General features: G+C 44.4%; 4 protein-coding genes across 7 annotated transcripts; 2 read left to right on the top strand and 2 right to left on the bottom strand.

The window, feature by feature from the left end:
* The first annotated feature begins 13,916 nt into the window (after positions 1-13,916).
* On the top strand, positions 13,917-17,477 carry si:ch211-199f5.1 (protocadherin-8). The gene is made up of 3 exons (XM_061841663.1): positions 13,917-16,352; positions 16,678-16,876; positions 16,946-17,477. The coding sequence occupies exons 1-3, from the start codon at positions 13,917-13,919 to the stop codon at positions 17,257-17,259; spliced, it is 2,949 nt and encodes a 982-aa protein (XP_061697647.1). The 3' UTR covers positions 17,260-17,477.
* Positions 17,478-21,794: 4,317 nt separating this feature from the next.
* Positions 21,795-26,445, top strand: cnmd (chondromodulin). Its single transcript, XM_061841849.1, has 5 exons — positions 21,795-22,055; positions 22,163-22,276; positions 22,378-22,531; positions 25,222-25,397; positions 26,071-26,445. Exons 1-5 carry the CDS (start codon positions 21,879-21,881, stop codon positions 26,314-26,316), a joined length of 867 nt encoding a protein of 288 aa, XP_061697833.1. The 5' UTR covers positions 21,795-21,878; the 3' UTR covers positions 26,317-26,445.
* A 51,542-nt stretch (positions 26,446-77,987) lies between these two features.
* On the bottom strand, positions 77,988-92,147 carry cog3 (component of oligomeric golgi complex 3). Its single transcript, XM_061842427.1, has 23 exons — positions 91,868-92,147; positions 91,532-91,678; positions 91,391-91,452; positions 88,968-89,133; positions 88,742-88,816; positions 88,530-88,622; positions 88,253-88,378; positions 87,200-87,280; positions 87,083-87,126; positions 86,867-86,993; positions 86,558-86,649; positions 85,485-85,624; positions 83,685-83,845; positions 83,468-83,576; positions 83,267-83,394; positions 81,558-81,647; positions 80,771-80,891; positions 80,409-80,497; positions 80,162-80,296; positions 79,699-79,774; positions 79,451-79,578; positions 78,524-78,622; positions 77,988-78,379 (listed from the first exon to the last, which is right to left on the bottom strand). The coding sequence occupies exons 1-23, from the start codon at positions 92,036-92,038 to the stop codon at positions 78,350-78,352; spliced, it is 2,490 nt and encodes an 829-aa protein (XP_061698411.1). The 5' UTR covers positions 92,039-92,147; the 3' UTR covers positions 77,988-78,349.
* Positions 92,148-96,138: 3,991 nt separating this feature from the next.
* Positions 96,139-141,493, bottom strand: mid1 (midline 1). Of its 4 annotated transcripts, none has more exons than XM_061842011.1 (10): positions 141,217-141,493; positions 107,752-108,476; positions 103,306-103,401; positions 101,249-101,356; positions 100,166-100,314; positions 99,951-100,078; positions 99,250-99,393; positions 97,813-97,974; positions 97,515-97,722; positions 96,139-97,385 (listed from the first exon to the last, which is right to left on the bottom strand). In XM_061842011.1, the coding sequence occupies exons 2-10, from the start codon at positions 108,418-108,420 to the stop codon at positions 97,037-97,039; spliced, it is 2,013 nt and encodes a 670-aa protein (XP_061697995.1). In that variant the 5' UTR covers positions 108,421-108,476; positions 141,217-141,493; the 3' UTR covers positions 96,139-97,036. The 4 variants fall into 4 exon arrangements, with proteins under 4 accessions (XP_061697995.1, XP_061697998.1, XP_061697997.1 ...); XM_061842014.1 differs by lacking the exon at positions 141,217-141,493 and adding an exon at positions 129,550-129,702; XM_061842013.1 differs by lacking the exon at positions 141,217-141,493 and adding an exon at positions 124,285-124,416.
* Between the last annotated feature and the right edge of the window lie 2,686 nt (positions 141,494-144,179).

The following is a 144,179-nucleotide window of genomic DNA, read 5'->3' as shown; positions in this document are numbered from 1 at the left end:
AGCCATCGGAGATTTCACGGTCCATATTTAAACGCATGTTTTGAAGAGAGTACTTCAACGGCTCACGATAAGCCACGGCAGTCTGGCTGTGTCTCATGTTTGCTTTAACTCTGCAAAACCTTCTTTCGCCCCCACCCTTATACACACCATTGAATTTTAATGTCTCGATCCGTGCCCTTGGCATGAGAAATACGCGCAAAATGTTCACAGTAAAAAAAAAAAAAACAAAAAAAAAACGAGTGCTGACTTAAATGAAAGCACGAGCAGGTTTTTAACCTTTAAAGAGTTGTCATCTGACGTTTAAATCCTCGTGTGATAGGTCGTCGTCGTACAATGGGCAATAACGCCGCGGCAAGAGAGAACTGCAATATAAAGGAAAAAGCAACGCTTGGAGGAGGTTGTGACCTCATTTCAGCTGTTATCTAAACTACGTACGTTTTCTCCATTATTGGATAAAAAAAAAAAAGCAGGCCCCAATCAGATCCGTAGAATTAATGCTGTAATAATGTCACTCTACATACCTTTTTTTATTTTTTAGATCACAAGACTTCTTGACATTCTTTGCTCCTATATTTAAGTTGTGTTAATTAGTTTTCTTTACTGAGGCTGTAGGATGGATTTTGACACGATCAACCAAAGATATAACGAGAGTTAATTAGGAGTGGGGGGTGGAGGGGGGGTGACAACGCCCGCGCCGTTAGATCCGCGGCATCTTTATGTAAAATCAGCGCTCCCGCTGGGAAAACTCACAGAAAATGGATTTGTGGAGACTTTGCGGGTTAAGTTCTATCTTCAGGTTGAATTATTTTTGTTTAAAGGTCCAATAATTTGGCTATTTAGACTAGCATTGAGTGACTCTGTACCACGGACTTAGCATCAGTTTTTAGTGACAATTTTATAGGTCCCTCTGACAGCTACTTGTGTTTCAACTAATTTTGTATCTGTTTTGTCCACATTTGGCAAAGACCGCCCCTTTCCTCTGATTGGTTGCCTTCGTGTAGAAGGCCCAGTTGTGAGAGGGAAGTTGATTGTGTTGTGTTGAAAGCGCTGGCTCGGGAGCAGAGAGGTATGCGAAGATCTTTGCTAGTGACATAGGCAAGCTTGACAAATTTGAATGACGTGAATTGAGGCTGCTCGACAACATCGACGGTAGAACTCACCGATGCCTGGATGAGTTTAATTCATATTTCACTTTTATTGAGGCATTGTTGAGACAGTAAAACATCTCATATAATGAAAATCCAGAGCAGTCATGGGTGGTCAAAGTGTAATTTTGCAAAACTTTTCTGGAAGAAAATGAGTGTATGAGTGGTAAAAACCGCATGATCTTCCACTCCCATGTCCTGATCCCCTACACCTGTTCTTAGAAAGGCGAGGGAAGACCTGCACTGCCACCTATTGGTACCTGCCAAAAATGCAAGAATCACAAATAAACAGATGTGGCCCCTCCCAAAAGTGACGCAAGAACTTATTGCACTATAGGAAAGAATGTGGCCGCTCAGTCCAATAGACCTCGTGCTCATGACGTCACCATTTTCACTCCGCCATATTGCTGGTCAAAAAGAACTGCTCGACAGTGAACCGGAGCAGAATATACACAATGCCCGATACCTGTTGATAATAATAAAAAAAAAATGGTTCTAACAACAGATAAGACAGCTGAAATCTGAGAAAAGATCAATGGATTTCGGCAATTAAACGTGATGGATGGTGCCTGACCAAAATACACCACACGACTATGAAGCAATCACTTCATTTCAGGTAGGAATTATTCTTCTCAATCTCAAATACCCAAGAAGTATTTATAATGCCAAGTTTTTGAGAAAAATGCATTAAAAAAAATGACGGGGAGTCGTCTCCAACATACACGGAAGGGTGCTGCGGCCAACCTCTCCCCGACAGATGTTTTTTTTTTTATATATGCATTGTTATCAAATTAGTCAAATGCGTTTTTAAAAAAAGAGAATAAACCGTCGGTTACACAGAGATTTACGTGGCTACAACACGTTTCGTGTACGGAGGAGCCGACGCCACCTTATTTTTTTTTTAACCCATTGTTCTCAAATGAGCCAACTTGGCATTATAAGTACTTCTTGGGAAACGCTATGGAGAAGCTGACTCGCTTGTCTTCTTTTTTTCCAATCATAGTTGATGAATGCACGTTTGTGTAAAACCGGGGGTCATTTCTTTAAATATTGGTATTTGTATTGAATACTAACTGAAAGGATTGATGGATTTGGGCAAAGGTTAACGTGTAGCCGAACACACTTCCGCGTTCACGAGCCGTGTCCCCGTTGAGAACACATCCAGCAACAAAGTATTTGTATGCATCCAGACTATTTCTACACTTTCAAACTCTTCCGTATAAATCTCGACGACGTACTCGCCAGATAGATGTGTAGATCCAGTTGTCCAAGACAAGCAGAAGCAGGTTAACTGTCCAGTTTCCAAAACATCGACTTCGGCATTGAAATACGGGTCCTCTATACCGAGTTTATCTAATTTTTCTACGTACCTTCGTTTATTATCATCTTCTAAATGTTTAACAGTATCGGACAAAACTCTGGGCGTCGTGCTATAAGACATATTTTCGTGTCGTCTCAAACCGACTTAGCATTGAGCAATGCTTCGCTTGCCCGGCAGTATGGCCAGTCATGTGACTTTGGTGACATAGGTGCACAAGTTCCATAGGAGCAACATATAGTAACAGAACTTGACTTTGTTTAAGTACAGCAGTACTTTTAAAAGGCTACTACAATACATGTAGAAAAGTCTGAAAATGGCTTTGTAAACAGCGATCTGCTTACGTTCAATGGTTGTGTAATTCGGATTGCATTAAGTTTTGATTTTGTAATGCAAATGGTTAATTTATATTTTTTTATATATGCTGGCGTGCATAAGGTCCATCGCAGGGTACATATAGACAAACAGCCGTTGACATTCACACCGGTGGACGATTTTGTGGTTTTTTTTTTTTTTTTCGATGAACATGAGATGCATGGCTGGAGAATATGAAATGAAGCTGAAGTACCCTGAGAAAAGGCACGCAGGCACGGATGGAACATGCAAATGCTACACGGGGCAGGGCAGAGCTGAGGCTCAAACCCGGGACCTCTCGAGTGTTAGTCAGACACGCTAAACCCGATTTTTAGGTTTGAAACATATTCAAGATAAACTTCATCACGCATTGCGGTAACCTTGGATATACCGCTCAAGTGCAAAGCTGTTGATGTTAAGTAATGTGCTGGGGCTGAGAAGTGTTCAAATCGCACGAAAAAGGGAAGTTGCACGAAAACAAGCCTGATGTTCATAATTCAGCTGTTCTCTGTTATTTGCTGCAGGGGCTGCACGCCCTCAAGTCTCGGCTCCTTTTGAGAGCACGTTGCCAGTTCCTCAAGCAAGGAAAAAAGTCCCCCTAATTGCTCTCGAATGAGAGCTAGCTGGGGCTTCGCGCATGCAACGGCATACGTTGAAAAGCAATACATATACTGTAGGGGCACATAATGTGCTCTGAAATGTTCCTATACTGATGTATAATCTTCATATAGAAGTGCATTTGTATAGGATTTGTATTACACAAATAAAGAAAAATGTCTTCCCTATTTAGCCGTACAATACAAAAGAAATTTCTAACCTGACCCTGCACACTAAAGAATTATAAGACATGTACAGAAAATAAAAAGAAAAAAAAAATCAATGTGGTCGCACATAAGTGGGAGACAGATGTGCAAAAAAAAAAGAAAAGAAAGAATTGTGTTGCCTTAAAGAGCCGGAATATTGAGTTCTTTAAGGCGAGCGCGCTCCCAGTAGAGCGATATTCAATTGAGCCGAGCCCCGGCGTAATATGCCGCTGAGTTCTAATCGCCAGCGAGCGAGCGTGCAGCCGAGTGCCCTCCGCCAAAAACGTCAGACTATCGCGGCATTTCTTCAGGCGTATCACGGACCGCTGTGATTAGACAACTTTAAACGCAGAGGCAACCCCTTGAAACGGAATGCATTTACAATCCCATTAAATGTGGAATTGTGTCTGTGGGCCAACTGTAAATTTCAAAGACCCCCCCCCACACCCCCTTTTCTTATTAGCCCATATTTTCCATTAGCTTGCTTAGCTTCCTAACTAGCTCAGCGAGCTGTCGTAATACGACAGACTTTCAGGGAAAAAGAGCTACAAATAGCGCAATTAAAGAAGAATGATTATTGGAAGCACTGGCACAATTTTTCCATTTTGTGTCACGGATCGTTTTGATGATGGATCGCGATACCGGGAACGAATCGAAACATTTGGAGAAATTGCTTCAATGATCATAATGAAGCATAATGTATAATGCAGCACGCAGAAAGTAAAAAAAAAAAAAAAAGTCATTTACTTGATTTATGGTTTACAGTATGTAAAGTGTTTTTTCTCCCCGCGCAGTAATTATCGCTTCTGTCAGACTGATTCACAATTCATCTTGAACATCGCAGCATAAAAAAAAAAAATAGATCTGAGTTTTAGATGGCGAGACAACAGAGTCAAAAAAGTAAATATGCAAATGAGGCCCACGCCATAGAAAAGATTTTTACGCCGCCATCTGCTAAATAGCTTCGCTCCATCCTAAAACAATCATGCAGACATCATAAATAAACTCACGCAACGGCTTCGGAGTGCCAGTTAAAAATAATGCCCTATTGTTGCGTGATAATCCATCTAGCGGCGGTGGCGCCGTTTGACCCGGTTCAATGTAATCCAAAGAAAAAGAACGCCCACGCCGCGGTTATAATCACCTCTGTTCTCATTAAAGTAAAACTCAGCCTACGTAACGTACGCGGTTTAAACGCCGGCGAAACAAGCAGCGAGTGTTTATCAGCCCGTTTAATGAAGCATCCGCAAATGCATTCCGCGCTTTTATTTACTTCATTAAAAGTACATTACGTTCAACTCATGCTGTGGCAGGTCGGCTTCACGGGGATTCATTTCAACGTATGGATGACACGGGGGAGGAATAATGCTTAAAACGGGCGCTCGCCAGTTCTAAGGTTCCGGGTTTGAGTCTCGGGTACCGCCTTCCTGTGTGCTGTTTGCAGGTTCTGGACATGCTTGAGTGGGTTTTTCCTCGTCCTGCGTCATCCCAAGAACATGCACGTTGGGTTTTGTTGAAGACCCACCCTACAAAGACCTACAAAATGTAATGTAAGACCTGGAAAATCTAATTAGGGGTCCAACCCGGTGGTGCGAGATTGTTTTATTTCTTCATTTTAATTCCCAAGACAAATATATTAGTCGCTTTACTTTGCTCACCCTCCTCACAACATTTTGCAGCCGTTCTTCTCCTGAGGTAAATTACCACAATTCCCGGCCTACAGAGCGCACCAGGTTTTAAGCCTCACCCGGTACATTTATAAAGGAAATACCGATTGGTACATACACAAGCCGCAGCCGTGTAAAAGTGCCCACGTTGAAACACGAGATATTTACAAAGAAGGAAAGTTTAACACTAGCGCCACCATGCTAACGCTAGGGTGACGCGGCCTAAAATAAGCAATAGGAATCAAACTCCAGATAAAGCTATGCAGGCGTTCACATGGTGGGTAGCCATCAAAAATGAACAGCCACAGCTTTGTTTGCTCAAGATGAGGCTGCATTATGTATTACCATAATTCCCAGCCTACAGAGCGCACCCGGTTATAAGCCTCACCTGGTACATTTGTAAAGGAAATACCATTTGGTACATGCATACGCTGCAGCTGTGTAAAAGCCGCAAGTGCCCACATTGAAACACGAGATATTTACAAAGAAAGACAATACACAGAGAGTGTTACACTAGTGCTGCCATGGTAACGCTAATGCTAACGCCGCGCTAACAGGGCTGGTTAAAAAAAAAAAAAAACATACCGATAAAAATCACTGAGACACGGTAGTAACACGCTAGGGCGGGACCGGTAAAAGTCACTTCCTCGGCACATATATTCCACCTGACTCACTCTTACCTTTTCCACTCAAGTGACCCCTTGCGGCCGTTGGAAAAAAATGCACAAATTAGTCCCATCACTGCATAAACCGGCTTATAGGCCGGAAATTACGGTAACTATTGTGGTAGTGGGCATGGCCTCCAAAAATGGACTCGGTAGAATCACTTGTGATTATTAGAAAATTCAGTTTCACTGAGGAACCATTTCGTAGGCTTGAGGATCAGATGTGAAAGAAATACAGTAGTCTCAAAAATAATGGGCCCTGAAAAGTCCTTAACATTCTGACATTCTGACATTGGGTTCGCGCTCATGTGATGTGTAAGCTAGCAAGGAGTCAATACACAAAATACAACCTACACTTGTGTTTCAACAGAAAAAAAATTTAAACCAACAGGTGAACAAAACACACAGACACAAAATTGTCGAACATTACACGTCACCTCATGTCATTATCCAAGTCGCTTATCCTCACAGGGGTCGCGGGAAAGCCAGAGCCTATGCCAGGTAGCTTCAGGCGAAAGGCAGACTACAGCCAGAATTGGTTGCTATTCAGGCGCAGGGGAGATATCGACACCATCACTGAGCGGGAATCGATCCCGTGATGCCCGCACCAAAGGCAAGGCGTGTATACCACAGCGCCATCAGTGACCTCGAACGCAATCATAACCAAGAAACAATCAATATGATCAATCAAGATGTGAGTTGCAGTCAAAAAATTGTTGCCGGCCAACTGAAGGAATGAGAATAGCAGCCTGTCGGAGCAGGCGTTAGCTTAACGTCAGCTTGAGTTGATTGCATACATCTTGCTGGCATAATTTGATTTTACCACAACACAAAACCAAGGGAGCAGCAGCCGATTATACACGTTGCAAATGTTATTAACATGCTGAGTTTATGAAATGTCTATTTATCTCCATTTCTCCTTGTCCCCTTTAAAAGTGGGAATACACGATGCGTTAAGCTTCTTCAAATTTATGGTTTTACTCCCTGGTCAGGCTTCAAAATACAATGAAGCAATGTGCTGAATACAATTTTTAAAAAATACACTGAGTTACTAAAATGAATAAATCCAATGAAAATATCCAGAAGTGTGTGAGAAAGGGACACAAAACAGAGCGAAAGCGAATTAGGACGCGACCTGAAACTTGTGCTCTTCAGCAACAAGAGACGAATAAAAGTAATGAACAGGAACGAAAGAAATACCCGCAGCCTATCTGCTTTAAAAAAAAATAAAAAATCAATATATATACCATTTTCAAGCCATATCCATAAACCAATGCCTCTCGCTGGTACACAGAGAAATTTGCTCTTACCTTGCAGCAGCCCATTTTGTGGACTGTCATCTTTATGGCGCATTCAGGAGCAGGATGCAAGGACAGTTCGCCTTATAGTCAATTCTTTGCTGAAGAAATGAATAAACGAAGGAATGAAGGAAATCTGTGAAGGTGAACCAAAGAGGTTGAAATATAAAAGATTATATACCGTAATTTCCGGCCTACAAGCCGCGACCTTTTTCGCACGCTTTCAACGCTGCTGTTTATGCATTTAACGGCTAAGGTAAGAGTGAGACCGGTGGAATATATGTGCCGAGGAAGTGACTTTTACCGGCCCGAGTTAGCACTGCAGATGTGTTAGCGCCGTGCTAGCATGTTGCTTTTGTGTTACTGGCGTGTCTCAGTGATATTTACCGGTAAGTTGTATTTTAACTGGCCCTGTTAGCGTTAGTGCTAGCAGCACTAGCATTAGTGCGGAGCTAGCGTTAGCGCTAGCACAGGGGTCACCAATGCGGTGCCCGCGGGCGAATGGTAGCCTGTGAGGTACGTTCTAAAAATACCATAGGCCACAAATTGTTACGATTACGTCTGCTTCAAATTCTGAATCGGACTTGCTTATGTGAATTAAAATTTTCAAATACCTGTAATGTCATTTACTACAATAAATTAAAACAAAAATATTTTATGTACGTGTCTGAAATTTGTCGCAAATAGGTTACGTAGCCCTTCATACGATTTGTGCTCACGAAATAGCCCTCAGCCACAAAAAAGTTGCTGAGACCTGCGCTAGCGTTAGTGCTAGCGTTAGCGCCACGCTAGCGTTAGTGCCACGCTTGCGTTAAACTCTTTCTGTGTTACGTCTTTCTTTGTAAATATCTCGTGTTTGAATGCGGGTTTCAATGTGGGGACTTGTAGCTTTTACACAGCTGTGGCGTATGTATGTACCAAATGGTATTTCCTTTACAAATGTACTCGGTGAGGCTTATAACCAGATGCACTCTATAGGCCGGTAATTACAGTAAATAGGTATAGCTTTTGTCATGTGGCAGAGTAATGTGATCAAAATATTACAAGTATGTTGTGGTCTGTTTTTCACATCCTTGCATAGCGGCAGTCACTTCCTGTTTGTGTCTATTATTGTTATATTAAGCTTAGTACGCTTGGGAATAAACCCACGTTGTGTGGAAGGCGCGTGTTTCAGGGTGAGAATTGACGACACGTCGCCGATTAGTGCTGCTAAGGGAACGCGCAGAATATGAAACGTGACAACATCGTCACCCCTAAACGCTTGCCCACTGTTAAGCTTGATTTTATTACATCCAACACCTGAGGTGGTAGTTTTTCCCAGTGCTTCCGTGCGCATTATCGTTTGTTTACAACTATAGCTTTCAACAGATTTTGATCACATTTAATGTGAAGCTTGCATATGGACAAATTAACTTTGGTGCAGGATATGATTTAGAACAGGGATGCTCAGTGTGTCGATCGCAAAAAACAAACAAAAGACGTCATCCAATGTTCCCTCTAAACTGAGCGCGTGCGCAATTGAGCACCGCTGACGCAGTCTCTTCGTAGATATTTTGTGTTGCGCGCAAAAAAAATAATAATCCAATGCAAATTGAAAGTATAACATCGAGCTATTCAGTTTGTGACATTCTGCAATGTGATTCAATGAGTGAGGGATGACTGGTTGTGACATCCAATGGCACAATTCAAATACATACTGTAAAAAAAAAAGAAGAAGCCACTGATTTCTTTTAGGCAGCACGCGGAACTTTCTCTAACAACACCGCTGCTCTGTCACACTCCCTTTTTCCTAGTTAACCCCCCCCCCACCACTACCACCACCACCACCACCACTCTTAAAGACGTACACTCATAATTACAAATGTTACATTACTTCCGCAGCGTCCACCACCGCTGCTTTAATTAGCAACAGAGTCTGGGCAACGCAGAGCAAAGACGAGCTAGACATGCTGCCCATGTTTACTTTCGATATTAATGCAGAAAGTTAAAAAAGAAATGCTGTTGTTTTTAAGATGCAATGACTGTCGGCGTATGTGAATAATCGAAGAAAAATTGGTTAAACCGGACGAGATTTTCTCTTTTCCGAGTGGGAAAGGTCTGGTCTGAAGCCAATAAAGTAGAAAGTGCAGGATGAAACGGTGTGTAATTTTAAAATTCCACCACAATATAGTGCAAAAAAGCTGATTCTGTATTTTAAATATAGGAGGCAACATAACATTAATCTTAAAACGGTTCGGGAGCATCATCAACGCCCTCTTCTCACCCCCGTCGTCGGTAACTCGCGAGGGGCTGGCTGCTTGAAAAGTAGATCTTGGGGTGAAAAAGTCTGGGCACCCCTGATTTAGTCATTCTAAATGTGTACGTAAATATCATAGCATGTACACTGAAAATTATACTATAATAAGGCACAATTTGCAGTTCAACACGTCGCAAGTGATCTAATCATCTTTTTGTCTTTAGAAGTTGCACGCGGTTCACTGCCGAAGGTAATTCTCGCATAAGCTCCGCTCGTACTGCGAACAATCGCGGTGTACGCGAGGAGGCGGTTCTGGTTAAGTACAACCGCAGTCGGAACACCTTGTACGCCTGCTCTGTACAATCTCTGCGCCTTCTCGAAATGAAGAGAAACAACACATTGACGAGGATGACTTCGGGTCACGAGACACATGCTGCTCCACCACATCTATAATCCAAACGTGTGAATATTATCTGCAAGCAGCTCGCTATGGAAATTTTCTATTATAGGAGGAATGGCTATAACTCGTTGCTTTGTTCAGAACTAAGTTGTTTGTGTGAACATGACACTGGCGTCCATGTAAAAATAATATTTACATCCTGGCACTCTGCACCAGTGACATAACAGTGATGAACTGATGACATTAGGGGGAGTACTGCGCGATTGCGACCTGCCATTTCATTCCCGCTGTGCTATTTTCTTTGAGGAACAGGAAGATTGCGAGAGCGTAACGCGGCTCCAACGCGCCGCTGTCAGCTGCATCCTCTTCCACTTCACTGTGCCTCTGTGGGCCTTTCCCGACGTTTCACTTCATTATTGTCAAAGTCTTTTGTCTCACGTTCCGAAGTGCGCGCGCGCCGTGACTGATGGGCGGATCACTCGCAGCCAAATGGACACAATCTGTCATTCTCAACATCTTTTCATTAAGACGTATAGCGGACAGAGAATTAGACGCGGGGAAAAGAAAGACGGGAGGATAAAAAATGGGGCGGTAAAAAAGTAGAGACTGCGGTGGTTATAAAAAACAAAAAAAAGTGTTTTGTGTTCGTCACTTCTTTCAACTCATCTCTAATAAAAGTACAAAATAAGGGAAAAATTAATGGCGGAGGTTGAGAGAAGAAAAAAAAACATTTGACAGAATATCTGTGTATTTCCCAGATATGAATGACCTGCGCTAGAATGTCCAATTTACCAACACTTATTTGGAATAACTTTAAAAAAGTTATATTCAGCAAAAATCATTTTCTTTTTCTTTTCCTTTCGGCTTGTCCCGTTAGGGGTCGCCACAGCGTGTCATCTTTTTCCATCTAAGCCCATCTCGCGCATCTTCCTCTCTCACCCCAACTGACCTCATGTCTTCCTTCACAACATCCATCAACCTTTTCTTTGCTGTTTCTCTCGCTCTTTTGCCTGGTAGCTCCATCCTCAGCACCCTTCTACCAATATACTGACTCTCTCGCCTCTGGACATGTCCAAACCATCCAAGTCTGCACTCTCGAACCTTGTCTAAAAACATCCAACTTCAGCTGTCCCTCTAATGAGCTCGTTTCTAATCGTATCCAACCTGCTCACTCCGAGTGAGAACCTCAACATCTTCATTTCTCCTTCCCGTTGTTTCTTCAGTGCCACCGTCTCTAATCCGTCCATCATGGCCGACCTCACCACTGTTTTGTAAACTTTGCCCTTCATCCTAGTGGAGACTCTTCTGTCACATAAAACACCAGACACCTTCCGCCAGCTGTTCCAACCTGCTTGGGCCCGTCTCTTCACTTCCTTACCACACTCTCCATTGCTCTGGATTATTGACCCCAAGTATTTGAAGTCGTCCACCCTCGCTATCTCTTCTCCATGGAGCCTCACTCTTCCCCCTCCACCCCTCTCATTCGCACACATATATTCTGTTTTACTTCAGCTAATCTTCATTCCTCTCCTTTCCATGCCTCCATCTTTGTTCCTCCACCTGCTCCCTGCATATCACAATATCATCTGCAAACATCGTGGTCCAAGGGCATTCCAGTCTAACCTCATCTGTCACCCTGTTACCACAGCAAACAACAAGGGGCTCAGCGCGCATCCCTGATGCAGTCCCACCTCCACCTTAAATTCCTCTGTCACACCTAAGGCACACCTCACCATTGTTCTGCTACCATCATACATGTCCTGTACTATTTTAACATACTTCTCTGCCACACCAGACTTCCGCATGCAGTACCACAGTCAGCAAAAATCATTGTGAAAATTGAAAAATAAAAAAACACTGTTCTTAGTTGGCACAAAACCCACCAGCCTCAAAGACAAAAGTTCTAACGTGACTAGCAGCTTCATTTATAACGCACCAAACGTGGGTGCAGATTCTCCGTAAGACAGGTCGCGGAATCCTGCAAAGGTTCAATCAATCGGGTCAAGCTGTTTATTTGCCTTCCAAGTTGAAGTTTACAGTTAAACTAAACATTGTTCTGTTTATAAAACAAGCACATGGTTTACACCTAAAACAGTCCATTTGGATTAGTGCTAACTTTATCCAAAATGTCACAGACGGGCGAATAAATAGTATCAAAGTTGTGGTCATAACCCTTTCACTCATAGATTTATGAACACAAACGGTGGAGCAATACATGTAGACAGACAAAATAATATTTTCAGGCATAAGAAAATGCCCCTTGACTGACAGCCTATGAGGCTGGAATTCAACACCCCCCCCCCCCCCTCAGTCATTATATTTGCATTGCTAAAGGGCCTAGGGCAGTGTTTACTTGCAGCGCTTCATCTCACCAAATGGACTCTTATGCGGTTTCCTTCAACATTGTACAAATATGTGATAAATGTTGCCCACCAATTTATCCGCTTATCACGGTTTCTTGCTTTGGGTTTTGGGGTTTTTTCCTTGCCCACTTGTGGGCTCAGATCAGGGGCCTCTCGGGCTGCTAATCTCCTTGACACTCTTTTGTAATCAAGAGCTACACAAATTAACGTGACTCGACGGAACGAGGAGAGCGAGCGGGAATTATAAAGTCAGACGCGCAACCCATTGAATGAATAACTCAATAAGACAAATATTTTAGAATTTGAAAAATTGAACTGGATGAGGTTCAGTCGTGCAATATTGATTTTGAAATTTAACCACTACTTTGCAATAATGGGCTTTTTAATTACAATTTCCCCCACTGACATGACTCAGAATGCCATTATTGTGTTCCAGACCCCCCTCCAAAAAAATGTTTTTAATGGACCAAGACAAATTGCACTTTATTGAAAACTGCTTTATAAAGTACTACGAGTCTAAACATCACACACGCACGCACTGTAGTATTTGTGTGACACGTGCCTTTAAGAGGTGCGGCCTAATGAGTGACAGTTTGTCGTGTTCAATTGGCTGCATGAGCTTTGTTCATGCTGATCTTCATTTTTTCCACTTCATTGGCATAAATGAAGTCTGCTTCAAACTCAAATGTTGGCTCAATTAACCACCTTGCAACTTTAATAAATAAATAGATGATTATAGTTACTGTATAGCACTTTTCTGGGGGTGGTTGATATGATCCATCCATCCATTTTCTTCGCCGCTTATCCTCACGATGGTCGCAGGGAGTGCCGGAGCCTATCCCGGCTGTCAAGGGGCAGGAGGCGGGGTACACCCTCAAGTTGTCGCCAGCCAATCGCAGGGCACATGGAGACAGACAACAGTCACACTCGCAATCACACCTAGGGGCAATTTAGAGTGTCCAATTAATGTTGCATGTTTTTTGGGATGTGGGAGGAAACCGGAGTGCCCGGAGGAAACGGCTGATATGATATGGTCCAATTTATTAACTTGCAGCAAGTAAAGGCTCTTTTCTTTGCAATCTGCAGATAAAGTTTAGTATAAGTAGGAATTTCTTTAATATATATTTAAAAAAAAAAAAATTTCCATAGCATCAGTCGTTAATACACACGCGCGCGCACAAACTGTGGTGCTGAAGACAATGAATGCACATCAAAAGAGAGAAGAAATGCATTTTTTTCCTCCAGTAAATAAAGGCTGCAACATGCCGATTAACGGCGCTGGAAACTATCACATTTGTGCTCGTCTTCAAAATTGCCTCCGTGTGCGCCCCAACAACAGGCTCGCTCGCGCGCGCGCGTGTGTGCGTCGCCCGCGTGTGCATTGCCCGCATATAAATATATAATTCTAAAGACGCGGATTGGCCACGCTTGGTCTTATTAGCGCGCCGAGTGCTCCCAACCCCGCCAGTACGGAATCCCGAGGTGTCGGAGGCGCGTCGCCACGCGTGTCCGCGACCGGCTGCCGCGTGTGCGTAAAGGCGCAAAGTTACTTTCCTCCCCGTCGCAGCCCGGCTCGCGGCTCCCGGCATCCCAGATCTCAGTCTCAGTGCGCGGCCGGTTGGCTCCAGACGTGAACCGCTTTGTCGCTGTCTCTCGCCGCCGCCTGGATGGATACTATCAAGATGCTGTTGATGACTTATTACCGCTGGTGGATATTTGTGCTCTCCTTTCATCCGTTTCTCTGCGTCTCTCTGGGCCGGACCGAGGGGAATACGATCCGCTACCACTGCAACGAGGAGGAGGCGGCGGGCACGGTGATCGGAAACCTGGCCAAGGACATGTCCTTGAGCCTGCCCCATTCCTCCAGGACCAATTTTAGGATGATGAGGCAGTTTAATGACTCGTTTATCCGGGTGAGGGAGAGCGACGGGCAGCTGAGCGTCGGCGAGCGGATGGACCGCGAGAGGATGTGCCGACACACTCCGCAGTGCCTCGTCACTTTTGATGTGGTGAATTTCTCCAAAGAGCGCTACAGATTGATCCACGTCGAGGTGGAAGTCAAAGACATCAACGACAACTCCCCGGCGTTCCCCAGCGCCGAGTCAGTGGTGGAGATCTCTGAGAATGCAGCCGTGGGGTCTCATATTCCTCTGGACCCGGCCGTGGACGCCGACGTGGGGTCTAACTACATCCAAAGCTATCAGATTTCTGTCAACAGTCACTTCACAATCGACGTGCTCCAGAGGGCTGATGGGGTTAAATATGCGGAATTAGTACTAATGAAGGAGCTCGACAGGGAGACCCAAGCGTCTTTTTCCTTGGATCTGACGGCCACAGATGGCGGGAACCCGCCCAGGTCCGGCTCCACCAAGATAACTGTCCGAGTGACGGACTTTAACGACAACAGTCCGGTTTTCGACCAGAATAGTTTCTCGGTGAGCTTGCCGGAGGATGCGCCGGTCGGCAGCGTGATCCTCGACCTGAACGCCGTGGACGCCGACGAGGGCCCCAACGGCGAGGTGGTCTACGGTTTCGGAAAGCAGGTTTCTCACGAGATCCGGGATCTTTTCCACGTGGATAACAAATCAGGCCGCTTGACGCTCAGGAGCCCGGTGGACTTTGAGGACAAGCGTACGTACGAGCTGGACGTGCAAGCCAGCGACCTGGGCCCCAACCCGACCCCCTCAACGTGCAAAATCGTCATTCATGTCAGTGACGTCAACGACAACTCGCCGGGGATCAGCATCACCCCCATGACCTCCATCACCACGGGCACGGCGCACATCAGCGAGGCAGCGGAAAAGGACAGCCTGGTGGCTCTGGTCACGACCTCGGACCGGGACTCCGGGGTTAACAGCCAGGTCCACTGCACCCTGTACGGCCACGACCACTTTAAACTACGGCAAGCCTACGAGGACAGCTACATGATTGTGACGGCGGCCCCCCTAGACCGCGAGAAGATCAGCGAGTACAACCTGACGGTCATGGCCGAGGACTTTGGGTCACCCCCTCTCAGAAAGATCACCCAGTACACCATCCGGATCAGCGACGAGAACGATAACGCCCCACACTTCACCAAGCCTGTGTACGAGGTGTCCGTGGCGGAGAACAACGCCCCCGGAGCCTACCTCGCCACCGTGGAGGCCACAGACGCCGATTTGGCCCACAACGGCAAAATCACCTACAGGCTCGTGGATAGTCTGATCATGGGCTCCCCCGTGAACACTTTTGTCTCGCTCAATTCAGTGTCAGGGTCCATCTACGCTCTACGCAGTTTCAACTACGAGGTCATGAGACAGCTCGACGTGCACGTTCAAGCCAGCGACGGCGGCTCCCCGCAGCTGCAGAGCACGGCCGTCATCCGCTTGAAAATCGTCGATCAGAACGACAACGAGCCTTCTATCATCGAGCCTCCTCTTTACAAAGGTTCCGCGGACGTCTTCCTGCCTAAAGACGCCCCCGCGGGTTACGTGGTCACCCACATCAAGGCCACAGACGCAGACGAGGGTCTGAACGCGCAGTTGTCCTACAAGATAACGGAAGGGGGGCTCCTGGGCTTCTCTGTGGACAAAGACACCGGGAAGGTGCACGTGAGCCGACAGCTGACGTACGACCTCACTGACAATGTCAAAGTGGTGGTGTCGGTCAGCGACAACGGATCCCCTTCGCTGACCTCCACGGCCATCATCCACTTCAATTTCATCGAGGGCACCGTCCCCAGCCTGCCCTCCTCCACCCAGGACGGCGGCGATTATCTTTTTGAGTGGGACACGTCCGTCGCCGTCATCATCGTCCTGGCGGGGAGTTGCTCCCTCCTCCTGCTGGCCATCATCCTCATCACGACCATTTGCAGCCGCCGCAGGAAGGAGACGAGGGAGGGCTACGACGAGCGGGAGGAGGCGCCGAAAAAGGCCGAGGGCGCCGAGAGCGCTCGCGCGGACGCGTTGATCGGAGGCCACGCGGGCAAAGCCTTTGAGCCGCGCCCCTTTCCCGAGCAGCCGCCCGCGGCTGCCGGCAACGCGGCGGAGATGACGTGCGAGGACGGGCACCCGACGGCGGGCGTCTACGAGCCGAACAGCGGGGTCATGGAGGGCAAATTAAAGGTGAGTCAGTCACGGGGTAAGCGAGTCAGATTGGCCCAAGCGGTGCTTTTCCGTCCACGGTGTGATCCGTCTTTCGGGGTCAGCTGGGACGGGCTGAACGCTCCCCAAGGTGTAATCAAAATAGATGGATGGATCATTGGATATCGTCACTAATGGCGTCGTGGTTCATTAGGCGCACTAATTGATTGTGATTGGCCGGCAGGCAGTCCAGGGCGCACCTCATCTGAGTTCAACGCCGACTCACCGGCATCTTTCAGTTTCTATCACGGTCAAAGTGTTTCCTCCCATTTATCTCAGCTCATTTCTTCTCTCGTGTGACTTTCAGGGCTACTCGACCCTACCGGGCTACGGGAAGGAAGCAGTCCGGCCGATAACAATATGGAAGGGTAACTCGTTCACAACAATCTCGGCCAGGGATCCTCACATCAGCGGCAAGGACAGCGGCAAAGGCGACAGCGACTTTAACGACAGCGACTCCGACATAAGCGGGGACGTGCACAAGAAGGACTCGCCCCCCACAAACGGTGAGCGTCACAGCCACGCGGCAATTGTCTCGTCTCAAGGTCAAAGAATGAACGCGCCTGTTCCCGCAGCTCTGTGGGCCTGCACCAGCGAGTGCAAAGTGCTGGGGCACTCGGACAGATGCTGGAGTCCGTCGGCCAGCAGGCCCAACACCAGCGTGGCCTCCGGGTCCAACCTCTCCACCTTCTCCAAGACGGCGTCGCTCCCTCGGGACGCCAGGAGGGAACACTACTATCCTTCGCACGTGCCCAAGGGCAACGGCCTGCAAAGCGTCTACGAAAAGGTCCAACACCAGGAGTTCGATTACATCCTCGTCGGGCCGCCCACGCCGGCCAGAATACAGGAAACAGACGAGATCTCCATCCCAGAGTATACAAACTCTTAAAAACGTTTCATTGTACAGTACTTCTTAACTGAATCGACCGTCTTGTGAGTGGTTCTACGTCATTCGTCTGTTGGCCTATCCTACGTGTGAGATCATGTGTAATATGCAAGATTTTGTACATTAATAATATATTTTTCATAAGGCTTCAGTGTAAATGATGATGACTTTTATTAAGACTTTTCAAGAGCATGTGTTATTTAAAAAGGGACACGGGGGCATCAATGGGCTCTTCTGCTGTGAAAAACAATCAATATGAACAATGTTAGTGTTTTTTTTTTTTTCTCGGTCACGTTGTTGCACAAATAAACTGTGAAAAAGAATCTTGTCTTACTGTTCAATAATTTTTTTCTTCTGGGATATCATCTCATTGATGACGGAGTCTAATAAAGATTTCAGAAAAAGAAGCACAAGCCGATCATTGAACTTGCGCAAAAATATTCTGCAAATATGGCTGCAGTAAAAAAAAAAACTAAGAAAAAAATTAGCTCCTCACTGGTTGAAAAAAAAAAAAAAGATGACATTCTCTCTTTTAGTCATAACTCGTCAACTGGCAAGGTCCTGAAAAGAAATGCCAAATTGGTCATGAATTGAAGGTAAAAAAAAAAAAAAAAAGCGATTACACTTTGTAATTTTTGATTCAATTCGGGGGTGGCACGGTAAAGCATTGGCCTCACAGTTCTGAGGTCCAGGGTTCAATCCTGTCCCCCGCCTGTGTGGAGTTTGCATGTTCTCCCCGTGCCTGCGTGGTTTTTTTTCCGGGCACTCCAGTTTCCTACCACATCCCAGAAACATGCATTAATTGGACACTAGATTGCCCCTATGTGTGATTGTGAGTGTGAGTCTGACTGTTGCCTGTCTCCATGTGCCCTGCAATTGGCTGGCAACCAGTTCAGGGTGTACCCCGCCTCCTGTCATTGGAAAGAAGTGATAATTATTAGTTAATACTCAGAATTAAACCCTATAGAGCATGTCTTTTAATGGCTGTATGAATTGAAATAGGCTGCTGTGAAAAGACTGTAAAAAAATGACCCCCCCCCCCCAAAAAAAAAAAAATCATCCATTTTCTGATTATCTTATCCTCACAAGGTTCACGGGAGTACTGGAGCCAATCCCAGCTGGAGGATTCCCACAGTGGGAATAGGCAAAAACTAAAAATAACCGCATTTGCTTTCACAAATTGCTGACATGCTCTTCTTAAAATGTACATAATTTACTTAAAAATACGGTATTTTGCCAAATATATCAAAAAGATTGAGACCGACAAAGTATCATCATCTTTCTATTCAACATGCACATTGTTTTATTTTAAATAATAACAAAAAATCTCATCTGCTGAGTTATGACAAAACGCTATCATGTTTAATTTCTGTAATAACTCATTCATAGAATTCATTCTTTCTTTCTCTTCCATCTGGCCGTTTCCCAATCATTCCGGTTCATTACTTTTCGCGCGCAACCTTAGAAAATGACGGCGCGGAGCGGCTAAATAACCTCATCTGCATCCAAAATGTGGCCTTGCGCTAAACAGATAACATGCGCCTTCGACGGCGTCGTCCTCACTCCGTGTGGTGCCTTCAATTTGCATGCAAATACCGCGTTGTTGATCAAATGCGCTTCACAATTGCATACTTTTCTTCCCCCCCCCCCTCCAAAGGTCAAATAACTCCATCACCTTTCTGATTGCCTTCCAGCATACCAATTATCCAGAAAATGAGGTTCAATCTGTTTCCAAGCAACAGCAGCGCTGCATATTTGACTCTCTTACCCTGTTTGTTTTTTCTCTACACCCCCACCCACCACCCTACACCCCATTGGGTTTTTTTTTTCTTTTTTCTATTTGAAGATCATTTGAGATCACGTGACTCGCCCCGACCGCCCGGCCGGCTTTCCCTTCGTGAACTAAGCCCCGCGCTCGCGTTTGATTGCTACGACGCGGCGCCGTGGATCGCGGAGCTCATTACGCTATTAAACTATTAAAGGCAGCGTTAATCACACTGGAGCACACAAACTAAAACGGGCTTTCCATCGCCACGGTGTTGATATTTATCACTCAATTCAAACCGTTCTCCCCAACAAACGTACGAAAAGCGGCTTTAGTTTGGCACCGCCGCACGACAGCCCCTCAGGTAACATCAAGAGGGAAGGGAAAGAATTCCTCCGCACGTCATTCACGCTGACCCGCCAAAAGGAACCTTGGGGCACAGTGGGAGTCTCCAAAGAGAAGCAGAAGAGTTGGTCAGGGAGAACGGATCCCGGGGCGGCAATGGAAGAACACCGAAAAACCCGACAAAGCGGTCGCTTTGAGCCCCTCGCGCGTCAGGTAAGACGAGCCGGAGCCTCGGCCAGGCGTCGGGCAGTGACCGATGCGTCTTCCTCGGTTCTTTTGATTTGCGCAAAGGTCAAACGTCCCGCGGTGTGCGGCGGGCTGCTGCGATACGGCGCCGCGGCACTCTCCGTCGGCGCCGTGTTGATGCTCTGCGCCTCGGTGGCCGCTCTCCTCCTCAGGAAGGAAAACCAGAGGAACGTAAGTGTGATTTCTATCATGACAAAGTTGAAGTAAGACCCCAGACTGGAAAAATGGAGGACGATGCTTTGCAAACAACGGAGCCTGTGATTGTACTTTCAAGCGCTGATTCTTTTACGATTCGGTCTCTCTACAACTAAAGTCCAGCATCTTTCTCAGCGACGTATCGTGATTGCCATGATTAACGTGTGTACTCTCTTTTATGACAATTTTGTTTGGTGTTATGGGAGATTTTTCTGATGTATAACATCCGCCCTGTCCCAGTAAAGGTTCGGAAACCCTTAAAAACATGCTTCCATAAGAAAACGTTCAACCATATGATAGTCCTTCTTCTTCTTCTTTCGGCTTGTCCCGTTAGGGGTCGCCACAGCACGCCATCTGAGATGAAGGCATATTTGTTTGGCACAGTTTGACGCCGGATGCCTTTCCTGACGCAACCCATCTGCTTTTAGCCGGAGAGAGAAGCTTACAGCACCTGGTATTTCCATGTGGTCTCCCATCCAAGTACTAACCAGGGTCAAACCCGCTTAGCTTCTAAGATCTGATGAGATCAGGCGTTCTCAGGGTAGCCATATGAGAGTCCATTTTCTATAAAATGTCTTTGCATTGACTCGATAGTGTACTTGTGCCTGCTTATTTTTTTTCTAAATCATTATTTCAGAAAGGGAAGCAAAGTTCCGAGGTCGTAGGATAGCATTTTAAAACGGACCATCATAAAGGTAGCTTGCAAGTCCGACAGTTCTCGGTTGGATGGTCTCCCAAAAACACGCACGTTAGGGTCTCTGAAGACAATTAACGATCTCGAATAGCAGAAAAAACAGAATCCTGCGATGAGAATTTTCCATGTGAAATGGCGTTGGCGCGACGCGCAAACATGTCGGACTTGTTTGGAGCCACTTCGACTCTGCCAAATAAAAAAAGAAATAAAGTTGAAGTGGTCGAACAGTGTGAAGAAAAAAGCAAGTAGAAGGGATACTTGATGTGAATCTTTTGTTCGGGGGTAAATCCTTGACTCTTCGTGGGTGCTGCCAACCCACTCTAAACCACTACAATGACTCAAATCTTAAGGTATGTTTATATGAGGAGCCAGGGTTGGAGAATTTCATTTTTTAAAAAATATTTCCTTGGACAGATCTGATCAAAACATGCCCAAAAACTCGAAAATTCTTCCAAGCACACACATCCTGTAATGTGTGGATGCTGGAGGTCGCTCATTGGTATTGGTTGAAAAAAAAAAAAAAAAAAATTAGCCCCTGACGCTAGTATCGAAGATTGACACAGAATTTGATGGGCATTTCTATGAAAACTGGATGGAAGTCAGACATTTTGATTGAAAGCAGCCATTCTGGCACAGTCCCAGAACCCTTTGGCAAACTCCGACTTCATACAAATGAATATCGTCCCCACAAACTGCAACATATCAGAATATGTCGAATTGAAGTGACTTAAAACGCCATGTTCCTGAACCACATGAGAAAAAGAGGGGAAAAAACTCCCCAGAGCAAAACCAAAACTGAGATTTCAGACATTCATTCGTTCATTCAGACGCGCTAAAGATGGCCGTTCCGTACTGATGTCGTATTCTTGCAATGCAACTCAGCCGGACGCAGCAGCGTTGTACTGTAGTGCTGTAAACAAAGACGCGACAACAGCCTTGTAATCATCGACTGACGCTTCGGCTGTGAAGCGCGTGTCCCACTCCAGCGACAAAAGACGGAATAGAATTTTTATCATTGCAACGTCGCGTTATGAGGAAAAATATAATGAGGCCGGCCTGTCAATCACCTTAATGCAAATGTGAAATGTGTGTTTATGAAAGAACATCAAATGCTTCCGAGCCCACCGCATATTTTCGTATCGACTCGCTTCTTAATGAGCTCACCTGTAAGGCAAAAGATCAGCGTGCAACCGCCCCCCCCACCACCACCACCACCACCCAGCCGCGCCCCCCCCCCCTACAGCGGCCCTCGCTCGCTTCCTGCTGAGCACAAAGCAAACAGGACTTCTTGAATGGAAGCCAACGCGATGAAAGCAAAAGCGGCGGCGCGCTTGTTTTTCTGCCCCCGTTGCACTTTTACCGCTTCCCACTCGACTAATGAGTCGTTTAACGTCCTGCGTGGAACGCTCGCAGGTGTACAGCGCTCATTACAGCATGAACATCAACGGGGAGGTGACGGAGGGCTTTGTGGAAATCGATTCCGACGACGACGTGGAGAGGTTCAAAACGGGCAGCGGCGACGAGGAGGCCGTGGAGATCCGGGACTTTCAAAGCGTGAGTGACTTTCGTCCCGTTGCGAACGGGGTCAAGCCCACGGTGGAGTCTGAGCGCTCTCGCGGAGCCGTGAGTGTAAACATAGCATCTGTGTGATTTTTGCGCAGGGAATAACCGCAATCCGATTCTTCGGGGGAGAGAAGTGTTATATAAAATCCCAAATCAAAGGCAACCTTCCTCCTCTGGGAGCTGACAACAAAGACTCACTGATGTCTGACCCGGTACAGTATATGCACAGTCCCGCGCCCCCAGCGAATGTCACAGTTTCCAGTTTTCAGTCCTGCCGGCTTTTCCCAAAGAGCGCCTCTGCTTCTCCTGGCAGACTGACGACGGCATGCCGGTGAAGTTCGACGATGAGTTCCTCGTTTGGGTTTCTTCAGAGCAGCCGCTGAAGGACGTCGCTTTCTTGAGCCCCAAGATTCTGGCTCTGTGCGGGGAGCTACCTATTTACTGGCTCCAACCGCTCATTCCCAAAGGTTTGCTTTCATTAAGTGACACACAAAACTACAAAGTCTGGGGGAAAAAAAAAAAAAAAACCTGACCTCATATGGCACACTTTGGTCTATTTCAAAAGTCTTTCATAGCTTTTCCCAACGGAAGTCTGCATTGGGGGAAGTGCCCCACTGGATCGTTATTTTATTTGGAATTGAAGAAGCGAGACCACCTTCCAATCTGGAGAGAGATTCGGTGGCTAGCGCGAGAAACTAACTTAGAAGCCAAGACGCCAGTTACTAGAAATCCAAATTAAAGTCATAGCTTCATGGTGGTCAATAACCACTTTGTAAAGACAGCTAAGAAAAATGGAAAGTAACAACCTACCCAAATAAACGCAAGAACAGACCTCGCTAACGCTACCCAAAAGTACATGGACGCTGCTTCCAATGTAATTTCACGGTAACTTCTGGCGGATGTCCCCCCCCCTCCCCCTCCCCGACTGTACAGCTCGTCCAAATAATCATCGCCTTCACCGACATCCAGAGAAAAAGCCAAACATGCAACATTAATCCCGCGTGGGAAGAGGTTGACGGAGGTCCATCGATTCCTCGCTACGCGCTGACCTCACTCGTTGCCGCGTCTTTGAACTTCAGGCAACACATGAAGAACTATTTTCCAAAATGCGAGAAAATCCATTTGATTTTCCTAAGAAAAATAATTGGCAGTTATTAACCTAGAACTGGAAGGTTTACAAACATCAATGCAATCCTAATAAAATAATGAACTGGCTGAGACTGAACATGTTATGAGAACAATGAATGGCATAATGGATGGCATACTTACTTGTACTTCAAGGTAACTGTAATTAAATCTGTCGTTTAATTTTTTTTAAGTGAATCTTGAAACTGTTGTTTTAGTTGCTATCTGCACTTTCTGCTGCTGGTTCTGCTTTCCTGCCACAAAACTGCCAGCCCAATACGTAAATGGCAGGATCAATTTTGTATTGTCCACTGTGAGAGAGATCGTGTTAAAAGAAAAATCCAGAAATCACAATGCATGATTTTTTTAATGATTTATTTGTATGATACAGCTGCAAATGAGTATTTGAACACCTGAGAAAAACAATGTTAATATTCGGTACAGTAGCCTTTGTTTGCAATTACAGAGGTTAAACATTTCCCTGTAGTTGTTCACCAGGTTTGCACACACGGCAGGAGGGATTATGGCCCACTCCTCCACACAGATCTTCTCTGTTTCCGGGCTGTCGCTGAGAAACACGGAGTTTCAGCTCCATCCCAAAATTTTCTCTTGGGTTTAGGTCTGGAGACTGGCTAGGCCACGCCAGAACCTTGATATGCTCCTTATGGAGCCACTCCTTGGTTTTCCTGGCTGTGTGCTTCGGGTCATTGTCATGTTGAAAGACCCAGCCACGACCCATCTGCAATGCTCTGACTGAGGGAAAGAGGTTGTTCCCCTAAATCTCACAATAAATGGCCGCCATCATCCTCTCCTTAATACAGTGCAGTCGTCCTGTCCCACGTGCAGAAAAACAGCCCCAATGCATCATGCTACCACCCCCATGCTTCACAGTAGGGATGGTGTTCTTGGGATGGAACTCAACATTTGTCTTCCTCCAAACACAGTTAGTGGAATTATGACCAAAAAGTTCCATTTTGGTCTCATCTGACCACAAAACCTTCTCCCATGACTCCTCTGTATCGTCCAAATGGTCATTGGCAAACTTGAGATGGGCCTTGACGTGTTGGTTTAAGCAGGAGAACCTTCCACGCCATGCGTGATCTCAAACCATGACATCTTAGTGTATTACGAAGAGTCCCCTTGGAAACGGTGGTCCCAGCTCTTTTCAGGTCACTGACCAAGTCCTGTCGTGTAGCCCTGGGCTGATTCCTCACCTTTCTAAGGATCATTGGGACCCCACAAAGTGATATCTCGCATGGGGCTCCACTCCGATAGAGATTGACAGTTATGTTTAGCTTCTTCCATTTTCTAATGATTGCTTGAAAATTTCAGACCCCTCCCTGATTTCTAAGCGGGAGAACCTGCAACATAGCAGGGTGTTCAAATACTTATTTTCTTCACTGTATATCAGAATACAATACATCACAATGTTATCACTTTGGACAGTCGCGATACACCAACGTCAAATATTGACATCGACACTATCCGTAGCGCGCTAAATTATGTGCATTCATATTCTCAATGACTGACGTGACTTTTTACCATGATACAAATCTCACTAATTGACTCAATCGCAGCAAATGCCACCCAGCGCTAATAATATGCACATTTCTGTGGGTCTACATTACTTCTTGTGCTGAAACGAAATCAACTGAATAACAAACGATTGTTGTGTTTGTACTGCGGGATTGCTGGTGGTTCGAAGCCCCACATACGCGGTTTGACGCCTCACCATTCCGAAGCTCCCGGTGGTTTACCCGGGTCTCGGTTGTTGTACTTGACTTGTGCCAGTCAGAAAAATGAGTTAAACACATGTCAAATGAATTACAAACAAAGGCTGATGTATTGTATGGAGGAAAAAATAAGAATACTTAATGAAATATGCAAGGACGCTTCATATCACTGCTGCTAATTGAATAATTCACCACGTCTGAGGAGGTCGGGCCCCGCGTAGGATTGCACTCGGGAGGACACGGCGGGCGTCTCGCAAACACTGACCCAATACTCTCGCCTCTTGCGGCCGCCCTGACAGATGGGATGAAAAGGAAGAGGAGGAGGAGGGACTCGCAGCGGGCCAAGCGGCAGTCCCGCGTGGAGGTGCTGGAGGTGACGGGAAAGGAGGACTCCTCCGAGCCGGGGGAAGGCGGAGGAGAGGAAGGGCTTCATTCGGATACGGGATCGGGATTCAACCCCGAGAACCCGTATCATGTGAGTAGAGCGCGTCGCGCTCCAAACCAAAGCTTCAGAGCTGCTGAATTTTACATGAGCCATCGCGAGGCGTTTACCGAGCCCCGCAGCAACATCAGCCTTTAAAACTTTGCTGTTTTGTCAACACTTTCACGCACGACCCCGTTTGCATGCGTCCTCCCTCGTTACAAAGGATGGCGGGAAAGAAATTGTTATCGAAACTCTTGGAGACGGAATGAAAAGATGGGATGGGTGGGTAGGTAGGTGGAAAGAAAATAAACCCCCGAGGATGGGGATCATCAGTGGATAGAAAGATATTAATAACGGAAAGTAGTCCTGACAAGGAAAGGAATGAAGGTCGATGTTTTATAGAGCGGGAATGCATAAAACTGGGACATTCCGTATCTAGTTAGCGGCGATGAGGTGAGGGTGTGGCGTTCGTAGCCGTAAACGCAGGTCACCCGGGCAACAGCTGCTCGACCCAAGTTGTCGAACTTAGAAAAGTCACTCGAAAACTCCCAATGCTTATAAAAATTCATCATGCCTAAGAGAACCCCAGTCACATGTTTGGCCGGATGAGAGTTTTGGACTTTTTTTTCCCCCTTCTTCTTCTTCAGACGATCTAAATTGCAAATGAGCATGAATTTTAAAAAAGATCGCTCATCAAAATTAACACCGCTTGAAAAACTTGCAGCGCGGCGGCGGCACGGGGACGGCGACGGGCGACGGCGACGGAGGCGCTGTGACCTTTGACTCCATGCTGGACCACCAGGGCATCTGCTGCGCCGAATGCCAACGCGGCTACACGCACTGTCAGAGAATATGCGAGCCTCTGCGCGGCCACTGGCCCTGGCCGTACAACTACAGAGGGTGCCAGGTAGCTTGCAGAGTCATTATGCCCTGTCGCTGGTGGGTGGCACGCATCTTGGGCATCGTGTAAGCGCACACGGAATGCACCCAAGACCCTAAAGGTCTCAAAACTTTTTTTTTTTTTTTTTTTTGCTTGTGTGCAGCTCCACTTTCTTTTTCAGTAAGACTGCCAACTTACTCGCAGAGAACTGCTTGCAAGCAGGACATGCAAATGACGGCATGCTAACTGGAAGTATAACTTAGTAGTAGTAGTAGTGCAAAAGCTGAGAAAAGTGCATGAAGGGAAAATAATTTTATAAAAGCGCACGTGTGTCCTGATCATTGACAGTAAATTGCTGTGGGCTCTGCGCGCTGTCAAAATCTGATGATCGTTTCGACTCTAAAAGAGGTGCGACATCACTACTTGTAGCTTTCAGTCTTTCATTAATTGGTTTATTCAATGGTTCATGTTTAAAAATGTTTTTTTGTGCTTTAAGCTAAACAAAACAAAGTAGAAAGAGTTGCAGAATATTGGGGTAAAAAAAAAATCCCTGCTAAACTGAGTTTCGTAATATGTTAAAAATGTGTATAAATTCAATTTTTAGTTTCTACGTAAAGAGCCATGATCTCTAATTTGCACACGAGTTCATTTTCCAGTGCATGGACTTGCGGACTTTTCAACGACAGATTCTGACACGCGCGCCACGCCTAACCAAGTCAGCATTAAAGAGGTGTAACATCCGAAGCTGCCCGGAAATCCTGGAGATAATTTCATTTTTTCAGTCTTTTGAAGGTCATAGAAAGCCGTGAAAAATATAAAGCACATTTTAAATTTCACTGTGCCTTACCCAGCGGATGTTAGTCATGACACTCCTAAAATACCAATTAATCTTTAAAGGAGATCATGCTTCTTTTTCACTTTTTAATTCTGTATGAAATAAATCTAATACAAGTAAATTACACAGATGACTGTGCTTAAAAATTAATACATATTTGGAGTTATATCATTTGAAAAAGGAGGGTGCGACTACCATTTTTTAGATCAGTGGTCTCCAATCTTTTTGCATTATGAGTCATTTTAAGAAAAACAGCACCATTGTATCATTATTTTAATGTTTAAAAACAAATCTCATTTTGCACATTTTTTAGAAGGTTATTTTGAACATCTAATTTTAGTAACCATTTCACCCATTCGTGGGCAGCGTCCCATTTTTGGGACATCATGATTTTCACGCATTATATCCTTCAGTATATCAAAATATTTAAGTGTTTTAATCTGATTCTGGTTCTGGTTTTTGGGATGATCTACTAAGAAAACCCAAGTACCCTCTCGCGGGCAGCGTCCCATTTTTGGGACGAGATTGTAAATTAGTGAAGTTATCATATAACTTAACCATAAATGGAAAAAAAAAAGTGTTATTTAAAGTGTTCTTTATTGTGGCCTGTTAGGAGAGTTTTATTTCAATAAGGCAAAAAATTGCCACCCTGCCCATGAATGGGTTTATGCCTTAGTGCGGTGGTTCAGTACTAGAGGTTTGGGGCAAATAATTTTGGCAACTAATGAATGTAAAACAAGTAAAGATGTCAAAGGATTATCAGAAAATAATTGAATTTACAAAGCATCCAATCAAATTATTGCACTCATTCTGATATCAGAGTATCCGCTGACATAAAGCGTCAAATTCAAGACTTTTTATGACCAGTCCGTAGGTTATTTTTCAAAAGTATTAAACATTTTTAAAAGCGGCACATATAAAAAAATGTGCCGGTTCTTTACTCTTAATGTAAATTTAGCGGTGCAGTCTGCTACCTGTGATCAGATAATAACGACTCGATGCCTGCGCCAGGTGGTTCATTTGCCCCGGGTTATTTTTGCGCGGCCTATTTCAAGGAACTGTAAACAACAGCACGGCGATTCAATGTTTAGGATGTGTGACACTGAAACGTAAAAAAAAAAAAAAAAAAAAAAAGAAAAGAACGAGGACTTTGCGGCATAATGAAGGCTTCATTTTGAATAACCGCATTCAAGACCTAGACCGGTGTTGGCTGCGGCACGCCGTGACGTCCTTGAATTTTATAGCTTAGCGCTAGCATCTCCTAGCATTCATGTGCGATTTCTAATCTCTATATTCATGGAAGCGGTAGTTCTTTTCTGTACGCTCGAATCAACACGCACTCCACAATTAGCCATTGTCTGTCTTAACGTAGAGCCTGAATGTACTTTGCAGGGATCCGCTTAGCACCGTGTCTTTTTGTCGGCGCGGCATCTTCAATAAATCGTCATTTGAGTATTGGCTGGCCTTAATGTGTTTTTGTGTGTCACATGTTGTTTCCATGGTTCCACTCCACGGCCCCTCCGATAAAAAACTAAAGTGACAGCGAGGTCTGCCGCGTCTCGCATTCACAGCTCCCGACGTGTTTGAAGGCAACGCAATTTGTGCACGCTGACATCTGTATTGATGTGAACTAATGTGAGATGAGTGTCGTGGCGATGATGGAAAATATTTCTATAAAAGTGACATTTTGATTAAACCTTTTTCTCTTCTTCACTCCGCCGAAGAGCGAAGAGGGTGTGGATGCGGAGCGGCCGATTAATGTGATCGCGGGTTTTTATTGCGCCGCCGCTATTGAAGCTTCTAGGCTATTCTGAATAGATGCGACAAAGAAGAAGAAGAAGAAGAAAAAAATCAAACGAAATCTGATTACTATCTCTAAAGCCATATGCCACCTCTCTAAATAATTGAGGGAAGCCGTGTTGCGATCAGGATGATTTCACACAGTGTGATCCAGACACATCAAACTACAACAGATGTGAAATTGCATCATATCTGCCAAAACGTAGAGGCGCATTGAAACTCAGCAGTGTGGAGGAAATGACACAAAGAGATGCTTGTCTCTTCTGCGGGAGATTTGTGCAGGGTTTTTTTTTTTTTTTTTTTTTTTTTTTTCCACGGGGGTAGAGGTGCTTATCACATCTGCGCCGCCGATAAGACGTCCTCTGTGCTTCCGTGGGCTATATAATATTAATCCCTCTCCCACGTCTGCACATGCACTTAAAGGAAGGTGACAAGCGTGACATATCCAGGACCTCCTGACGGCTCGTGCGCCGGATGGCAGCCGCCAAAAGAGCCCCCCACCCCCGAAGTAGCCTCCAGTGATGTAAATTTGCAGGGGGAGTCCAATTTCCATCACGGCACTGTCACTGCCGCGGTCATTAAACTAAATCATCCCGCCGCGTGTCACACCGCTCCCTTCAATCACCGACTTATACGCGGACCGCAGATCGCGGTCGCCCGCGACAACAACGGCGCCTTTTGGACGGTGGCGACGCGAGGGGATCGCAAGGTGTTTGAGAATGCGAAGACGTGCCGTGGCCAAAGCAGGGCAATCGGAACTCGAGGGGGTTGAAGAACAATCCGGCCGTCACAAAAGGAACACTTGCGGTTCCACGCGAGGAGCTAACAGAGCAGTCGACGTCTTGACTCAAGGCTCATTCTTGTCAAACAGCGCAGACAGATGGAATACGACGTGTTGACTGGGGTATCCATACATTCCTTTTTCAATGGTTCCCATTCGAATTAGGGACACGGGTAAGTTGGAGTCTTTCCCAGAGGACTTTGGGCAAGAGGCAAAGTACACCCTGGACTGGTCACCATCTGAGTAAGGTATAGCTGCAGCCCGGAGTCTGCAGTGACAGGACCAGACTTTCAAGACCGCACTTTTAAGACTGCACATTCATGACCGAACATTAAGGACTGTAGATTCAAGATTGCTCTTTCAGGACTCCACTTTCAAGACTGCCATTTGAGGACCACTTTTTCAGGAGCAGACTTTCAGGACCGCAATTTAGGAAGCGTTCTTTCAGGAAAGCAATTTCAGGAACGTACGTTCAGAACTAGGCTTTCAAGACCTCACTTTCAAGAACACCATTTCAAAACCACAACATCCGGTTTGCAGTATCAGCAACACACTTTCAGAACCCTTGTTTTTCCACCAACCAGTGTCATTTCCCGAACCGGGTGGCCATTTTAATAGCCTAACCCCTAACTCTTTGGCAAAACCTATTTGGTAATATTTTAGTGGAATGAACCTTTAAAAAATGGGAAGTTAGTAGCTGTGTATAATTACAACTGGTAAAATCACAGGGTACATTTAGACAAACTAAACTTCACATTCACACCTATGGAAAATTTAGAGTCAGCAACAAAACTAAAAGCAGCTTTTGATTGTTATTCTGATTGACTTCTGATTTAAAATGTACAGAGAGATACACACACACAAAATTATGCCACAAATTGATAATAAGGTGACAAGTATGTGGCAGCTAGCAAGATGATGGCAACCTAGCAGCAAGCATAAGAGGCTAACATAGATGTCCTCATTTTTACACAGTAAAGTTAGCACAAACAAATGGAAAGTTACATGCTAAAGGTTGGAATACATTCAACCATTATTATTATTATCTATCCATCCATCCATCCATCCATCCATTTTCTTTGCCACTTATCCTTACGAGGGTCGCGGGGAGCACTGGAGCCCATCCCAGCTGTCAACGAGGAGGAGGCGGGATACACCCTGAAGTGGTTGCCAGACAATCGCAGGGCACATAGAGACAAACAGTCACACTCACAATCACACCTAGGGACAATTTAGAGTGTCCAATTAATGTCGCATGTTTTGGGGATGTGTGAGGAAACCGGAGAACCCAGAAGAAACCCACGCAGGCACGGGTTGAACATGCAAGCTCCACAAAGGCGGGTCCGGGATTGAACCCAGGTCCTCAGAACTGTGAGGCCAACGCTTTACCAGCTGATCCACCGTGCAGCCTTATTGTTATTATTATTATTCATTTATTTATTCTGTTTGTGCTTGGCCTCATTGGATTAGCGAGTGGGCTGGAGCGGATCCTAGTCGCCATTAGGCGGGAGGCACCGTCCACCCTGCAAACAATACAAACAAAGTCTTGAGCTGAGCTTCGAACTCAGAACCCAACGACTGTGAGGCAGGTTTGCGAATCACTCCACCTTCGTGCTGCTCTGACTGAATAGCAATTTGAAAATCTCCAAAGGTAGACTTGTCCGTGGAAAAAAAAAAAAAGAGAGAGATGTGCGCCGCTTCTAAAAACGCCCTCGCATGAAATGAACAATCCGTCGCCACGTGGCTCCTCTGAGCTCGTGTCGCGTTCGGGTGCCTGTTGCTGTCAGCTATTTCCTCATCTCGGCAGCGTCTCCCACCTTCTCGGAATATGTTGATACGGCGGCACAAGACAAAGCCGGCGCGTCTGCACGAGACAAAAGCAGATGAAAAGCGCAAAGAAAGACGGAACAAAACCAACAACAACACACACAAAAAAGCCCACCGTTTCACCACTAGCTACGACTGAAAAATGGCATTCAAACAAAAGCGGGAGCAACAAGAGCGGAATCTGTTATCCCGAGGCCCTGTTTGCAAAAAGTCTTGTTTTCCCTTCTTCGCCTCATAAGAGGAGACATATAAACCCCTATTGAGGAGAGCAGATGAATGCGTTAAGAGAGCGTGCTCAGCGTGTGAGACGGCGCTTCCCTCTGGAGCCAAGCTTACCCGGGCGGCCCCCGCAGGCCCAACCGAACAAACAGAGCTTTGTGAGCGCTGACCCACTGTGCCCAGCGGCCGCACTGCAAACCTCCACTTGTGTGCGAAGAGAGCAGCGGCAGAGAGGGGAAAAAAAAAAAAAAAGACAAGAAAGGCTGCGGCGGCGGCGGGCGGAATTCGCTCGACTCTCCACCTGCGTTTTCATCACTGCGAAACAAGAAATCGCAGGCGGGGGACGCTGCCGCTGTGACAGCTGAATTAAAAAGCCACTCGGAATGCCTCTCGCGCGGGATTTATTTCGCACCGCGCTCTAATCAAGGTCCCCCTACGCTCCCTCGAGGTCCCTATAAAAACGTCAATAGCTGCCCATAAATATGCCTCCTGTTGACCAGGAGGCATTAGAAGTGTGAAGTGAAGCACTCTCCGAGTCACCGCCGCCGACGTTTGATTGCATGTTTTCCATTACATCCAGACATGAATGGAGGGAAAAAGAAAAAAAAACAGCAGCGACAGTCCATTTTGCACCTTAACCACAACACAGAAACCCTTTTAGGCTTTGTTCATTATGTTTTCTTTTTTCTTGCGAGAAAGCTCTGGCATTCGGCGATGCCGGCAAAACACGCGCGCCTGCACACACTTTTGCAGCGCCAATAAACACCTAAACACCGGTGATTGTTCCATTTCCTTCTCCCCTGAAAGGTCCGAAACGAGAACAAAAAAAAAAAAAGGAGATGGGGGGGTGATACAAGGCTTAAATGCTTTTAATCCCATGGTCGAGTGACCGCTCGTCGCCCGGCCAACGAGTCTGACATTTTCTGCTCTTTGTACTTTCGAAAAAAAAAAAAATCTGCAGCAGAGTCTGCTGGAGACTCTCATGCTCGCCTTTTTTGTCCCTTCCTTTTTCTCTCACGCTCAATAATTAGTATGCAAATGTTTGGCTATGCTGGACCCGAGTGGCAATAATGTCATCTCCCCGCGGGGAAAGCAACAATGCTCCACAGCCACGGAGCGCAATTGTCGCCTGAATGTCCCGTATACGTCTGCGCCTTGGCTATAATGCGCCATACACATTCAGACGACATTATGGAATATACAATATATACACTGCATGTACAGTTTGGATAAGCGATATGAATGCGTTTGTCGGATGTGCAAAGACAGTTTGAATGCACTGTTGTGGCAATGTTTTTCCAACATTACTGGAATGAACGCTAGTTTTCACCTGGCGAGAGAAATTACCGTAATTTCTCGAGTATAATGCCAAAACTGACTTAAAAAAAATAAATCTGGAAAATCCTTCCACCAATGTACAATGCGCACCACCAATTTTCTGAAACTCATGTGCTCAAAATATTGCGAATTATTTGTATTTAGATTTTGTTAGGCTTGTACTTGTTATTGTTTTTTTTTAAAAAAAAAAAACTGTCTGCATAACAATCATTAAAAATAACCATTGTGCACGTGCTGATTTAGCCGTAATATAATCTCGGGACAGACGCTTGTCCTGGTCCCTGTAATTGTCAGGACAGAATCCCTCAATCAACTAAAATAAATGCTCAATGATGGCATAACATTTTATTAATACTGTTGGTAACACATATTACAGTCTTAAATAAATATTCAACACCGTTTGACTTAAATAGTTGTGCATAAAATGTTTTTGCATAGTCTACGTTACACATCCATAGAGTTCAGGCTGGGGGCGCACATTACCGTGATAAATATAAATGTGTAACATAAGACATCGAATATCATATCGAAATGTATCTGTATACTTTTTTTTTAAACCACTCTATGTACCTGTGTACAACTATACAATGTGATTGTATTTTTTTATTTTTCATCCATACCTAAATATAATGCGCTCTATTAACTTTTTGAAAAGATTTTGGGAAAAATCTGCGCATTATTTTCGAGAAATTACGGTACACACAGAAAAGGCACGAAGTGCGGTATCACTACGAAAAAAGGGCAATTGTTTATAGTAACAGTTATCCCTCATTTATCGTTACGTTCTAGATCACGCCCATGACAGACAAAAGCCGCAAATTAGCCACCATATATTTATTTAATGATTCATTATTATTTTGTATTTTTTTTTAGGCTTAATGCATGCATGCATATTAGTAGAATTCTGTATATGCACGTGAGGTGCAGGTCGTAATTTTGTCCACCGTCGCTCACCGCCCTCATCTTTTACAGCACTGTAGTATCTGTTGCGTGTGATTTTAAAAGGGGGCTGCTTGTCTCTTCAGGGCGCTGGCCGGTGTGACGGTCTGAGCGCTCCCGGTGCTGAAAAGTCTCCTTGTGATTAATGCGCATGCGCGTATATTTTGTAAACTTCCAGTCTGAAATATCCCCATCCATACTTCAACTTGTCGCCGAGTGTTCATGTTCGCTATGGACGTCTCAGAAAGACGAACACAGCGAACGTACATATAAGGAGACTTTTCAGCACGGGGGAGCGCTCAGACCGTTGCACCGGCTGTCTCTGGCTAACCCATTAGCAACTTTTTATTTTGTGCGAAACTTTGAAAACATTTCTTTTACACCCTTGTATGCATTTTTTTTTATTGGGTCGGGCGACTTTAACCAGCACCTGCAATCTCGTCACAATAATTGGACTGTGGTTTGGTTGACGCCCGACTTTTATTACTGTAGTTCTTGGAGAGGTCATGAGCCAAAGACAGTGTTTTCTAACCAGGCTTCCGTAGCAGACTATTGTGTCGTCAGAGAGCACTGGCGGAGTAGCAGGAAATTCGGCAAATTGACAAAATTTGTCTGTACAGTACAGCCTCTGTTCTTGAACGTCCCCATTCTCGGACAAATTGATTTGAGTGAAAATTTTGAATTTTTTTGGCTTCTGTTTTCGAACAAAAATTGGTACTCGAACGCCCCCAACAAAACCCGGAAATAACAGAACGCGCGCGGCGGTTGATTCGGTTTTCGAAGAAATCTGTTTTCAAACCGCCTTCTAGAATGGTTTGTGGTCGAGAACCGAGGCTCTACTGTAAATCAGATATTCATTGCAAATATTTTGGTCTATCTATCTATACTGGTGATGTGTGACAGGCAGAAAATGCGCTTCCATTAGATAGCTACATGTTCGCTAACCCCCGTGTCTACTGTTGCCATTCACACAAAAGAATGAGTCATGGCTCCTAGCAATTCTCGCAACTTTCAATTGAACACACCACACTTTTACACCGAGTAAATACATTTGTGAGAGATGAAATCATCATTCTTTTAATAGCCATGCTTTTTGTAAGGGTTTTTTTTTTTTTTTTTGGTGGATTGCTGAGAGTTTTTCCCCAAGTGTGAAATGATTGCGTTGGCTAAATAAAGGTTGGGAAACACGGGCCCAGGGGTTCACATTTTTCTACCTTGCGCTCTGAATGTTGATGTTGTTTGCCCAATGAATGAGATTTGTGTGTGTGTGTGTGTGTGTGTGTGTGTGTGTGTGTGGTGTGTGTGTGTGTGTGTGTGTGGTGTGTGTGTGTGTGTGGTCTTAGCAGACAGTTTGGTCTATTGTTGTGGTTTGTATCGAAATTCCAAAGGTTTCATATACTGTCTTAAAATGGTATACAGAGCTTGTGCACGTGACGTCACGTTATTTGAAATACCCAGACCTGTTGTGCTGCTGCTTGTCACAACAAACGAGACAGATATTCAAAGACGGCATTCTATGGAATACCAGCTGAAAAGACCAAAAAATAATGATGGATTTCGGCAATTAAACATGATGGATGGTTCCCGACCAGAATACACACGACTGTGTAGCAATGACTTCATTTCACGTAGGAATTATTCTTCTCAATCGCAAATAACCAAAAAGTATTTATAATGCCAAGTTGGCACATTTGAGAACAATGCGTATTGGAGAAAAAAACAAAAACTGTCTGTCGCAGAGGTTTACGGAGGTTAAGTGTGGCCGCAATCGCTTCCGTGTACGTTCCGTGGAGACGCCTTCGTCCTTTTTTTTTTTTTCCCCAATCATAGTTAATGAATAGGAGTTTGTGTAAAACCAGGGGTCATTTATTGAAATATTGGTATTTGTATTGAATACTAACTGAAAAGATCGATGGATTCCGGCAAAGGTTAACATGTGGCCGAACACGCTTCCGCGTTCACGAGCTGTCAAAACCGTCACTATGTGGGATTTAATCCTGATGAGAACAGATCCAGCAACCAAGTATTCACATGCGACAATACTTTTATACGCTTTCAAACTTTTCCGTGTAAATCTCGATGATTTACTCACCAGATCCATGCGCGGATCCAGTTGTCCAAGACAAGCGGAAGCGAATTAATTTCAATTAATCAATTTCTTATCGACGAAAACATCGATTTCGGCATTAAATACGGGTCCTTCATGTTGAGTTTACCTAATATTTCCACGTACCGTCGTTTATTTTTACCTTCTAAATGTCTGACGGTATCGGACAAGACTCTGGCCGTCGTGCTACAAGACATATTTCCGTGTCGTCTCCAACCGACTTAGCGTTGAGCAATGCTTAGCTTAATATGGCGAGGTATACAAAAGTCACGTGATTTTATGCGCTATACTACTCTGTCTTTGAACTTTGAATGCAAACATGGATTGACATCATTTTGCAAGTATGTTACTGTACAGCAGTATAAATGTCAGGTAAACTCCCTTTTTGGCATATTTGTTTGAGAGCAGAGACAGACCGAACGAATGGTTGCCTTCCAAAAATAAATGCCTGAGAGGTCGCAGTGTGAGTATCCGCGCCAAAAAATCATCAAGCACGTTGGCAACATGCAAACAAACACAAAGCGCTCTCCAATTATAATGTGGCATTAGCAGTAGTCGGAGCCGTGCGAGTGGGATTACGCTCCCTGTGTAATGAAACATTATAGCAATTCTCTGTATGTCGCAGCCACAGCGGGGTTGTTTCATTCCATGTGCTGCAATCAACTCCTCGCAAAATGTGGAGCGCGCTTGTTGCCCCAAATTGGACGCACAAAGGAATTTTTTTTTGACACGTGTTGTTTATTGAGTAAAGTGGTAGGGGGCTTCAGTCGAAAAAAAAAAAAAAAAAAAAAACAGCAGATGTCTACGTACAATCTTTTCATCCGGTTTCTATAGCGCTTGTTCTCATTAGTGTCACGGGTGAGCTTGTGCCTATCCCGGCTGACTTTGAGCAAAAGGCAGCCCTCGCCCCTCCCCCCAGAAAATGAGTACCTCAGAACCTGTACTGGGTTTTGCAGTTCCACATACATTACACAGTACAGTATTCTTTTTTTAACCCTCTCTGGACCAAATACAATTTTGCAGAGAAAAATCTGATACTTTCAAAAAATGATACTCTGGACTTAAAATTTTCAATTACATTAAAGCTGTTGCAAATTTGCAACCCCTCCCCAGAAAGGCTTTTAATTGAACCACAAAATCCTATGAACCTTGTGGGGATAAGCGGCTCAGATAATGGATGGATGAACCACAAAAGCATGGTGCAATCGTCAAGGGAGAGACTACAGTAATTGGCATGATGATATCATAAGATATTAATGAAGGAGAGTGTGAATATTTTGTGAGGTTTCTGCCAATGATCGATCGTCTCTTTCGCTCACAAAGACGCCATGCCACAGATACATACTGCTGGTGTCGGGTGAAATCCTTGACTCTCCAAGACCATGGACCTTTCCGATGGCGATCCTAAGCTCCGCCCCCTTAACCATGTCCCACAAGTTTCCAAAATGGCGACTGAACAGAACATGTTTGAAGTTGATTCTCTATCGCGTACTCAAGATAACATTGGGGTATGTTTTTTGCCAAATGCGTCAGACTTGTCCAAGAGAGTTCTACAGAGAGGTCTCAAGTATTTCACGCAAGGATATGTAGACGGAATTAAGATTTTGGACGGAGCGGGGCGCAATGTCAGAGTTACAGTGAAACGTTGGCGATCAATGCAAAATAAGTTTGACACCTCACAAACTTCATATTGAAATCCAACAGGATCAAATAGTGGAATTGTACTGCAGATGTAAAGGAGGGTGAGTACTTTTTACTTCGAAAGATCACAAGTAATATTAATAATTATGTAATTAGAGTCTTTAGAAGCGAGTTTGTGTTTTCATTTGACTTGGCTTGTAATGGAACCCAGTGCTATGTTCTTAAAAGTCTGATGTGATACAAATGGCCAAATAGACATTTCTCTTGCATGACATTGCGGATTTATGTATCCCTAACATGATTCTTCGGTATAAAACATGACACACTTCATTCAGCAGGTGAGTGATACACTAACAAAGTGAAAGTTGTTCTACAATGTATAAAGCACTCATAATAATTCAGCCTTGTGTTTGTTGATATTGTCCACATTTAGTTGTACGTGCGGTCTTCCGCAAGCTTTAATCCATCGGAGACACGATGTCAACTATGTTTTAGGCTTTGGAAAATGAATCAAGCGGGCCCCTTGTAAATTAGCAGGATATCTTTCATCAGAATCGCACGTTCCCCAAGCGCATCTGAGGACCATTTGCTTTGTAACATTAACTTTTCCAAGCGCACGCTACTGACAACCGGCATTGCTTGTGGGACAACATGGCAGCATGGGCGTGTCAAGACAGGGGCTAGGACAATGCGGCTATCTGTCGGAAAGGTCCATTACTTTCCGGGAAAAAAAAAAAAAAAAAAAGCACTATGGTTGTTGTCTGGCCAATAACATTGCAAAGAGCCAAACCCATTTGACATTTTAAACGGGTCAAAAAAACAAGACCCCGTCGGGACTGACCTTCCGACAACACCAATTTGTGAAAAAAAAATGTGAAATTGGACAAAATGGACATATGATAAGATTTAAACCTCATGACTTTATTCTAGTCATTTCATTTTAGTGTGGTCCTAATAGTTTCTTGTAACTGACTCATTTGGGTTTTTAATCTAATAAGGAAGGAATATTTTTTTTTTTTTACACTATTCACAAAGCACCGCAAAAGATCATTGGCATGAAAAAAATTTTAAAAAAAGAAAAAAAAAACCTCCCTCTGTGCATTTCCATTAATTTCCTTCCCAAAGACTTTGGCGTCGCTACAGGAAGTGCCACACAGGTTCGCCATCAAAACCGCCGTTAGAACCCCAATCTCACATGATCCTCCAGTGGGGTGCTTAGGAGAGGCTGCAAATAGCTCAAAGTGGAGCTGCCTTGAGACGACACAGCTGCAAAAGTTTGGTGGGGGCAATGTCAAGAGGTTTTGTCGCATGAAAGCAAAAGTTGTGATGAAGTTTGTGAAGTCAAAGAATTTAATTCTATTTTTTTTTTTATAGTGAACAAGCTCAGGCGCCGACTTGTAGACGGGTCGCCCCGGGGGCCGGGCTCCATTCTCAAGGCTTACAACGGCCTCATTATCTCACGTCACATCCCCGCAACAGTTTGCCACAGCCGGGCGGCCTCCTCCAACGCCACGAGGCATCGCACCCATCTCCTCGCTAAAACTATACGTACGCCGTTGCCATATGGACACCGTTTTGAGCAGGAGTGGAGACAAAAAAAAAAAAAAAAAAAAACCTCCCTGCGGGCTGATTCCCTGATAGCAAAATGAATATTTTATCTCATCTCCATCTCATTTGCACCACATTATTATACACAACTCCCCATTTTTTAATTAACTGATAGAGCAGATCAAACACAGGTTTACACTTTGATTTTTTTTTTTTGGGAGGACCATTTTTCCCCCCACCAAGCATTTTAATCTCACAATAGGAAAACTATCATACGACGCGTGGCGCAAATTAATAACCGTCAGCACACTTGAAATGCTTGTCGCGCTTTTGCGAGCCGTTTCAGTGATGAGTTCTTTTACCTGACACCCTGCTGATTAATTAATTTCACACTGTTTAATTAAATCCACAGTCTGGGCAGCACCGAAGGGGAGCCTCCAGATTACCAAAGGGGGTCTGAGACTGTGGCGCCCTCCCCGCGGTGGCGCGCTATACGTCACTGCGGCATCCTTGTACCACTGCCGTTTGAAGTTTTTCGGCCTCCATTTGCAATGTGCAGCGTTTAATGTCATTCGTAACTGTTTAGCACATGACACGGGGGCCGGCACAAGTTGAGTGCTGCCGTGTTTAAAAAAAAAAAAAAAAGTCAGGGTGCAGTTCACTGCACTGGATAGGTTTTCGTGTGCGCTAAAAGTGCGCAATTGCGCAGGTGCGCAGCTTAGAGGAAACATTGGTTATTAGGTCAGTATTTCATCATTAAATTGAGTATTTTTTGCGGCAATTCTGCTGGTTGACTTGCTGGCACATTGTTTGTTGAGAGACCATGTAGCTCGGTGCCACCGCTTACGTTAGCTGCAAAGCTATCCACAGGCTTACTGATTTTGGAGCCACAGCTAGTGTTAGCCTCTAGCGGTGAGTTTACTGGCCTGAACAATGTTAGCTGTGAGAGTCAGCATCAGTCAAAGAGCTGTTTCGAACATCTCCCACAGAAAAAAAAATTAAAAAGAAGAAGAAAAAAAGCACGAGTAGCCACAATATCTTTTTGACAGCTCAAGACAGGATAACGCCACATATTTAGTTGTGTTTCTTGTAGTCATAAAACACCAATGAACTGCTAAAGAGAAAATGAAATGTTATTTCTGCATAGAAAAAAAACAAACCAAAAATGGTGTCTGCTTTTTTATTTATAGTGTCAACGTATGCAAAAAATATATAATTTCACTTAGACTATCAATACAATTGTTAGCAATTATTGTTTTCACAACAATCGTCAATTAGCATATCGTTTCACATGATTTATGTTATTTTTACTCCTGATCCGCAGCGTACTGCGTCGGCACGTCGAGGCTTGAACAAGTCTTCTTCATTTTCACACGCGTTTGAACGTAAATTGACACCCTTGAGGTGTGAGCGACATTTGTTTTCACTCATGGAGCTCGAAGTGTTAAATGTTCTGTTTTCTTCAGAAATGTTTCTTCATTGGCTTTAGCCGCGGTTTGCCTACAGGAGGTCAAATAGCTCAAATATTGGCAATCGTTGCTGCACATGGACAGTTTATGATTCATCTTTTGAAGACCCCACCCCCCCAAAAAAAAAAACTACAACAAATAAAAACATTTTGTTCTCATAGTACAAGAGCACCATAGTTTTCAAGATTAGGATTACATTGATCAGCCACCTATCCTCACAAGCACTCCTGGAGCCTATGCCCGCTATCGTCCAGCTATCAGATGGAAAAGAAAAAGAATGAATTCTATGAATGAGTTATTACAGAAATTAAACATTATAGCATTTGTCATTACTCAGCAGTTGAGATTTTTTTTTCTAATTAAAAAAAACAATGTGCATGTTGAATAGAAAGATTATGTTACTTTCTCGGTCTCAATCGCTTTGGCAAAATACTGTATTTTGCAGTAAACTATTTACTGCAAAATACAGTATTTTGCACTAAATTATTTACTTTTTAAGAAGAGCATGTCGGCAATGTTTGTGAAAGCAAATGCGGTCATTTTTAGTTTTTGCCTCTTCCCACTGTGGGAATCCTCCTGCCCAATGACAGCTGGGATTGGCTCCACTCCCACGAACCTTGTGAGGATAAGCTACTCAGAAATTTATTCATTTATTTATTTTGGGTCATTTGTTTTTACAGTCTTTTCACAGCAGCCTATTTCAATTCATTCAGCCATTAAAATGCATGCTCTATCGTGTTTATTTCTGGGTATTCACTAATAATTATCACTTCTTTCCACTGACAGGAGACGGGGTAGACCCTCAACTGGTCGCCAGCCAATTGCAGGGCACTCACATTCACACCTAGGGGCAATTTAGAGTCTACGAATTCATGTTTTTGGGATGTGGGAGGAAATTGTCTGCAGAGTCCCCGGAAAAAACCCACGCAGGCACGGGGAGAACATGCAAACTCCACGCAGGCAAGGCCGCGATTTGACCCCGGTCCTCAGAACTGCGAGGGAGACGCTCTCACCAGTCACATCACCGTGCCCCCTGATGTTTAACCAGTGAAAAACATATTTCAACTTCACTTGTCGTGTGTGTATCATGCTATCTATTTCTAAGCCCGTGATTGACAGATAAGCTTGTAAAACAATCCACCGTGTTCATGGGCGCAAACTGACATCAGAGCCAACGAGACAATGGAAGTCGCTATTGTGCCCGCCATTGTTGTTGAGTCAAAAGCTCAAAGCCGCAGTGATGTCTTGCCTTGAAGACAGCGAGGCGGTTCGCGCATTTTGTGGCGCAGCGGGAACGCTTGGCGCGTGTGTGGGCCGCAATGTGCGACGCGCGCGCTCTCTCTGTTCTCTTGAAACGTATTTTTGGAGCATATTTTTAATCACCAACAACAACAGTCGACGCTTTCATTCGGAAGCAACGGGGAGATTAGCAACATTCAATTACACATTTTTATGCCGCCCGTCTATTCTCGCTTCTTAATTCACCAAAAATAACGAGAGTCGAGCTGATTCTGTGATCTAGTCAGCAAAGATAGTCACTCAGTCAAGATTGATTCGTTAGATATTATAAATTCAGTTATTGGCTTCATCGTGGAACAAATTCAAATCATCAGTCAAGCTTCGAGTGCATACATGATTGATGCGTGTGAAATGGTAAAAGCCGTCAAAAAGGCCGTCTGTCCTGTAAGGTGACGTCTTTTGGCGGTGGGTAACCTGGAGTCGGCGTTCAAACGGCGCGCCCCGGGGTCGGCCTTCGACTCGCCGGCAGTCGTTACATCATATCGGAGCGAATGTCAATCGTAAATCAGGCGCCGCGACGTTAGCCTGGCACCCTTCGCCGTTAATCTCGTCACGCCCGCCGCCCTCGACGTGCGTATTATTTATGCTTTGTATACGTGGAGGTGTATCTTACAAAGGCAAGAGCATGCGTCGTGATGAAGTGTCATTAGGGGCATAATTGAGGGTTGCCATTCACACGCACTACTAATATACTATTGTACTTATACACGCGTACACAAAGATGAAATGCTACCACAACAGAACTGAAAGGGCCTGATTGTTTTGGGGTTTTTTGTTAGCGTTAAGACACTACACACACTACTAGTTTTTCATAGCCACATAAATGAAAAGCTCTCATGGTTATACATTTTTTTCCCCCACTCATGTACACTCAAGCATTCTGACACATATCACGAAATGGTCATTGAATTGTTTTTCGCTCACAAAAACGCAAAACGCTCTCATACGGTACGGGGCTGGACCTAAAATGCAGGACTCCGAGACCAGGGCATGATGTTAGGCGTAGTTTTATTCAAAGGTGAGGTCGTGCACGGTGTAAGCAGTCTGAGAAGGCAGAGGCACAACAACGCTAGGTGAGGCGGGATCCAAAAGACGGGCAGCAAGGTCTGTTAACTCGGAGGCAAACTTGGACTAAGACAGGACTAAACTATGGTGGCACAGAATCGCTGTGACGAGGATAGCTCACACTACACTTTCTCTCGGTGGTGGAGATTCCTGCTCACAACTGCAACTCACTAACTCAAAGCAACGAACTGAAACTCATAATTTCCTCAAATCATTTCACGCATATTCACAAAAACAAAAATGAAATGGCCTAATATCAATATGAGTGGCTTTCAGTGACGTCACATTTTTTGCTGAATTACCCAGACACCACTGCGCACCCCCATTTAACCTCTCTACCTAACACGTACCCAGTCTATGGAATACTCTCAGTTGTGTTTTTGTGTTTCACGGGCGTCTCAGGACTCAAGTACACAAGGGAGAGCCTTCTTCTGACTTTTTGTCCGACAACTCTCGCCAATTTGCTGAGGCTTTTTTCAGAATTACTAGTCGGCGCACTCTTCAAAGAAGCCTCACAATCCGGTACACAAGTCCAGCTGCGTATGCGGGGACATCGTCTAAAGCTTCCGACGAAAGACTTTGGACGTTCTGCGGCTCCGTGCTTCACGGAGACTTGGCTTTGTGGACGAGTGCCCGACATTGGTATCCCGCTGCCGGGTCTCAACCTCCATAGTGCTGATGTGTCGCCGAGCTAAGCTAACTAGCTTAATCGATCCTCTTTTCAGAAGGCCAACATTACAGTTAAGATCCTTTTTTTGTTACACCATGACGTTCTGGTCAGCGTTCTATAGCGTTTGAGGAAACGTTGGTAATCGCCATGGTCGCCGAGATAGCGCCAGAAGAGCGTTGTTTGAACGCTAGTGAACGTCAATGATCGCTGGGAATTGGCGGAAAACGCCGGTCCGGAAAAAAAGTTTTGAACATGCACAAAAGTTCTCACAGAGATATTAAAAACAAATAATATTCCACCGCCTTTCGTTTTCTGTGTTAGCATACAGATAAGTGCTCTTCCTTCGTGATTTCTGTCACATAGAGTAAAAGATCAAGGGCGCAATACTGCGCCCGTGTTGCGCATGCCAGGTAGCCTAATAGTCAGTCTGGTCTTGATGTGCTGTCGGTCGCGTCTTCAATAAATGCAGTTAGAAACATAATGCCGTCCACCTTGCCTATGTATGAGTAACGGGAGCTCAGGGATCGAAAATGGCCGCCGTTCGGTTGACGTCACGTGACGTTGTAGTGTGTAAAATAAATTCTCAGGAGTGCGCATGAGAGTGTTTCAGTAGTAAAAATTCAGTAGTGTGTCTAAGAGCATTTCGGTAGTGTCTGAAAGTGTTTCAGAACTGCATATGAGAGCATTTCTGTTGTGTGTATTCAGTAGTTTTTCAGTAGCAGGCTAGAGAGGAAATCCTGAATTATGTCCCTGACGGCCCCGCCGCGTTGTTGTGCCGCACAAGTCGACGGCGTCTCCGCCCTCCGCGCGATGACTGATTGATGGCGTCCTATTTTTAATGCATTGTTAAATGTGTAATGCTGGGAGACACTTTATGAAAGACCTGCGAGTGGAAAGGGGGAAGGAAGAGCGCAGATGACAGAATGAGGTCAGGAGGAGAGATGGATGTGTGCAGTCGGTGCAGGGGGGGGTGGAGGGTTGAGGACGGGTAGGTGGCGGGGTAGACGCCAGCACCTGATAGGTCTCGCTGTCACAGACGGGGCGAGCGCAAATAAGAGCGTTAATGCTGTGTCAGTCAGTCGCCGCGGCAATTAAAAGTTGAACCCTTTGAAAAGATTCTCGCATTCCGCCAACGTGCTCGCCGGGCGCCGGCAAACGGAGAAGGGGAATTAAATTGCTGATTCTAATCGTGCCCTGTTTTCTGTTATTGTTTGCCCTGTATTGTATCAATGCCGCAAAAATGCTCTCATTTATCCTCCCCCGCCGCGGCTGACACTTTTCCTGAATGCTCGGTCTTTGCATTTGGAGGGTTATTGGCAACCTCTCAGGGAGGAAAGCAAGTCAATGATTGACTTTGGATGGTGTCGGACGGAAGACGCAGCAGGAAAGCTGAGGTCACGTTGAATTCTAATAACTTTTTTTCCTTAAAAAAAATAAAATGCAATTGTATTATTTACTTTTTTCCCCCCTCAATGATGACTGTCTTCACTCTGTTCATTGGTATATTTAATACCTTGATAATTATCTTGTATCCTTTTCCTGACGATGCTTTAGGAGTTCTCCGCAAAACGACTTGAACTGGAAAACACGACTACAGAAATGTCAAATATCTGAAGTTCATGACAAAAAAAAATAAAAAAGGTGGCAAGCAAGTGTTGACTTCCTTTAAAAATTAGTTTGAAAGTGATCGGTTCATTCTGAACATGGCAACAGCCACAGCTACAAGAGGGTGTGCACACTTTTGCAACCCCATCTCAGTTTTTTTTTTTCCATTTTCCCGTCAAAATGATGCCCTCCAAATAAGGTTGGACATGTTAAAGGTGGCGGCACGGTGGTCCAGCTGGTAAAGTCTTGGCCTCACAGTTCTGAGGTCCCGGGTTCAATCCTGGACCAGCCTGTTTGGAGTTTGCATGTTCGCCCCGTGCCTACATGGGTTTCCTCCGGGCACTCCGGTTTCCTCCCACATTCCAAAAAACACGCTACATCAATTGGACACTCTAAATTTCCCCTAGGTGGGATCGTGAGTGCGGCTGTTTTTCTCCATGTGCCCTGCGATTGGCTGGCAACCAGTTCTGGGTGTACCCTGCCTCCTGCCCGTTGAAAGCTGGGATAGGCTCCAGCACTCCTCGCGACCCTCGTGAGGATAAGCGGTGGAGAAAATGGATGGATGGATTGTAAAGCTTACATTATTGGTGGAAAAAAAGTTTAGAAATTATTTTTGTCTGCATTTTTTTATACCACACGAAAAAAATGGCATTTGAACAATTTTTTTGGGGGGGATGGATATTACAACATTCTTGTAAAATGACAACCTTTTTATCCCAATAAATTTATTATATTTTTTGTTATAACACATTATTTTAATCTTAATTACAACCATTCTCATTGTGAATTTTTACCTAAACATAAGAATTTATTATTATTCATTTTTCATTTATACTCGCGAGAGAGAGAGAGCGAGAGAAAAAAAAAGTCAACATTCTTCTTGTTAAAACGTAAACGTTAGTCTTCTCATATTCCACCTTTTAAACTTAATCTTTTCTTCACATTCCATTTTTTATTCTTGCACTACATTTCCAACTCCCAACCCACACGATCCAGACGGTTTCTGATCCCGAGATGGCCCGGACAGTTGTAGTTGTCACCCATAAGCCGTGACAAATGCCTCGAATACCTTCCGTATACCGAGATGAACACGAGAGTACACGCGATACCTCTTGTGCGAGGTGTCATCTCGGCCAGGCAGGCAGGCAGGCGGGCGGGCGGGCGGGCGTTCTACTCGCAGGTCTGATCCCTCAGACTGCGCCGCGGGTCGTCACGAAGAATTTAATCCGTAGGCTGTTGCCAGCTACAAAGGCACGCCTGGAGAACCACACGTGGCAACGACAAATTTGCTTTTAAAACGAGCCAACTCGGTGCCAACCAGGTTAATATTGTTTGCAGTAGTTCATTATAATAATCAAATAATGTACCAAATATATTTCCACCTATCCATTTTCTTGTGTTTATCTGTCGAAGGATCACGGGGGCAGCATTCTAAACACCAAAAGCCGGACTTCCTTCTCCTGAGCCACTTCGTCTACCTACACCAGGGATCCCGAGGTGTTCCCAGGCCAGGCACGAGATGTCCTGAGTCATCACCAGACTCTCGCTACACCTCGCTAGGGAGGCATTCACGAGGCACCCGAACCAGATGCCTGCGTCGACTCTTCCGGCGGTGCTTCTCTTAGAGTGGAGGAATCGCATTTTGGCCACTCTTAGACCACCTGTGAGTTTCTTTTCATGTGAGAGGAGGAACGTTAATCCAAAAAAACTAAATTTAAAGGTTGCTTTTCAGTTGAGCCCCTTCTTTCCTCCAACACACTAGGACTGCAATCCATGTGTCGATCCCCCACTGTTAGCATCCCTTACTTGTGAACAAGACTGCAAGATGCTTCAACTCCTCCACTTGGGACAGAATCTCCTGCCTGACATGGAGAGGTAAATCAATCCTTTTCTGACTGAGGACCACAGCCAAAGATATGGACTTGCTGAAAATAAAATGTGGTCACCCTTTCACTGATTTCACCTATTGCAGGGGTGGTATTTAAACTAATCCCTGCAATAAACGAGCCCCCGCTGGTCTGTGAGAAATGACATCCACACACGAGCAGATTTTTCGATAGCTAGTGTTTTATATTTATTGCTTCCTTTTGGCAAACTGCAACTCAGAAATGCAAAACTGTAAATTAAAATGAAACCTAAAATCAAAACCAACCTATGGCTGGAAATATCCAGTAGAAAAACTAAACGACAACCAGCCCACTAGCTACAGAGCGTGATGCTACAGATTTATACCCACATCGCATCGGACGTCCTCTTTCCCGATACGCTTCGGAAAGAATCTTCTAGCGTGTCTTATCCATCTGCGGCAGCCTTCGGCATCTATTGTCAGACAACCTGCATTTTTTCTCGCATCCAGCAGGGACATCTCCCGGTGAGAATGACGATGAGAAGAATCCCTCAATGGGATTAGGGAAAGAGGAGAAGGCAGGCGGGAACGGCTACGTCACGCCGGACCGTTTTGTTCGCGAGCCGGGAACGGTGGAATGCAACAAATGAGGACAGACTCGAGGTGAAATCAGCCTCTGCCGGAGTGAATTTAGCAAGGCAAAGGGGCTTTGCGTGTTGAAGGGACCAATGACGGAGATGTCCAGAGGACCTCGTCGTTGCAGATGGCGGCGCGTGTGGTGATCCTGGCAGCCTCCCGCAATGCAAGCCCAAGTTTGTTGACTGGCCAACAGCCCTTCTTCGGTTATTGCAGGTAGAAATGACATCGAGCTGAGCCCCTTCCATAGCTGAGTGAGGAAATATTGCTGATTGAATAATTGCAAATCTGATTCTCATGAAAATGCTTTTACAAATAACGGAATTGACGGTGCTGGAACATTTATCTTTTGTTTAACGTTGCGAATCCAACGTCCAACATTTCTTCGACGGATTGTCCGTCCATCCATTTTCTTTTGCCGCTTATCTTCATGAGTGTCGCGGGGAGCCCTGGAGCCGATCTCACCTGTCAACGGGCACAAGGCGGGGTACACCCAGAACTGGTCGCCAGCCAATCGCAGGGCACATGGAGACAAAAAGCCGCATCCACAATCACACGAGGGACAATTTAGAGTGTCCAATTAATGTTGGGAGGAAACACAAGGGGAGAACATACAAACTCCACACAGGCGGGGTCAGGATTGAACGCGGGTCCTCAGAACTGTGAGGCCAACGCTTTACCAGCTGATCCACTGTGCCGCCTCTTCTACGCATTGTTCAGTGTAAAAAAAAGTTAACCACTTTTAATTTCAACCAGGACTTGAAAACATTTTAGCAGTGGCAGCTAACAACACAAACAAACTCCCTCATTGGTTGATTTGCCTTTGCTGACGCCGTGATGTCCAAATTATGAATTAAAATATGTCAATGTACAATGTGTGTTTTTGCACTACTTAATACCGAGAGGTGTCGATAATGCACACTTAATGTTAAGTGCACGGCACACATGTAATAAGGCACCGTATAAAAATCGGAGACTACAAGCAGGAAGAGAGCATCTCCAGCCAGTAAAGAGCATCATAACGTGAATTCCTTTTTTCTTTTTTTTTTTCTGAAAGCTATATAAAATAAAAGCTTTTAAAATCCATCCCTTGAAAATTGCTGTGAGCCTATCTGCTGCAGTTTCCTTTTTTTTTTTTTTTTTCCTTTTTTCATCTTCCCTCTCACAATGGTTTTCCAGACCATTTTCGCTTATTGCACCCCTGGGTGCTTGCTCACTGCAGTCTGCAGTCCATTTTATGGACATGACTCAATGTGTACAGGCGGAGAGGAGGAATGTACACTCAGCGGCCGCTTCTTCGGGCACGCCTCGGCTTTCTAATGAGAGCCAGTGCAACACACGGGATGTATGAAACCAACGCACGCGTTCACGGCTGCACGACAGATGTATTGTTTTTTTTGCCCCCCCCCCCCCCCCCCCCACACACACACACACACTTTATTGAGGGCAACGTATCAGAATCGGCCCCTCCGTGCGATGCGCTTCCGTCCTACGCCGCTGCACAAGCCCGGTAGTATAAACACTCATAAATCAAATATCAAATAAAGGCAAAAGGCGATGACAGTTCACGCTGGATTTACGGCGCAAAGGTTTGCATTCCGCATTTTCAGTGCACTTTTTAATGCTTGCCGGACTTCTTTGTGCGAAAAGGCGCCATAAATCAAAAAGCAGTTTTGTGTCACGGCGCCATATATAAAAAGGGCCTTATAAAGCCGATCCAAACAAAGATCCGGGGGGGGGGGGAGCACACAGAAACATGGCTGACATTGAACGACAACGTGCAAAGAATCCGACGGAATTTATGTTCCCTAGCAACAAACGATGCAGCGGAAACACTGAACATCTCCCAGAACCTATAAGACATTCTTAGATCAATGGACCTTTCCGATGGCGATCTTAAGCTCCGCCCCCTTAGCCACGTCCCACATGCTGACAAAATGGGGATTGAACAGAACACGTTTGAAGTCGATTCTCTATCGCGTATTCCGGATAATATTGGGGTATGATTTTTGCCAAATGCGTCAGACTTGTCCAAGAGAGTTCTACAGAAAGGTCTCAAGTATTTCACGCAAGGCATTGTACACGGAATTAAGATTTTGGACATAGCAGGACGCAATGTCAGAGTTAGAGTGAAACATTGGCGATCGATGCAAAAAACTTCATATTGAAATCCCACAACAATAAAATAGTGGAATCGTACTGCGCGTGTAAAGCAGGGTGAGTACTTTTTACTTGGAAAGATCACGAGTAATATCATTGTAGTCTTTATAAGTGAGTGGGTGTAAATTGCTCTCCTGCAATGTATAAAGCACTGATAATAATTCAATCAAACACAGAGAAGTTACTTACATACAGCCTTGTGTTTGTAGATATTGTCCACGCTTAGTTGTACGTGGGGTCTTCCACAAGCCTTAAACCATCGTAGACACTTCAACAGTGTTTTAGGCTTTGGAAAATGAATCAACCGGGCCCCTTTGTAACCCTTTCATCAGAATTGTACATTCCTCAAGCCCATCTAAGGACCATTTTCTTCGTAACATTAACTTTTCCAAGCGCATGCTACTGACAACCAGCATTGCTTGTGGGACAACATGCCAAGAGGGGCGTGTCAAGACAGGGGTCTGATTGGCTTATTATTGTACGAATGATTGACAGGTCAGAAAGGTTCATTAGGGCAGCATTGTGGCACAACCTGTTAGGCTGCTGGCCTCACAGTTCTGAGGACCAGGGTTCGAATCCCGGCACTCCCTGTGATTGTGAGTGTGACTGTTGTCTGTCTCTATGTGCCCTGCGATTGGTTGACAACCAGTCCAGGGTGTACCCTGCCTCCTGCCTGATGACAGCTGGATGACTGTCGTGAGGATAAGCGGCTCAGATACATACATATATATATATATATATATATATATATACTGACATTTTAATTTTATGAGCATAAAGTTATATCCGACAAAGTAGCAATTTTACAAGAATGAAGTCTTACAAGGCTACTGTGAGAGTAAAATGTGAATTTTATGAAGGAGGAAGTCATAATTTTACAAGGACAATGTTTTAACAGTGAAAGGGTAAAGTTGGACTTTTTTAGAATAAAGTCTTTATACAGTATTATGAAAAAATGTTTTAAAACCCCTCAGCCAAATCAATAGCACCAATAAAGCGGTCCAAGAAAAGAGTTGCAAGTTAATAAAAAGGCACATTTTATTTAACCAAAACCGCAATACATTATCGACTATTTTTCTCCTTTTTTTTGTTGCAATCTATGTTGAAAGAATTCTTTCCGGGCACGTCGTTTTGGAGGAAGTAAATATGTCACCTTCAAATGGGTTTGAAATCTTTGACCGAAGACGTACAAGGACACCGTGGCGAGCCACGAGTTGAGGGACGCCAGATTGATGCCAACGTAATTCAGCTCAAGAAAGATATTAAAACAGTGAAGATTCTGAGGACACAACAAGCAACGATGGCGAAAGCAAACAGCTTACCTTAGTAGCTGGCACCTGGTTGGAGCTTTGCCATCGTATACGATTGCCATCAAGATTCTGGTGAGGTAAACACAACATTAGTAAAACGAATACTGATGTTGATAGGACAAAATACGGATATACCTGCTTTGTGCGGCCGTGGACCGTCTTGCTTCCTTTCATCCGGGCCACTCGTGCGTAGGGGATGGCGATCCGAGCCGGTGGCAGGCAGAAGTAGAAGCCGACTAGCCACCAGTCATTCATAACTTTGTAGAGCTCGTGCACCGACGTCATAAAATCACGTGAGTTTTGTTTACGTTGCCGTATTGCCAGTCTAGCTAAGCATTGCTCAATGCGAAGTCGGTTGGAGATGGAAAATGTCTTGTAGCGCGACGGCCAGATACCGTCAGACATTTAGAAGGTGAAAATAAATGACGGGACATGAAAAAATGAGATAAACTTGGCGTAGAGGACCCGTATTTAATGGTGAAATCAATGTTTCGCCGACTGTTAATTCGCTTCCGCTTGTCTTGGACAACTGGTGCCAGTTGTCCAAGACAAGCTAAACCACTTACTCACCAGATACATGTGTGTATAAACATGTATCTGGTGAGTAAGTCGTCGAGATTTACACGGAAAAGTTTGAAAGCGTATAAAAGTCTGGACGCATACGAACACTTTGTTGCTGGATCTGTTCTCAATCAGGAATAAATCCCACATAGTGACGGTTTTGACGGAAGCGTGTTCGGCCACACGTTAACCTTTGCTGGAATCCATCAATCTTTTCAGCTAGTATTCAATACAAATATCAATATTTAAATAAATGACCCCTGGTTTTACACAAACTCACATTCATTAACTATGATTAAAATAAAAAAAAGAGAGAATGGAGTCTTCTCCACGGAATGTACAGGGACGCGATTGCGGCCACACTTAACCTCAGTAAACCTCTGCAACAGTTTTTTTTTTTTTTGTACACGCATTCTTCTCACATGAGCCAACCTGGCATTATAAATACTTCATGGTAATTTGAGATTGAGAAGAATAATTGCTACCTGAAGTGATCGCTACACAGTCATGTGTATTTTGGTCGGGCACCATCCATCACGTTTAATTGCCGACTTCCATCGATATTTTCTAGTCTTTTCAGCTGGTATTCCAGAGAATGACCTCTTTGAATATCTGTCTGGTCTGTCGTAACAACCAACAGCACAACAAGTCTCAGGCATTGTGAATATTCTGCTCCGGTTCAACACCCCCCCCCCCACACCACACACACACACACACTGTCGAGCAGCTCTTTTTGACCTGCAATATGGCGCCGTGAAAATGGTGACATCAAGTGCACGAGCTCTATACGACTGCTCATCCAACAAGACAGGAAATGAGCATATTCGTGCAGTAAAGATCAAATACGTTCTACTTTCATTACAGATGCCATCATAAATATAATTCAAATCAATCAAATTACAGTTTAAAACGAGGAGAATTGAGATCCACGATATCCGTGGCCCGGCCAGGACAAGCCAACTTAGCACTTGTGTTTATGATCAGGAGAAAAAAAAAACCTGTTTGCTAAAGTGCCCATAAATCATTTAAGTAAGTAAATGTTTGCCTCCGCACGACCAGTCGTGCGACGCTTTAACCCGCACGAAAGCGGGACGGAAGTGCTCATGATGAAGAGAAAAACTGCTCCGCAATCATGAGCGTCTATAAACCGCATTATTTAAGTATAATAGAAATAGTGGCCATAAATCACCTCATCAGAGGGTTCAAAATATTGGTAAACCAATCAGTACGTGAGTATAAGTAATCCCTGTGGGGGGGGGGGGTAGTGCCATTACCATAGTGGCCATAAATCACCAAATATAAGGAAGCTAAGGTTTGCCTGAGTACTTGTTCGAGTAGTTGTTCGCATGCTTTCAAGAATAATTTAAAAAAGGAAAATAACGGCTGTACCATTGCCATAGATACCATCAATCACGTAATTTGAAGATCTGGAGAAGTGCGAACTTTACCTTTCAGAGTTGCGTGGACTGCTTGGACCAAGCAATTTTTTAAAAATTAAATCTTCTATTTATCTATCTTAAAACTGCAAAATGTAGCCTTTTTCTTCCGTTTTTCATTTAAATAGGTGAAATGAATTAATGCGCGTTGTTACGACTGACAAAGTACCTACTATGAGAAGTATCGTTAAAAAAGCAAAGCCAGCGGTTTTGCACAGTAATGTGGTACACGGATGGATTAGGGAGTAACATCAAAGGCGTCTTGTTACTGGCGGCTTGCGTCAGGTCACCTGCATAAACGGTGCGCTCTGCGCCGGATGAAGCGCACAAATCCTCTGATGCGGCTCTTTGTAGTCCGCATTTTTCACGCCGGAGCCCACCGGCTCGGAAACGCCCAGCTTGGTGGAGAGGGGCCGTACGGGGGCCGTCCGCGTGCACCCTCGGTGGGTCTTTGAGCCCACGCCGAGACGCGGCGGCCAAGTACCAACGACACGTGTTCGGCGATACGTCGAAACGCCTTCGAGCACCGCCAAGAATCAAAGTACTGAAGTGCGGTATGTCGTGTTACGGCAATTTCCAATTCATGATTTTGCTGGGGGCGGGCCAAAAACACATCTAATATGAGGATAGTCCTTTGCGATCATCTGATGGCATCTTGGTGCCGATGTTAAAATGAAGGGAGAAGCTAATTTTGATCAGGATGTCTTCTTTTTTTCTTTCGGCTTGTCCTATTAGGGGTTGTTTCATGCATCTTTTTCCATCTAATCCGATCTCGTGCATCTTCCCCTCTAACACCCAAAGTCTTCATGTCCTCCCTCACAACATCCATCAACCTTCTTTTTGGTCTTTCTCTCGCTCTTTGCCTGACAGCTCCATCCTCAGCACCCTTCTGCCTATATACTCACTCTCTCTCGCCTCTGAACATGTCCAAAACATCGAAGTCTGCTCTCTCGAACCTTGTCTCCAAAACATCCAACTTTGGCTGTCCCTCTAATGAGTTCATTTCTAATCCTATCCAAGCGAGAACCTCAACATCTTCATTTCTGCCACCTCCAGTTCTGCTTCCTGTTGTCTCTTCTGTGCCACCGTCTCTAATCCGTACATCATGGCCGGCCTCGCCACTTTTTTATAAACTTTGCCCTTTGTCCGAGTGGATACTATTCTGCCACATAGAACACCAGTCACCTTCTGCCAACTGTTCCATCCCGCTTGGACCCGTTTTTTCACTCCCTTACCACACTCGCCATCGCTCTGGATTGTTGAACCCAAGTATGTGAAGTCGTCCACCCTCGCTTTCTCTTCACTCTTCCTTCTACGCCCCTCTCATTCACGCACATATATTCTGTTTTACTTCGGCTCATCTTCATTCCTCTCCTTTCCATTGCGTGCCTCCATCTTTCTAATTGTTCCTCTACCTGCTCCCTGCTTTCACTGCAGATCACAATATCATCTGAGAAGATCACGGTTCAAGGGGAATCCAGTCCAACCTCATCCGTCAGCCTATCCATTACTACCACAAACAGGAAGGGGCTCGGGGTGGAACCCTGATGCAGTCCCACCTCCACCTTAAATTAAAGTGTCTTACTTCGCAGCTTTTAGCATCTAAAGGCAATCACAAACATTTATCATCAACATTACATTTGATTAGGTTCTTAAAGCCAAATGAGAACTTTCCCCTGTCACAAAACGCTCCAACTATGATTTCCACTTTTTTTTCTTTTTTTACTTACACATAGCTATAAGAAATTCTTTTTCACTGCTTATTAAATTCGGGTTAGTGAGTTGCTCCTGTGACATTGAAGACCGAAGATGTGTTTTTATTGGTTTCACTTTTGAAAATGACCTTTCACAACTTTCGAAGAGAAAAAGAAATTAAACGCGGTTTATTCATCCGCAACAAGGCTTGCAGTCGTCCAACTTTATACACTGCAAAACATTATACTCCCAACAATTGTGAAGTTTGATGTACTGATGTTGTGACTTCAACTTAAAATAATACCACAATACTTGAATGTATTTCGTGATTTTAGTACATGCGCAGCAAAAGCGTCCTGTACACAGTTACTAATGTTAAATATGGCTGACAACATTAACAGAAATACAGATTAAAGACTGCCAGAGGCACATCTCTGCGCTCAAATATGTGCAATCTTGTGCTATAAATGATCCAAATTCCCTTCCCGAGCAAAAAATTTGCAATTTTTTTTTTTTTTTAGCAGACTGGATGCCCCTCCCCTCCGCACGCCGCTACTTATAATAGTACGTACTGTACTATATAAACTAGTAAAACTCCATCGGAATTCCATTTTAAAAATCACTTACATTCGCAAATGAACTTGAAAACTTTTTCAAACATTTCTTTATGAACCCTAACCACACGGCATTCTTATCTCCTCGCCTGTCAGCACTCAGCGCGCGCAAAACTCACCACGATAACCCCCAACGGAGGGTTTCTGGATGAATGGCACCGGCTTGCGCAGCACCGAGCCAAAGGGCCAATCTTTTGCTATGAGCTACGTATGGGAGAAGAGAGAAAGAGAGAGAGAGAGAAAAAATTGTGTTCGCTGTAATAACAATCAATTTGAGATAAGCCCGGAACGAAAAGAACGTGTGCGGAGAAGGTCGATAAGGCGTCGCATTATGTCGGCCTTGTAATTGCATGTCGTGAGGCGAATAACTCACCCTGTGTAGGTGTCGACTGGGACCTCCACCACAACATGGAGGAGGTCTCCTCGAGCTAAACTCGCAATCAGGACATCGGCGCGGCTCCTCATGCAGCCGTTCCTGTGAATGATCCTCAGCGGACGCCAATTTCCCGCAATTCCCAGCCCAAAAAAGCGCTAAAGAGACGGCCCGCGTTGACGTACTTGAAGGTCTACCGGATTCCCGGCGGGTGGGCACGTATCGCAGGGGGGTCTCGCAGAGATGTTGGATCTGCGTTCGTCCATCTCGGAGAGTTGGACACCGGCGGCGGGCTGGGAATGTTGATCACCGGTCTCAACGCTAATGAGAACATTTCCCGGACAAAGAAGTAGCGCGGCGGCCCACATTGTCTACACAGCTCTTTAAAAAAAAAAAAAAAGGCCTTCGGATGTGTTTGCCAGCACCGGGTTCGGAACGAGAGTAATTAGCATCAGCAAGCTTGGCGGCGAAGAACTTGCTCCGGTGATCAAAAGGCAATTATAAAATTAATTGTCCCAGCTTACCTTTTGATCGGAAACGTCGCGCAATTCGGCTAGCGGCAAAGTTACCTCGTGGGAGCCTGCAGTAAATACTGCACCCCGGCGCTCGGAAGGTTTTATTGACCGCGGTGCCGCTGTTGTCATTATTCGTCAGTCTGTCACCGGTGACTGTAATTACCACCTATGATGCATCGCCCACGATAAAAGGACGGCGTGGAAGTGTCTTTTGTTAAGAGTGAGATCATGTTCCGGCTTTCCGCAGATGTGCATGTGCTGCAGTAGTACGAGGTCTCAATCTTTACAGCGCAGACAAGATCATCTCATGGATGAAATCATACGGAATCTAGTGACAAAATTGTAGCAAACCTCAGGAAGTTACTATTAAAATGTGTAGAAATATTGCTATAGAAATATTAGTCACTCTTCCCAGAAGATAAAGAATATATGCCGGAAAATTATATCCGCCATTTAATTTGTTGCCGTACTGTTGTTCAAATATCCCTTGCTTTAAGTGTTATAACACCGCAACACACGTACTATCTGTTAGCCCGTCTGTGGCGTTTTGCTTTGTTTGTTAGCATTAAGCTAAAAAGAGTTTCCTAAAGCAAAGCTATGTTGTTAAATAAACATCTCATTGGCTTTGTTTTAATGTTTAGTTGTACGGTTTCTTTTTCGAAGAATTAAATTAACAAATTACTTAATTAAAATTTCAATTGGGATTGTTTTACGGCGCGCACACAACAGATGTGCAGAAGACACCTGAATCAATGTGTTGCAGGCTTGGATAGGGTCGCTAATCACTGCTTTTGTTATCTCGGGAAAGTTAAACTGCGAGAATTTGGTCGGACATAACAGAGTGTGTGCAAGAATAAATATATGTGAAGTTCGGTCCGTAATAACGGTTAAATATTTACGTGGTTCACTGACTAGAACATATTTTTATCACGAAATAAATGGGTTAAACGTGAGTATTTCCTCTATGAAATATAGCCACTTGGAAAGTAACATAGTAAAAATATATATTGTATATACATAATAACTTCAACGACTCCTAGTGGGCCTATCACGTTTTACAAGGAATATAGTAAAACCTTAATGTGGTGTCTGAGATTAATTTGCAGGTATTTGATGAACAATGGAAGAGGCTGGGGAGGGGGTGTCAGGAATATCGAACGGGGGAGTGCGTGGCTTTAAAACATTGCACTGGAACGAGGATCATTATAGCCGAGTAGCCCCAAATGTCCACTTAAGGAGACCGAGGGCCAGTTCTAGAAATAGCTCAGCACTGATGGGACATTGTGATTTTCTGGGAATGGTGTACAAGTGATCGTTTGAAAATGCAACCACTTCCAGACATACTGTATATATTCGTGCTGCACATACTCTCGTCACCTCCATCGTCTGGGTGTTGTGTTTTAACTTAATATATAGCACACCACCAGATTATAATGTATTAAGAAAAATAATATCAAAAAGTATATTCAATATACTGAAATAATGATCTCGTGTCACTGTACACACAAATTGAGAGTGGAATGAGGGCTTGTTTAGTAGAACACAAAGGTTTTATTCTGTTCCTACGCAGGTTAACTGTATCTATTGCCCCCTTATGGAAGAACTGCCTTGCTCTGCTGGTCACTATACATCACTGGCAAAGATAGATAAACAGAGATACAGTGAAGAAAATATGTATTTGAACACCCTGCTATATTGCAAGTTCTCCCACTTAGAAATCATGGAGGGGTCTGAAATTTTCATTGTCGGTGCATGTCCACGATGAGAGAGATAATATAAAAAGAAAAATCCAGAAATCACAATGTATGATTTTTTTAACGATTTGTGTGACGCAGCTGCAAATAAGTATTTGAACACCTGAGGAAACCAATGTTAATATTTGATACAGTAGCCTGTAGTTGTTCACCAGGTTTGCACACACTACAGGAGGGATTTTGGCCCACTCCTCCACACAGATCTTCTCTAGATCAGACAGGTTCCTGGGCTGTCGCTGAAAAACACGGAGTTTTAGCTCCCTCCAAAGATTTTCTATTGGGTTTAGGTCTGGAGACTGGCTAGGAAACGCCAGAACCTTGATATGGATCTTACGGACTCACTCCTTGGTTTTCCTGGCTGTGTGCTTCGGGTCCTTGTCATGTTGAAAGACCCAGCCACGACCCATCTACAATGCTGTGAGTGAGGGAAAGAGGTTGTTCCCCAAAATCTCACAATACACGGCTGTGGTCTTCTTCTCCTTAGTACAGTGCAGTTGTCCTGTCCTATGTGCAGAACCCAAAAGCATGATGCTACCACCCCATGCGTCACAGTAGGGATGGTGTTCTTAGGATGGAACTCATCATCCATCTTCCTCCAAACACGGTTAGTGGAATTATGAGAAAAACGTTCCATTTTGGTCTCGAATGACCACAAAACCTTGTCCCATGACTCCTCTGCAACGGTGGTCCCAGCTCTTTTCAGGTCATTGACCAAGTCCCGTCGTGTCGTCCTGGGCTGATTCCTCACCTTTCTAAGTATCATTGAGACCCCATGAGGTGATATCTTGCATGGGGCTTGAGATTGACCGTCAACTTTAGCTTTTTTCTCCGTCGCCCTTTCCAGCCGTGTGGAGTTGCACAATTTTGTCTCTGGTGTCTTTGGACAGCTCTTTGGTCTTGGCCATGTTACAAGTTTGAGTGTTACTGATTCTTCACTGTACGTGCAATTGGATAATTTCACAGTGGTCGTCTGTTACTGTACTGCCACAACCAATTGTCGGTTGCTCGCTGCGGTCATCTAACATCAACCGCGTGCAGTTTTTACTCTCATAGCTCTTGTACTGGATGCCATTGGATTGTATAGGTGTAGCTAATGTTGCAGTGGGTGAGTGCACGGTAGGTTGCTAACTGCGCCTCGGCGCACAAGCCGGAGCACCCCGAGGAACAATAGACGCGCAGTGAACAGAAACATTCCATTGTTAATTGCATCCCGGTTCACTTTTGAAAACTCTGACTTGTACTCGGCCGGCGAGGAATGACCTTGGCAAGGAATGTGCTGGCGCGCTTCCACGAAAACAAGCGATTAAGGCAGGAGAATTGCTTGAGTGGACTGCGCGAGCGCACGGAGAGTATTCTCAGTTAGGCGGCTGACATACAATGTTATTGCGAGTGTTTCTCTATATAGGTCACTGGAGAGCGCCAAGACACTTCATGGCCTATAAAAAAAAAAAAAAGAGGAAAGAAACAAAGCTGCAAGGAACATTTTCCTGTCTGAAAGAGTAATAAAGAAGAATATAATAATCCCCTGTGATTCTACATTAAGCCTTTAAAGTGTTTTTATCATTGACCTGAATTGTTCCGCTTAAATCTCGCTTGTTTGTGTTTTAACCACATTTATGATGTCGACTGCGCGATGGCCCTAAAGAGACGTCGGTAGTTTGTTCACGGCTTCCGACGAGCGTAGGCAACACGTCCACGTGCACGCACTTGCGTTCGAGTCTCATTATGTCGCTGGTTCAAACTGTCACGCTCAGCCGACTACAAAAGCGTCCGCTGTTTACTGGGTCAGCGGTTCGGCAGATTGACGACGAGATTTGTTTGCGTTGTTTAACATGTTTTAATGAGGCACCAACACGCTGTCGCCTCCCATACGTGGCAGCAGTAAGGACTTGAAAGAAAGACGACGCATTGAACCAGAAGCTTTCAGCGTGACTGATTGAGTGAGTTAAAAAAATAAAATAAAAAATTACACCACGCTCACAAATCCATCCAAAATCAAGCAATACATCTATCATGACAGGATGCATGAAAAAGTCTCAAGTACCCATGTCTAATATTGAAGATGAAGATATTTGTTTTGACTTGATGCACTCATGTTGACCAAATTCCAATGCTCGTTCTAAAACAAACTATGATGGATTTTTTTTTTTTTAATCCACCCGCAAATTCAAATTTGAGTCCCAATTAAAGATTTCCAACCGCTGTCCCTCAGAGCATTAGTGCGTCGTGACTCACGATAGACCATCAGGTGTCCCTTGGGAAATTATTTAATTGAGTGGAAATGGAAGTTTGCCTCGTAAAACAAAAATCTTTTTGTCATATTTATTAAAATTGTCTGTATAGACCAGACAGTCACATTAGTAAAATGATCTGTGAAAGAAATAAGTCCGTCGTTATAGACCCATCTTTAGCTCAAATTTTGAAGAAACCAAGTGCTCTGCCTCTTTCTACCTTAGAGCTCAGTCATTCGGGATGTGGCTCAGAGTTGAGGCCCTGCTCCTCTGCATCGAGGGGGGGCAGATGAAGTGGTTCGTGCCTCTTGTTATTATCCATCTTGGCACGTCCCACAACCTCGGAGAAGGCCCGTGAGACAACAAGAGGCTTATGTCTCCCTGCCGCCATTAGAATGACTCACGATACCGGCGAAAGAGTTGGACGAAGTGGCTGGGGAGGGGAAAGTGTGGGCTTCCCTGCTTAAGGTGCTGCCCCTTTGACCCGCGAGCCAACTCTGAATTAGATGAAGATGGGTAAAACCCTCTTTCCGGGGTCTCTTTCCGGTGGGTCATGCCCGGAACACCTCACCTCAGGGGGGCCAGATGAAGTGGTTCGTGCCTCTTGTTATTATCTGTCTTGTCACATCCTACCACCCCGGAGATGGCCCGTGATACAACGAGGGGCTTATGTCTCCCTGTCGCCCTTAGAATGACTCACGATCCCCGCAGAAGAGTTGGATGAAGTGGCTAGGGAGGGGAAAGTGTGGGCTTCCCTGCTTAAGCTGCTGGAACTGTGACCCGCGAGCAAACCCTGAATTAAATGAAGATGGGTAAAACCCTCTTTCCGGGGTCTCTTTCCGGTGGGATATGCCCGGAACACCTCACCAGGGAGGCGTCCAGGAGGCATCCGAATCAGATGCCCCAGCCACCTCATCTGGCTCCTCTCAATGCGGACAAGCACTGAGCTCCTCCCGGATGACCGACTTTCTCACCCTAAGAATGTGAGTCGCTTACTTCATGGTAACTTCCAGTGGGGTGGATTCTCTTTTTTTTTTTGGAATAACTGTACAGTATGTCGTTGATCCTTTGATGCTGGCTCAAATGAGGTCTACAGAGGGGCTTTGCAGGCTCGTGTGTTCTGAAGTCAAACTCCAAACTCGGGAACTTTTGGGACCCTCAGCCCTTCTGTCAGTTCCAGCGCCACAGCCTTAATACATGTTCAAATACCACAACACGCCATAAAGAATATCACATTCAGCTGGATAAATTCATGTCATTCCCCCCCCCACAATGTTTACCGCAGATGCAAACATTGACAAGCGACAGAAGCAGCTGGCAGTCATTCATTTTCAATGAAAGCCTCGGCAAGCGTCCCACAGCAGAAGATGCGGGAAGAGATCATCGGCGCATACGTCAGTGTTGCTATCCGTGTTGACAGTGCAAGGGAACGTGATCACGGTGCTCCTCGCGTTCTCCCTGATCCCGACAACTTATGTCCCGTTTGTCAAGCGACATCGACCAAAATAACTCGGGAGGAGAGAGGGACTGTCAAAACCAGAAGGGATGCCTAGAAAATGATTGGACGGGCACCTTCTCTACTCTACCTACGATTGGAACATTAAAGAGTACCACACACTAATGTTTTGCCTGAAGACAATAACAGCCCCTTCAAAAGTATTTGAACAGTGAGGAGAAATGCTTTAGTTCTGCTGCAGAATGAACATATTTGGATTTGACGTAGAAAGATATGTTTTATTGCCATCTATTTACATCGGGATTGAATACATAATTTACAAGATCGGATTGTTCGGAATGAAAGGTTTTTTGGTTAGCAAAAACATTGAAACAGTTTTACTCTTTAATCTTGGACAGAGACCTAAAATAGATGAACGTGAATAAAACTTCATATTTGCATAGTTGCAGGCGGAATTAATTAAAAATATTAAAATTGTCTGTCTCCATGCGTCCTGCGATTTGCTGGCAAACAGTTCAGGGCGTACCCCGCCTCCTGCCCGATGACAGCTGGGATTGGCTCTAAAACTGGGATTTTTCTTGCAAAGGCTTTGCTTGGAATCACAATTTTTGCTTAGTGATTTGTTTTTACAGTCTTTTCACAGCAGCCTACTTCAATTCATTCAGCCATTAAAAGCCATGCTCGATAGGGTTGAAATCTGGGTATTAACTAAGAATTTAAATTTCTTTCCACTGGGAAACTCCTTTGTTCTTCGGGCTGTGTGCAGGAGGTAAAATGCTCTGAACAGTAGGTTTTTAATCTGGAGGTTGCCTTGGCCAGTTTGAAACTCCTTTGTGTTGGCTTCTTTTGTGTTGAGGGTCATTAGCTTGCTGCATTATGAAGGATTTCCCATTGAGTTTTTGTTGCATTTTTTTTTTTTTTTAACTAGCAGATCAGGGTTTCTGTCGGCTTTATGAGTTCATTCAGCTGCTTCCACCATGTGTTACATCAACAAAGATGAGCGAGCCAGTACCGGAAAAAGACATGGAAGCCTCCACGAAGTTTTAGAGATGATCTTTTAAGTTTGGGATGACGAACAAAGTCATTCTTTTTCCAAAGTTTAGCCTCTCCATCACCTTGCTAAAGGTTACTTTCAACAGTTCATAAAACCTCCTCCGTCCTTTCAGTTAATTCTGCGCCCCCCAAAAAATTTGCTGCGATGCTAAAGCTTTAGAAATAGCTTTTATAAGCCTTTCCAGACAGATGTCGAATAATTTAGTTCTCAATTGTTGTGGATATTTTTTGGATTGTGCCATTTTGCAGCACCTTTTTTAGATTTTGATTTTCAACTTGATTTTGTCAGGACAGGTTCGGTTAGGGTTACGGTCTGGAGAGATTATCAGTGAAAATCAACCAAAACTTGTGATTAGTCGCAATTAATTCAGGAGTTGACGAAGGGGCAATTACTTATTCACACACACGTCCAGTCAAATTTTAATATGTATTTTTCCTTAATAAATCAAAACATTTAAAAACAGCATTTTAAATTCATTTAGATTATATTTTTTGATATTTACATTAGTTTGGTGGTTTTAAGGTGGTCAAGTGGGGACACGTTGCAAAAATATAAGAATTTGGGAAGGGGCCAATAATTTTTGACAGCTTTTTATATTCAAAAATACAGTTCAAACAAAAGCTTCTGACAGCTCATACTTATCTTTTGATGTCAAAACCGAATGTTTTCAGTCTCCACGACAAAGAACTCAGGTGATGTGGTAATTTTTTTTTTCCCGACAAAGAGGACTGGAATAATGTGGGCGCATTTTGGCATTTACGAGATTGCAGATGGAAAATGTATTCAAGATAATTACCATGTACAAAGGGAAGGGGGGGGGGAACTCTGACTAAAAGGGGGGCAATCTTAGTAATTTCAAGTCGAATTTGTGCAGTCTATGCAAATTTATTTCGGCTGTAGGCTGTTTACAGTTTCAACATGCTTCTTTTAGCAACGTTGTTTTTTGGTCACTAGTAACCATGACCTGAAATGTTCATCAAACATCATATATAGACAGTAGTTGTTGACTTTTACCTGCAGTATAAATCCAACCAAGAAATCCAAAATGTTGGACTGTATTTACTTAGCCGCAGGAGGTGGCTGCAGCGCTTTGATAGGTCAGAGCAGAGCACAGGAAGTCCGCTGTGTGGTTTTTGCTCCCGTCAAATAAACACCCCCGGCTATTTTGACACAAGCCTCCTGAGTTGAAAAAAAAAAAAAAAAAAATCATGTGTCGACTCTTTAAATTTGTGAGCTCTCCCAATAAAATCTTGTTGATGCGTTGCCCTTCTCCACGAGCCATCGATACGTGGACGTGGGGTTGGCCGGGAGGAGATATTCTCGCGCACCTTTGATTGTGGTCTCTGCGGATTTAATGGACGTGCCAGATGAGAGATCGAAGTGGGTGGAGCAGACCCCCTATCTCAGCTGTCACACATTGCTATGTCATCACTTTTCAGGGCGCGGGGGCCACTCTCGACTGCCCCCCCAGCCCCCTTTTCGCCTCTTAGGGAGAGCACATCTGCTACCTGCTTAATTATTTTTCTCCGCGGCCCCAAAAAAAGACACGAAAAGATCAAAAGGGAAACGATGCGCATGGCTGCCATTCCCTGATTGCGTCTTCAGTGTCACGTCTCATTCATATAGTCCAAAGTGCCTGTGAAGTCTGGAAATGGCAGCAAAGGCCTTTCTCATCCCCCCACTGTAAAAGCCTCAGTGTGTGTGCAGCAGCAGTGATTGGGAATCTCATTTCTCAGAGTTGCAACCCAAATAAGAATCCTGCCTGCAGCTCTCTGTCAGCCCCCTCAAAGACAGCAATCTATCAGGAAATAACAGCAAACTCAAATGTAAAAATCAATTCGGGAGAAAATAAGGAGGGCTGCGGTTGAGGGAAAGTTCATGGGCACGCGTGATCATGTTTCCTTGCATTCAGCCGAACGGGCGGTGAGCGAGCCAGACAAATGATAGGGGCCTTCTTCTGGCGGGAGAAGAGGGAGTTTGATAGAAAAGCTGACGTGAAGGCCGGTGCTTCGAGCACACGCCAAGATACAAGCCGCCTGCTGCACTTGAGACAAGAGAAATGTACTGTAAAGCATCCTCCATTTGCAGGGAGGAAAAAAAAAAAAGAAATCAGCCAACATTCATTTATCCATCGTGCTGGGAAGGTTGCACTTGTCAACCCACTGGTCTGTATGTGCAACGACTGTGATCCAAGTTAGTAATGTTGAAGTGGTACATTGCGACTCAAATATGTTTTTCATGTTGGAGAAGAGCAGAGTGTAGCCTGGGTTGTCATTGAGAGTCTTTGCTCATTGGGTGCATTCATTGAACAAAATCAAAAGGACCTGGAAGCCATTTATTTTAAGAGTAAAATTAGAAGAGGAGTTTGATATGAAACACTTTGGGATCAAAGTGTGTTTGGTATATTTATGGTTTACAATTATTAAACATTTTGGGGGGGCAGCATGTACTGTAATTGCTCAACATTTTTTTTTAAACTTCATTCACAAGAGGGCTCAGTCCCAATGACCTGTAAATAGTGTACAGTATATTGTATGTATGCGTGTAATATATATAGTGTGTGTGTGTATATATATATATATATATATATATATATATATATATATATATTACACACAATCTAACACGCATCCATGCGGGACTTTAACATGTCGGTTTTAATTAATTGATCACGGGAGGAAAATGAGATTGAAGATCTATTTCTCCGCCCAAGCGGCTCAAAGCTTTTCTCGTCATAATTAAGGCACGCCGATAACGTTCATTGAGCGAGTTAAAACAAACGGTGCCCGAGGGAAGTGTGAAGACTAGGGGAGTGCAACAAACTTAAGCTCATCGCCACAGCGCTCCGAGCCCGTACTCGCACCTTAAAAAGGTGTCGTATCGCAAGACGTGACTTTTTAATTGCTTGGATCGTCTGGAGCATCTGCCTACTCATAACGTGTGAAATCACACAACCAAGTATTTTTTTCTTTTTGCTCGGTGCCCATTTCTCAAAATACATTTGTGAACAAGCGGTTATGACATTTTGTTTTGACAAAATTCACAATAACCTGGCCCACTTCTACCACTACAGTGTGCGGTGAACCAGTAAACTACGCCTAGAACAACAACAAAAACATCTTCCATGTGTGTTGTGTTGCTTGGGCCGGAGTGTCCGTGGTGCTCCCACACCCGGCACGAAGGGAGGCAGCAGTGAACCGGACTTCTTTGCCTGCCCGGCGGTCAAGCGCTAGACTGACTGGTTAAAGTAGCCTCCGGCAATCTGGCACAAAGACTTTAGGCTGCCAAGCCACAACGTTGCAGGGTGAGGATAGGCGGTGGGGGGAAGATCCAGGTTTCGCACTGGTGTGGCCGCATATGGTCCACCTTAAGGGCGGCCATGGCAGCGTGATCCACAGACCGCTGAATTTCAGCGGAGGCAGGGGGGGAATTGTCCCAACGTGGCTGCCAGTCATTACGCCGGGACTCAGAGGACGCCTGGCTATCAGCAGCCCGTGAGAACGTCTACAATCTGCATTCTCCTCTACTTGCTCCGGAACTGGTAGAAAGGCGACGTATGCGATTGACAGAAAGAAATCCAGCGACACGCCCAAAGCATCTGGAAGATGAATGAAAGCTTCCATTCTTCACCATTTTAAAGCCCGATTTCACATTTTTTTTTAAGTTTAGACATTAAGTCATCAAAAGTACCAAAACCCAGAATCTCCCTTTGCATAAGACATAACACCAAATAATTTGAACCAGTGTGTTATTAAGTTAAGACACCCGGAATCCGTTCTAAGTTGTCGTTAATTTCCTTTCAAGCAAAACACGCTGCACTGAGCAGGGATACTGGCGCTACGATAGTGCCAACCGTTCAAGTATGCGCAAGGCTCGTTTGTCTCAGTAACTGGCCAAAAGAGGAAATTCTGTCAGTCCTGACAGTAACTTGGAAAACCACACACTGCTCCACCAAATAGTGGTAATGTCTCCATTATTTCCTTCGGCCAGTGAAAAAAATGTCATCCCTCGTTTAACAAGAACTGGGCGTAAGACGAGCGAAGAGAAGCCGATCAAAGAGACCTCAGGCTGGTGAAGGTTTGGAAGCAAAGCGGACAGAATTTATCACCTCATTTTGATTTGGAATTGACAGTTCAAGCCAAAATATGAACCTTTTAAAACGAGTAACACTTATTTTCAAAATATAGAGGTCGTAGCTAATGTCAGCTTGTTTACAGAACTACCACTAGCTTAGTAACTGCTATTTTGTTGAACCTGGATGTGTTCTGTGATTATTTATGCGCTCGTTCATAATCGCACACCGTTATGAATGGCATGATGTTCTCAGATGACATTGTGATCTGCAGTGAAAGCAGCGAGCAGGTGGAGAAACAATTGGAAAGCTGGAGGAACGCACTGGAAAGAAGAGGAACGAAGATAAGCCGAAGTAAAACAGAATATATGTGCATGAATGAGAGGGGCGGTGGGGGAAGAGTGAAGCTGCAGGGAGAAGAGATAGCGAGGGTGGATGACTTCGAATACTTGGGGTCGACAATACAGAGCAATGGAGAGTGTGGTAAGGAAGTGAAGAAACGGGTCCAACCAGGTGGAACAGTTGCCGGAAGGTGTCTGATGTTCTATGTGACAGAAGAGTCTCCGCTAGGATGAAGGGCAAAGTTTATAAAACAGTGGTGAGGGCGGCCATGATGTACAGCCCTGGCACTGATGAAACAACAGGAAGCAGAACTCGAGGTGGCAGAAATGAGGATTTTGAGGTTCTCGCTCGGAGTGAGCGGGTTGGATACGATTAGAAATGAGCTCATTAGAGGGACAGCCAAAGTTGGATGTTTTGGAGATAAGGTTCAAGAGAGAAGACTTCGATTGTTTGGACATGTCCCGAGGCGAGAGAGGGAGTATATTGGTGGAAGGGTGCTGACGATGGAAGAGTGAGAGGAAGACCAAAGAAAAGGTTGATGGATGTTGTGAGGGAGGACATGAGGACTGTGGGGGTTAGAGAGGAGGATGCATGAGGTAGGCTTAGATGGAAAAAGATGACATGCTGTGGCGACCCTTAATCAGGACAAGCCGAAAGGAAAAGAAGAAGATTATTAATGGCAATGTTTTGGGTTTCGTGCTATCACATGCTATCATGAGGGACCCAGATTTGGTCAAAGACGGGTCCCATTAATATGCAATAAAATGAGCTGTTTTCTGTGAGCTTCACACGAGAAGCTAAATTAGACCCAACTGATCTCAAAGTATCTGTAGGATGTTTACCACGATCTGCATACACAACGGTGGATTCAAAGCAATGTAAATGTCAAAGTGTAGAGGGAGGGAAGGGGGAAAAACAAACAAACAAACAAAGTTACGCCGTAATGTTTCTTTAATGCGTTGCAGCCTCTGCCAGACAAAACATCAATAGGAGGACATTTTCATCTGTCTGTGCGGGTCAAATTGTGATCAAAATGAAAATCCTCCCTCGGGCTGCAGTGACGAGAATCACTTGCCTCAGATCGATATCAAAAATAAGACTGGAATGTTTCATGAAGAGTCAGACTGGCAAGCAGAGGAAGCGCTCACACTTTCGTAACGACTCCAGACCGGTGATTTATCGTCGTATTTACCAGATATTTGATGAAAACATTCCTCCCTGCGTTAAAGCATTCTACGTGAAGGGCGGGCCACGTTTTTGCCCTCCCGAATTGTGCGCACGGAAGGTTTTCTTTTAAAAGCTCGCGATCAAGGACAAGGTCGAGCTGTTTAATGGGGGTAAACGTTTGTTCCCCTTTCAAAGGTTTGTACAATGTTAATGATCTTAATAGATGATGTTATCCCTCGGAGAACGCGGCCATCACATTATCCTCGGCAAAGGCGCCTCGCAGGACAAGGACGGACCGCTTCGCACCAAAGGCGTTGCCACAAATCATCACCACTTCACGTATGACACCGTGATGTGCTCGCTGATAAGTGCTTGAACATCAACGCCAGGTTGTTCATCAATTCTAAGTACATAACACAACATCACACGTGGAACAAAGGATTTCCAAAACGACTTTGGCAGCTCTCGCATATCATCGTGGCTGCAGGGTCAACGGGCTTGCTTGGGCTTTAATTTTCAGACGTGTAAACACGAGAGGTCACCTAAAGCACGAATGTCCACGCCTCGGGGTCAGGAGATGAGAACACGGGAAGACTGCGCTCGGAAGGCTTCATTGCATACGCACGCAAAGTACACACGCGTGCGCCCACCGGCACAACCTAATGGGATCCAATATAGGAGTTGCAATCAAAATGATCACTTAACAAGTTTAACGAGAAAAACATTAACTGCAGTGCAAACCTTCACTAAGGTCGAACTGTAAAAGAAATCAAATGAAATAAAAAGTGGGAAAGAAAACATCATGGTGCATCACAATCACGCAGCAGCATTGTCAGTAAAAACCAAAAACAAACAAGCCAAAATATAAAATACCATATGGTATACAGTCAAAAAAACAAGTATTTGAACACCCTGCTATATTCGCAAGTTCTCCCACTTGGAAATCATGGAGGGGTCTGAAATTTTCATCGTAGGTGCATGTCCACTGTGAAAGAGATATTCTAAAAAGAAAAATCCAGAAATCACGTTTGATTTATTTGTGTGATACACCTGCACCACCTACACCTCTATCAGCTATAATTCTGACCCTCAAAGACCTGTTAGTCCGCCTTTCAAAGTCCACCTCCACTCCATGTATTATCCTGAATCACATGAACTTGTGTGAGGTCATTAGCTCCATAAAGACACCTGTCCACCCCATACAATCAGAAGGTTCCCCTGCTTAAACCAGCACGTCAAGGCCCGTCTTAAGTTTGCCAATGACCATTTGGATGATACAGAGGAGTCATGGGAGTAGGTTTTGTGGTCAGATGAGACCAAAATAAAAATTTTTGGTCATAATTCCACGAACCGTGTTTGGAGGAAGACGAACGATGAGCTCCATCCCAAGAACACCATCCCAACTGTGAAGCACGGGGGTGGTAGCATCATGCTTTTTCTGCACATAGGACAGGACAACTGCACTGTACTAAGGAGAGGATGGCCATGTATTGCGAGATTTTGGGGAACAACCTCTTTCCCTCAGTCAGAGGATTGAAGACGGGTCGTGGCTGGGTCTTTAAACATAACAATGACCCGAAGCACACAGCCGGGAAAACCAAAGAGTGGCTCCCTGAAAAGCATATCAAGGTCCTGGCGTGACCTAGCTAGTCTCCAAACCTAAACCCAATAGAAAATCTTTGGAGGGAGCTGAAACTCCGTGTTTCTTAGCGACAGCCCAGAAACCTGTCTGATCTAGAGAAGATCTGTGTGGCGGAGTGGGCCAAAATCCCTCCTGCAGTGTGTGCAAACCTGGTGAACAACTACAGGAAACGTTTGACCTCTGTAATTGCAAACAAAGGCAACATTGGTTTTTTTTTCCCCCTCAGGTGTTCAAATACTTATTTTCTTCACTGTATTTGTTTGTCTGCCAGAATACAGTGACACTCATATAGTCACGGTTCAACAAAATGTTGACTAATGGTTATCTTTTGCAGTGGTTGCATCTGTATTCTGAATATTTTCCCCCTTCTGGGTACTGTAACTCAATCTTTGACTCGGACGGACGGGACAAGAAACCAGTGACCGGCATTCGTATGAGATGCTCGGTATCACTTATCGGTCATATTGGGATTAATCTTCAAATAAACAAGGATGAGAGAGTAAATAAGCCATAGGGTGCAAACAGCCATTGGGTCAGTTGATGGTTCAATTCCTCAGCAGATTTCATGTTGCAGTTGTGCATGAGGACAAAATAGAACCAGGCTTTGGCAATTGGCTCCTGCGAGGATTTCTAAAGAATTTCAGAGGGGCCTGTAAGCTACCTGGATCTATTTCGAGCAGAAGTAAGGCAACTAAATTTTCTTGATGCGTGTGAATGTTATTATATGTGCAAAGAGCTCTGAGTGGTCGGATCACGAGGGAAAGACCAGTGGGATCTGTCACGTCTCATCAACGTGAGGCTCTATTTACCGTTTTCGCAGAGCGGGAGAGCAGCTATTCCACGGGAAATAGCAAGAAAATAGCTTTTGAAATACCCTCGATATAGTCGCAGCGACAAATTAACAGCGATTTAAATGTTCCTTTGAATGACGGCTTTGGCAAAAAGTTTGCTAGTTTCCTCTCCTCAGAGCATTCAGAGACAGACGAGCGGGATATAGTACAACACGTACTGTATATCCTCCTATAATGAAGTGGCTGGTCCCCGGTTTCTCAAGGAGAAATTTATAAGAAAGAAAGGTATAGTGCTGAAAACATCTCGTTTCAACGTGCCTCAAACCTCAAAAGAGAGGGAAATAATGATGTTCACCTTTGAGTGACACCCGACGGAAAAATATTCATTTCAAGTGTAGTTATCGCGGCTGTAAATTGTAGTGCCGTTCCAATAAGGAATGAATATATATATAATTTATCACACACACCTCGAGGTTTACTTATACTGTGCAGAAGCACATTTCATTTTTTGCATCACTGTCTGAAGTCAAATCAGACTAAAACTCGCCTGTTTCAGGTCAGTCAGGAGCGCCAAAATTATCTAATTTTGTTAAATGCTACAATAAAGAGGGAGAGAATTTCTTAAAAATATATTTTATTCTCTTCGAGGTGCTTACATACATTTTCTGAGTTTTTAATAGGATTTCCTTTGAACTCCATGACTTGGCTCAAATGTTTTCAGCTCCACAGCATGATGCTGCCACCTCCATGCTTCACAGTTGGTGCGGTGTTCTCATTTCTACAAGCTTCTGTCTTTTTCCTCCAGATGTAACGTTGGTCATTGTGGGCAGACAGCTCCACTTTAGTTTCATTAGACCACAGGACATATCCCCAGAAGTTAAGATATCTTTGCCTCGGTGTCTTTTTACAAAGTTGTAATCTGTCTTTTTTTTTACGTTTCTTAAGGAGTAATGGCTTCATTCTCGGTGAGTGGCTTTTCAGCCCATGTCGGTGCAGGACTCATTTCACGATTCTTTCTTTGATTTCCTGGCGAATTACTTTTGATCGTCTCATTATTTCAAATAAGGAAGCAGAGTGTTTGAGAAGCGGCCTTAAATACATCCCCAGGTGTGTCATCAATGACCTCACATGTTGTCACTTGACCTATCAGGAGCTTTCAAAGCCATGACATCATCTGGGTTCCCCCATGTTCTTTAAAGGGTACTTTTTGTGGATGTTGAACTTTTGACCTGAAAAAAAATCTCTAACAAATGATCTCGCTCATTATTTTGCAAACAACAAAATGTAATCATTTTGGTGATCCTGTAAGCCCTGAAAGAGGAGAGGTTCCGTTTGATTTGACTTCAGGCAGTGAGACAAAAAGTGAGGAGTGTTTTTGCAGAGTGTATGTAAATGTCTGGCTTTATTTGTGTGTGTATATATATTTATATACAGTCTATGTTGAATTTCTGAACGTGAAGCCTATGTTTAAAAAAAAAGTTACATTCTTGTGAAAATTGAGGGTTTGTTTTGTTTTTAGAAAAAAAAAAAGCACTATCTTTGAGGGGTGTAATGTTTGAGAAAAAAAAGTTGGAATATCACAAAATTAAACCAATTTTTTTTCCAGAGCAAATGTCAGAATCTGATGATAAATTCTTTTCCCTAGAGAAAGTAGTAATTTTATCAGGATGAAGTCATATTGTTTTCAAAGGCAATAAGTTGTACTCCTATGAGAATAAAGTAAAAAAAAAAAAAAAAAAAAATTAATTGTTGTATTTACGAGGATTAAGTTGCAGTTTTTCAGATGCAGATCTCTTGACACAACAAGAATGACTTTTTTTTTTCTCTGAGAAAAAATTGACATGAAGAAAAATAGATTGAAAGGCGTAATCTTATGAGGATAAATTTAAATTTTTCCGAGACGAAAGTCAGGATGTTACGAGACTTAAATTTTATTTGGTTTGTGAGACAAAAAAATATTAACTGAAAATGTTTTCAATTTATGAGAAGGTAATGTATTCTCTAAAAAAAAAATACTTCTCATAACGTGAATATTTTTCTATTCAGGGTGGTCTTAACTCTTCTTCATAATGGATGGAAGTAATGGGCAGTTAATTAATAGTTAAGGATCGATTTCGAATTAATCACGTCTAATGGGATGGAGGGAAAGGGAAATAAGAATCCGACTCACTCGAAACTACCATAGTGGCCTACATAATTCTGCTTATTAAGACACTGGCATTGAAACAGGATATAAGAACATTCATAGAGATTTTGCCCATTAATTAATTTCAAAATTAACTGGCCATTCATTTTCCCACATAGTTGTACAAGTACATTTAGTCAGGGGCAAATCCTTCGACGCTACACGCAGGCTTCATCCTACTTGCGCTGGGAGTCACTAAGTCCGTGTGTGCGTGTGTGTCTCTCTCTCTCTTCTTATCTCATGGCCATGCATTAATTAGCTATGATATGGAGCTAATCAAGCGTGGGAAAGATGAGTATCTTGTGGCCGCATATTAAAGAAGGATTTTTTTTTTTTTTTTTTGGACGGGGTGACTGGAGTGTAAGGGTAAAAGCTTACAACAAAAGCACTGTGGAAAAAGTAATAGTAGGTCATCTAATAATACATTATCTTGTTGTAAAATGAACGCTGCGAAGTGTCATCTGCAGAGATATAAAAGCGACTATGAAACGCTCGAGCAGTGCTTTTTAAAATAAATGTGTTAATGAGACAACTGTCACTAGATGACTGTTTACATTTTAACCGAGGGCACGTCAGGATGGATTAGCTGCTTTATGGATTTTTTTTTTTTTTTTTTTTACTCTTATGACTAATGCTGTGCTGCTTATTTTTAGACCGCAATTAAGCAGGCATAAAAGGGTTACGGCGACAAGTATGTCTGTTAAGTCTGTTGTTGGGTTATAATTTTAATAGAAAACCAAAATAGTTCAGTGCAATAGTGCAGCACGCTACCTGTTCGGTGTAATTTACGATCCATCCGGGTCAATAACGATGCTAAAAAAAACATCCTTTCCCTTTAGCCGTTTTAATTGCTCATTTGGTAGGATGATTGTCTGCTGGTAACATGTCTTCCGACTTCTATCTTCAATTAATTTAATGAACGCTCATTTAGGTACTGCATGCTTGTTAATTGGCGAGACATTGTCCTCTTTTATTAGTATTCCCAAAGTGATTCTTTGCTCGAGAATCAAAATGACGATTGCAGAGTTTTCCACCCCTGTGTCACAATTCCGTTTTACTCGGCTGTATAATTTCATTTCATCATCATCATCATTTGAAAGGCGATTATGAACTGAAAGCTGGACAGATGGTAAGATGTTTTCCAGGAATGACAAATTGACAACCCTCACCTGATAGGAGAAAACGTGTTATGTTTTCTTATGGAGGCTGCATTTTTTGGGGGGGGGGGCGCTATACTGCAACAGCCTAATTGTTCTGGAGTTTAGAGACTGCGTGTGGCCAAATTAGTTTCAGAATCTGGAATTCAAAATTCAAGCGTTCAACAATTGGAAACGCTTTGAAAATTGCCAGCTAGCATCCTGTCCAAAAGATATTCTTATTTGAGCGTGATTGACGGAACACGCCAACGGTGCTCTAATAGTGACAATTTTCTCAGCGGCTAGCAACGGATATTTAACGACAGTGTTATGAAAAGCTGGAAATTCTTTGAATGAAGTACTTTTTCCTTTAGGCTTGTCTTATTAGGGGTCGCCAGAGGTCCATGTAAGTCTATCTCCTGCATGTTCAGCGCCCGTGTCTTCCCTCAAAACATCCATCAACCTCCTCTTTTGTCTCTCTCTTTTGCCTGGCAGCTCCTTCCTGATCACCCTTCTATTAATATAGTCACACTCTCTCTCTTTCTCTCTGCCCCGCTCTCTCTGGATGTGTCCACACTATTGAAGTATGTGCTCTCTCTCTCTCTCTCTTCATCTCCAGAACATCTAACTTTGGCTGTCCCTCTAATGAGCTCATTTCTAATCCTACCCAACCTTCTCATTCCTAGAGCAAACCTCAACGTCTTCATTTCTGCCGCCTCCAGCTCTGCTTCCTGTTGTCTTTTCAGTGCCTCTAATCTGTACATCACGGCTGCCCTCACCGCTGTTTTATAAACTTTGCCCTTCATCTTAGCGGAGACTCTTCTGTCACAGAGAACACCAGACACCTTCCGCCAACTTTTCCACCCTGCTTGGACCCGTTTCTTCACTTCCTTACCATACTCACCATTGCACTAGATTGTTCACCGCAAGTATTTGAAGTCGTCCACCTTCGCTATCTCTTCTCCCGGGAGCCTCACTCTTCCACATCCACCCCTCTCAGTCATGCACATATATTCTGTTTTACTTCGGCTAATCTTTTTTTTCTTCTCCTTTCCAATGCATGCCTCCATCTTTCTAATCGTTCCTCCACCTCTTCCCTGCTTTCATTGCATATCACGATATCATCTGCGAACATCATAGTCAAAGGGGATTCCAGTCTAACCTCATCTGTCACCCTATTCACAGCAAATAGGCAGGGGCTTAGACCTGATCCCTGGTGCAATCCCACCTCCACGTTAAATTCTTCTCTCACACCTATGGCAAAGCTCACCACTGTTCTGCTCCCCTCATACATGTACTGCACTATTCTGACATACTCCAGACTTCCGCATGTAGTACCACAGTTCCTCTCTCGGTACTCTGTCGTAGCTTATCTCTAGCGCCTTCTGAGCTTCTCTGTACTTTTCCGTTAGCATTCTCAAGGCAAATAATGCAGCTCTAGTAGTCTTTCTAGACATGAAGTCATACAGTCACTTGCAAATAGTTACTTCTCAAAGTATTCTTTACATTTATTTAGCACACGACTGGCACCAATCAACACATTTCCATCGCTATCCTTAATCACCTAAAACCTGCTGCACATCTTTCCCACCTCTTTCCCTCTTCCTTTCCAACCTGTAGCGATAATTTTTCTCGTGTCCAACCTGTTGTACACATCCACATACGCCTCATTTAGCTTTCGCAACCTCAACTTTTACCCTGTGTCCCATCTCAATGTATTAATTTCTCCTCTTCTCGGTCCTCTCTGTATCCCACCTCTTCGCAAACCTCTTTCCTTGTGTGACTTCTTTTGAGATTCCACCACCAAGTCTCCTTCTCCCCTTTCCTCCCAGAACATTCAACAAAAACTCTCCTGCTTGTCTCTACGAGGATCACCTTGGCTGTAGTAGCCCAGCTTTCCGGGAGCTCGTCCTGTCCACCAAGAGTCCGTCTCACAACACACTTACTTTCTCAGTTCTCACCACATGGTTCTCTGCTCTACCTATGCCATCTTAATCTTCCCCCGAACCACCAGAGACAGCCTACACCGCCAGCCTATGCTGTCTAGCTACACTCTCGCCTTGCACTACCACACAGTCAATAACCTCCTTCAGATTACATCGTCTGAACAAAATGTAAACCAACCTGCATGATTCTACCTCCACTCTATGTTCCTTCCTCTTCCGTGGAGGGGGAAACGGTTCACTATTGCCATTTCCATCCTTTTTGCAAGGTCTGCCACCACCAGTCTCTCAAAATTCCTTTCCTGGATGCCATACTTACCCATAAATCCTCCATCACCCCTGTTTGGAATTTGAGCTGGGAAAGACTCCAGTTTTCCTGCAACCCTAATGAGGATTAAGTCTATAGAAAAAGAATGAATGGGAGGACATCTCTGAATATTCTGAACTCATGTTATTATATCACTAAATCCACTCAACAATTAATAAAATACAGACGTAATAGAGGATCCCAAGACAAGCCATATTTCAATTGATTGAATACCTGAGCTTTACATTCCTTAAGATACTGTTGCAGGTTTTCCGAAGGGCAGGATAAATCACTTGTTCTACCATGTTGTTATCTCAGTTGAATCAAAAGTGCCACGCTGCAAAAGACCTGACACACTTCAGTCGGGGTGGGGGGCCCTCCAGAGATCAACATCCTGCTCAGGACCAGTCGGTCTCCCTGGGCACAGGTTACGGGGGTGTCAGTACACAGACTATCACGGCAAAGCCCCAAAGATGGAAACGGCGTGTTTGACAAGTAATCTCCCTAAAGGGCAGAGTCTTATTAGCGACATAACGTTCACAGTAAGTCATATTCATCAAGAAACTTTTTAATCAGAGTGTTCATAAATAGCACAACTGTACATATCACTGGAGCGCCATACGTCATCTCCAATCAACAAGTATTGATTTTAGACTAGTTATAAAAAAAAAAAAAAAAAAAAAAATCAAGTATAAAACAGCATTTATCCTTTTTACATCCTTGCAACACTGTACATAACTGATTATAATAAAAAACCTGAGCCTTTGGTAGCACAGGCTAATAGTTATTATACATTGTAAGCACTGCGCTAAAATATGCAAATAAAAGGTTTTGCACGATTTCTCTTGTTATCCTTCCAACTCCCATCAAGGGAATCAGAAGCCGAGCTGCCTTGCTGGCCGTTACCTGAATGACTGATGAACAGCACTCACTCGAGCTCCGCTATTCACCCACCCAAAGAGTCCTCACCAGAACACTCCAATATATTCATCCTGCCGGCCACGCACCAATACCGTGGGCAAGTCCATCTTATCCTTCACCATTTTTCGCTGTTACAAGGCTCTAGGGTGCAACTTATTTGGTGGCACGTGTGCCCTAACTTCTCAACAGTGCTCCTAAAAAAAAAAAAAGAATAAAAAATAAAAATAGGAGGTACGACAACCCATTTGAGGGAATGAAAAAAATAAATCTGCGATTGTGAAAGCAGACAAACCCGTTGTGGTCTCCAAACCAATTAGAGACAGTAAACTTCAATTGTACTTCAAATAAAGAACTTTGTTGTCCAAATTGTTAATCTTTTAAAATTCAAAATTGTCTGAAAAGACCGGCTATTTATTTAATTTTTTTAAGTGAACCTGTGAAACTACAATTTTTAATGTGATATGGTTGAAAGAGAGAGAGAGAGAGAGAGAGAGAGAGAGAGAGAGAGAGAGAGAGAGAGAGAGAGAGAGAGAGAGAGAGAGAGGAAAAAAAAAAAATATATAAAAAAATCAGGTGCACCAGTGCAAAAAAAAAAGTTAGTCAAGAGCCTTGTGTTAAGTGAGATGCAGCCCGGTTCTTTTCCACCCCCGTGTTTCAAACCCAGCAAAAAAAAAAAAAAAAGGAGAGATCTTGACTCGTGCCGCATGGCTCAGCACACTGCCGACTACAACTTTGGCTCTATAGGCCCGTATCAGCTCCGAGCGCGTCTCTCGTCGCCCCCTCACAGTCCCGCGGCTCAATGTGCGACATCACAAGCAGAAGACTTCAGATCATTACTTATTCACAGACAGCAGCAGGTTAATCTGGGAAAAGAAAGAAGACTTGTTTGTGTAGCCTATTTAAGGCGGCTGCGAGTCAACCTGCTCTCAGCACAAATGAGAGTTTCGGCTGCATTATTTAAAAAGGCATCTGGCGTGGCTTCTCTTCTGTTCACAGCAGTGCGTTACCTGCTCCATTGATGGACATGCGATGATTTGGAGGTCCTCCCCGCTGTATTCCTCCTGGAGCAAAGTGTGCAGTCTCTGGAACACCTGCTGTATATTATTCTGTAAAGAAAAAAAAAAAAAAACACATCACACGAGTTGAAATATTCATAAAGACAAATGTATTAGGATGCCCAACGAGCAAACCAATAAGAATTTCATGTACAGTATAGACTGCAGATAGGGTTCCTGGACTGATCAGGCCATATATTATTCATTCGCCCATTTGCTTATTTTCATTTAAAGCCCATCGCAAATGAGGTTGGTTGAAAACCTCAAAATGATCAACGAATGAGAGATGACACTGTCCTTGTCCTGATCTGATCTGAGCCACTTTGGTTTCCTTGTGTCCTTCCAATACGGTACAAAATCCCTACGTTTCTTTGACATAGGGTCAGGTCAGATACTTTAACCTTGCTGTAGAAGCTATCGAACCCAAGTCTAAATAAAAATGGATGGCATGGATGAATGGGACAAATGGCAATGTTACTGTATGGATTTCACCTATATGCATGGTGCTTTGACACGGGTTTTAACGTCATTTAAAAAAAAAGACAAGACGTGTACCTTCCACACTGACCCTCAAACATAGTTAGCAAGGTTACGTTCGGTCATATATAATTAAAAAAAGAATATGCTCTCATTAATCAAATTATGACTCGCAGTGAACTATACACCTGAAGAGCAATGCTCCTTCATCTTTGCCAAAGTCATTACCAGCTCTTTTCACTACAGTATTTACAGCGGTGTGACTAATGTGATTAACTGAAATATGCTAATGCTCCGGCGCAGACAAATTCAAGCCGACTCGATCTCCGAATATAACACTCTTTTAAATGGCTGATGATTAAAGTTTAAAAAAGGGGGCTCCTGCTGTGTTGAGGCACACACCCGCACAGGCTTGAAAAGAATGAACTCCGTGTCTCTGTTGGCCAAGTACAAGGACATGCTCTGCAGCGTGCTCGGCAGCTTGTTCTTCATCACCCGGTAGGTTGCCATCACTAGATCGTTGATCTTTGCTGAAAGGAAAGGGGAAATAAAATAAGGGGGAAAAAATACAGACATAGCCCGGAGCAAGCTTAGTACACGTTGAGATGAGCCACAGCGAGATGACTGTGGCCTTTCCCCGAGCAACCTACCGGGTTGAGCCCACGGCTGCTTAGAGAGCGTGTATGCGGGGCCGCCCTCGATGGCCATGGTTTTCAGCGCCGCAACCTGCGTCCGTAATAAATTAACAGTTAGTGACAGCATTGGAAATAAGTACACAATTGTCTTCATCCAGTCAAACAGATTAGCGCCTGAAACAAATGCTATTTTGTTAGTCTGACAATTGAACAATTGGTGTTGTTTGCAAAAAAGAGGACAATGGAAATGAGTTGGGTGGGAGGTAAAATGGGGGGGGGGAATGGATGATTTGAAAAGGACTGTTTTGAAAGAAAACAATAGGGGAGCATCACAAGTGCACATCCCAGCTGAAAGGAAGAAATTTGTCTGCAGTGAAGTGAGAAAGGTGTCAGTCCAAATGGATTGCAATAAAGTTAAAAGCTGAAAGCTGAAGGTCAGGACGTGCCGTCTCCGCCTGAGGCTACGTCTGACGGTTACCTTGGTGAGAAACTCCTCAAGGTTCCGCGTGAAGATCTGAGTCTGCTGCTGAATGAACTGCTCGCAGCTGAACTTCAGGTGTCGGTCTACATCTTTCTTGGAGTCTATGTAGTGCTCCTTTATCTCAGGGGTTCCCTGTGGAGAAGGAAAAAAAAAAAAAAAAAAGATTTTCAAGCGCACGCTCCATGGCAGACAGTATATGGCGTGTTGAATTAAAGGACGTAAAAAAGGGGAAGTAAATAAAAACCTCCAACAGGAATTCGAGTATGGCGTTGTGACTGTTAAGGTGGAAGAATTTGGGAACAGCCTTCGGGTTCAGGATTTTGAAGGCAGCGTCTTGACAAAGGGGCACAGAGATGAGGAAAATCAGGGTGCAGCACTGCAGTGCCCTCTAGTGGCACATATCAAATATGACCTTGGATGAAGGTGGTGGGTGGGGCACACGTACCTCAGAGGCAGCAGTTAGTGTACATTAAGGTGTTGGATGACAGTGTAATTTTCAAATTAATTGTTGCCACCAGTGCATGTGAGAGGCGCAAGTTGCTTAATGAGCATGGGAATGTAATGACGGGCTTTACGGAGCTGAACACCAACGATTATTTATCTTACCTCGGGTTTTCTTCAAGTCCAGTGAAATCTCCTTGATGGCAAAATCGGTGTGAAATGGAGCAATTTGTTCACGCATGATCAGCAGGTGCTTGATCAGGAAAAGCTGCCCGTCTATTTGTGTCTGCGTGAGAAGGGCAATACAGAGACCGCTGGTGTCAAAAATTCATGCTTCCAAACCCCCCCCCCCAAAAAAAAAAAAAAAAAAAAGCATTGTCTGACTTTCCAGACAGGCAAGAACATGGAGAGTGCAGGCAGGCTTGGAGATGATAAGGAAATTCAGCTAATTAATAACTTTTGCATAATCAGAGTTGGAAAGGGATAAGACTGCGGATGGGGATTGGGGGGGGGATACGTCTGAAGCCGTTTATTGCTCAGCTTGTTATTAAATATTGGTGCATGAAAATAAGAGGCACGGGGAGGACACTCGTCATTTGAAATTGATGTTGCCGCATTAATTCTAAATGGTAGGTTGAAACGGGCCAGTCAGCATAGATATTAACAGCAAATTTGAAGGTGAGAGCGTCCCATAAATATGAGGACGCTTCAGCGAACAGTCTGCGGAGCATAATAACGCCACCATTACAATAAACTTTAAATGACATCGCAGCTGCTTGAGTTAAGTACCCCATTGCCGGGGGAAGTTCTAATGAAATAGAATTAGAAGGGAGGTCGGCGGCAGCATCCAAAAGACCGGGGCCGTTTCCAGCTGTTTTTATAATAATACAAAACTGGAGAGGGGGGGGGGGGGGTACACTAAAGTTCTCTTCAGCGAGTGAGTGAGCCAAACCTTATTCTTAAGGATGCTATCAGAAGCACTCAGCAGGGACTGGATGCAGGCAGATAAGGCTTCTTGAGATAAACCCTGGAAGACAGCTCTCTGGGAAAAAAAAAAGCAACATAATGGGAATGAGAATTAAGAAGAAAAAACAAAGATGCGGGGATATCCGATTGCGCAGATACGCAACCCTCCCGATTTCCCAGAGAGACGCTGGAGGCGGAAATCGGTACAACTCCCAACATGATGAACTTCTTAACAACTTTAAAAGAAAAAAAAAAAAAAGGCCTTTTATCATCTGCATGTTTGGGTGTGTTCTTTCAATCCACTGCGGTTGCCTTCTAATGTAAATTTTGAGTTAACACTTCTGGGAGGATGATATGCAAATAGATGAATTTAGAACTAACTTTGATTACTGATTTTGCTTCCTTGAAATATTGCGTTTGAAAGGCAGGAGCAAACCAGCGCACACAGCTGTGCTAGTGTAAAGACTTCTTTATACTCGTGCAGACGACGACGACCGGGTTGACGTCACTGCGGCTATCCCGCACGTAGTTTGCTTTTATACTCAAGAGCAACACGAGCGCAATTTTGAAAATGACTGCAGTTCTCCTCCAAGTCAGGGGGTGTCACTATGGCTGGTATTGGCTAGGTTGCCACAGGATAGTTTCCTCTGAATTATTTTGGCATTTCCGCAACAAGTAACACAGAAAAATCAATGCTAGAACAAATAGACATAGATAATCAGATGATACAATTAATTATGCTGCAACATCGATCGAGAAGGCAGCGACGTCAGTGCTGTGCGGAGTCAGGAGGAATAGTGAGTACGTCGTCACAGCATGTGATTAAAACAGACCAATCGCGTGACGTAATCTCAACAGCAATATTTTTTGTCATGTGCGTGTCAACTGACGCAGACGGGCGGCACGAGCAATATGTCGTTATGGCTTCCCCCAAATTTTCCTTTTCCTTTACCCGGTGCCCAGGTACAATGTTCGCTTGTGTGTTTCACTAACACTTTCAAATCCATCACGGCATACTTCATTCTGCACAGACATTCCATGGTGGACAATGATCAGAACTACCAACAGTACTACGTAATCTCTCTTTTAAATATGACAGTCCCCGCTACCTTTACACCTTTCACCAACTGTGCAAGGAATATGTTAGCGAACACGTAATTTAATGCTTGCTATTTGTAATCTTCATAAATCAGGCACATAATAGGGGCTAGAGACCATAAGGAAACATCCATCCATCTATTTTCTTTCACTGCTTATCCTCACGAGGGTCGTGGGAGTGCTGGAGCCTATCCCAGCTGTCAACGGGTAGAAGGCGGGGTACACCCTGAACTGGTTGCAGGGCACATGGAGAAAAACAGCCGCACTCACAATCACACCTAAGGGCAATTTAGGGTGTCCAATTAATGGTGCTTGTTTTTGGGATGTGGGCGGAAACCGGAGTTCCCGGAGAATACCCAGAGAGGCACGGGGAGAACATGCAAACTCCATACAGGCCGGTCTGGGATGGAACCTGGGACCTCAGAAATGTGAGGCCAACGCTTTCCAGCTGAGCCACCGTGCCGCCTCATAAGGAAACATATAATGATAAAGAGTACACTGTTGTATCGGTAGAAGAATGATGTTTTGAGGCATCTCTCGACCCTTCCAGGAAATCAAGAGCATCTCTGCTATTGTGTCAACAAATAGGGTACTCACATCTATACATCTGTACAGCTTGGACAGGCACACCAGCGTCCGTCTGACTGTAGGGTACCACATGCCGTGTAAATCGGCGGGCGAGACGGGTGCCTGCAGACGGCACGCCTCCGGTTTCCCGGCAAGTCCTTATATAAATGCAAAAGAAGGTCAAACACGCGACTACGATGCCAGGCGTTTAATTGATGTGTCAACACGCACCAGCGTCACTGTTTCGTCTCCCGTCCGGATCCTCCAGTTGAACGTCGGAAAAGATGGCCGCCTGGGATGTTTGCTTCATCTGCTCTTCCTTCAGACTCTGAGCGATTCTCTGGTGAGAAGGACACACGGGAGTGACGGGATGCCGCATACTTTAGAGGCATGGAGTGTTACGAGGACAATTTACAACCGGAGTGATCGCTTCCTTGTCTGGCCTCACCTCCATCATCTCCAGTTTTTCGGGATAGGCCAAATCCCCCGGGGCAGGCTTGTAGCCCGTGATGTCTGTCTGAATATAAATGTGCGTCCTGTAGACAAGTCTCTCCTGCACGTCCTCCAGCATCTGCTTGACCACGGTATCGAATGCTCCCAGCTGCCCGGCTATTTCAAAACACAAAAATAAGTACATTTAGCATTATGGCATTGTAGAAATGTAATTTATCGCAGCATTTCAATTTAAAAAAGTCAAGCTCAAATCTTAAATGGATTCATTACAGAGAAAGGTTTGGTGATTGATCATTTTTATGAAGATACATTAAAGAGCTAATTAAACCCAAAACTGTCACTCGAAATTTAAATCTACAGAAATTAGGAAGGCATTGGCCTTCTGAAGTCATTTGTGTTAAATGATTATTTTTTAACGAAATTTGAACTTTCCCAAGATTTTCATTATGTTCAATGCAGCACTATGTCCATTTGTGCTTGAATGTTCAAAACAAGTTAGTCCTCTTCAGTTCCTAGGGGTTTTATGGAAAGTACATGAATATATATTGAAAAATATACATATTTGTAGAAAAAATACATTTAAAACAGGAGAGGTTCAGTCTGATTTGGTGTGAAGCAGTGAGACAAAAAATGAAATGTGTGAGTTTGCAGTGTGCATATAAACATCTGGGTTCAATACACACACACACAAGTATGTATGCTTAAAGGGGGGAGTTTTTCTCCACCCCCACCCCTGAGAAAACACTACAGCTGAGGAAGAACAACCTGTCAGAAAGAGAGAAGACGTGAGAGACGTGGTGTCAATCATTTGGCGTGCACTCAAGACCACACCCCATAGCCTTGAAATGACATCTTTCCTTGCCCTGCAGGAACTTTGCTGATGTTACCGCAGAACAGCAATCAACCAAAAAACAAAAGGAATCCAGACACCTGCCTATGGAATTAAATATGTGCCACCAGGATTTGAAATGCCACAGAAAACCAAAAATTCGCAGTTACGCTTTCTTCATCACGTGATGTCACACACTAAGAAAGCGTTACTGCGATTGGCTGTCTGTTCGGTTCTGACCTGAAGTAACCCTGCCTGGTGGCACAGACGGTGAATTTTAGACAGCGAATTGTAGCCAGTTGAATTGTTAACATTGATAAGTTACACTGAAAAACAACTATTGAAAATGTGATCACTTTACATTTCAAAATCAAATCCTGTTTTCTGTGGCATTTCAAATTCAAATCCTGGTGGCCCATATTTACTTCCATACGCGCCAGCTCCTACTGGGCTTCACACATGCACTGCTACCGTTCTCAATTATCAGACAGGCACTGTACCTATTTTTTATTTTTTAGTCTATTTATTTATCTATTCCATTTTATTTATTTATTTATTGCATCTATTTCTTTATTTATTTAATCTATATTACTGGTTTTTTTACCTATATTTCTGTATGTTTGCTATTATTGAGTACTTTTTTTTTGTATGTCGTTTATGGCCGAGATTTTACTGCATTGAAAATGTGTCTCTGATGCATTTGGCAAAGCTTTTAAATCCTTTCAATTGGTGTATAATTACACTGAAGCATCCTCTTTGGATGACTTTGTGTGATATTGAAAATATTGAAATAATATCTCTGTCCTTTTTGAAGCGGTATTAAAACCTGGTAGAGACATTTGTGGTACTGTGTTGGCGCTCATGATCTAGATTGTGAAGGCGTGTCTAATAATGCGGTTGGTGAATCTATGACCACAACTGAGTGTGTTTGAAGAGCTTTGGAGGAGGACTGAAATCTCCACCCACTGTTATGGTGAACGTGGTCTTCCAGCATCTCAGTATTGAGGATGCCGCAGAGCTCCGACAGAGTTTCCAGGTGGATGACGTGGATGATTAGAGGGCGCAGAACGTCGTACAGCGACAAACACAACTTCTCCAGCAGCTCGCTGTGGAAGATTAAAACATCTTTTTAGCTGCTTTGTTACAACGGAACTCTGAAGTTACACTCTGTGAACTCTAAAAACATGTGTACTAAAAACATAATTGATCATGATACCTTTTTTTAAATATATTACGGCTCTAAAATGTATCCTTTTGCTAATTAGCAAATCTAAAAATAAAACAAACGTGAAACGTTACATTATGTAGTATAAGTTATGTATGTTCATCATCCATTTGGAAGTCTTTGTATCGCAGGATTATTTTGAGCTTGTGACCTATAAAATTAAGATTTTTGGTTCTTTTTTAATCTGATTTTTTTTTCCACTTGATACGGATTATCAGAGAATAAGGTGATTGACCTGAATTTCCGACCACATGACTGTAAATGTGTACAAATCTAGTTCCAGTTACTCATATTTGAAAAATGTACAGGTCTGGTCAGTCATGCCCGCAGATATAAAGTTACGGGTGTGGTCCATCAGTCATGCCCGCGGATATAAAGTTGCGGGGGTGTGTTCTGTTTGTAATTATGAGTGTACCCCTTTAAGAGCGGAGGGGGCGGTGTCAAGAAACTAAACTAGGAAGTAGAAATAGGCTGAGCAGCAGCTTGTTGTTAGAAACAGTGTGGCAGTGTGGCTGTGGTTCGCTGCGCTGGATCGGTTTTCATGTCCACTGAGAGTGTGCGACAAGTGTGCAATTGCGCAGTGGTGCAGCTTAGAGGGAACATTGGTCAAGACTACACAAAATAAGCGACGCCTTTCAATATCTATGTATTTCTTCTCTTAATATTTCCGCGCATGATTTTTCGTGTTCGACTGTGCAGATTTGTGAGTGCGATGGCGCTGAAATCACAAATCACAGTGATTGTAGTTCGATTGTATTTCAAAGCAACAGTGTTCATGCAGAAGAAATCTAGATTAAGAGGTGCCGCTACTCACTCCAGTTTGGGTGTGGTCTTGGAGAAGAAGTCATTGTAAAGCTGATGCTCATCCTGGCACACGTGAACCATGAAGGCACAGCCGCTGCGGACCTGCACACGAAGGGGGAAAAGTTTATTCGAACCACACAACGACATGGCGGATGACACAAATGTCGGTAGGTCGGGGCCATTTATCATGTGCGCCGACTCATCGACACGCCGGGAAATATGTTAGGGTTAAGGTCTCGGTGCACTCGTTTCTGATGGGAAATGCCACGCGGGTGCTTTTAGAAAGGGCAGATCTGCTTTGAGCTCGGTGGGCCCTCACCAGGGCGCAATGATCTTTGCTGTTCTGTTGGGTCAGATCTGTGATGGTGGAAGTAATGCTGGGACTAAGGAGCTGCTCTCTCTGGTCCAGGTAGCACTGGTGGATTTCATCCAACAACTGATGGTATCTGCAAGCAGAGGAGGAAGAGAGTTCATTCAGAGTATGAGACTGACATCATTTTATGGAAATATACATTTCAATACAGCGGGAACTCACTCTGGAATCTTAGCCGCCCGTTGTTCGATCTGTTCAATTAACGACTGGGAAAAAAATAAAAATAACTGAGTGCACGCGATTTAATGTGCAGTCTCATGAAACAAGTTGAATACTTACTCGAACTTTCGGAGCGGCTGCTCTAAATCTGACGTAGTAAAGTGTAAAGGCGTTGTCGGCGTTTGCCAAACCCATTGGATCCTGAGTAACAACAACAAAGCCGCTTTTAGATAATGGAAGAGCGGGAATATACAGTAAAAAAAAAATTAAAGTATTTGAACGCGCTGCTGCTTCTCTAGATCAGACAGGTTTCTGAGTTTCAGCTCCCTCCAAAGATTTTCTATTGGGTTTAGGTATGGAGACTAGCTAGGTCACACCAGGACCTTGATATGCTTCTCAGGGAGCCACTCTTTGGTTTTCCCGGCTGTGTGCTTCGGGTCATTGTCATCTTGAAAGACCTCGCCACGACCCATCTTCAATGCTCTGACTGAGGGAAAGAGGTTATTCCCCAAAATCTCACAATACACGGCGGCGGTCATCCTCTCCTTAATACAGTGCAGTCGTCCTGTCCCATGTGCAGAAAAACACCCCCAAAGCATGATGCTACCATCCCCATTCTTAACAGTAGGGATGGTATTCTGGGGATGGAACTCATCATTCGTCTTCCTCCGAACACGCTTAGTGGAATTATGACCAAAAAGTTCCATTTTGGTCTCATCTCATCATTTCTAATGATTGCTCCAACAGTGGACCTTTTTTCCACCAAGCTGCTCAGCAATTTCTCCATACCCCTTTCCAGCCGTGTGGAGTTGTACAATTTTGTCTCTGGTGTCTTTGGACAGCTCTTTGGTCTTGGCCATGTTACAAGTTTGAGTCTTACTGATTGTATGGGGTGGACAGGTGTCTTTATGCAGCTGACGATGTCACACGGGTGCATCTGACAGACAGGTGTTCAAATACTTACATGCAGGTGTATCACACAAATTAATCATACATTGTGATTTTTTTATTTTTCTTTTTTAGATTATCTCTCTCACAATGGACATGCACCTACAATGAAAATTTCAGACCCCTCCATGATTTCTAAGTGGGATAACTTGCGAATATAACAGGGTGTTCAAATACTTATTTTCTTCACTGTAGAAGCATCAGATAACTACACCAGTTTCTTACCCTTTTTGTTAAAGCGCTTGAGAGATTTTGCATTGTGTTTACAATGTGGACCTTCATGAAGTGCATGACTTTGGAGAGGCACTGCTTGAACTTGGCCAGGTAAACAGGGTAGTCTTTGAAATTTGGCTGCAAACAAAAAAACGCGCATGAGTCAATAAAATTGTCAAAAGTTACCATCATAGCGGTCACATGCAATACAATAATGAATGTCCCATTACCAGCAGGCGTGCGTTTTCCACCTAAAATTGATGAGTCGGGAATAAAAACAAGTACTTACATGTGAAGAAACGTAATCAATGCAGTCATCTAGTTTGGACAGCATCGGTATAAAGCCTTCATTGTTTACAGACAAGGTAGGAGAGTTCAGTTTCTGGAAAAACAGGAAAACGCAGGAAAAGACCATATAACTGCAGTGGGGGGAAAAAAAAACGATAAAATACATATGCTAATAATAAAACCATATTTCAAAAAGAGAAAACCAGAGCCAACCGTGTTTATGTGTTCCAGCTCATTGAAATAGGAGAGTTTCTGTTGGATGTTCTCCGCAAGGTCAACAAGCTCTGCCTGCACAGGGAAAAAAAGAAGAAGAATATAAAGATCTCAAGTAGCGAGACTAGTTAGTATTGCAGAATGTGTGGGTTGGGGAGTATTATATTACTGTTTTCCAACTTAGCAACATTATTTTCAAGAGTTAATCGTTGGTTTATGTGCTTACTTGTTCTTTTAAAAGTTGCTCACAAGCTTGGTGCAAAGTGCCCGTCTTGTTGGACACGAACAGGTACTGTTGCTGCAGGGAATCCAGCTGCTCGAGAGCCGCACTGACATCTTTCAAAATGGCATCGCATTGCTCCTGGTAGCAGTTCAGATAGTCTCGTGTTTGCCTAAAATTCAAACACAATTGCAATGGAAAGATGCTATTTACCGGTTTGCAATGTGTGTTTCGTCGTTCATCAACTTTCTAGAACGCTTGTCCTTAATACTTTGACTGGTGAGATAGACACTGGGACAGCTGGTTCTGGGCGACATGATGGGTAAACCCCAAACTGGTCACCAGGCAATTGTAGGGCAGATACACACGCACACACACATGCAAAAATATCACACTCATGGAAGATTTAAGAGCACAGGGGTCCCCTGTGCTGGCCCCGTTTTAATAGTATTTTATAATTTATGGCCCCAAAACTCCCAGATTAGGGGCCAGAGCCATCCCCCGCCATAATCTTAAAAGGTCTGCTAAAGTAAATCACGTATTTGCATTGTCTACTTCACTTTTTATGCTAAAATCTGTACTAAGATTGCAAATTGTCACCAATTTTAATCGCACTGAGATACAGCACTCTTTGTTAATAAAACCCCTTTTAAATTAAAGAATAAGTGAACAAATCATTTTGACAGACATCTAATTCTGCTTATATTGGGGTTGGACTCGATCTCCCCCATAACAAAAATAAATAATATCTAATTAATTAGAGGCTTTGGAATGAATTACTCATGATTAATCACATTTTAAAACAACCGGACTAAATAAATGACACAGATAGGAATATTGTGAACACGAGCAAAAATGCATTTCAATTTGAAACAATAGAAAACTAAAAGGAAATATGCCTGGGCCAAATGATCCATTTTAGGAGACTTTTTCTTGAAACCGGTCTGCCTTTAACTGGTTTCTGTGAGGTAGTGGCAGTAAGATCAAATGTCAGAAGGTTAGAGGACATCAATCTTATGAAAACTCTTTTTTTTTTGCACAATTTGCACAAAACCACAGTACCGAGGTTTCCATTGGGCAGTTTTTCCATCCCTCCATTTTCTGTATAGACTGTTTTTGACTGACGTCACACACTTTCTGATTTAGAACGCGGGCGCCATTTTGGTTGGTGAATTCGAGTAAACAGACCATAATTGAGCAGGAATCATTTCAGAAAGGCGTATGAAAGGGGGCGCACTGCTAAGTTGTCGGTTTCTCAAACGAAAGTTGTAAAGCGTCTTTCTTTTGACTGCCAGCTGTCGTCAAGAACCACTGTGAGAAAACGGAACCGTTATCAACTAAACAGCGACAACTGCAGCTGTCTTGTGTTAGCAGAGCCGATCTAGCAGCCGAGTCATTCCCTTACGTCCGAGCATTTTTTTTTTTGGTAAGTATTGGATACCTTTTAGAATTTCACACCTACTGAGCAAAAACTAAGTTCTGTGAAGAGGAAGTATTCTTTAGGGCCAAGGGCCTACATAATACTCAGGTGTGAATGCAATGCGTGTCTCCAAAATCTTTTATTATAATAAGTTTGCAAAAAAACGAGTTACCGCACCGCGAGCTGCTTCGGGAGTTGAGTTAAAAATGTAGCCGTGGAAGTGGAGAAAAAAATGCGGTCGTCCCGGTCAAACCTCTCTCGGTAACAAAAACGGAAATAATAATCTAAACCTCTTTCGTTGGTATAATCAACATAATTCAACACAATACTGACTGTAATAACACGGTACTTATATTTAAATTGCATTGTGCGGTACACGAACCTTAGCAGCGTGGACACACAGGTTGCTTACAATGGATAACGCTGCATGAAGAACCCAGCCATTGATGAATTGGTTGTTGGCCTCTCAACCTTTGTAATTCTTTAGTTGGTCCACGGTATAAGTGCTTGTCGAGAAGAGATAGTTGACGATGTCTGGATAGGTTACCGACGCCCACATTTGTGTGCTCCGTTTGTGTTTCTCCAAGGCACATGGGTCGATATTGTCGATCAAAGTACACTTCTTGTCGTAACGGTTTCTCGAAACATCATCTAACGAGCCCCGATAACTTTCCAAAGTCTTTTTAGCCATCATGCGTCACTTTTAACAGTCGTACGAACATTTGTGTAACTCCAAAAGCATTAGAGTGAATGGCGCGTCTGTAGAGTGAACCCATCCAACGTGGCCAGGTGCCCCCGGATGTTGGCACGTGGTCGAAAACAGTCTAATGCTTGAAATTGGACTCCCGTCAATCCTTGCAACACTGTTTCATCCAATTCCTTCATTTTAGTAGCTGAGCTCTTGCATGCGCATCAGGTTAATCAATGTACTGTACTCGTGTGCAACATATGAAGTGGGCCATAATGTAAATAAACAGTGACACACGCAGCATTAAATATAGTCTCACACCTGTATTTTGCACTCTCTTCCTGGTCCATGTTGGCTTGTAACTTTGCAAACCAGGCAAAAAACTGCAACACAAATCAGAGCGTGGTGATGCCACGTATGTTGCGACGCGTAGTGTGTTCAACTGGATATTAGCTCACTCACCTGTTGAGCAGTTTCTATCCGGTCGTTGTCCATTTCCAGCATCTGGAAGCCTTTGTGGAGGAAGTCCTCTGTTGACTGGGGCACGGGGGCGGTGAAGGAAGACTGAAGGGAGCGAGATGAGAGGCTGCCCAGATCCTCGATGGGTAACTACACAGGAACACAGTCGCAATAAGCACTCATTTGAAGTTCTTTGGGGGGGGCGGGGGGAGTTGCAAAAGTCTCCACTTGTGCAATGTATTAGTAGTAATATATAGCAATTAGACTGCCTTTAGTGCAACTGGCTGTCATGCGAAAGTGAGTTAGCTTCGACCCAAGCAGTTAGCTTTGGAAGCTCACCTCGGCGGGGATTGCGAGCGTCTCGGCGGCGGATCGTATCTCCAGCACGGAGTCCGTCTGCTTGCCCGTCAGGGGAGCCATGGCGTCCGGGCGGCGGTCCCACTGTGACAGCTTCTCTCGGGTCTCCTTATCTGTCAAGTCGAGCAGGGACTGCTGCTCAGTGGACGCCATCGTCACTACTCCGAAGCCCGCAGGGTTCTAGGCAGGACACGCCCTGCTGTAATATAATTGGCTGCAGGACACTCACTGCGGCAATGCGATTGGCTGCTGTACCCGGCAGAAGATGCCCTGCTGTTTACAGATGGGGAGCGAAGGTAGTATATGACTGGCTTTTATATGAATTCATAACCACAGGATAACTTCAACCTAGCCTAAACCCAACCATAACAATTATTTTGGAAAAAAATGTAACATATATTTGTAACGGCCATCTAGTTATAACAACGTCGCCTGCCCTCCTCCGATGCAGGAGCCAATCACGTCGCAGCGGATCGCGTCCTGCCGGGAAACTGAGTGGAATTTCGAATAACGCCACTCCGGAAGCTTAAACGTCAGCAAACGACACGAAAGTTACTTCCTGTTCCGTGCGTCAATGGGCGGGGCTTATCGCGGGTGAACCAATCACAGTTTACCCTTCGTCATCGGTAATTCGATGTCGTCATTCAATTCGAAACACAAAATATATGTGAACGGACACAAATATTATGAATTTGTAATATTACTTTACACTTCGTGGCCAAAATATTACACACACAACAATAAGGCTGGAGTTACTCAGTCATCCTACTCCAAAATCACTTCAAGGAAATTTATACACAGGAGAGCAGACCAGTGATTTCCAACCTTTATAGATCCAAGGCACATATTTTAAAATTGAAAAATCCCACGGCACAGCAAAAAAATTAAATGTCACCAAAACTGGATCGATTAATTATTTGTATGTACATCCTGACATCTAATAGAAGAAGATTTTTTTTGTTCTGTCTGTCATTGTGCCTCACTGCCATAAATAGATGAATAAAGATACATTATTTCTTGGAATAAATGGTTTTTATTTTTAGCAATTACATAAAGTTGGATAACTTCCCACGGCACAGTAATGTACCCCGGAACACTGTTTGGAGAATCACTGGTTTACAGGTTCGATTATGGGGGGGGGGGGGGGGTTCTCAAAGTTTTGGCATGTACAATTACAACTGGGCGTGTGAGCTTGATAGTTTTTTTCAGTTCTGGTAACGTGAAGGATTTTTCATTCGACTTGGGAAGCCAAAAAAGGTGAAGTGCAAAGGAAAGACATAGAACACCTTGACTAACCCATTTCCGTGACGTTAACTTTTCCCAAAATACGCTGCAAAGCACTATCATCATAACATAGCAAAAAAAAACCTCTGCATTTTTTTCCATAAAAATATCACATTTTAAGGCAATCAGTGGGATATATTTTTGGAAATAAAGACTGGCAATGGGAAAATACATGCTAAACGCATTGTTCATTTGTTGTCTCTGCGACATCCTATTTCAGACAGAAAATTTCAACTTGTTTCCTCGTATTTGAAAATCAAATTAAATTTGCAGAGTTCTGTATTATGGAATTCATCAAAAAAATTCACAGAAAATGTGTTTTCTTGCGTATTTGGGAGAATATTGACATTGCGTTTTCGCGAAAAAGCGTCGGCCTATAAAGGTGAAGCAGAGAGTGAACAGTGAACAACAACTGTTAACAAAACTTCAGAAAATAAAAAAAAACCTTTACAAACAAACTTTAACTGTGTCAAAGTAAATCTTTCGAACTTACCTGTGGAATGTTTTCTCACAGCCACGAAACTGGCGATTAACGCACAGGTCGGCACGGTTGTTTTGGGAGTATCAAGATGGCGGATGGCGACTTCAGTATTGGTGGCCGATGAGCCATCCAGTCTTGTTTTTTTTTGTTTTTTTTTTAGATCAGTGGTTTTATGTTCTGCTCACTACATTTGGGTGTAACCTATCTGAACTATTTTAAAATCTGGAAATTCCTTGGATGAAGTCCAAATATTTTGGAATTCAGGTGGGGTTACGCTGGACAAATAGTGTAAAAGGATATGACATGAATGAAATATGAAAACACACACACACACCCTATAATCCTTCATTTCTTGTTCTACACGTAAGCATGTCAGTTCAGAATCAATTAAAGGAAGACAATTTCTTTTTAAAATCTTCCTTCATTGCAATTATTCCAAACTCATTTATATTTAGTCAATGTTTGCCTCTAACTGATTTCATCTTTCTGACAACAAAGCCGAGGACAAAAATTGCATTAAACAAAACAAAAAAAAACAAATTGAACTCTAAGAGAAATACAAACAAGTGAAGTCTTGAGGTGTATTTTGTTGAAAGATTTTCTGCTGTTTGCGTGTGCAAACTATTTTCATTTTGAATACGCAGCACATTAATTACTGCCGATTCTATGTATCACAGGAAACTGTGAAAGAAAAGCAACATCAGTGGGAAACACATTTCTCCTTTTTTTAATCATAATTTAATATATTTTTCCGTCATGTGGGGTTTCATTTTTATATGCTTTTACACAAAGGCGTAGTCGACAAATGCCGTCATTTAAGGTGGAAGTTCATCATGCGCGCACAGAAAAAAATGCAATAACTGCAACAAAAATGTGGGTAGCGTTTTGATAATTGATGGACAATGTAGCAAAAGCGTGTTGGTGGGCAGCTCGTAAGGGACGGCCGGGGGTCTCGTGGAGGGGTCACGTGGAGTTCAGAGTGAAAAAGACGTGTCAGAGCACATCACGTCAAGTTGCGCGCACACACGCTTTTTTTTAAAATTCCCTCGCCGCTTTTGACTATAATGTGATGAATGTTTGCTCAAGCTTCAGTCAGAGATGATGTCTTAACGAGCGCGAGAGGGAAATATGGATCCATCATAATAATGAGCGTATATCTCAGCAGTGCTCAGCTCGGGAAACAAAGGATTAGCGATGGAATGGTATTTCCTTTTCTTTGTCTTTTATCAGCATCAGTGCGGTAAACATAAAAGTTAGAACATGACAAACACACAGACGCATAACTTAGTCGGAATCATATTCACATTAAAAGGATGTTTAATTTTCATTAGGTGGCAGACCCCGGCAGACCAGTTCCGATACATCCTTGCTAGTTGTCAAAGCTTGAAGTTGATTTTATTTGTAGTAAAGTTAGCGAGGCATTCGTGCTTATTTCATTTGTCGTTCAAGTGTTTAAAGACCCTGTAAAGGAAAATCATAATCATTTCAAAATGCAGTATACGTTTGAAGATAATTGCAGAAAATGCGTAAAGACTCAGAACTACATTGTACTGAATTGTGGCGGTTTTTGTGTTACACTGGTGTGTCGGTGAAGAGTAATAAAAATGTCACTTTACGCATTGGCTGTAATAAATGAGGGACAGGTTAATCCCGTTATATTCTATAGAGCTCGTGCACGTGATGCCACCATTTTCACGGCGCCATATTGCTGGTCAAAAAGAGCTGCTTGACAGTGTGGGGGACATTGGACCGGAGCAGAATATACACAATGCCCAAGACTTTTTGTGCTGTTGGTTGTTACACAGATGAGACAGATATTCAAAGAGATCATTCTATGGAATACCATCTGAAAAGACCATAAAAAAAAAAATCGATGGATTTTGGCAATTAAAGGTGATGGATGATGCCCAACCAAATACACATGACTGTGTAGCGATCACTGAATTTCAGGTAGGAATTATTCTTCTCAATCTCAAATTCCCAAGAAGGATTTATAATGCCAAGTTGGCTCATTTGAGAACAATGCATTTGAAAAAAAAAAACAAAAAAACAACACAATCGTCTCCAACGTACATGGAAGCGTGTTGCGGCCACACATTAAACTTCGGTAAATCTCTCCCCGACAGATGTTTTTTTTTCCCTTTTTTTTTTAACATGCTTTGTTCTCAAATTAGTCCAATACGTATTTTAAAAAAGAAAATAAACCGTCGGTCACACAGAGCTTTACCGAAGTTCAACGTGTGGCCATGACGCGTTTCCGTGTACGGGGGATGAAGCCTATCACAGCAGTTTATTTTCTTTTTTTAATTATGCATTGGACTCTTTTGAGAATAAGGCATTTTTTTAAAAGATCTGTCATGGGGAGGTTTACCAAAGTGGCAAACTTTGAGCTGACTTGTCGTTTTTTTTTTTTTTATTCTCAATCATAGTTAATGAATGTGAGTTTGTGTAAAACCAGGCATCATTTATTTAAATATTGGTATTTGTAAAATAAAAAATCTGAGTGGCTCTATCGGTACGTGGAATTTATTCTTGATTGAGAACAGACCCAACAACGAAGTATTTGTATGCGTCTAGACTTTTCTACGCTTTCAAACTCTTCCATGTAAATCGCGACGACTTACTTGCCAGATCCATGTGTAGATCCAGTTCTCCAAGACCAGCGGCAGCGGGTTAAAATTCCAATTTATCGGCGAAAACATCGACTTCGCTGTTTCCACGTACCTTCGTTTATTATCACCTTCTAAATGTTTAACGGTATCAAACAAAAATCTGGGCATCGTGCTATAAGACATATTTTCGTGCCGTCTCCAACCGACTTAGCATTGAAGAATGCTTTGGTAGACCATCAACAGGGCCAGTCACATGACTTTGGTGACATAGGTGCACGAGCTCTATCGGAAAAACTAACAATAATGAAGGAAAATATTTTGTACGGATGGCGTAGAAATGCATTTTATTGTCTCTTTATGTCCTCTCAAAGTGCTAAAAAGTTTGACAACCAACATAAGGTATTAAAATAGACATTTATCACACTGCCTCCTCACAATGACAAAAAAAAATAAACATTTTTACATCACATGTAAAGATTAACATATTAAGCTTAATTAAGAAAAGAAATGCAACTTATTTAAAATATTTTAGCAATTTAAAACAGTCTGTATACCCTTTTCAGACGAACCAACAGAATAACGTACAGACGTCGAAAGTTAAAATGCTCGCAAATAATTGCCATCCGTCCATTTTCCATGACGCTTATCCTCACAGGGGTCACGGGAGAGCTGCTCAGAAATGCAAATTGTTAAAAGGTGAAAAGGTTTGATGAGGAATAAACTCACGGTTCTTTTATTGTGTCTAAAATCAAGTCCACACAAACGTCCCGCGTGTCAGTTGCCGGACTCGCTGCCCTCCAAATGGTCTGGGATGGGCAGTCCGGTGAGGATGGTAATGCATCGGTTCCACACGTTGAACACGGGGCAGACGGGCTGCGCGAAGGCGACGTCGAACGTGTGCAGGTGCTGAGAGCCCACGGCGTCGTAGAACGACAGGAAGCCCGAGTCGTAGTCCAGCAGCACGCCGAGTCGCCGCAGGTGGGGCGAGGGCTCCAAGGGGGTCTCCTTGCTGTTGTGACGCGCCACCCACGAGTTGTTACAGCGGGACAGCACCCAGGAGGCCGAGTTCTTGCCCACCCACTCGTGCTTCGGGGCCGACTTGTAAGCGATACCTACCGCAAACCTCCATAATAGGAGAGAAAAGAAAAAGAATGACCGCATGAGAAACTGGAATAGCGCTTTGGCCGCTTGTGTCGATAGTATGAAAATTTCATGTTTTTCCCCCAATGGAGAGCGAGCCCAGAGTATTCACCACGTGCTTCCCCCGATGAGCGCCTCCCAGTAATGGCGGCCGCTGTCGATGTAGGCGTTCCCCGTGACGCCGTAGCTGCTGGTGCCGCCGAAGCGGTCCTGGCCGTGGCTCTTCTTGGAGGACGTCTCGTCCCTCTCCACCGTCAGGTTGTCGTGGGACACCCGCAACTTCCGGTGAGCGGACTTCGGGTCCAGCTTGAATGGCTGACCTTGAGAAAAACAAAACAAACAAACAAAACAGAGCCATCGCTTGACGAGATCTGACGATGTGTTTCTGTGGAAATTGAAAAGCGACTGACTGTTGGTCTTGAGCTTTCCCGGTTCGCTACTCCGGTTTCCGGCCTGGTTGATGGCTTTGACGATGAAGACGTACTTGGTGCCGCACTGCAGCCCGTGCACCGTGTAATGATTTTGCTTGATGTTCGGCACGATCATCCAGCTGTCGGCCGAATTGCACAAACCTGTACAACAGCAGAAGACAGAAGGCGCTTTGGCAAAAAAAATCCTGTCATAGCTTAATTCCCGGAAAAATCCTGGGCAGATTTTCCCGACTAAACAACGTCGGTCTCTCACGAATGCACGCAGTTGGAGACGTTGAATGAATATAATTTGTTTTTAAGGTTTAGTTGCTTTTTGTAGCAACCAAGAGAACACTGACAACAACATAAACAAAAGCACCGATGTGCACTGCTGACACTAACAACATGGCTGTGAAGCGAGTGGAGCTAGTTAGCTCCAAAAGCACAATCAGCGTTGTTTTGAAAAATCCATCCATCTATCTTCTCAGCCGCTTATCCTCACAAGGGTCGCGGGGAGTGCTGGAGACTATCCCAGCTGTCAACGGGCAGGAGGCGGGGTACACCCTGAACTGGTCGCCAGCCAATCGCAGGGCACATAGAGACCAATAGTCGCACTCACAATCACACCGAGGGGCAATTTACAGTGTCCAATTAATGTTGCATGTTTTTGGGATGTGGGAGGAAACCGGCGTCCCCGGAGAAAACCCACGCAAGCACAGAGAGATCATGCAAACTCCGCACAGGGAGGGCTGGGATTGAACCCGGGTCTTCAGAACTGTGAGGCCAACGCTTTACCAGCGTCATTATCAAAATGGCGCTTTATTTATTTATTCATTTATTCATTTATTTACTGATTTATTTTGTTGTTGTTGCTATAAGCAAAGGGTAAAATAGGCAATAGCATTTTTGTGATTTTTTTTTCTTCTTCTAAGGATTATATCATCCAAACCTGGAACATATGAAATGAGATCATAGCCATTAAATACCAGATTTTTTTTTTCTTGATAAAAAAAAATAAAGTTTTGGTCAAGGTGTTCATTTGTTCAAAATTATGACATGCAAGGATACATGAGCGCAGTGGTTCCGCTTGCAAATTTTCAGGGCCCCCAGGGAGCATGCCCCCCAGTTTGAAAACCACTGCATTAGAGTATGGCTGTTATTTGAGGAAATATTTAATGATCATTTATTTTCTCATTTTCTCTGGTAAATTCTATTAGTTACACTGTTTGCTCCTTGGAGGATGCAGCGGCATGTAGTGAATGAAAAATATATGAAAAAAATACAACCGACTGTATATTGTCAATAAGGACAGGGTAACCGTAATCCTGCTAACTAACAAAAAATATTCGATCTGTAAAACACCAGATAACGGGAAATCCCACAACACAAAGTCCAAAGGTGTACGTTTAGTAATTAATAACAAAAAAAAAAACTTACTGACGACGTTGGTGTGGCTGGTGAAGATGGCGTACTGGAGTTCGTAGGACAAGACGGTGAACTCGTCGTCTGACGTCCAGTGAACCGTGATGGTGTCGTACGAAGCCGTGCATAATTCCTCGCGGATTACCGGTGGATTTGGCGCTGTGGCAAGGGAGGAGAAAAAAAAACCCCAAACAAAACAAAAACAACAACTGTTGTTCAGAGATTATCATCAAAGGCTCGGCTCTCCGAGAGGGTAAAAATAAACAAAAAAAAAAAAACCCAAAAACAATTTGTTGCAGGGATTAGCGAGCTCTTATTAGCATCAGGTCTTTGTGATTTAACATGTGTAATTCAGAGGCAGTCGCAACCCCACCAGGGAAATTCACACAGACACAAACATGCTTGGTTTCGCACCCGTAACCTTTTCTGAGATGTTCAGCGCTTGGAAAAGTGAGAAGTCTGAACATGAGACTCGAAGTGGATGGTTATAAAATGCGATGAATCTGTAATTCACCAACTTCTCCATTAGGTAGCGCAAATACGTCCAATCGTGCTGTGAGCTGCTAGAAAATGAAAATTGAGCAAGACAGAATTTTTTTTTAAATATTATACCCTTATGAAGACACACACGATGGTAAAACCTAAAATATTAAAAAGAAATTCCTGCAAAAACCCCAATTCCACATAAAAGCAAATAAAAAGTAAAAAGCACTCACCTGTGAGATAATCCAAGCTTTCTAACATCTTCTTCTCCCTCGTGAAGTCCAGAGCAAAAGTATCAAAGGTGTCGTTCAGGTTTATTTCCGGTAGCAAGATCTGAGAGGATGCGGTTGCCATGGAGACCCTGCGGTAGTTCAAAGAACGCACGATAAGGCGTTGGCATTTTATTTATTTTTTTCCCCCCACGGAGACTTTCATCCGGGACGCTCGCCTCTCGCAGATGCTTTTGGCCGACTGAAGGAAGCGGGACGGGTCGGTCTCTTTCAGGGTGTGGTCGGCTTGAGCGATGAGCGAGGAGGCCCTCTCGACGCACTGCTTGCAGCTGCCGATTTGCTGGGCCAGCTTCCTCAGGCGCACCGTCTGGAGCCGCACCGAAGGGAATCCGCGGGTGAGAAAACGTGCCAAACGCGGCTCGCTCGGCGAGAATGAAAAGACATTTCTGTTGGATTCTGCTTGGTGGCTGGTTCCTGTACTTCTCCCTGAGCACTTTGAAGCACTCTTAATACGTTTCCAATCGCGTTACTGTTGTGGTAAATTACTGTAAATATGGTGGAAGCTTTCATGTTGCATTCACAGGTGTCGGGCAACTTGGAATTCAATTAAAGTGGCTGAAAACTCTCACAACATGTGAGTTCTTTTCTTTTCTTCGGATTTTTGCAAAGTTTATTGCAAAAATAGAAGTGGCCCGATGCTCGAGGACTGCAAAGTGATAATGGACCTTTCCGACTGGCGATCTTTAGCTCCGCCCCCCCTTAGCTTCAGTCGCCAATCTCCCACAATCTTCCAAAATGGTGACTGAACAGAACTGGTTTGAAGTGGATTCTCTATCGCGTATTCCTGGTAACATTGCGGTATGTTTTTTTTTTTTGCCAAATCCCCCGGACTTGTCCAAGAGGGTTCTACGTAGAGGTCTCAACTATTTCCTGCAAGAATATTTACACGGAATTAAGATTTCGGACAGAGCAGGACGCAATGTCGGAGTTAAAGCGAAACGTTGCCGATCGATGCAAAAAAGTTTGAAGGGCGTGTCAAGACAATGCAGCAATCTGATTGGCTATTGTTGTACGAGTGATTGACAGGTCGGAAAGGTCCATTCAGGGAGGGTTCAACACAAAGCTTTATCTGGATCTGAACCAGAATTTCCAAAATCCAAATTTCTTTTTTTCTTGATTGAACCATGCAACAAACATTGGCTTTCTGCAGCTTATCTGTGACAAAATATGAGATGTTATTTGCAGTTATTCGAGCGAGTGTCAGCAAGGTCACGGAGATTCAAAAGGGCGACAAAACTTGCCTTCCCCTCTTTTATCTTGGTAACGATGATTTGCCTCCTCTGCTGTATGATATTGATCAGGAGGTCGCACTCCTCCAGCAGCTTGTTTTCTTGCCTGGATGCGTTTATCTGGACACGAGAGACAAAGTCCAGATAATCGGCAGTCAATAACGGCGTGTCGGCAAGTAAAGTGAAGTTTAAGCCTATACAAATCCCACACAAGATGGTTGACTCACTCGGACTGCTAATAAACGCACTTTGATTTCGTGGGGAAACAAAACAAAGCTCCGGTAAACACAGGGGAGATTAGCAAACTAAATTCCGGGGGTTGTGTGGAATCCACTACTATTGAAACCAACTAACTGAAGCAATAAAGGAGTGAACGACTAACAAAATAATAAAGAATTACGCTAAAAAATGGACTCAACGACGCACAAACTGATTATTGTAAGTCACTAAAGAACAAAATCTGAATAGGAGGCAATTATATGAATAAACAGACAATTCGCTGGTTGTCTGAGCAACTAATTAACAAGCTAAATGACTACCGAGCTGCAATTGGCTGGCAACTGTCACGAACCAACGGTGCAGGGGCGGACCCAAAATGCAGGACTTCCAGGCACAGGCATAATGTGCAGTGTGGTTTTATTCAGGAAACTGGTTGATACCAAAAGGCAGTCCAAAACAAGGCAGAGGCACAAAAAAAACGCTAGGCTAGGAAGAATCCAAAAGACATACAGCAAGGTCCGACGACTATGGGGCGAACTAACAAGGTTAACAGGATGTGCTCAAACAAAAGAGCACAGAATCGCTGTGACTAAGGCTTCCTCTAACTTACACATAGAAGCGGAGAGTCCCACAGGCGGTGAATGAAACTCACTAACACAAGGCAACGAACTGGCAAAAGTCAGTGACAAAGCTCCAAACTTAAATACATGGTCTAATTAGAGTCCAAATGGAAAACAGCTTTTACAGGTGAAACACCCCTCATGCCAGTGGCCAGGCCTTGCTCATGACAGCAACCAGTTCAGAGCCTACTCCACCTCGCGCCCCTGGGATAGACTCCAGCACTTCCGCGACCCTTGTGAGGATAAGTGGCTAACAAAATGGATGGATGGATGGATGACTACTTAGTACTGACTGACTAACGGACAGTGAGAAAAAAGTCCGGGCTACTGACTGACTAAGCAACTAATTAACAATCTAAATAACTACTGAGCTGCAAATGGCTGGCAATTGTCACAAACCAACGGTGCGGGGGAGAACCCAAATGCAGGACTTTCAGGCAGAGGCATAATGTTTAATCTGGTTTTATTCAGGGAACTGGGCGATACTAAATGGCAGTCCAAAACAAGGGAGAGGCACAAAAAACGCTAGGCTAGGCAGGATCCAAAAGACGTACAGCGAGGTCCGATGAATATGGAGAAAACTAACAAGCTTAACAGGACGCGCTCAAACAAAAGGGCAGAGAATCGCTGTGACTAAGGCTTGCTCTAACTTGCACATAGAATGGAAGAGTCCCACAGGCAGTGAATGCAACTCACTAACACGAGGCAACGAACTGGCAAATGCCAGTGACAAAACTCCAAACTTAAATACATGGTCTAATTAGAATCCAAATGGAAAACAGCTTTTACAGGTGACAGGTGTCAGAGGTGGCACCGCCCAGAGCAGTGGTCAGGCCACACCCCTCTTGGCAGGAATGACCAGTTCAGGGTGTACCCCGCCGCTTGCCCGTCGATAGCTGGGATAGGCTCCAGCACACCCGCGACCCTTGTGAGGATAAGCGGCTAAGAAAACAGATGGAGGGACAACTACTTAGTACTGACTGACTAACAGACAATGCGAGAACAAAGTCCAAGCTACTGACTATCTAAAAAAATAAACTGACCCCCCGCCCGACCGACTGCTTGACTAACTCGTTAACTGACTGACTAAAAAACGTGACAAGCTAACTAGCTCTGAAAATGAGCCTTGAGCCCGTGATGAAGGTTATTATAGATTTACAGGCTAATGGGTGTTTGATGAAGATGCAAAGCCACCTTCAGACACGATTTCCCGGCCGTTGACGGGCTCACCTCCACGTGTTGGCACGTCTGGATGAGTTTGCCCATCAGCGTTTCCAACTCGCCGGTCCTCTTGATGAGATTGCCGAGGTTGGTGTCCAAGGCGTGCTGGGGTGGCACACAGAAACAAAAGCATTAAAGAGAATATTTAATTACACCCTGGCCCCCCACGCTACGCTTTGGATGGGATAAATGGCGGCGCAGAGTTAAGCGAGAGAGACCAGGAATGACCACATTTGGCCGCCGATCGCCGCGACGGCTGGCGCAGACCAAGGAAGCCATCGCGCCGCCCGCTGAGGCCACCGAGCTTAGCCGAGCATCTGTCAGACTAAACCCCGGCCCTGTTAATCACCGCCTCCGATCAAAGGCTTATGTCTCCAACTTCATCTCTGGCAGTAATTGGCTGCCATAATGACTCTCCTCCCGTTATGAATCATTATCGCCGCCGAATTAAAGATTGATGACGTGTCATTACATAAAATTAAATGGAGCGATATATTGTACAGTAACATTCAGATGGTAATAGGTTGAAACTTGCAGGCTGAGCGCTAAGTGTTGAAATGGACACCTGAGGATTACACGGCACGTAATTTGAGTACGAGTTCAAATTTTTAGGTTTTAAACATTACAAGAAAAATGTAGGAAACAAATGTTGTTGGTATTAGCGCTTCCGCACGTCTCAGTCCTAGTCGCTCAGTACCAACAATACAAGAACCCAATGTTCACCTCAGAATGATGCTAAATTTGGAGGGAAAGAGATTCACCTCGCAAGTATACAAAATAATCTCCCTATAATTGTTTGGCAACTGTTTTTTTAATGTTGGACACGTATTTTGACACTTGTATGACAAATACCGTAATTCCTGGCCTACAGAGCGCACCTGGTTACAAGCCTCACCCAGTACATTTGTAAAGGAAATACCATTTGGTACATGCGTACGCTGCAGTTGTGTGAAAGCCGCAAGTGCCCACATTGAGACACAAGATATTTACAAAGAATTATGGTACACAGAGAATTTAACGCTAGTGCCGCCGCGCTAATGCTAACGCTAGCACCAGGCTAACACGGTCGGTTAAAAAAATAAAAAAAACATACCGGTAAAAATCACTGATACATGGCAGTAACACGCTAGCTCAACGCTAACAGGGTCAGACCGGTGAAAGTCACTTCCTCGGCGCATATATTCCACCGGTCTCACTCTTACCTTTTCCGCTTGAATGCCCCCTAGCGGCCGTTAGGGGAAAAAAATGCACAAATCAGCTGCATCACCGCATAAACCGCAGGGTTGAAAGCGTGTGAAAAAAGTCCCGGTTTATAGGCCGGAAATGACGGCACTTTCGGATGGTCACTGTTGGGCTTTGTCTCACAGGATTTCCTACAGGAAGATAATACTTGTTGTATATGAACTGTAACTCTTACATAAATTAAAGTATTTTTCTCTTATCCAGCTACATGACTTTGCGAAAATAAGGTTGCACTACTGCACATTTTAACCACACTAATAAACACGAGTTAGATGAGAAATGCATGCTTGTACAGAGTCCATGATTCCGAAATGTTTACTGCAAACACTGCAGCGCTCATCACGTAAAATAACAACATACTGACACTTCCGCAAGGTGCTGCCAGTATTGAGCTTTGGTGCTGTTTTTCTTTAGCTGGAGCTGTGGCTTAAGACAAGGTGGAGGGAGTTATAACAATTCAAAATAGGATTCAGTGTTAACACAACAAATCTTTCTTTTTTTGTTAGAAAGCCAAACAAACAAAAAATAAACAGTCTCCAATAGAACCGCTGGATATCATTTGGGGTAAATCAGATGCACTTCAAATGGTGACAAGACTTTGAATGTAACTCATTAATTTTTGCCATGTTATAGATTTAAGAGGGTGTGCACACTTATGCAACCAGATTATATTAGTATTTTTTTCTCCTTATTTCTCTTTCCAAAAAAAAAGATTACAGATTAGTATTTTTTCCCTCATTTCTCTTTTAAAAAAAAAAGAGATTACAGGTTACTTTTACGTAAAACAAGTTTTAAAGATTTAGTATTTTTCTTGGTCTATTTTTTTTTTCATCACCAAAACCTGATATTTGAACAGGGGTGCGTCAACTTTTCATTTCCACTGTATACGCTCTGTGATGGGGTGTGAACTGCCTCTCACCTAAAGTCACCCCTGACTATAATATTGCGTACAAAAACCGAAACGCGCATTATGCTTTTATATGCCGTGATCGAAAGTTGGCTTTATATTCAATACATATGATTTATTCATGCGTGCGAGGGGGAAGGAAGCTGAAAGCCATTTAAAACGCTGAGCTGAAGGGAGACAAGGTGACTATGGCAAACAACAAAAACAAACCAAAAAAAAAAAACTATATCCATCAAAGCGATGCTGATTGTTTCCAACATCTGAGACAAATGTCACATGGGACTATCATACAATCCAAATAAACACAGACAAGAGCAGCCAGCAGTAGAAAAAAAAAAAAAACATGGCTGATAGAGTGAGTCCAAGCATTTCCTCTTCCTCGTGAGCCCACAATACATCCTCTCCCGCTAATTCAATTCCTCGGTTTTGTTTGAACAGCCGCCTGACATGGACATCTCTTTTCCTAAAATCATTTCATCCTGATGAACGGAAAGAATCTGTCTTTATTTCTTATTTTTTCATTATTTTTTTCTTTTACAAGCTAGCCCTTGGCGGTCCGCACCTTAACCGCGGCCGGTCTTCCTTCCTTCCTGTGCGGCCTGACGTGTGCCCTCCTCCCCCTGCCCCCGGATTTTTATCTCGTGTCAACATGTGGATTGTTGTTTTTTTTAACTACTGTCAAACGTTAAAGGATGGACTCGAGTACAGTAGCACGCGAGTTATACTCCCGCTGGCCAAAACATTAGGCACACCAGAACAATCTAACAACAAGCCACATAAAACATTTTGTGACAACACAATGCAGTTCTGTACTTTCCCCTCCACCATTTCCATTTTAGTAAACGCAAAATAGATTTTACAGTTCTTGTATTGGATCTCATTAGATACAAGCGTACCTAAAGAAGTACCGGGTGAGCGCACGAAGCTTTGACATTTTAAAACTTTTCTCCAAGAGGGCGCGCATCACTGGCGGTGCGTCATCCCGTGTAGCCGGCTGCTGACCCCGGTAGCCAAGTGACGCCCTCGGAAAAGACGGCAAAGTCGTGCCACAGCCGACGTGCGGCCGACAAACGTTCGGTCTCTGGTCGTTTTTTTTTTTTTTTTTAAACCATGAAATTGTTCCATTTCATCATGAAAATGTGAGGGAAAGCCATACACAGAGTGGATGGATGAATATAATAGTTGCTGATAAAACACTAGCTTTGGGAACAAAAACATATTTTGCCATGGAAGCGTGACACAAATATATGACATTTTGCTGGGAAAAAAAATAGAATTTGTGAATAAAACAGTATATTTTGGAATGAATGTTTCTGTTTTTCCCAAAAAACATGAAGCATATTTCGCCACAAAACACTACATTTGCAGCATATATACTATATTTTGCGATTTCTAAAAATGTGTCATGGAAAAACTATATTTACAATGACAACACTCAATTTTACCATGAAAATAATATTTTGATTGCAAAAACAATATCTGGCCGTTTAAATACGCTATTTGTGGTCAAAACTATTTTAATATGAAAACGACTGCATTTCGCCATGAAAGCACAATATTTATATAGTTTGGATTTTGGATTTTGTTTGTTAAAAAAAAAAGAAAAAGATATTGACCCAGAAAAAAACCACAAATGTATATTTAAAAAAATGTTTGCTACTAAAACAAGATCCAGTATATATATATATATATATATATATATATATATATATATATATATATATATATATATATATATATATATTATATATATATATATATATATATATATATATATATTTTTTACAATGCAATACTTTGCCGTGACAATACATTTACCTTGCATGAAAACACTATATTTTGCCATTAAAACACAATATTTGTCATTAAAACCCCACATTTTCCCATGGAAATAAAAACGTTTGGAACAAAAATGCATTTTCTGACAATATGGAGCATTATTTTGCCATGGCTACTATTGTTATGCTTTCAGCGCCATAAATTTGGCCATAAAAACATGTTTTCCCACAATAATATACTTAGAGTAAAAAAGATAAATACTTTTTTAATGACAATAATTGGCACAAAAAAAACTTTCAGCATAAAAAAATATTCTGCATGTGGTTATTATTTAAATGTACATATTGCTAATACATATTTGACAAGGAAAACAATATTTTACTATAATGTAAACAGTGTTAGGCGTTTAAAATTTTTCACAACTTCAAACAATCTGCTTGAAATGCATTTACTGACTGCTTGCAGGAAACGTTTCTCCCTGTGATTTAAATTTTTTTTTTTTCTTAAATGATTAAAATGCGCCTTACCTTGAGTTTGTCATATCGGTCCCCCAGCCCGGCGACTTGGTGGTCCCTGTGCCGTCCGACCAGCTTGCACAAGGCGCAGATCAACTGGTCGTCGGTCAAACAGTACATGGTGACCTTCTCGTCCTCGTGCTCCAAGCACATGACCCCTCGCATGTGGGAGTCCAGCAGGGGCTCCACCAGACGGTGGCCCGTGAAGGGCTTCTTGTTGGGGTGGGTGGCCTTCAGGCAGTCGTCGCAGTAGGACACCTCGCACGTGACGCAAGTCTTCACGGCGTCTTGGGGCGGCTCCCGCTCGCAGAACTGACACGGCACCCGCTCTCCGCCGGGCTGCGTCATGGCGCCGCCGTCGGGGGTGGCTCGTTCCCGCCGGGGCTGGCTGGGCGAGTTGGGTCCGCTGAGGGAGGCCTTCTGGTAGCGGTCGATGATGTTCTGCAGGGTAACGTTGCGCTTGAGTCCTTCTAGGCCTTTCTGGTTGAGATTGATAACATAGCGGCAGGTGGGGCACTGGAAGGCGCGGATGGACTGGACGGGCTCGCTGGGGGTGCAGTGCGACACCAGGATGCGGTGGGCGCAGTTGGAACAAAGGCTGTGAGCGCAGGGCAGGAGAAGCGGGTCCTCAAAGAGCTCCAGACAAATTGGGCATGTCAGCTCGGACTCCAGCGTTTCCATCTTCAGGCCAAACTCAGCGGAGAGGGCAGCGAAATCCAAGGAAGCCGCTCAGCTATCTGCACGAAATTAGCACAAACGCGAGAAAGAAAGCGCACATTTAGAATCTACGACAACTTTGAACTTCACCAGTGATTTGTATATATACACGTTTCTCAACTTTAACACTCGATAACGCTATTATCATGACCAGTCTTCATTTTTTTTTTAGCCACACTTAAGCGTAGCTCAGTGTTTATGTTGCTAGGTCGGAGTCAGCTGACATTTTTTCAAGCTAGGCAGCGATTCAGGTGGTCAGACAGCAACGCTCTTCTGTTTGAACTGGAACAAGAGAAGCTACCATAATTTCCGCATTGTAAGGCGCACCTACAAGCCTTTAATTGTCCTCAAAAGCCGACGATGCGCCTTATATATGGGTCAATATTGCGCCATTGGTGCAGCTCCAGCTAACGGATACATAACGTAACCCAGCCTCTACTATAGCGTCGATTCTATGCACCTAGTAATGCGCTGCACCTTATATGTGAAAAAAGTTATAAAATAGGCCATTAATTGAAGGTGCGCCTTATAATGCGGTGCGGAAAATACGGTATTTGTTGTGTATGGAGCCCTAGACGTGATATGTGAAACAAAAACATGTCTGTTAACACTTGGGACAGAGAGAGAGGCAAAATGAGTTGACATATTGTACTCTAAGTTTTCATAAAACTAAACGTCTTTCACGTGTTATGCATTGAAAAAAAAAGTCTCCGGTCCGTTGCGGTAAAGACGGAGCTAAGTGGAAAGGTGAAGCTTTCAATTGACCAGTCGATCTACGTTGCTACCCTCACGTATGGGCATGAGCTGTGGGTTGTGACCCAAAGAACAAGATCCCGGATACGAGCGGCCGAAACGAGTTTCCGGGGTCTCCCTTAGAGATAGGGTGAGAAGCTCGGTCACCCGGGAGGGGCTCAGTGTCGAGCCGCTACTCCTCCGCATTGAGATGAGGTGGCTGGGACATCAGATACGGATGCCTCCTGGACGCTTCCCTGGTGAGGTGTTCCGGGCATGTCCAACCGGAAAGAGACCCCGAGGACAACCCAGGACACGCTGGAGAGACTACGTCTCTCGGCTGGCTTGGAAAGGGAAGTCTGGCTATCCCTGCTGAAGGTACTTCCGCTGCGACCCGATCCGGAAAAGCGGTAGATAATGGATGAATGGATGGATGGAAAATAGGAGCGGTTTTGGTCACAAAGAAAATGCATATACTGTTCAATTGTGTGTTGACGCTCTGCTGTATTTAGATGACTGACTTTATGATTCCAATTCATTTCTCTTTTGCTGTGCTCCAACATTGAAAGAACCTTTATCACATTTATTTGACTCTCCCTCCCGAAATACGGGAATGAAATTGCATTAAAAACGTCCAAACCGGTCAAATTTATCTCGCCTGGTCGTGACCTCGGCGAACCCAAACCCTCTGATCCCAGAATCGCCCCAGACTGTATCATCTGCTCTTTAAATTTGGCCCAGATTAAGTACTTTCACCCCTCTCACCCTTCTCCATATGCTGCAGCGGAGAGCTGACAGCTCAGCCAAGCAGAAGCCGATTGGCCCGCTTTACTGATGGCTTGGGCCTCCGTGCACGCCGCACTATCACACACACACACACACATACACAGTAAAGCTTTTGTTCCCGTGCCGGGTCGGACGGCCCAGCTGTGAGTGGACATAGCGCACTCTGACCCCCACCGCCACCGTCACCAGCAGCATTCACAGCCACTTTCCACGGGTGCGAACGCCTCGACATACCCGCTCATTAAGCGCGAACAAGGCCGAAGCTTGTTATCCGGGGTGACCTCTGAGCAGTTTGGTTTCTTTAACGCGACACACGCGCACACAAAAGAACCGTCGCAGACAAGCGTGCGATTGTTACACTTGTGATGTCACTTTCCCTGCCTCCAGTCAAAGCCGAAGCATGCCCAGGTGACATCCCGTCAACTACTGTTCAGGTTTTACAGCATAAAAAGTCCAAGTACAGCACAATTGTGTCTTGTCAAACAGGTTTCTGGTGTCCTAAATACCGTCAACAATAAAGTATAATAAGATTCTTCATTATCTGATTGATAATATCAAAAACAAAACGCCACGCCACGCTTTTCCACAAACCCACCGATGGATTCCGCCCCGCTTTGCGCCGCCGATTCATTTTTGCAGAAGGAAGGCAACCTTTGACCAAAACGGGAGAGGAAAAAAACTAAAAATAAAAATCACATCCACCGGAGCGGAGGAGGCATCGTCGGCAAGCCGGGGAGCGCGCCTGCGAGTCCCGAGAACCGCATTCCCCTTAATCCCGCCGTAGCGAGCCCATTGAGCGAGACTGGAGCCAGCACAACAGGAAAAGTTGCCCGACAATTCCAGGAAAGCTCCAGCTCCACCTACAGCCGGAGGGATGGCCGGCACTGGGAGAGAAGTGTGTACGTGTGTGTGTGTATGTGTGTGTGTGTGTATGAGAGAAACTGAGCGAGAGTGAGAACGAGAGCGCCTCGCAGGTACAGTACATTTATATGATACCGGCCCATATCAGTGTCACGCTTTCCATTGTGTGCGTCCGTTAGTGTCCCTTTGACCCTCGCACAACAATGGCTGGTGATTCACTGCACACTCCAATGAGGCGAGATGAGGACAAAAAATTCCCCCAGGATCCGCGCAGTCAACAAATATGGGCGGTGCGCAACCGTAAGGTTTGAAGCAAACCTCAAATTGTACAACATCATTTTCAATTAAACATTTGCATACTATGATGGCGTAAGAAAAGCAAATGTATTTGTATAGCGCATTTCGTACACGAGGTAACTCAATGTGCTTTACGTGACTAAAGGCATTTGAAAACAAAGAGATAAAACATTTAAAACGGATTAAAAATGCCAAACAAAATACTTTCAAAAAGACAATTAAAACCGCATACAGTGCAAGTAATATGATCAAAAAGTGGATATATTCTAAAAAGCATCAGGAAAAAAAAAGAAAGTTTTTAACCTGGATTTAAAAATATTCAGTCTTGAGGCTGACCTCACCTCTATTGGCAATTTATTCCGCATAATAGCTAAATGCTGCTTCACCATGTTTGCTTCGGACTCTGAGCTCCACTATTTGACCCAAGTCAGTCGATCTCAGAGTCCTACTGGGTTTGTATTAGCATTTCTATCATGTATTCAGGACCGAAATAATTTAGTGATTTATAGACCAGCAGCAGAACTTTAAAATCTATTCTAAAGCTGACTGGAAGCCAGTGCAAGGACTTTAGGATTGGGTTTATATGCTCTGACCGCTTTGTTTTGGTCAGAACGCTAGCTGCAGCATTAGCAAGTAAGTAATAATAATAGTAGTAAGTAACAAGTACATTGAGAAGAAAAAAAGAAATTCATAAAAGATTTTGTAGTGTTGTGATTTGGTCCAAGAACAAGGGATAAAAGTGCACGCATTGATTACAAGTTACGAGTAGAAGCGCCACAAAACCCTTCCAAGGGATGTCAAATGGGCCGAGGTGGAGAAAAGTTGTGGAAAACATAAAATTGCAGTCTCGATCTAGAGAAAAATGCACGGGGTGATTACATGTTGCCGGCGTAGCTAGGAAAGCATAAAAGTGCAATTCCCACAAAATGTTTGGTGAGGTTTCGATGCAGACCAGTGCTGAGAAATGTTGGGGAAGGATTTGAAAATGTAGCAGAGCAACCCTTAGCATTTTCATTTTTTGTTCAATTTGGGATTAAATTCAAGAGGAGACGAAGAGACCAAGTGAACGCCGTAGTCTACAATAAGAGTAAGCTAATGTTAGCATGTCTGTTTAGTTTTGCTATTTTGGATTTAACTCAAAGGGAGACTAAGTGCTGGTGCAGCAGCTAATGGGATGTTTTTAACTGACGTCACATTTTTTGCTGAATCCCCCACACGCCACTGCGCTGCGATTTAACCTCTCTACCGAATGCGTACCAGTGTGGAAGTCTCCGGAATGCTCTCGGTTACTGTTTGTGTGTTTGTGGCCGTTTCAGGACTCAAGTACACAAAACAGGACTTGCTAACCATCACAGAGCCTTCTTCTGACTTTTTTTTCCGACAACTCTCGCCAATTCGCTGAAGGTTTTTACAGAGTTGCTAGTCGGCGTGCTCTTCAAAGCCTCGCGATCCGGTACGCGAGTCCGGTTGCGTAAGCGGGGACATCGTCTAACGCTTCCGACGAAAGACTTGAGATGGCTCTGTGCTTCACGGAGACTTGGCTTTGTGGACGATTGTGTAAACTAACGCTGGCCTGTGTTTTTATTTTGTTATTTGGGATTTTATTCAAAAGGAGATTAAGGCCCACTCCAGCAGCCAAGTGGACACTACGGAGTTATGCCATTGCACTGTCCGGAGCTAAGGCACGAGAACAGGGTATGATAACATTAGCATGCGTTTTTATTTTTATCTTTATTTGGGATTTTATTCGGGAGGAGAATATGGGCAGCAACAGAAAACCAGAGACTGTGGATACTCCCTCCAGAAGCTAAGGCTACAGGGTAAAAAACCATTTGCGCATGTGCTCAATTTTGTTATTTTGGGTTGGCAAAGTGGAGACTATGCGTTCCAAGTACAAAACGAGAGACAGGAGGACCGTGTTTTTGCATGTGTCTGTAAATGCTACGTATTGCACCCAACGCGATGGCGTGTGATTCACCAGGGAAGCACAGACAAGGCCCTGAGTCACGTCTTAAGTAGGGCAAAACGCCCTCGGGTTCCACACAGCAAACAGTTCGATGTCCGACAGATCCAAAACACAATCTGGAGCGGCGTAACAACCGCAACAAATAGCTCGAAAACATAACACGGGATTGGCCAGCTGCTCTCCCCCGTGATCGACACCGAGCCAAAGCTGACACGACACGACATCATCTACCAGATCCCAGTCGGCCCGCGAGTGGAGGTGCTGTCAGCTTTTCGTGTAGCGCCGCCGCCGTCACTCATCGGGAGTCCTCTGAGTGACTCCTCTTCCGGCGTACGACAAACACACACACTCGCTGTTAAAAACGACTTACTCTCTTTTTCAACTAAACATGAGCAACTCTGAGAGACCGACGTGTGAATGTTGCTGCTGCTGTTCGCTATGAACTACAGAAGAGTCATGTCATTATCCAAGCCGCTCATCCTCACAAGGGTTGCAGGAGAGCCGGAGCCTATCGCAGCTAGCTTCGGGTCAGTCAGTCGAAGGGCAGCTATCGACACCACCACTGCGCGGGAATCGATCCCAGGCTCCCCGCACCAAAGTTAGACGTGTGTACCACTACACCATCTCTTCCACTACGGAAAGCCTTCGACTAAATGTCTGATCCACAGTTCTCGAGCGGAGAGGTTCTGGGTTTTTTTCCTCTGTGTACTCGGTCGGGCTTCACATTCCAAAAGCACGCATGTTAGGCTAATCCAGTAGTTTTTAAACTGGGAGATGCCCCCCGACCCCCACCCCCTCAAAAGGGGATTATTTCAGCCCCCACTCCCTCACCCAGTTTTTCAATTTTCAATTTACAGTTTGAAGTGCTAGCAGGTCCACCCTCCCCCGGGAAAATTACAAGCAGGGGAGGAGGGCGCGGAAAAGGCTAATCGCTTAAAGGGGGGCCATGCCACTGAAAAACCCCTGGGCAAATTGAAGACTAAATTGTCCATAGGTGCGACTTTGAGAGCCAATTGCCGTTCATGCGCTCTGCTATTGACTGACGATCGGTCCAGGGTGTACTCATCCATCCATTTTCTTTGCCGCTTATCCTCACGAGGGTCGCGGGGAGTGCTGGAGCCTGACCCAGCTGTCACCCTGCAGGAGGCGGGGTACACCCTGAATTGGTTGCCAGTCAATCACAGGGCACATGGAGACAGACAACAGTCACACCCACAATCACCCCTAGGGGCAATTGATGTGGGAGGAAACCGGAGTGCCCGGAGAAAAGCCTCGCAGGCACGGGGAGAACATGCAAACTCCATACAGGCGGGTCCGGGATTGAACCTGGTATCTCAGATCTGTGAGGCCAATGCTTTTACCATCTGATCCACTGTGCCGCCCCAGGGTGTACCTCTCACTCAAAGTCAGCCGTGATAGGCTCACCTGCCATCCTAGTGATGAATGCTTTAGAAAAAAGATGGAAATTATGAACTGCTGTTTCCGTCTGGGGCGCCACGGTGGAGAAGCCTTGGCCTCACACTTCTGAGGACTCGGGTTCAATCCCGGACTCGCCTGTGTGGGGTTTGCATGTTCTCCCCGTGCCTCTGTGGCTTTTCTCCGGGCACTCCGGTTTCCTCCCACATTCCAAAAAACATGCAACATTAAATGGACACTCTAAATTGCCCCTAGGTGTGATTGTGAGTGCAGGTGTTTGTCTCGATGTGCCCTGCGATTGGCTGGCGACCAGTTAAGGGTGTACCCCACCTCCTGCCCGTGGACAGCTGGGATAGGCACCAGCACTCCCCGCGAACCTTGTGAGGATAAGCAGCAAAGAAAATGGATGGATGGATGTTTCCCTGTGAGAGTTGTAATAGTTTGCAGACATTTTTTTTTCAATTAAAATGGTCGTGCAGTATAGTGCAAATAATTTCTACAACGAAACGTCACATTTTCTGCCCTTTATGCAGCCTGAAAGACAAGCTTGCCAAGGTGAAGTTCTTTAATCGTGAAAAGACCGACTATTAGTTACATTAAATAAGCCTTAAATGTTAAAGCCAATGACAAGTAAAAAAAAATTATAATTTTTAAACGAAAAGTATGCAGTATAATGTCTGACAGCCTTCAAAGGGGAATATGTGGAAGCAAAAAAAAAAAAAAAAATCCCACTTCACTTTTCAGTACGCACGTAGCTATAATCACCTCAGTTTGGGGGCAGCAAGCAGTTTTCCACCACAGTAAAATTAAAACAAAAAAACACATTGCATAGAACACATTATTTGGAAGAGACGAGGTAACAAATAACAACAACAAAGGAAGAGAATGAACTTCATGACATTCAAGAGGCGCAACAAAGCGGAGACTGCGGAGCGTTCCAGTGTCGCCGCAGTGACAAACTTGCCTGACCGTGCGGTTTTTGCTTGGTAACGCTTGGAACTCTGGCTGACTGGGTACTAGAAACGGTAGCTATCTCTTTTTCAGAAGGGTTCTGCGGATAAGGAAGGAATCCGTCATTTATTCACTTTCAAAAGCACTCGTCCTCATTTGTGAGCTGGAGTCTATCCCGGTCGGCTATACTGGAGCGGAAAATCCTTCTGCGCCATCTGGGGAGCCCGCTTGTATGTACACGTACAAGAAAAATACTACAGTTTGTTTTCATTTGTCGACAACTTTCTCGTTAGTCAGCGATGTCACTTTTTTAATTGGTTACATTTCGTTTTCACAGCAAAATTTACGGCGTTAAACGTTTGCTTCCCCCCCCAAACGCATGAAGATTTTTGCTCGGAAAAAAACAAGACGTGTTATTTTGACTGAATGGAAAAAAGACTGACAGCATGATCAAAGGATGATCACCAACTTTAACGTGCAACTTTTATAAATAGTGTTATGAATGAAATATTTCTTGTACATCTATGAATAAATGCTATTCTGTTTTCAAAATGTACACAATGTGATCATTCATTATTTAGGTGCATACCTTTACCCCCCAAAATTTCAAATACAAATTCAATTAAGGGCGCCACGATAGAGTAGCTGGTAAAGCTCACAGTTCTGAGGTTCCGGGTTCAATCCCGGACCCGCCTGTGTGGGGTTTGCATGTTCTCCCCGTGCCTGTGTGGGTTTTCTCCGGGCACTCCCACATCCCAAAAAAAACATGCAACATTAATTGGACACTCCAAATTGCCCCTTGGTGTGATAGTGAGTTTGTCTCCATGTGCCCTGCGATTGGCTGGCGACCAGTTCAGGGTGTACCCCGCCTCCTGCCCGTTGACAGCTGGGATAGGCTCCAGGACTCCCTGCGACCCTCGCGGGAATAAGCGGCGAAGAAAATGGATGAAATTCAATTAAATTGAATTCAGATTTGCATCATGGCTTGCAGGCGTGCTTTCATAGCGTGTATATCGTATCTATTCAAAAACATTTTAATTTCTTGTTTTAGTAAATGCTTGAAACGCATGAATTTGACAACAAATATTAACGTCAAATAAATAAAAGTGACATTTTTAACAGTAATTGCTGTTTGTTTGTTGTTGGCCTTGGGTTGACATCTTAATGTAGCAGCTATGGAAAAGTTTGTTTTCGTTGCTTCCAGTTCTTATTTGTCGTTCCGCGTGAATGCCTTGAAACCTCTTGATCCATAATCAATAGTATCCTGACCCCCACGTGCAGAACGCTTTACCAGCTCGATCGATTTTGCGAATGAAGTCGCTTAACAGAGTGGCAACTTCCTTCTTTCCAACCGTATCGACGATTTCATGTTCCATTCAATCCCATCGGAACTTATTTTTGACGACCAAATTTCTTTGCCTCGAGAAGCGTCTTTCCTCCTGAGCGCCGCCATCGTGTTGACTTGAAAATGGCCCTGTGAAGCGCCTCGTATCCAACAAGCGTTTTCATTGGTCAGGAGGAACACATTCGACCAATCAACAGACGTCTTTCAGCCTATCCATTACTATGCCAAACAGGAAGGGGGTCAGAGCGGATCCCTAATGCAGTCCCACCTATTCCAACTCGCTTGCAAAAGTTGGACCGGAATTTGAACGAGTGTGGATTCTGGCATGGGTTGCGACTTGGAATATTGCAGAAAAACTGAGAATATATATTTTTTTAATCAATGCAATTAAAAAAGACGGAATTCCGCTTATAAACGGGAAAATCACATGTCTGAAAGAATGGACACGTTCAATATTGTACGATGGTTGGCCAGACCGGTTTCGGACTCTATTATCAGGACAAATCCACTCTTAACGCACCTCAAAACTCTGAATAATCTTATAAAATAATCGTATTTGACATATTATCTTGGTCCGAAAGGCGCAAAATTGTTACAAAAACAGCCCAACTGGTTGTAAATACCTGAGCCAAGACTCTAACCCAGGACCTCTCAACAGGGAGACAGGCTAGCTAACCACCTGTCCTCTGCATTGCCATCATACCAACGCAATTATTACATCGTCATTTAACGAGGGTATAACATTCCGCCGCAGCGCTAACGCGTTTTGGCAGACAACGAAGCGTGACTGGCATTGCAGTGGTGACGCGCCGCTCGGCGCTAATGCGTGGGGCTTTGTCGCGAAATGAACTTTTTTCACGCGCACGTTGATTCGATTAGCAAGTAATGGCTCGTTTAGAGATGAAACGACGGTAACGTCAAAAGATAGGGAGACAATTTCTCGCTCAAGCACGTTCTAATCCGCTTGGACGCGGCCTTTTATCAGCTTTTAATGAGGGCCGAAAAGCACAGAGCGAAGGTGCTGCGCTGTTGTTGTTTTGTTCTTTTAATTTGATGGGTTTTTTTCCCTGGGGAGGACAACCTCACGTCATCACGGAGTAACGAGCGCGGCTGTGACCAACGCGCTGGCCTGGTGGTACCGCGTGGAGCCGCCACGCTCCGGCGCAGCCCGCTCAGGCCTGTAATGTGATTTACGGCTTTAGCCCGCCACAGCGCTTCATTAGACCGACAAATGTACACCGGGCTGCGGCCCGACGCAATGCTGCGATTAGACGTGCACTTCCTGCTTCCTGACCGACGTCTCTCATTGTTACCGCCACCGAATATCTTATGCTTGCGCTGCACTTTTTTGGTTATTTGCTAGATTTTGCTGAATCTGTTTGGCCTAAACCAAGTGGGAGGATATCTGATGGGGGGGGAAAGGTGACCACAATAAAATGTGGGATTTCGATCTTCTTCTTCTTTTCCTTTCGGTTTGTCCCGTTAGGGGTCGCCACAGCGTGTCAACTTTTTCCATCTAAGCCTACCTCATGCATCTTCCTCTCTAACCCCCACAGTCCTCATGTCCTCCCTCACAACATCCATCAACCTTTTCTTTGGTCTTCCTCTCACTCTTCCATCGTCAGCACCCTTCCACCAATATACTCCCTCTCTCGCCTCTGGACATGTCCAAACCATCGAAGTCTGCTGTCTCGAATCTTGTCTCCAAAACATCCAACTTTGGCTGTTCCTCTAATGGGCTCATTTCTAATCGTATCCAACCTGCTCACTCCGAGCGAGAACCTCAAGATCCTCATTTCTGCCACCTCGAGTTCTGCTTCCTGTTGTTTCTTCAGTGCTACCGTATCTAATCTGTACATCATGGCCGACCTCACCACTGTTTTATAAACTTTGCCCTTCGTCCTACCCGAGACACTTCTGTCACATAGAACACCAGACACCTTCCACCAGCTGTTCCAACCTGCTTGGACCAGTTTCTTCACTTCCTTGCCACACTCACATTGCTCTGTACTGTTGACCCCAAGTAATTGAAGTCGTCCACCCTCCCCATCTCTTCTCCCTGTAGCCTCACTCTTCCTCCTCCACCTTTCTCATTCACACACACATATATTCTGTTTTACTTCAGCTAATCTTCATTCCTCTCCTTTCCAGTGGGTGGCTCCATCTTTCTAACTGCTCCTCCGCCTGCTCCCTGCTTTCACTGCATATCACAATATCATCTGCAAAAACCATGGTCCAAGGTGATTCCACTCTAACCTCATCTGTCAGCCTATCCATTACTACAGCAAACAGGAAGGGGCTCGGAGCGGATCCCTGATGCAGTCCCACCTATTATTGTTATTTACAAGATTCATCCAAAAAGCAGCTATGACTTATATCAAACCACTTGGAAGATTGCCATACGGGGGGCGGACACATTCAATTGTGACCATGATCTTGATAAACATGCATATGAAGGAATAAAAACAACTGTAATTTCCGTTTAACCTTTTGAAGGCCGGTAGTGATATTGACCAAAGTAGGGGAAATATGACACTGACAAATTATAAAGGTACAAACAATGAGCGCAAGTTACAAACCTCAAGAAAACAGCCATTGCCAATACCCCCCACGCCCCCCCAAAAAATGGAGGATGGAGAAAAGTAAAGGAAAAACATAAAATCGTGATACACATCTGGTTCGTCAAAGGATAAGACGTTACAAGCATAGCTCGAAAAATACAGTTTCCATAAAGCCTTACGAACGGCTCAGATACGGACTAGCGATGTGAGAACGGAAGGGAAAAATGTACAATTGTGGTGCGGATTGGGATAAAGAAGACAAGTTTTAACGGAAATAAAAGGACGAAGTCCCCAAAACTTCTTGAGGGTAACAATTTACACCAAGGATAAGAAAACTAGGTGAAAAACATCCAATTGTGGAAAAGACGGGATTCACGAGGTCTACATAGATTCAGATGTGGATAAAGCAAGCGCCAGCACGCACTCGACGGACACGTTGTTTGTAAATTAAAATGCGAAACCTCAAAAACGTCTTAACCGGTTGCTATGAACCTTTCGTGGCTGGACGAGGAAGATGGTGGAAAAACAACTCGAAAGTGGGTGTGTAGGTGCGTATCAGGAATTTATCCCTCCACCAAACTCAAAACAAAACATTATGTAGGGGGATTATGTTTTCAATTTGCGAGCACAACTTGGAAACCCTTTCTGTGGAGGTCGCGATGTGAGAATTCATGTAAAAACGAAGTACAGAAGAAGGAATGTGAAAATAACAAGGCAGCACGGTCCACTAGTGGTTAGCACGTCTACCTCACTGCTCCGAGGTTCGAATCTGCCTTTTGAGTTTGCATGTTCTGCTCGGGTATGTGTCTTTACACTTGCCGATGCATCCCAGATCAAAACTAGAATAAGCCGGAACACCTCATCTGAAAACTATTGTACAGTAGTTTATATATGATATCCGAGCACAGCTTTCATATTATTATTATTTATTTTTTCTGCCTCTCCCTCTCGCGAGTTGTGGAGCTCAACTGCATAAACTTCCTCTGCGTGACCTGGCACGTGCCAGCGATGTGAAAACACCACGTGTGCACCAGACCATGAGGAACTTTTTTTTTTTTTTTTTTTTTTTAACAATGAAACTTCCAACTCGCTGCAATTTGGACAAGGCAGAGCGTTTCCCGATGTGGAAAATAATCAAAGTGCACCACTATGTGGCACATTTAATAACTGCAACTATTGTATGCCCCAATTAGACTTGAGTTGATTTAATAATAGTAATCCATCCGTCCATTTGCTTAGCCGCTTATCCTCACAAGAGTTGCGGGGAGTGCTGGAGCCTATCCCGGCTGTCCACGGGCAGGAGGCGGAGTTCACCCTGAACTGGTTGCCAGCCAATCGCAGGGCACATAAAAACAGACAACAGTCACACTCACAATCACACCTTGGGGCAATTTAGGGTGTCCAATTAATGTTGTATGTTTTTGGGATGTGGAAGGAAACTGGAGTGCCCGGAGGAAACCCACGCAGGCACTGGGGAGGACATGCAAACTCCACACAGGCGGGGCTGGGATTGAACCAGGGTCCTCAGAACTGTAAGGCCAGTTGATCAGCTGCCAACTTATTTATGCACTTGTATTTTTTTTTTTAATTCTGTCGTCCATCTCAAGACATTGAAGGGGGGAGCAAAAACTAAAAAAGAATGCACACAAACACATAGCTCATCATCAGTAATAACACATTTACAAAGGCTTAATAAAGTGTATCTGTGTGGGCCAGCAGACCCACTGTGCCGCCCTGAATAGCAGTAATTGTAATAATAATGATTATTACTATTATTCAAATCATTTATTTTATTTTTATTGTCATTATTATAAACTTCAGTTACAAGTAAAATAAAAATACTTGAATTACAAATATTGTGCCATAAAATAAATGTATCCATAAATTGTTGAATTCATAGAAAATAAAGAATAAATTACATGTGCATAAATAATAAGTAATGTTCCAATAATAATAGAGCACTATCAAATAAAATACAATGGCTGCCATGGTGGTCTTGTGGTTAGCATGTCCGTTTCAGTTTATCTGAGGGAAGATATTTTTTTTTTCCAGATCGACATTCCAGGTTCACCACATCTATTAGAGGAGTGCAAATATGACCATTATTTTTATGATTTGGATGAAACTCTGACTAGAACTTCTGCCTCACGGACGGAAGATTCAGATTTAAACTCCAATATTTGCAAACGCTTGCACGTTCTCGATGTGCTTTCGTAAGTTTTCTCCTGCTTCCTCTCATTGTTTGACTGATCGAAGACTTTTAACTTGTCCAAAGATGCGAACGTGAGCGTTTGCCTACAAGTGACCTCAGATTGGCCGAGGACCAGAGGGCGGAAACCGCCTCAGACGATCGAGAGCGGCAGTTATTAAACATCCAAATTCATCGCTCTGATCTCATCCGCGAGCACTGAGCGCACATTTGCGCAGCATCTGTGGCTTGTTAATACGCGGGTAAAACAATGCAGGTTAAAACCACATCGCGGTCTTCGACTCATCGCGTTGACTCATTAGCGACTCGGCATTTATGCTCGTAAAAATATGCTCCGATCATTTTCACGTGTATTGTAGTTTAGTAAATGTTGGAAACAGCGAGAGTTGTCAATTCAAAGGGAGATTACGCTGCACAAATGAAAAGACTGGATTAGTTATTCAAAGCCGTGAGCCGCGTTTTGATCACAAACGTGCAATTGTTGGGAACACGGCTTTCAAAATAAGCCCGGATAAATGAGCCATATGCTGCTCGACGGTGCCTAAAGACAAATGCATTAGTATCCGAACCACATTGCGGTCTGCTGTGGCCTGTTTCCATCTATTTTCTACAGCGCTAGGTCACATTAGGGTGGCGCATTTCCCACATTTGGGAGAAAGGCGGCGTCCTCCCTGGACTCGTGCCCAGCCCATTTCAGAACACCGACAAACGAGCAAACGCGTAAATGCTCGCACCCGTGGACAATTTTCAATGAACCGAGGACGTCTTTTCGGAATCCAAGAGAAAGCCTGGAGGAATCTCATGCAAGAGCAGGGAGAATATGCAAACGACACCCGGGTGGGGGGGGGGGGGACCCTGAGCTGAGAATCAAAGCCAGAACACCAGAAGTGCGAGGCAGACGTGTTAACCACGGTCACACAGCGCTACCCGTTGTCTAATGGTTGTTTTTACGTGACGTCACTCGTCGGGCTGCCTCGAACGGCGGCCATTTTTTTATCCCTGAGCTCCCGTTACTCATACATAGGCAAGGTGGACGAACTGCATTTATTGAAGACGCGACCGACAGCACACCAAGCCCAGACTGACTATTAGGCTACCTGGCATGCACACATCGTGGGACTCAGGACCGTGTCACAAAGGCGCAGTATTGTGCCCTTGCTCTTTTACTCAATGTGACAGAAATCACGAAGGAGGATCACTTACCTGTATGCTAACACAGAAAACGAAAGGCGGTGGAATGTTATTTTATTTTTTAATATCGAGTCAAACTCCATTTATTCAATTTTTTTTCCAAAAAGTAAAACATGTATATTAGTTCACCGCAAACGAAGCAAAATGTTTCCTATTTGTTTAAAATTTGATGAGAATGGCAGAAAGACAGAAGAATGGACAAATCCAGTATTTCACAAAATTCTCGAATCTTAATGTTGGCCTTCTGGAAAGAGTATCGATTAAGCTTGTTGGCTTAGCTCGGCGACACATCAGCACAATGGAGGTTGAAGCCGGCTATCGTGATAGCGGCGGTGTCGGGCAATCGTCCACAAAGCCAAGTCTGTGTGAAGCACAGAGCCGCAGAACATCCAAACTCTTTCGTCGGAAGCATTACACGATGTCCCCGCTTACGCAGCCGGACCTGCGTACCTGATCGCGAGGCTTTGAAGACCTAGCGACAAGCAACTCTCGAAAAAGCTTCAGCGAATTGGCGAGAGTTGTCGGAAATAAAAGACAAGAAGGCTCTCTGATGGTTCGCAAGTCCTCTCTTGTGTACTTGAGTCCCGAGACGCCCGTGAAACACAAAAACACAAGAGTCTCCGAGAGCATTCCGGAGACTCCCACGCTGGGTACGCGTTCGGTAGTGAGGTTAAATGGCGGCGCGCAGTGGCGTGTGGCGAACTCAGCAAAAAATGTGACGTCAGTGAAAACAACCCATTGAATCTAAACAGCACAAAAATCACAATCCTGCATTTCAGTCTGACCTAACCCTAATTATAACCCCTTAAAGAACCACCCCCCACCCCCCTTGGTGAGTTTCCCTGGCAACGCCTGTCCCAGAGGGCCATCAAAGGCAACAACACACTCTTGTGGGGAAGATGTCAAACATTCCATCCTTGCACACACGCGCGAGATAAGCAACCAATTAGCAGGACAAAGCACGACGCGTCCAACTCGCGTTCACGTCAAGCTCGTAAATCATCGCCAATAAATGAAGACATTCCTCCGTGTGGCGCGGCGTCAATCAAAAGCGTCTTTATCAGCGAGCGGCATTCAGCGGGTCAGCAGGTAACGCGCGAAAGGCCGCTTTTGCGGCCTCCCGGGAGTAAAAAGGCGATAAAGCGACTTTTACGGCGGTCACCAACGGAAGGGGAAGCCTTCACGCGTATTTACGAGCGGCGTTCCCTACGGGGAGCGACGACACGCACTCTTTTTTTTTTTTTTTTTTTTTAAACGAGCGGGTTGCTCCGCAAATAGACGCTTTGACCGGGCGGAAAATGTTCCACCTCGCTTTGATGCTCCAGAATTTCCCCGTCGGGCTTCCCGCTTAATCACACTCTGGGAAGCGTTTGGATCAAAACCACCGAGGGATCAGTCACCACCACCTGGCCCTCACGAGCTGATGATGAGGATGACTCGGTGTTTTATTTATTTTTTTTTTTTTTGTAATTATTAAATTGAAATCACGCATGGATGCATGCAAATGACTTACCCGAGTCATGATGGCATCCATCAATAAGCAAGGGAAGAGCAGCTGGAAAAAGGGTCTCGCGCTCGCAGCCCAGATGAGTGAGTGAACTTTTGTCCACTCCTCTTCCCGTGACAAGCGAGAGGATCGAAAGTTTCCAGCCAGCCTCTCAGTCCTCCCAACGCGGGCCTGAGAATCGCAGCGCGGGCCAATGGTAGAGAGGAGGGGGGGAGGAGTGGGGGGGAGCGTGGAAAGGGGCCATAACTCTCCGGGAAGCATGTTTATGTCATATTCATGTCAACCCAATCGACATCAGCGTGGAGTGCATTGGGAAGGAGGTGGGGGGGTGGGGGGGGGACATTTGTCTAGACGTGTACAGTGACACTGATGATGGACTTTAAACGGCGAGGAATTTATCGCCCCTTGATCGCCGCGCTTGGAAATTACAGGGTGCTCGAGTCAACGGCTGCGCGCCGAGCCTGATCAGCACACGCGACTATTTGATCATTTTCAGTAATCGAGCTTGACGCGCCGCCACGTCTCGTGGAATTCATCGCCTTAACTGCTCCAGCTGTTTTTACGGTCACGTTTTATTGTCGCCGTAAGATTAATCCTGCTCTATTTTTGCCGTTGCTGAGCGCGTGTTAATATTTATGACTTTATTATAGCATTACAGACTATACTATATTTGCCATTAGATGCTTTGTAGCACTTTAAGATGTGGTTAAATCTAGTTAGGTATGAAGTGAGGACAATTCAGACAATTGAAAATATCCCCCAAAAATATTAAAATATGAAGAAATTTGAAGCTTTTAAAACTAGAGCATTGATAGATAGATAGATAGATAGATAGATAGATAGATAGATAGATAGATAGATAGATAGATAGATAGATAGATAGATAGATAGATAGATAGATAGATAGATAGATAGATAGATAGATAGATTCCGAATGGCGATCTTAAGCTCCGCCCCCTTAGCCATGTCCCACAAGCTTCCAAAATGGCGACTGAACACAACAGGTTTGAAGTCGATTGTCTAACGCGTATTACGGATAATATTGCAGAATGTTTTTTACCAAATGCGCCAGACTTGTCCGATAGAGTTCTACAGAGTGGTCTCAACTATTTCACGCTAGGATATGTACACGGAATTAAGATTTTGGATGGAGCAGGACGCAATGTCAGTGATACGGTGAAATGTTGGTGATCGATGCAAAAAAAAAAGTTTGACGCCTCACAAACTTCATGTTGAAATCCAACAGGATAAAATAGTGGAATCGTACTGCGGATGTAAAGCAGGGTGAGTACTTTTTACTTGCAAAGACCATGAGTAATATCATAGTAGTCTTTAGAAGTGAGTTAGGTTCAATTTTCTACTACAAGTGCATTTAAACAATGGTGATTAATAACTGTGTGTATTCATTTGACTTGGCTCGTAATTGAACCTTTATGCAAGCCTGAATCCATTGTAGACACTTTGTCAACTGAGTTTTAGGCTTTGGAAAATGAATAAACCGGGCCCCTTGTAACCTCAGAATTGCATGTTCCCCAAGCGCATCTGAAGACCATTTCCTTTGTTACATTAACTTTTCCAAGCGCACACTACTGACAACCAGCATTGCTTGTGGGACAATACGGCGAGAGGGGCGTGTCAAGCCAGGGGTTAAGACAATGCGGCTATCTGATTGGCTATTAACGAGTGATTGACAGGTCGTAAAGGTCCATTGAGCACACATGTTTATGGGTGCTAGATAGTATCAAAAAGTAAAAAAGTAGTAGTAGCTGTATAATAAAATAAAGCAGTATAAAGGCATGCGTGTCGAATAATTTATTTATTCCCATAAAGCGTCGGATTCTCAAAAAATAAAAACTACATCAATACTAATCCACTCCTAACAAGCGTTCCTGTTCTTATTTGGGTCAGGGGTCAGCCAGAGCTGACTTTGGGGCGAGGGTGCAGGGTCAATTGCAAGGCACGGAGAGACAAAAGAACCATTCACTCTAAACGTTCACACGTCTGAACAATTGAGACTTCAGTGAAACGAACGTGAGGCCCGAGCCGAGATCCGAACCCGGGACCTCTCAACCGGGTGGCGGGACATGGTAACCGCTCGTACGCACCCTCGGATGCGAGCCGTGTAGGGATGACATCACCGCGATCTGATTGGAGCATTCCAAAGAAGGCTAACAGTACTTTTCTGTCAGTGCGTCGTCATAACAGAAAAGGTCAAATATTTGGAAAGTGAGAAGCATTTGTTTGGACTGGAAGGAGCCGCATATTTGCTTCTTTGTGGAATATTACAAGTTTCGAAATGTGGTGGAAATATGAGTACAATGAACGCTACGCTTGGGCCCTCACGTTCCTCCTTCGTGGCAAATCCATGACTAATGGCCAAACTTTGACATCATGTTCTGCCCACATTAGACACGGTATGCAAAAAAACCCAAAAAAAACTAAACTTGGCATTTTAGCATCCCCCATCTGTCTTGGATAGCCACTTACGACCGGGGCTCATTTGGGCCGATTCCCCAGTAGGAGTTTGTCAAAGTTGAGGCCTGAATTTTGCCCAAGTGGCAAGCGGCTTCAAACTAAAATGACCGACTTCCTGTCCAATTCTGGGCACGGATCCAAGAGGCATTTTTCCTGCATCCTGTTATGATGGACGCGTCCAACTAATTTCGTGTTGCCTAGTGAAACAGGTGTCAGGGGCTTGCATTTGTTTTTACAACTGTTTACAGTACGTTACTAATGAGTTTTGGGACTTGTGTTCGAGACCCCCAAAATACGCAACTTTTTAAAGTTTTCAGACACACTGAGGTCCCCGTAAAACAATTATTCCATCAGAAAAGTAACTCGAGAAATCATTTCCATCTGCGACAACAACAATGACAACAGTCAAGAAAAAAGTATTTGAACACCCTGCTATATTGCAAGTTCCCTCGCTGAGAAATCATGGAGGGGTCTGAAATTTTCATCGTAGGTGCATGTCCACTGTGAGAGAGATTATCTAAAAAGAAAAATCCAGAAATCACAATGTATGATTTTTTTTTTAAAAACGATTTATTTGTGTGATACAGCTGCAAATAAGGTTTGAACATCTGAGAAAACCAATGTTAATATTTGGTACAGTAGCCTTTTTTTTTTGCAATTACAGAGGTCAAACGTTTCCCATAGTTGTTCACCAGGTTTGCACTCATTGCAGGAGGGATTTTGGCCCACTCCTCCACACAGATCTTCTCTAGATCAGACAGGTTTCTGGGCTGTCCCTGAGAAACACGGAGTTTCGGCTCCCTCCAAAGATTTTCTATTGGGTTTAGGTCTGGAGACTGGCTAGCCTCGGTTCCCTCTCCTTAATACAGTGAAGTCGTGCCGTCCCATGTGCAGAAAAACACCCCCAAAGCATGATGCAACCACCCCCATGCTTCACAGTAGGGATGGTGTTCTTGGGATAGAGTTCATCATTCATCTTCCTCCAAACACAGTTAGTGGAATTATGACCAAAACGTTCCATTTTGGTCTCAACTGACCAGAAAACTTTCTCCCATGACTCCCCTGTATCTTCCTAATTGTCATTGGTAAACTTAAGACGGGCCTTGACACGTGATGGTTTAAGCAGGGGAACCTTCCGTGCCATGCATGATCTCAAACCATGACATCTTAGTGTATTACCAACCGTCACCTTGGAAACGGTGGACCCAGCTCCTTTCAGGTCATTGACCAACTCCTGTCGTGTAGTCCTGGGCTGATTCCTCACCTTTCTAAGGATCACTGAGACCCCATGAAGTGATATCTTCCATGGGGCTCCACTCAGATTGAGATTGACCGTCGTCATGTTTAGCTTCTTCCATTTTCTAATGCTTGCTCAGTGGACCTTTTTTCACCAAGCTGTCCAGCCGTGTGGAGTTGTACAATTTTGTCTCTGCTGTCTTTGGACAGCTCTTTGGTCTTGCCCATGTTACAAGTTTAGAATCTTACTGATTGTATGGGGTGGAGAGGTGTCTTTATGCCGCTAACGACCTCACAGAGCACAGAGGTGCATCTGATTCAGGATAATACATGGAGTGGAGGTGGACTTTTAAAGGCGAACTAACGGGTCTTTGAGGGTCAGAATTCCAGCTGATAGACAGGTGTTCAAATACTGATTGGCAGCTGTATCACACAAATTGTGATTTCTGGATTTTTCCTTTTAGATGATCTCCCTCACAGTGGACATGCACCTACGATGAAAATTTCAGACCCCTCCATGACTTCCAAGTGGGAGAACTTGCAGTATAGCAGGGTGTTCAAATACTTATTTCCTTCACTCTAGGTCTGACTTGCGTTCCCTCCGAATCCTAGCGCAGTCTGTTCTACAAAAGACACTGCACGCCATCGATGTTGATTAACTCATTATCGATTAGAAGCGTCAACTCTGTGATTTATCAGTGGGCCGGGGTGAGCCCCCCCCCCTCTTGGTCAATCGTCGACTGGCCTGAGCGCAATGTGACCTTGTACGGGGCGATCCGTATCCATTACCGATGGACGGAATAGCCGTAACAGCTGTTTTATGCTGCTGTTGTGCTTTCATAAGCGTTGACAGGCCCACGAGGGAGCGGGCCGAATCGGGAAAATCCAGTGATAGTTGACACCCAATGTAATTGCAATGAAAACAGAAAAGTGTACGTTGATGCCAAACATGAGATTCGAAGAGGCCTCCGCCATAGAGCTCGCTCAAGCTCGAGCATATCACGAGCGACAGAGCACTCGAGGATAGAATAGATCTCTGGCCGCCACTGTAATCAGTGCACGCAACAATCCATTACAGCAGACACACTGTCTGAAAGTTGCCTCCAATCATTGGCAGCCGTTCACCGCGACTTCTTGGCGGCGTGGAAAAACAAGTACCCAAATCAAACGAGACTGGCACCGAGATGGTTTTTGGAGAGGTTTCTCGACTCTGGCTTGGAGCCCGTGCACAACTCCCTCTCTCTCCCTCTCTCTGTAACTTTTGGAGTTAGGACGGAACAACTCAGAACGACCTTGTCGTGTCAGCCGACAGCATCCGTGCACCGCGAGTGACGTGTAATAAAAACCCCGCCGTAGCCTGCGGGGGGGAGGGGGGGGTGGTCGAGCGAAGTATGAAAACATACGCGAGCGCACTCAAAACAAGTGCGATTTTTTTTGTGTGTGGAATGCCGTGGCAGTTTGTCAGTTTTGCACCGAAAACCTCTGGCACCGTGACGACGGCGGCGGGGTGCGAAAAGGTGAACGCGGATTCTTCACAGGAAAAGCTAGACGCTCCCTTACCTCTCTGTTAGTCGGCGGTGTAGGACGGCCACGGATGAGCGCGGAAAAGTGCGATTCCTCCTCACGAGACACCAGCTTGCCTTTCAAAGCTTCCTCTTCGTGCAAACTGCTTCCTCAGTCTCAGCTTTATCTCCCCCCCCCAAAAAAAAAGCCTCCTCACGCTGCCTCTAATCCTCTCTCAAGGAAGCCAGGGCCGCTCCAAATGCTTCAACCAGACTTCTCAGGCTTTTTTTTTTTTTTTGGGCTATTATTTTGTTGGCTGGGATCATTAACTTTGTCCCATGAGAATGCGTTAAAAGAGCCTCCTTCCCGTGGGAGGCTGTCAATCACACGGGAGGATGAGGGGCAGGGATTGCCCCGACGTGATAGATGGGATGGGTGGGCATGGGGTCCGGGATGTCGGGAGGGGGGGGGGGCAACACACAGCTGAGCCTCCTGTGTCAACATTTATAATAGACTTGTACAAATTAAACAGGGACTAGTGAGTAAAAATGTCAAATGCGGCTTTCTGTATAATTTCTCTTCTTTTAGTGGTTTTTAGTGTAGTCTGGACACTCAGCGGGGGGGGGGGGGGGGAGCGAGAGCGGAGCGCATAAACCTCCCGTTGCCATGGCGTCGCCGCGAGAGCCACGACGCATCTCGGGAGCCGCAGCCAAACGCCACTCTGATCTTTTCACTGGCCGACCTTCACGCTCCGTCGAGGCGGCCCGTTTGTTTCTCGGCGCAGCCTCCCGCTGTCTGTCACTGGCAGGCTCTTTGCGGCGTACCAAGCCCATTTGAACTCGCTGAAACGCGTTTGTAAAGACACTTTTAGGAGGGGGAGCACAATACCTGAAGAGGGGGGGGGGTCATTTGGCTCCCAGTGACCACTGTGAAACTCCCCCGCTGTGGAAACAATGAATGAATTAAGGGAGGGCCTCCGGTGATGTGACTCCTTAAACATCTCGGCGCGTTTGTGGATTGTTAAGCAGCGGGAGTAACAAAAACATCCGAACATCGCAGTTGGGCACAAATGGTACAGCCCACCTCCGAATCAAGAAGATGGCCCTGGAATGAAAAATGCTTTTCTTACCAAGTTACAGTATTAATAACTAGTAATAATATGTTGGAGTGTAAGAAAACAATCCATACTTACTGTTTTCCCATTGGATTGTGTTAAATTATTGACCTAAAAGTGTTTTTCATACAAATAATTACTGTAATTATGGATTTAGCATAGGTTAGGGTTGGATGGACTATGGTGCATTCCGAGCCGTAGAAATGGAAAGCAGTCCTAAAAAGTGACATGGTATGCATGGGTAATTTTCAAATGGAACACCCCTCCCCCCCAAAAAAAAAAAAAATGAATACATACCAAATTGTTAAGTGGAAAAAGTGCTGCAGATTTTCTTTTCTAAGTGGTTGATGTGCCACTAATATGCCAATATAAAAACAAGCCCTCACACGTTAGCCACTTCTCATTCACGTCACCCCCACCCATAATTTACGTCCAGGAAATTGACTTGAAAGTGTCACCGCTGCCACCCCCGCAGCTATAAACATCCATAAATTGCCCGTGAAGATATGACGGGCAGAATCTCATTCGGAGATTCATCTTGGCGCAATAAAGTGCAATAAGACCGCTGACATTTACATTTGGACCACGGTGGCCTTCGAGGCCAGAGGTGAACGCGGGGAGGTCAAAAATGCCTCGTCGCGTCCGGGGTCAACCCAAAGTCACGTCTCGCTTTGGACTAAAAAAAAAAAAAAAATGTCTGCTTCAGATTTCAAGAAAGGAAAAGAGATTGCCTACATTGTGCGGTTTTGGGAGCTGTCCCCACCTCACCCTGCGGAAACCCGACGTGGTCCAACGCCAGGTTTCTGGCTGGAGAACTTTTATTCTTGTGCATTCCTGCGCCCACGCAGCAATTACATGTCCAAACCAAAACAAATATGATATACTCTGCGCAACCAAACATTTGACATCGACTCTGTCACGTTAAATCAAATCTTGACACAGAAGAAATTGTTTTTTTTTTTTCTTTCTTCCCCTTACTCGAGTCACCGTGAGCGAGCTCAGGCCTCATACTTTCACTCCTAATCAAGTCCAGAGGTTGCAAAGCTGACAAAAACAATTCCGTCTTTTATTCATAAGAGCCGCGATCACGGCGCTCGACACGCTCGTTATCATAATCCCTATAAAGACGGCGAAAGAGGAATATATAAAAAAGAAAAACACTCCCCAATCAATAAGTAACGCGGCTGTCAAAGTGTTGGAAAAACAAATGAATATTCATCGAGCTTAAATAAGGCCATTCGCAGCCTGGGGCAAAACGCGACGGTTGCCAGTTGGCACACGGAGACTGGAAAGAAGCCAGAAAATTCACCTAGAAAGCAGCTGATAAGGAGGAGAAGAAGAAAAATATGCTTTTCAAAAGCAAGTTCAAAGCTACGTGAACTTTGATCCGTGGGGGTTAAATAGAAATGAATATATCGCAAGGCATCAGACGGGCTTCTGATAGCTACACGATAAATCATGAAAAATAATATCACGGGAACAGGATTGTGTTTAAAGGGGAAATCCACTGGTTTGCATTAACAATGTATCCAATAGGTCATGTGATATGTACTCTATTTTGACAATGTGATGTTAAATCCTCTCTCATTTCATAGTGTTTTGAGGAGATTTTTATTGATAATTACGAATTTTCAGGGGCGCTGCCATTTTCGAGAATCACATGACCTACGTGCGCGGATGTGACGTGTTACGTGCCGTTCCAAACGCTCGATTACATGGGACACTATTATGCCCAGTGCTGATTTCTCAGATTTATCTTCATCTGATGAAGAAAAAGCAATATCGGTTCATCGGGAAGACGGAGGAATACTTCCATACACACCGGTGAGCAGCTCTCCGCCGCTCGGTTGATCGGGAAGGCGGAGGAATACTTCCATACACAGCCGTGAACTGGTCTCCACCGCTTGGTGGATCGAGAAGACGGAGGAATACTTCCATACACAGCCGTGAGCGGCTCGTCCGCTCAGTTGATCGGGAAGACGGATTTGAAGCTGTGGCTGTAAATAATGCGAGGTAGCCGTGAGCTCGCTCCCCTGCCGTCGCTGTAAATAACGTTGAATATTCTGATGGTTCTTCAGGCCGAATGACGCAGAGTCTGATGAGCTCGCTTCCCGCTGAGCCAGGAGCTCGCTCGGCCCTATGTATGGAAGTATTCCTCCGTCTTCCTGATCAACTGATACCGCTATTTCTTCATCAGATGACGATAAATCCGAGAAATCAGCGGTGGGCCTAATGGCGTCCCGTGTAATCGAACGTTTGGAACGGCACGTAACATGTCACATCCGCCCACGTAGGTCATGTGACTAGCGAAAATGGCAGCGCCCCTGAAAATCCGTAATTGGCAATAAAAAGCTCCTCAAAACACTTTAAAATGAGAGAGGATCTACCCTCACATTGTCAAGATAAGAATACATATTACATGACCTATTGGATATATTGGTAATGCAAACCAGTGGATTTCCCCTTTAGGTACGCTGAATATTTTTGTTTTTATTCAATTCTTGGATCAATCAATGGGATAATCAGTGGCATACTTGATTGGAAAAATGTCGGCTAGCCAGAGTCGTGGACGCGTCTTTAATGGCGTTCAGCATTCCCGTAAACTCTGACGTGGTCGCTCCACAATGTTGTGCGCGCTGATGTTTCTGTTCGGAAGATCTATGAAAGTTTTTTATTCGTCCCACTTTGCCTCAGTTTGTCACCGTGAATCTGCATAAACGTGAATTATATTTTGTTAGGAACTCCACTGTAAGATCCCACTAGCAGTTTGTAACATTATTCCCAAGAACGCAAATACAGAACTCCGGCCATCCTCGTTAAAACAACATCCCTTGACTTTTGCTACCGTCCCTGCATAAACATTTCACCTCACACCACGCGGGCCTCACAATCACCATCACAAGAGTCGCGTTCAATTGTGCCGAATCGCAGCCGCACATAAAAGCCGTCATTGTCCTTGAGCCAAAAAGCAAGCCCGACTTACTGTAATGGGTGTGATCCGCAGAGGAAGTGATGTGCGGGCTCAGCTTCAGCAACGACTCCACCAGCGCACGGATGACAGACTAAACAAACCACGCATGCATGCGTGCACCCCCCCCTGCCCCCCCAGACGCCCCACCCTGAACCTGCCCCGGGGCCACAGCCGGAGGCTCGCACAAGCGGAAAATGTGGCATTGGGAGCGTCACTTCCGCGGGGCTAGTTTCGCGGATTTTAAACCCCTAACCCCCCCACCGCCACGACGCCCCCGTGCCCTCTTCGCAGAGGGAAGACAAAGAGGTAGCAAAGGGATGGCGGGAGGGGGGGGGTGGGCGGATGGTGGATAAACCTCACAAACAGATGGGATCGGTCTCCAGGGCTTGGGATGTCGCATGTGTGCATCATATGGGGGAACGGCACCATCATCAGAGTATGAGGGGGAGAGGGGTAGCGGGGGGGGGGGGTGCATAATCTCGCACATGCTCAAAAGCCTAATTGACTTTTAGCTATCAAGGATGTCTTTTTAAACCAAAACGCTTCACGAGGGCCGCCCTCCTCGTCTCGATATGAAGTAATGAGGCGGCCCTTCTTCCTCTCCTCCTCCTCCCGTTTGAATTCCCTTCTCGCCCCCCCCCCCCCCCCAGAGGAAAGGTGGGGCTCGGCGTCAACGGGACGCAATCAAAGCAAACAATCCCAAATAAACGAGGGTGATCAAAGCCGAGCCAATTCACACACGGCGTAATTGACTTTGCGCCGGCGGCAGCGCGGCAGACGCTTTGATGGCATTAAAAGTGCGCTTAGCCGGAGAGAGAGAGAGAGAGAGAGAGAGAGGAAGACGCGACAGCGAGTTTTACTGACGTGTGCCGGGTCTTACAGTCGAACCTCGAAAGTCAAAGGCCCCGAATTTCACACTCTATGGAGTGCGGCCAGAATGTTCCGGAAAAAATATGTGCAATATGATAAATATGTAAACCGCCGGGTGGGCAAACGTTTCTTTTGAAGGGCCTCGAAACAGGGGGACTCTTTATCTTTTTATGTCAGAATGGTGTTTCTTTTCATTCATCCTTTCATTTGAAATTGTATCATCCATCCATCCATTTTCTGAGCCGCTTATCCTCAAGGGAGGCCTGGAGCCTATAACAGCTGTCATCGGGCAGGAGGCGGGGTACACCGTGAGCTGGTTGCCAGCCAATCACAGGGCACATGGAGACAGACAACCAATCACACTCACAATCACACCTAGAGGCAATTTAGAGTCTTCAATTAATGCATGTTTTTTGAGGATGTTGGAAGAAACCGCAGTCCCCGGAGAAAAACCCACGCAAGCACGGGGAGAACAAGCAAACTCCACACGGGCAGGGCCCGGATTTGAACCCCGGTCCTCAGAACAGAGGCCAACACTCTAACTTGCTGCTCCAGCACCCAAATTAGATTATTTAGACTTAGATTCCAATTAAATAATTATTAAAAAAATGGGGTTAGATAATTATATTTTTCAATAATTTTATTTGAGTAATTCATTTAGTGTTACAAGTATAAAATAAAGGATTAAGAATATGTCGGTGACCATTTTTGCATTGTCTGCCTACTTTTACTGCCACACCGTTGGTGATCAAACATTAAAACTATTGCAACATTGATGCTCGTGTCATTATCCCATCTGTGGTATTTTAGTGTTATGATAGTGGGCTTTAAGGTAAATTTATGTGGTTATATTAAATACAAAACATGTAATCCTTCTTCTTTTGCACTAAATTTAACAGCAAACTTGGCAGCTTGATGCCTCTTTTTCATCCATCCATCCATTTTCTTAGCTGCTTATCCTCACAAGAGTCGTGGGGAGTGCTGGGGCCTATCCCAGATGTCAACAGCCAGGAGGCGGGGCACACTCTGAACTGCTTCCCAGCCAATCGCAGTAAACATGGAGACAAAGAGCCGCACTCACAATCACACCTAGGGGAAATTTAGAGTATCTGATTAATGTTGGATGTTTTTGGGATGCGGGAGGAAACCGGAGTGCCCGGGGAAAACCCACGCAGGCACGGGGAGAAGATGCAAACTCCACACAGGCGGGTCCGGGATTGAACCTTCGACTTCAGAACTGTGAGGCCACACCTCTTTTTTTCATCTCTGCCAAATTATTGCTTGTTGTGAAGTGAGTCGAGTTCAGTGCCACCATCCAGCAATCATATTTCAAATATTTACCTGCCATTCTGAGCAAAAAAAAATTAAAGGATGAGCAGTTTTACTTTTAGTCGACATTATCCTCTTTAAGCTTGTATGAAAGTTATAGGAATGCCAAAACATTGAAGCCAGAAAGCCAAATTATGAGAAATTGTTTTTAAATTAGTACAAGAGAGAAGTCATCTAGCCGCACGGCTACCCATCAAATCTTCCACATTTGCCCGAAGCAGCCCCCCCCCCCCCCATTAGGACTCATGAGTAATTCCATCCTCCCCAAAAAATGGCAGAAACAACCTCCTAAATCTGCTCTAAAATTAAATGGGTCGCGCCTGTCCGTGCATCACAAAATTAAGTGGTTTTCGCGTCGTTCCACTCAGTACATTAGTTTTTATGAACTACTGCTGGCACAAAGAAAACCCATGTATAAAAGTTAGAAAGTTGCCCGGGGAGTGTTCATAAATCCATTTATGTGTGGAATTTGCCTTTGAAAAAAAAAAAAAAAAAAAGTGGGGGGGGGGTGGATAGTGCAGCAGATGTATTTAGTTTTACTGTCAACCTTCAAGGTCAGATTGAGTAGCAGAGCGCAAAGAGAAACAAACAAAGCCAAAGAATTCATTTGTTTGCACGGACAAAGAAAAGCAGTTGTACGCCTAATTAGGGTGAAAGCCACTTGGGTGTATGATTACACCGCTTGACGACACAGCGTCGGGAACCACAGCGAGGAAAGGAAAAAAAAAAAGAAGACGTGTTCTTTTTAAAAGGCGCCTGCCGCATTCTTTGGTGCTTGGAGAACTTTCTAATTGGTTCCAGCAGCTTCTCAGGGGTGTTTAAAAGAGAAGAAGAGTGATGCCTTTATCGGAACTCTTTCCGCAAGAGCCATGAACTCATCGTACGACTTGGTAGGGAAGGCGAAAAAGTGAGATAAATGCAACGGCAGTTACTTGTGATTACAGTAAGTTACAGTACAGTTGAGATTGTTGTGGGGCTCTCGTTAAAATGGAAGGACATTTCAATTCTCACACTTCCAAAAATAAATACAAAGATTTCGGTGGCCTTTTACACTTTTTCGAAAGTTTGTATATCAATTACAGTTCTGTTTTTATTTACATAATGTTAAACCTAATAATGTTATATTTTTTTGAAAAATAATTATTGGCAATTCTTTTGTATTACAGACATTTAAATTCTTTTTTTTAGAATTTTTCTATATATATTTTTTACTTTATTTTTTTATATATTTAATAATACTGTTGTTTTTACACTTTTCTAAGTTCCTAAAATTTCATTTATTTTGATGTATACAGTGATGTAAAAATATAGGGGATATTAAAATTCAGTCTTGCCAGATGCCAGATTTGCTGGTTATTAAAAAAATGAAGCCAAGATTATCGGAACTGTTGAGGTTAGGCGGTATAGAAAAAATGACATTTAACAGTTTTTAAAAATGTTTCATACATTCATTCATACAAGTATTTATTTTATCCATCCATTTTTGGAGCGGCTTATCCTCATGAGGGTCACAGTGCTCACGCCAATCCCAGCTGTTATCGGGCAGGTTACGCCCTGGACTAGTTCCCAGCCAATGGCAAAATTTCATTATATCATTGTCATCCATCCATCCATCCATCCATCCATCCATCCATCCAACATCTACCGCTTTTCCTGGTTGGGTCGCGGGGGAAGTAGCTTCAGCAGGGATACCCAGACTTCCCTTTCCCCAGCCACTTCTTCCAGCTTTTCCGGAGGGATCCCGAGCCGTTCCCAAGCCACCCGAAAGACAGTCTCTCCAGCGTGTCCTGGGTCATCTTCGGGGTCTCTTTCCGATGGGACATGCCCGGAACAACTCTTCAGGGAGGCGTCCGGATCAGATACCCCAGCCACCTAATCTGATGCCTCTCAATGCGGAGGAGTAGCGGCTCGACACTGAGCCCTTCCCGGATGACCAAGCTTCTCACTCTATCTCTCAGGGCGAGCGGAGGAAACTCATTTCGGCCGCTTGTATCCGGGATCTTGTTCTTTCGGTCACGACCCACAGCTCATGCCCACAGGTGAGTGTAGGAACGGAGATCGACTGGTAAATTGAGAGCTTCGCCTTTGGACTTAGCTCCCTCTTTACCACAACGGACCGATACAAAGTCCAGGTCACTGCAGACGCTGCACCGATGCGTCTCTATTCTTCCCTCACTCGTGAACTAGACCCCCAAGATACTTGAACTCCTCCACTTGGGGAAGGATCTCATCTCCGACCCGGAGAAGGCAACGCCACCCTTTTCCGAGTGAGGACCACAGTCTCGGATTTGGAGGTGCCGCTTCACACTCGGCAGCGAATCGCTCCAGTGAGAGCTGGAGATCACGGCTTGATGAAGCCAACAGAACCACATCATCTGCAAAGACCAAACCGGACACCCTCTACGCCTCGGCTGCGCCTAGAAATTCTGTCCATAAAAGTTATGAACAACATCGGTGACTAAGGGCAGCCTTGACGGAGTCCAACTCTCACCGGAAACGAGTCCGACTCATTGTAATACATTGTATAAAAATGGACAACGCCATTGTTGATGTAGATCAGATGTTTCCACATCGAGGCAGCAACATCAGGGAGTTTGGAGAAAGCCTCACGTGGGAGCTCAAAAGGAGTCCTTGACTGTCAACGGCAGTCGACCTAATCTATGTTGTGTTGTGGATTATCCCCGCGTGTGTAAACATAAACAAAGAACCGTCTCCCTGGCGACAAACCATCCCAATCAAAGGCGGTTCGGGACGCCTCGGCCCGGGGCCTGTGAGGAATCATCCGGCATTTCGAAAGGATTACGCACGGGCGCTTCGGCGATGAAAGAATGTTCTCGAGGAGGACAGCTGGCGATTCGGCGGACGCGCACGGGGCGGCCCGGCCCGTTTCCGTCCGCGCTTTTTGGCGTCGACAAGGAGGGCGAGCGAGCGTCCGCTCCCGGAGAGCCGACAGCTGCTGATGGAGACGGGTTTTTTTGTCCATCGTTAAATTAAAATTGACATGCTTGTGCAAATATTTGTGGACACAAATGGGCTGTCTTCACTCCGCGGCACCGACAATGAGGTACTGCCGGGGGCTCTTTTCTATGTATAATTTACACGAATGTCAGCTACTCACGCATGATGATCCACGATTATATGATAACAACAACGTGTCGTATGAAATCTGAGTTTTCATCATGAATACATTTGCACTTTTCTAAATTTGAACAAAAAAATATTCAGTGTGGATATGCACACCACAATCATCACACTTTCAATGTACAGTATTTTCCGCAGTATAAGGCGCACCTCCAATGAATGGCATATTTAAAACATTTTCCATATATAAGGCGCACCTCCAATGAATGGCATATTTTAAAACTTTTTCCATATATAAGGCGCACCACATTATAAGGCGCATCTCTAATGAATGGCACATTTTAAAACGTTTCCGTATATTAGGCGCACCACATTATAAGGCGCACCTCGAATGAATGCCATATTTTAAAACTTTTTCCATATATATGGCGCACCTCCAATGAATGGCATATGTTAAAACTTTTTCCGTATATAAGGCGCACCACATTATAAGGCGCACCTCGAATGAATGGCATATTTTAAAACTTTTTCCATATATAAGGCGCACCTCCAATGAATGGCATATTTTAAAACTTTTTCCATATATAAGGCGCACCACATTATAAGGCACACCTCTAATGAATGGCATATTTTAAAACGTTTTCCATATATAAGGCGCACCACATTATAAGGCGCACCTCTAATGAATTGCATATTTTAAAACCTTTTCTGTATATAAGGCGCACCTCCAATGAATGGCATATTTTAAAACTTTCCCCATATATAAGGCGCACCGCATTATAAGGCGCATAGAATAGACGCTACAGTAGAGGCTGGGGTTATGTTATGCATCCATGAGATGGCGCTGCACGAAAGGCTCCATATTGATCCATATATAAGGCTCACTGTCGGCTTTTGAGAAAATTAAAGGCTAACGGGACAAGCTGAAAGGAAAAGAATAAGAGGTGCGTCTTATAGTTCGGAAAATACAGTACTCGTAGGTCTGCACTCCACTGTGTGGGTGTACCCAATGGAGTAAGTAGTGAGTGCATATATTTTATAAATATTATTCCAGAGCTACAAACGGTTTCGCCAAGATTTGAGATGTAAAAAAAAAAAAAAAAAGAGGGGGGGGGGGAATGAAGTATGGGAGATCGAGTCAGAGCAACTCCAAAAGCAGATGGTGGAAGAAAAAAAAAAGTGGCACGCACGATAGTTCAGTTACCTTGCATAATACGGGATTTCTTACATTAATTATACACTCTAAATTGCCCCTAGGTGTGATTGTGAGTGCGACTTGATGTGCCCTGCGATTGGCTTGCAACCAGTTCCTGCCCGTTGTCAGCTGGGATAGGCTCCAGCACTCCCCGTGACCCTTGTGAGCATAAGCGGCTAAGAAAATGGATGGATGGATGAGTTTCTTACCAAATTATGCTAACTGCATGCGCCCAAAGCAAAGCTTTGCCCGATTTCCAGGGGTCCACCAAAATTGCGTTTCTCATTGTTTTGTGCAAGGTAATCCTCGAGCAGGGGGAGGCGGACGTGGGTGTGTGGGGGGGTCGATGACATTGTTGAGAAAAATGTTTAAAATTTCCATGGGGATTTTTCTGTATTAATGGTTGCGTGTTTCTGTGTGCCCTGCGATTGGCCGGCCAAGCAGTTCAGGGTGCACCCCGGCCTTCCGCCCTGAGATAGCCGGGTTGGGCTCCGGCACTCCCGCGAGCCTCGTGTGGATAAGCGGCTCAGACAATAGATGGATTTTTTTTCCCGTGTGTAACTTTTATGGTATCTTCCGCAACTCATTTCAGGCAAGTCAAACATGTCGTAATCTGTTTCAAATGCAGTTGAAGTTGAATTCCAATTCTATTTTACATAGATAGGAAAAACGTCTGGACTACTTTACAGTAACAGTAACAACTCGTGTTACTGTAAAGCAGAAGTCAGCAAAGGTACAAAAAAGACTGAGCTTGTTTTTTTTTCTCTTTTCTTCCTCTCTGCACATCCTCCTTCCTTCACTTTCAAATCAATTCCTCCCCTCCTCATACAACCTTCACGATTAATACTTTGCGGCGCATTTTTTTTTTTTTTTTTTCCCCAAGCCGGAGCCGAGGCAGAACCGCGCATCCGACGCATTTTTGTGCATCCAAAGTGTTTATACGGAGGCTGTCGTCATTTCCATAAATTAGCATCCGAGTATTAAAAGAGTTGAAGAGCGGCTGCAGCTGTATTCGGGTTTATGCGCGAGGATTTATGCCCTCGCAGTCACCTCAGCCTCACTAGCTTGGTTAGTCTGTAAAGTGGAGATAAAAGACCTGCTCTTAATTTGTATAAACTTGCCGCCGGTGGGTATTTCGCTCTCTCCCTCGCTATCAGATCTTACCTGCCTCCCCATGGTAGCGGCGCTAAGTGTTCCTCCCTGGCGGATAGCGAGCTGAGAGAGTGCGGGCGTGAGGCGGCGGCGGCTGCTGCGATTCCCGGAAGTAAACAAGGCGGGAGGTGGAAGGTGTTTCTGCTTTCCCTGTTGCGCACTCCCATTATCGTAGGTGGGGGGTGTGGGGGGGGGGTGTGCGCACATACGCTTGGCTGTCATCTCCGCTGCAGGTTTACACAGGAGAGCGAAGAACCTCCGAGGGAGGGGGAAATTGCTTTAAGTCTCGGGCGGGAGAGAACAGCAGGCCCATCGCAACCTAAACATGACCGAGCACATCGGCCGGAAATGTCGGAGCATCGGCGAGAGACCTGTGAGAGACACACAGATACGCGTTATTAAGGCTTTGTAAATGTGTTATTACCGATGATGAGGTATGTGTTTGTGAGCATTCTTTTTTTGGGGGGGGGCAAGGCAGCGGGTGTGGCAGGAACTCTTGCTCCCCCCTTCAATGTCTTGAGATGGACTACAGAACTTTACAAAAAAAATATAAGTGTATAAATAAGGTGGCAGCTGGTAAAGCGTTGGCCTAACAGTTCTGAGGACCCGGGTTTGATCCCGGCCCGACGTGTGTGGAGTTTGGATGTTCTCCCCGTGCCTGTGTGGGTTTTCTTTGGGCACTCCGGTTTCCTCCCACACCCCCAAAAAACATGCAACATTAATTGGACACTCTAAATTGCCCCGAGGTGTGATTGTGAGTGCAGCTGTTAGTCTCTATGTGCCCTGTGGTTGCCTGGCAACCAGTTCCGGGTGTACCCCGCCTCCTGCCTATTGACAGCTGGGATAGGTTCCAGCACTCGCCGCGACCCTTCTGACGATAAGCAGCTAAGAAAATGTATGGATGGATGGATGGATGTTAAATGTAATTATTTTCTATGCTGCTTAACCTCAACAGTTGCTGGTTGCAAGTTCCAATAATGGTGGAAAAACTTTTTGTTTGATCTTGGCTTCATTTTTTAATAACAAAAATGTGGTATTTCAACAAGAGTTTGTAGACTTTGACTTTTTTCTACTGTATATCTACTTTTTTCCATTATATTTTTTAGTTTATTTATATAAAAAGTTGTTACACGCAACTATTAAATTGTCGTTTAAAATAAAATAACAAAAAATGTAAAAACTTAGAAAAGTGTAAAAACATCAACAGTATTAAATATATAAAATTACAAAATAAAAGAAAAAATATTTAGAAAATTTCAAAAAGAAACAAGTTAAACAAGTGAAATCTAACAGTGTTGGGTTTAACATTCTGTACATAAAAACAGAACTATAATTGGTATACAAAATTTCAAAAAAGTCTAAAAAAAAACACCAAAATATTTTGATTAACTTTGAGAATTGAAAAGTCTTTCCATTTATCGCACTCTTTTTTGGTTTGATTGTGAGTGCGACTGTTGTCTGTGTATCCCGCCTCCCGCCCGCTGAGGCCACTCCCCGCGACCCTCGTGAGGATAAGCGGCAAAGAAAACGGATGGATATAAATAAAGGTCAGCACTGCTCTTAGTAAAATGTAAAAATCGAACTTGAATTTGATAAAGTCGTAACAGAACAGGTGAAGTGATACCAAAAACAAACGGCAAAAAAATGAACCTCCATGATGAAGTATTTAAATTTAAATTAAGATGAAGTCTTCCCGCTTGCAATACATAGCTTCCATATTCTTAATGCATTTTTGTGTCTTCTTATCATTCGTGATTACATAATAATATAAGAGCGCAGGAAAGAAACTGAGGCTCAACAGTTGAAGAAAAACGAAGCTCAGGCGAGAAAGCAGCAGTAGCCAGCAGGCCGGAAGCGACAGGGAGCCAGTATTTAAAGGTTTTGCTTTTCCCCACCCTGCGCGATCATTCATTCCGTGACATCCCGACTCGCACGCAGATCCCACGCTTGCGATAATGACATCACACTTTAGGAATCCGCGCTTCGTCCCTCAAGGCTGGAAAGTCCAACAGTCACAGACCATAATTGTAGACTGGCAAAAGAGGCACGATGCAATTAGTCCGTCTGATCTTTTTCTTTTTTTTTTTTTTTTTTAGTAACAGCGATGGAATCTTGTTCAAAATTAGTAAGGGAATGAAGGAAAAATAGTCTGAGGGATACTATATTTATTCTTGAAGTACAGAAGCATATTTTCAACAAAACCACAGTGGCACAGCTGTGGAACGTTGGCCTCACGGATCTGAGGAGCGGGGGTTCAAATCCCGGCCCCGCCTGTGTGTCCCGAGCATGCGACGTGGAGTAGGACCCAAACGCAGGACTCCGAGGCAGGGCGCAGGTGTGGAGCTCCAGTGGCCTGGCCACGCCCCTAACACTGTGTAGAGTTTGCATGTTCTCCCCGTGCCTGCGTGGGCACTCCGGTTTCCTCCCACATCAAAACCAACCAAAAAATGTCTGTTCTGGAGACTCTAAATTGCCCATTGGTGCAATTGTGAGTGCGACTGTTGTCCGTCTCTGTGTGCCCTGCGATTGGCTAGTAACCAGTTCAGGGTGTACCCTGCCTCCTGCCCGTTGACAGCTCGGATAGGCTCCAGCACTGCCGTGACCCTTGTGAGGATAAGTGACTTGACAAATGGCTGGCTGGCTGGATGGATGGGAGACTCTAAATTGCCCCTGGGTGTGATTGTGAGTGCAACTGTTTATCTCCATGTGCCCTGCAATTGGCTAGCAACCAGTTCAAGGTGTACCCTGCCTCCTGCCCGTTGACAGTTGGGATAGGCTCAAGCACTGCCCGCGACCCTCGTGAGGATAAGCGGCTAAGAAAATGGATGGGAGACTCTAAATTGCCCATAGGTGCAATTGTGAGTACGACTGTTGTCCGTCTTTGTGTGCCCTGCGATTGGCGAGCAACCATTTCAGGGTGTACCCTGCCTCTTGCTTGTTGACAGCTGGGATAGGCTCTAGCACTGCCGAGACCC

The sequence above is a fragment of the Syngnathoides biaculeatus genome, chromosome 14 (genome assembly GCF_019802595.1).
Source record: "Syngnathoides biaculeatus isolate LvHL_M chromosome 14, ASM1980259v1, whole genome shotgun sequence".
NCBI lineage: Eukaryota > Metazoa > Chordata > Actinopteri > Syngnathiformes > Syngnathidae > Syngnathoides > Syngnathoides biaculeatus.
Note: the sequence above shows the minus strand (reverse complement) of the source record. Positions and strands in the feature narration are given on the sequence as shown.

What these genes read in the sequence shown, in the direction of transcription:
- si:ch211-199f5.1 (XM_061841663.1), top strand. Translation starts at nt 13,917, where the DNA reads ATGGATACTATCAAGATGCTGTTGATGACTTATTACCGCTGGTGGATA. An exon ending in TCATGGAGGGCAAATTAAAG is followed by an intron (nt 16,353 to 16,677) that starts GTGAGTCAGTCA and finishes TGTGACTTTCAG; the next exon opens with GGCTACTCGACCCTACCGGG. An exon ending in GGACTCGCCCCCCACAAACG is followed by an intron (nt 16,877 to 16,945) that starts GTGAGCGTCACA and finishes CTGTTCCCGCAG; the next exon opens with CTCTGTGGGCCTGCACCAGC.
- cnmd (XM_061841849.1), top strand. Translation starts at nt 21,879, where the DNA reads ATGAGTCGTTTAACGTCCTGCGTGGAACGCTCGCAGGTGTACAGCGCT. An exon ending in CCAACCGCTCATTCCCAAAG is followed by an intron (nt 22,532 to 25,221) that starts GTTTGCTTTCAT and finishes CCGCCCTGACAG; the next exon opens with ATGGGATGAAAAGGAAGAGG. An exon ending in ACCCCGAGAACCCGTATCAT is followed by an intron (nt 25,398 to 26,070) that starts GTGAGTAGAGCG and finishes AAAAACTTGCAG; the next exon opens with CGCGGCGGCGGCACGGGGAC.
- cog3 (XM_061842427.1), bottom strand. Translation starts at nt 92,038, where the DNA reads ATGGCGTCCACTGAGCAGCAGTCCCTGCTCGACTTGACAGATAAGGAG. An exon ending in CGGGCGGCTAAGATTCCAGA is followed by an intron (nt 86,994 to 87,082) that starts GTGAGTTCCCGC and finishes CTCTGCTTGCAG; the next exon opens with ATACCATCAGTTGTTGGATG. An exon ending in CATGTCCATCAATGGAGCAG is followed by an intron (nt 78,380 to 78,523) that starts GTAACGCACTGC and finishes TTCTTTTCCCAG; the next exon opens with ATTAACCTGCTGCTGTCTGT.
- mid1 (XM_061842011.1), bottom strand. Translation starts at nt 108,420, where the DNA reads ATGGAAACGCTGGAGTCCGAGCTGACATGCCCAATTTGTCTGGAGCTC. An exon ending in ACCGATATGACAAACTCAAG is followed by an intron (nt 103,402 to 107,751) that starts GTAAGGCGCATT and finishes GTGCCACCCCAG; the next exon opens with CACGCCTTGGACACCAACCT. An exon ending in CTCATCGGGGGAAGCACGTG is followed by an intron (nt 97,386 to 97,514) that starts GTGAATACTCTG and finishes CCTATTATGGAG; the next exon opens with GTTTGCGGTAGGTATCGCTT.